Source organism: Amblyomma maculatum, chromosome 2, assembly GCF_055883805.1.
Source record: "Amblyomma maculatum isolate TAMU_Amacu chromosome 2, ASM5588380v1, whole genome shotgun sequence".
Taxonomy (NCBI): Eukaryota; Metazoa; Arthropoda; class Arachnida; order Ixodida; family Ixodidae; genus Amblyomma; species Amblyomma maculatum.
Window position 1 is genome coordinate 108,908,027 of NC_139345.1, and position 109,830 is coordinate 109,017,856.

The 109,830-nt window shown below is 45.1% G+C and overlaps 3 protein-coding genes across 8 annotated transcripts; 1 reads left to right on the plus strand and 2 right to left on the minus strand.

Annotated features, from left to right (window-relative positions):
- Positions 1-9,367: 9,367 nt before the first annotated feature.
- Positions 9,368-52,727, minus strand: LOC146199535 (PHD finger protein 20-like protein 1). Of its 5 annotated transcripts, XM_084595041.1 has the most exons (18): positions 51,679-52,727; positions 49,797-49,965; positions 47,747-47,831; positions 47,534-47,625; positions 45,082-45,331; positions 43,223-43,362; positions 41,032-41,107; positions 39,198-39,275; positions 37,560-37,607; positions 35,379-35,831; positions 28,920-29,384; positions 27,020-27,153; positions 26,207-26,309; positions 25,442-25,492; positions 23,623-23,821; positions 21,169-21,442; positions 18,747-19,080; positions 9,368-14,226 (listed from the first exon to the last, which is right to left on the minus strand). In XM_084595041.1, exons 1-18 carry the CDS (start codon positions 52,290-52,292, stop codon positions 14,090-14,092), a joined length of 3,702 nt encoding a protein of 1,233 aa, XP_084451167.1. In that variant the 5' UTR covers positions 52,293-52,727; the 3' UTR covers positions 9,368-14,089. The 5 variants fall into 5 exon arrangements, with proteins under 5 accessions (XP_084451167.1, XP_084451170.1, XP_084451168.1 ...); XM_084595044.1 differs by lacking the exon at positions 39,198-39,275; XM_084595042.1 differs by lacking the exon at positions 37,560-37,607.
- Positions 52,728-52,896: 169 nt separating this feature from the next.
- Positions 52,897-79,249, plus strand: gzl (godzilla E3 ubiquitin protein ligase). 2 transcript variants are annotated; one of them, XM_084595046.1, is made up of 9 exons: positions 52,897-53,094; positions 55,458-55,621; positions 63,905-63,994; positions 66,124-66,249; positions 66,993-67,110; positions 71,575-71,671; positions 73,498-73,612; positions 75,243-75,417; positions 75,939-79,249. In XM_084595046.1, the coding sequence occupies exons 2-9, from the start codon at positions 55,511-55,513 to the stop codon at positions 76,409-76,411; spliced, it is 1,305 nt and encodes a 434-aa protein (XP_084451172.1). In that variant the 5' UTR covers positions 52,897-53,094; positions 55,458-55,510; the 3' UTR covers positions 76,412-79,249. The 2 variants fall into 2 exon arrangements, with proteins under 2 accessions (XP_084451172.1, XP_084451173.1); XM_084595047.1 differs by having other exon boundaries at positions 52,898-53,094; positions 73,498-73,603.
- On the minus strand, positions 79,218-97,911 carry LOC146199537 (uncharacterized). Its single transcript, XM_084592142.1, has 7 exons — positions 97,767-97,911; positions 94,983-95,068; positions 93,950-94,066; positions 93,083-93,118; positions 92,945-92,998; positions 83,567-83,675; positions 79,218-79,270 (listed from the first exon to the last, which is right to left on the minus strand). Exons 1-7 carry the CDS (start codon positions 97,909-97,911, stop codon positions 79,242-79,244), a joined length of 576 nt encoding a protein of 191 aa, XP_084448268.1. The 3' UTR covers positions 79,218-79,241.
- Positions 97,912-109,830: the final 11,919 nt, after the last annotated feature.

Consider the following 109,830-nt stretch of genomic DNA (forward strand, 5'->3'; position numbering starts at 1 on the left):
AGGGTGAGCTTAAGTGCCCCAATAATGTCGCACCTTACACTTATATATGAAGTGATAGGGGAATAATGTAGCGGGCAAAAGAAGCTTTTGCCGTTGCTATCGCAATTCAACTAGGGTTAACCAGAGTTAAACCACAACTAATTTTCTCGCTCACATGTAGCTCGCTCTTTAGCCACTGATCCCCCGCTGCGTGGCTAGTATTTATTTTAACAGTGCGATAGTATACAGTGCGATCTCCAATGTATGGGCCACTCATCACCAAATTCATCGTTGTACTTGAGGGGAAAGTCCAAGTAGGACCCTGCTCTTCCAAAAGGTTTCCATAAATCCACAGTATTATGGAGAAACGGAAACCTGCAAACCACGTGTCCAGCAATCGTCGAGAGCATGCGCTGGGTATATTCTTACATCATTTGAGAAGCCATTGGTTCTGCTACGGACTACAACTTTGCAAATGAGGTCAGCATGCAGTTCTACTTTACGTCGACAATCCGAAGAATGCTGTGAATCGCTACGGTGTACTGGTTGTTTTCTCACCCGGTGGTAGTTGACCTTATTGTGCTCTAGGATTATTTATGTTCGAAGAAAGAGTAAGGCGGACTGCGCGTGAAGCATCATGCCTCTCAGTTTGTCAGGTGCCCGACTGGTGTTGTGCGCGATTTTCGCGCCCTCACATGTGGGAGGGTATACGTCTATCAGACGGGTCGATGCTTGAATTATCGCTTAAAAAAACACCAGCTTTCGTTTAAAACAGGAACTAGCTCGAATTTTCCCCTGCATGCACTGCTGCTCATGCCTGGGTGCTACAAGCGATAAGCCATGCCTGCCTTTGCTGGCAGAAACAGAAGTTTTGAGGAGGAGCCGTGACCTGCTGTCACGTGAGCTGCCCGAGGTGCTCTTCATAAAAAAAAGAAAGATGAAGATTGTGTAAGCAGCCAATCGATAAAATTGTATCTGAATGATCGTCAACAAGGCAAGGGCGGGGGCTAGGTGGTGTTTCATACTGAAGGAATCGCGCTAAGTGATACAAACACGCCAACTACAGATAACGCACCCCGATAATCCGGCGTCCCATTGTCCCCATTGCAAATTGAAACCACATCATGACGACTCGGTCATACAAAGTCACACCAAAACAAAATTCGAAGAGGTATATGCTGCGCCTGGTCGACACCGCCATACAGTGGTGCGAAAATGAAAACTGAAAGAGAATTAATGATCGAACCCTGCAAGTCAGGACTGCTGAAACAGAAAATTCCGCCAGCGCACCGTAAGTAGCTCGAAGATCGCGAAATAGAATGGCTGGGGTCATTGTCCATATTATAGATAGGAAGGCGAAGATAGATTTTCGAATAAAAATCGATTATTTTATCTGTCCTCTGCTTAATTTTTTCTGAATCACTCCTTTCTGTGTAAAGAGCGCCACATCATTGGAAATAAATCATTTGAAAGTATGCGGTTCGTATACCCTAGTTCTCGTCTTTTTGTATCTCTTCTCGCGATGCATCTGATTGAAGGCAGGTTTTTGGATTGAGCATAGTGTCTGGTATGGATCATATGGTAGCTTGAAACTATAAAAGTGTGCTTTTTCCAAATAAATATCAGTCTCAAGTTTCCGCTTGTTGTATTTACTTCTCGTACTTGTCATTTCGGGCACGTTATACCCATCATATATGCATCATGCTTGACTGACTTGCCCAACAATGCACTCTCTTAAACTCTCACTACTCTAATAAAGGTATCATGTTATTCCACAGTTGCCTAACAAGTATTTAGATATGCGGCCCATTGGTTTTCTGTGGCAGTTTTCGCTACTCACATCGAGCGTAAGAAAAACATTAAAAGAAAATTCCTGCAAAGCATCTCAAGCTTAGACAGTTTCTACCAATATGTTAATAGCAGTATATTACAACATCTCACAGTAAGCTCACGCGGCCCAGGCCGAGACTAGGGCAGAACAAGACAAGAGAGGAGCGACCGCGGGCAGAGGCAGACCTCCAACGAGGGTCACGCTACCACCTGCGGCCAAAAGACAACAATCCTAGTCCAGGGACACAGCTGTATCCAAGCCGCCATCCAGAGACAACCAGACCCACTGGCCGGACCTGCGGGAACCAGGGGACAAGAGGACCCTCTGGTATGCCTTTCAGCTTCGCAAGCGCGGTCTCCCATGACAAGACACCAGAATTAGAGGCACAGGCCAATTTATTTAAAAAAGAGATAGAAAAGAGAGATGGAAGAAAATCGTCAACTAAGAGAAATAATTAAATCCCTAATGGTGCAGTAAAGTAACTATGAGAGAAAGTAGAGCAACTATAACGAACCCTATACAGTACGAGCTACGCAGGCGTCGCCAAAAAGACCGCTTACCCCAATCCGGAGGACAGCCGCCCCCCAGACGCAGAACGAGGGCAGCATGGATGTAGATACGGTAGGGACCGCAAAAAGGACGGCAGAGGAGCATGAGACAGCTCAATCCGAGAGAAACAATAAGATGAACAGAAACATTAACGAGAACGAACTAGGAGCACGCCTCAAGGAAGACGAAGAAAACATACTAATCAAACTAAGCGATATCATAGATAAAAAAGTCCAGGCTATAACAAATCAAATTAACTTACTTCTTACCATGCTAGGAGGCGTAGAAAGAGCTCATCCTGATCCGAAGCCTCCCTCGAGGCTGAAAGCCTCGTTCTCTCACTCATCATGGACAAGGCAGGAACCATAATTTGGCAGCTGAACTGCACAAGCTTCGAAAAGAAAAAGGCATTGCTGCAACAGCACATTCTAAATCAAGGAGAGCCTCCGCTTGCTGTGGCTTTACAAGAAACAGGAAAACCCCCAGTCAAAATTTCAGGGCACCGCACAGTCGACAGCGGAAGAGAGGAAAAATCCACAGTAGCCATCATAGTTAAGAATAACATAGCGCCAATTGAACACGACGCAAGTACGGATGAAGTAAAGGCCGTACTCGTAGAAATTCTCACCGGCGAAAAGAATAGGGGAAGCATACTCGTCCTGAACGCTCACAGCCTCCCTCGTCACAAAAAGGCAGTTTGAGGCCACATTTAAGAAAGCGCTGAGGACAGCAAAATTATGCGCCCTCTGCTCGTAGTGGGGGACATTAACCCAAATCATCACGAATGGGGCTACCTAACACTAGGACACAGGCAGGAAAAACATCGTGGAAGAACACGGGCGAAACCTTGGCAGCGATCACTTTATGAACGAAATCCAAATCGATAGGAAACTATAGGGGTGCCCATACATAAATCAAAACAGGCCACCGCAACTGACTGGGACAAATTCAGGGATATCAGATCAACAGCAGACTTAGGCGAAATCGGAGGCATAATAGAGTGAATCTCAACCGTTTTCTCACACGTCAAACAGGCCACCGAAACGAGGGACATGAACTCCCATTCCGATTAGACAACAAACTTAGAAATATGTTGAACCGAAAAACAACTCTCGAGAATAAGCTAAAGAGCCAGAAATGGAACCGGAACCTCAGGAACAAAATAGCCGAGCACTATAAAGAAATAAAGAGCTAAGCATTCAAAGAGAAAATGTGGGATGAAAAATGCGACGAGCTAGAGAATATGAGCCATCCCAACACGTGGCGGATGCTGCGCAACCTCATAGACCCCACCGACACCAAAACCCATGCCAACATCGAGAAAATCAGGGCAAGATACAAATTTGACGGAATCGATGAACAGCTTATCGACCCACTTAAAGATCTATATAGGCCTCGCATTCCCGGCAGCAGATGAAGCGGCCTACTCAATCCCATTCCTGAACATCAAAAAAGCAGACAAAACAAATTAGACGCCATAATAAGGAAATGCATGAAACTAGCATTGGGACTCCCAATCTCGACCTCAACAGAGGCACTCGAGGGAAGGGGAGTGCATAACACATGACAGTAGTTAGCGAAAGCAACGAGAACGGCGCAACTCGAACGCCTAAGTCTGAGACAGGACAGTTAATTCTAAGCTGGGTAGGATTACAAGGGAACGGAGGCACTAAATATCAGACTTTCCACATTGAATCCAAAATTAGGAAAGCCCTCACGGTCGCACCGATACCTCAGAACATGCACCCACAACACGATCAGGAAAGACCCCAGCACAGAGCCAAACCCGAGACGTACGGTTGCCTTCAGAGACGCCGCCCTTGATGATGACGGGAACTTCGTGTCCGTGGTAGTGGACGGGTCCGGAATAGAACAAGGCAAGATATATACAAGCGGAGTAGACGCCACGGCAGCGGAGGAAGCGGCGATCGCCCTAGCGTGCGTTAGTATACGGACGCAAATGTGATAATCAGTGACAGCAAATCGGCAGTAAGGAATTTCTGCAAAGGCAAAATATTACACTACGCGTTGAGCATAATACTGACAGGCAACATAGACCGAGGGATCACCCTAACCTTGGCCCCGCTCACTCCAACATGCCAGGAAATAAAGCCGTCAACACCCTCGCCCGTTATCAACAGCTTCTCAGTTGAAAAGCTGGTGGGTCCTAAGTCACGAGGTGATCCCAGGCAATGAGGCTGATAACAGTCTTGCCCGAGGTATCTACCCGAGTCGAAGGATCCGCTCATCACGTGGTACACGGAAATTACGGCTGCACACAGGAATGAAAGATAAGACCTCCCGCCTCCAGATCGGTCTCTCACACCTAACGAGTGCAGAGACTGGAGAAAATTACGAACAAACCAATTCTTTCCATCTTGTCTATACGAGGATGGAGGGGAACCTCCAAAGTTCTGCACCAAATGCGGGAAAATAGCCAATCAAGATCACCTCATTTGGGAATGCCCCGATTCTCCCAGGCATATTGATGGAAGGAACTCAAGCGGGCCACGTGTCGCTCCCCCTTATCCACATTATCCCTTTTGGCGCGCGGCACCGCCGGTGGAGAACCCCAAGCGCGGAGCGGCGAAACATTCACAGGCCAGATCGGTGCCCTCCTCTCGACGGATCCATGTCAATGTGGCCAAAGGGAAGCGTGTCGCTTCCCGTACCCACATCAACCCTTTTAGCGCGCGGCACCGCCGGTGAACCCCAAGTGCGGAGTGGCGAAACATCCACAAGCCAGATCGGTGCCCTCTCCCCGACGGATCCATGTCAATGTGGCCACACGGAAGCTTGTCGCTTCCCGTACTCACATCAACCCCTTTGGCGCGCGGTACCGCCGGTGGAGATCCCCAAGTGCGGAGCGGCGAAACATCCACAGGCCAGATCGGTGCCCTCTCCTCGACGAATCCATGTCGATGTGGCCAAAGGGAAGCGTGTCGCTTCCCCGTACCCACATCAACCCTTTTGGCGCGCGGTACTGCCGGTGGAGAACCCCAAGTGCGGAGTGGCGAAACATCCACAGGCCAGATCGGTGCCCTCTCCTCGACGGATCCATGCCCATGTTGCCACGGAGAAGCGTGCCGCTTCCCTGTCACATCAACCCTTTTGGCGCGCAGCACCGCCGATGGAGAAGCGAAGTATAGAACGGCGAAGCATCCGCAAGCCATGTTGGCATTCCTTTTTTGGTGTGGCAGCGCCAATTTGGCCACGGAGAAGCGGGTCGGTTCCCGTAGCAGATTTTATTTTGGCGCGCAGAACCACCGACGGAGATGTTCAAGTGTGGGCAGCACAGCATCCACAGGCCAGATTTGCGCGCAACACCAAAGATGCCACGGAGAAGCCTGTCACTCTTCTGTAGCCATATTAACTCTTTTTGGCGTGCAGCCTGCCGATGGAGATGCCTAAGTGTGGGGCAGCGGAGCATTCACAGGTTATATCTTCGTCCCCTTCTCGACAGAGCCATGCCAATGTGGCCACAAGCGTGTGTCGCTTCCTCGCCGGCACATAACGCTACAGTGCCATGTTGCTTCGGCGGAAGCAGAGGCTGTGTTGAAACTGCAACTAACCGTCGCCAAGCGCGCCCTGGCAGGCTACCAGGTCAAGCGGTGCGTGCGTGTACCCAAGATGAGAGAAACGACAACGGTACAGGTTGCGAGTAAACCTGTGTTCCCTATAGTAAACCTGCTACACAGTGCTGATGTCAACCACCATCAGCGATTTTAGGTTTGAATACTAGTCACGAGGTGTCCTTGCTCCTACAGGTCCGCGGCGTGCATCATCTCAATCGGATCTTCCACTTCCTGCAGGAAGCAGCGCGAAGACAGCAGACATGCGGATATCGAGAGTCCCTCGATCGCTATTCAAGTTCCTGAAGCAGGTCTTCCTAGAAAGTGTTGGCTCAGACATGCGATCATGATGGAGAACTTAGAAATCAACTTGGTGTCTACCTTAGAAAAAACTGTTTTGTAGAACTTGCATTTTTTTTTGGGGGGGGGGGGGAGGGGGGGCTGGAATAGGGCAAGTACTACCATGTTTGGCTACGAGCGTAGGTAATACAAGCTGTGAAGTTCGATGTGAGGTTCATTGTATTGCATTTTTCATTAGAGCACTCATTACCCCATAACTGCAAATAAGGTACTGCACAATTTGTTTTATTTAATGCCTGGTAGGCTTTACAGAAATAATATATGCTTGTGATGGGCATGACGGCCAACGTTCGTTAATTTGGACATGGGCAGGCCTCGCCGCAGTAAATTCGGACAAGGAATTGCTTCGGTGTACCACGCGCGCAGCCAGCAATGACCGAAAGTCTCCCTGAACCTTGGCGACATGCAGTGGTGCCTGTGCATTCGCACGCGCTACAGCAAGGACGACGAAGAGCTTTTCCAAATTTCCGAACCGTAGCTGTCCATAGTTTCGGTTTCGTTCACGCAACCCCGCGGCTTCCACTTTTAACTCCCACCTTTCTCCTTTGCCTTACGACGCGGTTCAGGTATCCACAGAAACAAGTGCGACAGATACAGCGCCTTTCCCTTCATGTGACTAATTATTATTGGATGTGCCTATCGGCCAGTCGCGCAGTTTCGGACGCTGCTTGTCACTTTTCGAACGCGTCGTGCTGGCGAGACTCACTCAGCACATGACGGACAATGACCTCTACCCCTACAGCATGGTCGGCTTCCGCCCCCGTTTGTCCGCGCAGGATGCCATGCTGCAGCTCACCACCGACATTTTTGACCCGGCTATCCCGGGCCATACAAAGGCCGTCCTGGCTTTGGATTTATCTAAAGCATTTGATCGAGTTGATCACACCGCGATCATGACAGCCCTCTCCTGTCTTGATGTGGGTGTGCGTACGCACACCTATATCGGAGCTTTTCTTAACAACCGCACGGCTGAGATCCACTTTGGCCCACACACATCACCTCCTTACTCCCTTAAAGGGGTCGGTACTCCCCACGGCTCTGTCCTCTCCCATTTCTTGTTCAACGCGACAATGATCTCACTCGCCCGCAAACTTACCACGATACCACACCTCCGGCACACCCTCTATGCCAACGACATAACGTTGTGGACCACCTACGGCAGTGATGGCGACATAGAAGGCACACTACAAAGCGCCGCCGCATTAACACAAGAACACGCACGAAGCATCGGACTCTCATGCTCCCCAGAGAAGTCCGAGCTCCTCATCCTCCGCCTCACCACCCGTAACCCTCCCAGCGCCCCCATAACCGTTGCTTTGGATGATCGCCCCATTACGGAGGTGGACTCTCCGGGTCCTGGGGCTTCATATCCAAAGCAACGGTAGAAACAGCCTCACAATAAAGGAACTCAAGCGGGTGACAGGTGCGATCTCGCACCTCATCCGCAGAGTTTCGGGCCAACATAGGGGCATGAGGGAGCACGATCTATGTCGTCTCATTCATGCCTTTATCCTCAGCCGATTTTTATACACGCTCCCTTACCTCAGACTTAGAGGTGAAGAGATCTCCACCTTGGACGCGATGCTTCGTACCGCGTTCAAAACCGCCCTCCACCTACCCCTCAACGCTTCAACAGATAAATTACTTCAGCTGGGTCTCCACAATACTGTTGGGGATCTTGTGGAGGCCCACAGACAGACCCAGTATATCCGATTGACACAGACTGGCACCGGACGTCACATCCTCAGAACTCTCGATGTTCACATCCCAGCTAACGACCCCACACTCCTCTCCATCCCACGCCCTATCCACTCTAACCTTCTTGTCAAACCCCTTCCACGTAACTCCCATCCACAACACCACGAGCCCCGCCGCCGAGCCCGGGCAAAGGCGCTCCACAAATATTACGGCTCCGAGACGGATGCCGTATGGGTGGACGCCGCATGCTCGGGCGATGAGGCGGCGACAGCCGTGGTGAACAATACCCCTCAGTCCATTGCAACCCTCCCCCTCCCCTGTTACCTCCTCAGAAGTAGCCGAGGAGGCAGCGATTGCCTTTGCAATTGCCCACACGGAAGCTAAATATATACTCACAGACTCAAAAACTGCACTACTAAATTTCGCACGTGGGCGAGTTCATGTTTCTGCTTTTTGCATACTGACCTCGCCCACTGCCAACCCGCCCCGCCACGTGGAGCTTATCTGGGTGCCTGCGCACTCGGGGAACCCTGGCAACGAGGCCGCCAACAGCTTAGCCCGAGGTCTAATACGCCGGGCACGGGCGGTCCCCACGTCGGAGTTCTCCCGGGAGCGCATGCACACGTTTAAAGAGATGACTCAGGCCTACCGGGTCGAGAGACAGATCTACTCCCCACCTCACTCCTCCCTCAGCAATCACCACCAAACACTATGGCGCCGCCTCCAGACGCGAACCCTCCCATCCCCTTACATTAGGTCCCGTTACCACCCCACTCTTACCGACCCCTCCTGCACCCTTTGCAACCACCCCACTGCCACCCTCGCCCACATTCTATTCCAATGCCCGGCGGATCCTCCCCCGCGGGGTCTGGAGCACTTTACCACCTGGGAGGAATGGGAGACCCTGCTACGCTCTAAGGACTCGGTCCGGCAAAAGACCGCCACAGACCGAGCTGCCGACGTCATGAACCGTAGGAACATGAAGGTTTGAGTGTAGTGGGGCCGTGCGGGGGCCCAGGGGCCTGCGCGCCCCGAACTCCTCTGTTAAAATAAATGTTTTTGCTACTACTACTTGTTGCGTGTTTTTTTTTTTTTTCTTTTCAGATTTCGGAATGGCGCCGCATTGTTCTAACGCCTACGCATGTACACCTGGCACGCATCAACTACTTCTACGCTGGACGCACAGTTTCACAGCACTGCTAGCTTCGCCGCGTGGGCTGTCCAGTGCAGCATCCTGAAAAAGCAACAGTGCAGTTTTCTTGAAGAGGCACCACTTTTACTGCATCACACTGTGATGAGGTTGGAAGGAGCTTTTAAGATTTTTGAAGCACTTCTCCTTCACACTCCCGACAGTGTGCATAAAGCAATTCACGAAACCTGGAAAATCTGTCGTTCTTTAATTCCATTTCAAGTGCAGAAACCATCACAAAGTGTGATAACAAAAAATTTTGATGTATGGTTTTTGACATTCTCAAGCGTTTTTCCTAGTCCCTTGAAGACCAAAATAAGGAAAGCATACTGCGTATGCGACCTATTGTTCGCATTCACTTTGCACCCGAAAATTTCCTCTTCGTGCACATAATGTACTGCTTTTCTGGCAGTTTCATGGACTTCATTATAATTTGGCAGCATTTCAAAAATACTCGATTTGCATGTATGTTTTTATTATTTGGATTCACTTCACACCAAAAATGTTGCTATTCACTTTCATTGAAACTTTTTAATGTTTTGCGGTACATCAGTGTACTCCATGATATAACACATTAACTCATGTAAAATCACCCTTATAGACTTGCAACAAATATTCCTTAAAATGGTTATATCCACAATTATTTCTTGAAGAAATATCAAGCAAAATATATTTTAATGCCAAAAGCAAAGTGGCAAAACATCGTTTGCAGGTTTTTCTTTTCTTAAAGATGAACGATGGCCACAGAGATGCTCGAGCGCTTTGCACGAGAAAAGTAAATGCATTTAAGACACTGAGACTACAGCGTACCAACACTGTGATGCAATATTCTTGAAAGAATGCCTTTTAAGCTACTATGCTAGTCGTTCCAAATACTACGATGAAAAATAAGATGTGAATACAGCACAAGGGATCATGTGATCATGCAAATTATGTGCCAACGTATATGAAAAATGCCTCTTCGCAAAAATAATTTACAACCGCAGACATGCTCCAGCAAGCAGAACTCGCAGAGAACATGGCTGGTAGACAAACAGCAACACAAGGTATGTTTCATGTAATTACAAGCGTGAATGAAATGTGGGAACACTATTCCGTATGTTAAAATTTGATAGGCTGCACAGCCACAGCAGACCTGGAAATGCAAAAACAGACACCACTTGCCAATATGTCAGCGTTCAAACATCTTTTTATCTAGGCAGTAATATACATTTGAATATGATAATGGAAATGCACAAATGACATGCTCTTGCACCTACACTTGTACACTGAAGGCAATAGAGTAAACTGCTTTCAGGTCTAACAGAATTAAACCTTACATCTATTTACAGAAGAATCGCAGTCCTACAGAAGCACTGGGGAAATCATAATACACCGGAAACAAAGTAATAACAGAGTTTCAAGAAAGCGTCCCACACATTTTGCACATAATGTTATCCAAAATGATATTTCTGGCCCTTCTGCAAGATTTCTTAGCATGAAGGAATATGTGAAAAATAATTGCTGAACACAATACACTATTCCCATGCTCCAGAGTAAAAAAACATGTTTTCACAGCATCCAAGTATCCTACCATGGCAATTAAGAGGTTAGGTCGTTTAGATGCAGAGCCCAACGCGCTGTGATAAATCAAGGCGCATTTGATTGCATTGCAATGGAGGTGAAATGAAAAACAATGCTTGTATGCTATGCAATGTCAGTGCATGTTTATGAGTTTGACACAAACAAAATTAATCGAGCCCTCCACTATGATGTCCCTCCCTCCTTACTCCATTCCCTCCTTGCTTCCCTCAAGGTGAGGATGTCTTGTACAAAATGTGCACTTAGAGCAAATCGTCTTTTATGCAAACAATGACCTGAAAAAACAAACAAACAATTAATAAACACTTAGTAGAATTACCAAAATGTCTGCCCAATTTTGACATCATAAATAATATTGCCCAATTCTTATCTCCCTGAATTTCAGAAAAAAATTCCAGGGGGCACTTTGAAACACTGAAGTGCAATGAGGGGAAAGCTTGAGTTCTTCATGGTGCCTTTGCGAAGCTATCTGTGCAGACCGACAATAGCCAAAGAGTTTCCAAAGTGGCCTGCGCTAATCCCTCCCCCTAGCGACCTCGTAGAATTTCTCTAACTTATCCTTTTTCCCCTCCGCACCCCTGATCGTGTCCGCGACACAAGGGCAAAAATCTGTCTCCTCCCTGGCTTTGGCTGCAGAGCGGCAGAAAGTTGTTTGGAATTTTTCAGAATGCATTTCGGGAATCAGTGTGTACAGGAAGGTATGACACACTTGACTATGAGAAAATGAAACTGTCCCCATTCGACCTTCCTAAAAGTGAATCCGCAATGCCACATTCTGGGCACTTGTGCAGTGTGCCATGCGCGCATTGGCTTTGCAACCAAGGCGAGGCAGGAATGTGAAGACAGGCCAAAATTCTACTCCCCTAAAAGGTCAGCTCAGTGTTTTCATTAAAAGTCTGCATATCTTCCCGAGGAAACATATATGGAACAGCAGTTTCCAGAGACAGCAGAAATTTCCCGCATTCTCAATGGGCTGAAAATAAAATTTCCCTTTTTCCTTAGTAGTTTGCATTTCCAACGATTCAGCAACACTGGGCATGAAGCTTTGCAAGGAGAACTAAGGCAAGCTTCACACGTGCTTAGCGTGGCTAAGTCAGGGTGATTGACAGCTAGTTATAGTGGGATAGGACACCGGACACCGCACGAGGCATTAAAGACTTTCGCCTTAAAAAACAAAAGGGGTAGCTAGTATATACCACAGGCCTCACAACGTGTCATAGTAGCTGTTTTAGTGTGCAAACACTAGTTTGGAGGTTTAGAGCCGAGAAAAACTGTCGAAGTCCGCTTCGCAAAGGTGCCCACTGAGGAGCAGATACCGCACTTTTCGTTCCCTAAAATCAAACCAATTTAACACTTTTAGCTTAGATTATAGGGTCTACCGTCCCAAAATGACTCAAGGCCATGATAGACGCCGTAATCGAGGGCTCCGGGAATTTTCTTTAACTTGCACCGACATCACACAGCAAACGGGCACGTTAGTCTGCGTAAATTGCAAATCGATGTACAGGAAAGGAAAGGCGCAATATCTTTCACACTTCTCACTGAGCCACGTCACACATTAAGGGAAGAAGGTGGGACTGAAAGAAGTACCGCCAACTGAATAATTTCCACCACCTAGATACAGTAAAACCTCGTAACAAGAGACACTCAAGGGACCCGAAAAAGATCTCTTGTAAGCAAGGTCTCTTGTAACCAAAAATTCTAAAAGCACTGTGCTGATCAGTTTACTGCACATCAGCATATAAATGCATTCACATGCATTAACAGGAAATTGTTCAGGAAAGCTTAAAGACGTTATTCATACTAGTAGACATCAGGATTGTAAGCTTTCATCTTGTGATCAAATTTTAACAGCGAGGAGTTAAAAATGCTGGATGTCATTCATGCATTTTGATTTGCTTCATAGGTGACAGTAATGCGATACCAGTGGCTGAAACAGTGGGCTCGTTTTGACTTTCCAATCATGGGGAAGCACTCCTCAGTTCCTGACATAAACAAAAAAGATTTTGATGTGGAACAGAATTTAGCTAACAGGAATCTGAAGTGCATCATGTACGAGTTGGTACGCTTCAGCTCCATTTCATGATCACACTTGGGTTGTGTCTCTTCTAAATAGTGAAGAATTTACTCCAGGAACCTGATTGCCCAGTAACCGAGTGTCTCTTGTAACCATGTCTCTTGTATGCAATGCTGTTAACATGGCAGACATAGGAAAACCAACCAAACCAGTTTCATATGTCTCTTATAACCGAGTGTCTCTTGTAACAGTGTGTCTTGTAATGAAATTTAACTGTACTTTCACATGCACTGACATCGCTATGGCGGTTTCTCAATGCTAAACCGCCACGCAAAACAATGTCAAAAAGTATTTTTGCACCTCTTAATCGGTGTAAGCAAAATTAAACCTTGTCTATTTTTGTCTTTAGGATCTACTTGTCTACCAAAAAAGCTTCTGTACTTTCACAAATGGCAGCTCCTTCTATGCTTAAACCACATTATTTATTTAGCTGTGTTTTCAGTGTAATATGCTGAGCCTTTCTATGACACCAAATGATGCACTGCAGGGAAGGCATTTCTGTAGCAGTGCTCCACCTGCAGTGTTTTGTTTACTGGCATATTCGGGAATTTCAACAATACACTTCGCAAAAAATAACCAGTTTAAGATTGATTACACCTTTAAGTACAGAAAATGAAAGCACTGCAGTAAGAAAATATACTGCACGGTCATGATGCAAGCTCTTTGCTAAGCCACAATGCAATTCAATTTTGCCATGCAAACTAACAGCTTTCATTGAGATGCAAGCTTCTATTATGTAACTACGCAGTTTATATTGTTACTGTGCAGAGTATTACCTGCTGGGATGAATATTTATAGCTCTTCAGCGCTGATCTAATTTTACTCACTCACTGCTCTTCCTATTTTTATCACTTTTAACTTAATTCAACTGCCTAAATAGTTCTCTAGTAATGTTCAAAATTTTGCAGCTGAACATAAAAAATACTATTTATGAAAAAAAAGAGAAAGAAAAATGAACACAAAAATAATAGGCCTGTACAAGATAACAATGATGCTCATGTTTCTCACTTATACCTAGCAGTTCACTCATTAACATAACTATTTTTTTTTTGCAACAGAATATTTCACACCATTTACACTAGTTTTTCCTCCAACAAACATGTACAAGTGCTATTATGACGTAGGAGGTAATACTACAGGCGCATGAAAGCAAATGGCAAAATATATACAGCAGGTGAAATTACATACAAAACCACACATAACACTTATCAACTATGTACACAAACTCAGCTCCTTGGCTGCAAAAGTCAATGTCACCGAAACAAGGTCAGCCGATGCACTGCATTCAAGTCTCGCATGAGGCCTTTGAGAGACAACTTCAGCCGCAGCATGTCCTCTTCTTCTGTGAGGCTTGAATCTGTGCCATTGATGGAGCTTTCGTGCTCAAGCACTATGTAGAAAGGGACGTAACAAACTGCGTGAGAATGCATGAACTATGGAGTTGCACGGCAGAATAAGTGTGCAACATTATCATCATGCGGGCTGGTTTATCAGAATAACATATACTTCTGCCTTTCCTTCTTGTGTCTATCCTGCAGCTCCGCAGTGCTTGCAGCTTTTGCTGTACCAAACTAATTACAAACGTGCAAACCACAACAAATTGTATCCTGAGCCAGCTGTTTTCAACTACAGTAAAAACTCGATCGAATAAAACCCAACTTACAGAAACTCTAGATTTAATTAAACTGTTCCGAATCCCTCTCAGACACCCATAGGCTCTACTGCTTTGACTAAATCAAAGCAACGAAACCTGCTTCGTGACCTGCCCCACTTCAACGACCTTTTTTTGAAAAATGAAGGTGAAAACATGTCAATTTCTACACAACGTACAAACATTTATTATGAGCCAGCAGTAAATTTGTCGAGCGCCTTTGTCCCACTTTTACTAAACTGTGCTGTGCAAAGCGAGATTTATAATTTTGAATTACAGTCACCAGATGGCGGGTGAAGAGGTGCACACTTTTATCTACTGTGGCAGTTTGCCGGAACACATGAGGGGATCAAAGATGTGCTGGACCCACTTTAAATCTGAGAGGAATCCATGCGGTCATTACTTACAAAATGCATGAAAGCAAAAATCGCCGACTTGTTTGCTGGAAGATAAGCTAGTAGTCCCCTGGCACTCTTGTTGACGCAACAATTTTTAATGTTTCTTCTCATAACGCGCTAGTGGTATCAGCTGTTTCCTCGGGCCACAATTTAATTTTCAGCGCAAATTAAGCTTGGCCACTATGATGCCGCAGTGGCTTTCTGGGTGCGCTACATCAGAAAATCAAAGGTAACGAATTAAGTGACCGAGAAATGTTTCCCTCAACTGAATGAAGCTTCCGATTTGACGAAATAGTTCATGGGTCTCTCAACTTCGTTAAAGTAAGTTTCAGCTCTAGTATGCCACAGAGTATGCTACTATCTTTTATACTAGTATGTCACATTAAGAGATGGGAAGCATGCAGAGTGCGTTAGAAATAAAAATTAGAGGGTCTCTTCGACGTCTCAGTGACAGGAAAGGAAAAGTGCAGTATCTGTCATACTTTCTCCGGCAAGTGTGAGACTGGACGGTACACCACCGCTCCTGTCGCGTGGCGTTCCTTGGCACGCATTCAAGTGTGGGATTGCAGATGGCGGGAACGCCAGACAAGAACACATCTCACGGAATCTCGCGATGTATGACAGATCTCTCGCAGAACTCTCGTGCACAGGATTTCATTCCATGAGCCCAGAAAGGCTTTCACCTTAATAACTCAAGTTACATTCTAGTGGAAATCAAGAAGCACTGGGCATGGGCAGGGCATGCAGTGCGAAGAGAGGATAGCTGATGGTCTCGAAGGGTAACAAATTGAATTCCAAGGGAAGGAAAGCATAGCGGGGTAGCAGGAAGTTAGGCAGGCGGATGAGGTTAAGTAACTTGCGGGGGTCAAGGGGATGCAGAGCCCGCCTGCAAAGTCAATTAGCTACCATGGTTGCTGCACATTCCACTTGCAGTGCATGTTCCTCAAGCAACAAGTGAACGACTACCCCAAATATGCCCAACCTTCAGGAATCAGAATAAACCAAGTTAATTTGTGATATAAAACATGTGCTTCGGTACAAAAATTCAGAACTATGCTTTTTTTGATGGGAATATTTTTCTTAGTACAGAATTTCGAATTGTCCTACAATGCAGGATGCCAGGCCTACAATGTGTGTTGTTTGACAACGTGCAAATATTGCTTACACTCTTTGCAGCATGCATCACACTGTAATCAATGGGGTTAGAGCTGCTGAAGGCCTCCACGGAAAGCTAGTGACTCTTCTTGAACGCACACAATGTAAGGCCTGGATAGGAAGAGCCTACAGCCTCTTGGATCTAGACTGGTCGGTGCAAACTTTGATATAATAAATCTTTTGACTATGTTTACGGTTTTAATGTCCTCAAGCAACTCTGGCTACGAGGGATGTCCTATTAGAGGGCTCTGGATAATTTCGACCATCTGGGGTTCTTTAACAGGCACTGACCTTGCACAGCACAAGGTGCCTTGTGTGTTTAGCGAACAAAAAAGCAGCGTCCAAAGTGCAGGGCACTAGGCATAGTGGGTTAACTGAGGTCGCCTACTGCTCTCTATGAGCTATCCCAGAGTCGCTGGCTATAAATTGACAGACGGTGCCGATAATAGCTCCTCGGGCACCACACAGTAGCACTAGCTGAGCACTTTGAAACAACCTTAAAACTAGGGATGTGCGAATATTGAAATTTTCGAATACGAAAAAAAAAAAGGGAAAAAAAAAACCCTTCGAATATTGAATTGAATAACGAATATCTGATCTGGGAAAGAAAAAAAGAAAAGGAAAAAAATTCAAGCATTGTTCGTCTTGTTTATTTCAGAAGTGACATGTATTTGCCAATAGAATTGTGTTTGTGTTTTGTGGGGTTTAACGTCCCAAAGCGACTCAGGCTATGAGAGACGCCATAGTGGAGGACTCCGGAAATTTAGACTACCTGGGGTTCGTTAACGTGCGCTGACACCGCACAGCACACGGGTGCCTTGCTTTTCGCCTCCATCGAAAAGCAGCCGCCGAGGCCGGGATTCGATCCCGCATCCTTGGGAACAGCAGACGAGCGCCGTAACTACTGTGCCACCCCGGCGGGGCCTGATAGAATTAAACTAGAATTGCACAAAAGTGTATACTCTGGTGAAAAAAACCTGTATATATTTTATATGAAATTCTGTAGACTGGTTTCCTGTACAGGAACGACCTGCACGAAACCGGGTGGAGCTGTCATATCACTGCTGAATACAGTAAACTCTCCTTACTTCGGCCTTGGAGAGACGACAAAAAAAAAAAAAATGTCCATCAAATGAGCCTGAAAAAAAAAAATACTAAAAAAACATTTGCATCCCAATAATTTTATCTGATGGACTGCTATAGAATGGATGTCTTTCGCCAAGTGCTTAAACTTTGCGCACACTGTCGGTGAAGGTTCCTGTTCACAAAAGAGCCCCGAAAGAGCCCCGTCGCGTTTTGTGAAGAGGGACCTTCCTTTTTGTGAAGAGGGCCTTCCCGGCACTGCTCAGGCATCGCACTGAAGCGCGCAGTGCGGGGAAACCGCAACGTGTTCAAACCTTTTCGGTGTATTCGATAATTTTCAAGTATCCGAAAATTCCAAATACAGTAAAACCTCGTTACAAGAGACACTCAAGGGACCCGAAAATGATGTCTCTCATAACCAACGTCTTTTGTAACCAAAGAATTCCTACCAACTCGCAAGTTGTGGCAATCTAATTCCCGTAACTAAATTCTGTCCCATATCAGTGTCCTGTTTCGTTGCATTATGCCAGGAACCAAGGAGTGCCTCCTCATTCCTGTATAAGTGAAACAACAGGGGCATTTTGACGTGTGACTGAAACAATAAGGACATCTTTACTTTCCATTCAAGAGGAGGCACTCCTTCTCAGTTCCTGACATATTGCAACAAAAAAAAAAGGACACTGATATGGAACACAATTTAGTTAAGGGAATCTAAACTGCCGCACATACGAGTTGGTACCAGTCAGCTGAGTTGCACGAGCGTACCTGGGCACTGTCTCTTATAAATAGACAAGAAGTTACTTTAGGAACCTGCAAATGTTGCCCTTAGTAACAGAGTCTCTCTTGTAACCATGTCTCTTGTATGCAATGTTGTTAACATGGCAAATATAGGAAAATCAACCAAACTATTTTCAAGTGTCTCTTATAACCGATTGTCTCTTGTAAACATCTCTCTCTAATCGAGATTCTACTGTACCAGCTTTTTAAATAAGAATAACAAACGTATTCCATTCATATTCAAAATTTTTAATTATTTGCACTTGAGCCTTTTTCCCAAAATTACAGCCAGCTACAACCATGACGAAGAAAACGTAATTGATTACAACCGCTTACACAGCCTGCAAGAGAGGTTCAACATTTTTTTTAACCCAAATAAACTGTGACAACGTTCAAAAAAAGCAGCTGTGACTATCTCAAATTAAGACTCTTCATGTCTAACATGAATGTGGCTTTTAAAGATTAGCATGCAGACTGATGATAAAGAGTACCGTCACTATCGCGACAGTAATTCAAAAGTGTATGGTAACAGTTCGAAAACCCCTGGCATGCAGGATTCAGTACGACTCAGCTAACCAATTGTAACAGTAAACAAAACCAACATTCTACATCCCACTTTCTTAAACGAGCCAAATGTACCAGAATTTTTGCGCTTCTGAATTAACCTTGTTATATTTGTATTTCGTTCAAATAACAAGAAAAGCTTTGTCACGGAGAAACACTATATGGCAGTCGGGGGTTACCTAGTCCGCACAAATTTTAGACCGTCGCATATCTTTCAGGTTTTGTTTTTCCCCCACCCGGTAAATATGGTGCCCCAAAACAAAAAGTGGCTGCTGCTCTCACCTCTGAGCTGCTCCTCCATGGCGTTCATTCTTTCTTCCAGCTGATCCTGCACGTCCAGAACATGGTGCAACAGGTTCACCTTGCATGCTTCCACATCAAGGCTGCTCTCGCCTGCCCCTGTGCCGTTGGCATGCCTGGCTGCGGCCGTGCTCTTCGAAGGAAAAGCCATGGACGTCCCTGCGGGGACCACGTTGCTGCTGCTGCTGCCACCCTTGCTGTCTTCATCGGCTCCAACCGAAACGATTTCCTCTTCGCCACCAATGACATCCAGTTCTTCTCCCTTGTTGACAACTTCTTCGATGCACCCCACTTCAAAGGCCTCCATGGCCATGTCCTGTAAAAAAAAAATTAAAAAAAAAAAGAAAAGTAAACAATGCAACAGATTGTCTTGGCTCCACAAAATATGTAAAATGACATTCTGAGCCTCACTGATGTACAATTACAAGGCAGTTGGACAGGGTACGGGCTACTCGGATGCTTTTCCTCGATAGCTGTTCCGTATACAGTACAACCTCAATGTAACGAACTTTAATTTAATGAAATCCCCGATGTAACGAAGTAGTTCAGTTTCTGTGACTTCGGGCGCATAGAATACAATGTATTTTTAGCCCTCCCTATAACGAAGTAAATTTCGTCGAACTTTCAACGAAACAAAATTTAGTTGAAGGCTCAATGCCTGAACAGAGGTGTACCATGAACCTGAGCGGTTGAGACCAGCGCCCATCAAAGCGCACGCAGCCTGAAAACAAGTGCAGGGCGGCCAAGGTAGGTCAACCTTGGCAGCGGTGCAGCAGAGCTGAGCAAGCTTAAAAATGTGACGATGACAATGATGATAAGACGTGGCATACGCTGCGCCATCTGATGTACTAGTGCGCGGGAGACGCAAACATGGTGTTGACAACTCCACTAGGCGGCACGAGCATCAGCCTAGTTTAGGCGCCGCGGCGCAGCATGCAAGCTCCCTACCCAGTTTATGCCTACTTTTTGTGCAGCACACGTGAGCGTGCAGCGTGTGTGTATTTGTTTGTTGTCGCATTTTCGAGAGACTGGTAACCTGTCCCTCGGCGGCGTCATAGTCGTGACGCTTGTCTGGCGGCTCCGCGCATCATGTTGACGACTTCGAGCTTGCACATGTGGAACTGAAGTTTATCCCACCCAACTGCACATCCCTCATCCAGCCGCTCGATCAGGGCATAATTAACAGTTTGAAATGTGCCTATCGCCGACGATTAATTGACAAGCTGCTCCTCGACATTCCACTGGAACGGTCAACGAAAGTTGATGTGTTTCAAGCGCTCGAGATGCTGTCCGCATTGTGGAAAGTAGCGCCGAAAACAAACTATTTTTGAAAAGCAGGCCTTGGAGCAGACGCGTCCGCAGCAGCTCGACCTGAAGGTGGTTTGTCCACGCTTGAAACAACAGAGGCGCAGGCACTTCAGGGGTCGCAGCAGCGGTGCTGTGCCGGAGGGCGTCGAGATCGACTATTTCTTTCTTGGCGATTCCCGTGTCTTCGAGACAGAAGAGGTGACCACAGACTTCATCCTGAACGATGTGGTTAGAATTGCAAGGTGAGAGTGACGGTGAAACGGAAAATCAGGATGAGTGTGACGCCGTCCCCACCTCCCTTGAAGTAGTCGATGCGATTGACGTACTGAGGAGTTTCGCGGGCTCTACAGGAGAGGAAGAGGCTATGTGGTTGTTGTGGGCCTAAGAACGGTGCATAATGCCGTCGTTGAATGCAAAGAAGATTCAAAAGAAAGTGATGGACTACTTTACCCACAAATAAAAGTTCTTCCACGTGTGCTTCGCACCAGCAACACCATTTGAGAATTTTATTTGCATGTTAAGAGCCTAATTTCGACGTAACGAAATTTCAATGTAACGAATTCAAGTGCCGATTTTACAGACTTCGTTTATATCGAGGTTAAACTGCATACATTTTTCAGACTAATCCTTTTAAAATTTTCATATCATTTAATGGCGTTTGCTCAATAGTCCTGCTTTGAAGTGCATTTGTACAATATGGAGGATATGCCGTTAGTAGCCTATGGGAAGAATGGCTTGATGCGCATAAAAGTTGCTTCAATACCAAGAGCAAGCAACACATAACAGCAGGGTATAGCATATGCTGAATATGCTAACTTGCTCATCAACACAGCAGTCTATAAGCCAAACAGCTTCTTTTCTGAAGCACCAAAGAAAAACAAAGGAAAGGGAAAAAAAAAAGGCAGAGTTGCTAGAGAGAAAGACATGTTGAATGCAGTGCGCTTCAACACAATGGCAGGGGTAGCATCTGTGAGGATGCACTGATAGGACTGAGAAAAGAGGATATGTCTCGAAATGTTTGAAGAACGTGAAATGTTTACGCAGCTAAACACAAACAGAACAAGTGAATTAGATGAAGCCAATAACTGCTTGTTACCTGCACCAGAAGATCACCTGCACTGCTCTCGCCACCAGTGCTGATAATGACGTCCGGAGCCTCCTTGCCCAGCTCTGCCGCCTCATCCTTCTCCGGGGCAAAGTAGGCATGGTCATAAGTCGACAGGTGCATGTTTCCACCTGGCCTTGACACGTCCCCGCCAGAGCTGCTTGGTGGAACGTCTTGCTTCCCAAGAGACCCCAATGCTTCACTGGCAAAATTTCTTTTCACCCACGGTGTAGTGAAGTGCCTAAGGTCAGGATGATGTTTTGCACTGGAAAGAAAAAGATGCAAGAGATTCATTAAGCGTTCATTCACAAAAGTCATGTTATATTGGCAACACGGGCATCAGGGAAGCCAAATCAGCCAAATCCCAATCCATGCAAAGTCAAAATGTTGCGCTTTTTTTTATGGGCTCTCAGAACTACGTTGTGATCATGCGCTTGTCGCATCTTTCGCAGTGGATTAGCGTGGTTACTTCTGTTATCACATTGTGCACGATGGCAACGCGCTGTGCACGATACGACGCTCGCCTCAAAAAGGCTATCGTGATAGCAGAAGGAATCGGAAATTTTGCGGCCGCTCGATGGCTAGACGTTACTAATCTACCTTACGTGAGTAGTGGATGCAGCGGGAGGTGATTTTTAAATGTGGGCCTGGCTCCAAAGGCTTCCGAATCATCTGGGAGGACGAGTGAAAAGGAAGACTGGGTTTCAGAGAACTCGGCCTCCGACGACAACGAATGAGCATCTTTGATTAGACTGCAATAACCATAATGTCTATTAAAAGTACTTTTTCAAGCACTTATCTCGCATTACATTCGTGGTTTTATTTTGTCCCACTGGGCAGTATAGAAAGTCGCCCCTCGCGTTACATTCCAGTGAATACGGTACTACACTTCACTGAAGGTTCACCAAATAGATTATCTACTAAAATATGGAACAACAAAGGGTTCGGTATACATTTCAGTCAATGCTGTTTACAAAGCGCATAAAGATAAGAAAAAAAGAATAAATTTCATTTGCAGTGGTGCTGTTAAGTGTAAGAAGTAGCAAACGCGTCCAGGCAGTCTATTTTTGTGCATCTCCTCTGGCGCGTCTTGTTGCCAAGACAAACTCTCACAGCTTTCCAAGGCGTCCTACAACCTCTGCTAGAGTTACAGGGTTGCCCCTTTTCCATCGCACTCTTCTTCAAGATGAACACTGGACAATTTGCAGACCTGTTTGATCAGCACAGGTAACCAGCTCGCTGTTACACTGAGCACACTCTTCCTACTATTCACATCCAGCTGGTGAATCCTAATTATGCCGTTCCCCTTGCCTGCTTTCAATGTACTGGGGAGCAGATGGATTTGTACCAGGAGTTCCCAATTGTAGAGGGTGTTACCAGGACAAAACTCAAGTTGAACAGATTTCAGAAATAAGCCTGGGTCTACCGATCAGTTGTTAAATTGAAATAAGCTATTCCAAGATTCATTTATATGAAACATTATTGCAAAGAAGGCATAAGAAAACTGCCGGGAATATTTTCAAAATGTGTTACTCTGAAATATTCATTTAGCTGACATTCTGTACTGACATCACTGATTACTGACAGCATCCCTCCCACTAATTTTATCGTTTGACCCGAAGTATCAGTGCTAAAACCTCTCTTTACCTTTGTTTGGCAAGAAATTTGTGTGCTGCCAAGAAAGTCATACTATATTCACAAAACAAAGGGTAGGACAAGAGAGACAAGCCACGTGGAAGGCATGCTTTAAATGCAGCTGTCAAATGCTGCTGCACAAACAGCTCAAACTACCGTACTGGCACGGTTCTAAAGCGCACCTTTTTCTAGGAAAATAAGCGCTTAAAAATATGTGCGTGTTACAGTCGGACACAAAACTGAAAAATCTCATAACCGAAACCAAAATTACAGAACCCAAAACGGAGCAGTTCAATAAACCATGGCCAGCCACATTGCCATCGGGAGTTTCCAGCATGGACGCTTCCAGTAAGCTGCCTCTGTTTTCTTGGTTGAGTTGTGTTTGTCAAGCCACTCGATGTGTGCTTAAAATCGTGGTATCATGGCTTAAATAAGGCCATAAAGGATTGTGTGCCATTGTGTGCACACTGTGCACGCAGCGTACAGTGACCAGCTTTGAGAGCAAGACCTCAAGCAATCTCGAGAGAGTGACGCTCAGGGACATTGCGAGATGGATTCACGGCGCGTGGGAGATCCTCCCACTAGCAATGGTCACGTGTACATAAAATGACCTTCCACGTCTCGTCGTTGTTTGTGCGTGCCGATTTTTAAATGTTATAAGCAATTTTCAGATGCTTGTTCACTGCATTATTTCTTGTGCGCGGAAGAATCGGCATTTTCATGGTTTCCAGGCGGTAAATATTACTGCGCGTTACAATTGGGGGTGCAATAGAATTGTGCAAATACAGTATTTCCACCGATTTTCCTCACCTTGCCATGTTGATCTTGTGCGTAATGCTCTGGAGCACGGCTCGGACATTGTGCATAGAGCACATCATGTCATGAGCGGCCTTAATGGGCTCTGGGTTTGGAAGGTTTGCCGGCCTCTCTTTGAGGAAGCCAAAGGAGGCCATTCTGCCCTGCTGGAACCACTCCTGGTCTTGCTTGAATCGAGAGCTTTCTCGCATGCCTGCCCAGAGAAAAAGCAAGAAGGGTGAAAAACCGGGGTGCGGAAGGAGGAGGAGAAACGACACGTTAGACCACCTCTGCATTACACAATGGGGCCAAGTGCTCACATACCACATAAAATTACGGTCTGAATGAAAATATATGCATTCAGATGGACACCCCAAGCTACGGACAACACTACGCTTGGGGCAACTTTCCAAATCACTCTAAAGGAAGCGTTACAGAAAACTTCTGAAAAGAGAACTGTTCTCCCAATGGTACAGGTTTCCTGCCTCCCCATCTTCCATGTAACACATTCTTTAGTTGTTACACGTTCTTAATTTCCAACAAGATTTTGTGGGCCCGTAGTGAGAGGTCACTGCCACCACTACACTTGCACCGCAAAAGATGCAGGGGTTGACAAGGGATCAAAGTGTGAAAATAAGTCCCCGTCGTGCTTTTCTCATCCCGAAAGCAGATGCCTAATGGCCAGCCTTTCCCCAAGTAAGTACACCATAACTGAAGCAGTTGTCAGTTTTTTGGGGGCCATTCGATAATTAAAACCTCGAATAACTTGAACAGGTTTGCTGCACCTTTGAAGTCTCCTGAATTATCGAGCTTTTACTGATTTACATATGAAATAACTTTTCTTTGACTCACATTACATTTTGCCAACCAAATCAATGAAGTGGACAAAGAGAAGGGTACATGGCACGGCCAAGCCATGTGATAGAGCTTTGCCCGCTCACTGCAATGAGGGCAGTCAAGGGAATAAAGGGAGAGGTACCAGAGGTTTAGGAGAGATGTTGAAAGAAAGGTACGTATTAGTTTGTAGGCAGTGGTAAGTTGCTGCCTCTTGGGTAGACAGGGTCAGAGAAGGGGGTGGCAGTGGTACGGCAAGACAGCCCGTAGTGTTCAACCTCGCCATACCACTGCCACCTCCTTCTCTGACCCTGTTTACCCAAGAGGCAGCAACTTATTACCGCCTACAAACTAATATGTACCTTTCTTTCGCCATCTCTCCTAATCCTATAGTACCTTGCCCTCTGTTCCCCTGACAGCCACCATTGCGGTGAGCAGACAAAGCTCTATCACATGGTTTGGGTGTGCCCCATGTTACCCCTTCTTTTCCCCATTACATTACGTCCACTCCCCCACCCATGTCTTTCTCTTCGTAAACAAGAATTCTCTAAAGAGAATTCCTCTCGCTACATTATGACATGCTCCAATAATTTTTTTTTAAATTTATGGTTGAAAACGTTTCTACACAAACCACCTTGAATTACTTCTGTTCCCACAGTAAGAAAAGAGTTAGAAAGAATGATCACTAATTACCAGAGGCAGCTACGGATCATACAACAGTGAAAAAACCATGGTTAATCAATGTTATGCAAGGAAAAGAACAGAGAAGTATGAAACAATAAAAAAAAATTCAGGTAAAGATTCAACTGCTGCATATGAGTTATGGTGCCAGCTAAGAGACAAATATGCTTCCACAAAAGCCGCAACCAAAGCATGAGGAAAAGACAGAAGTAAAACTATGGCAGTAATACAGTAAAAGTGCCAGTTCACAAATGCACAAAAGACAAAAAAAAAGAAAAGAAGACAGGCACACAGCAAAAGCATCAAAGGAATTAAACACCTTGGTCAAGTTCTTGGTTGCACTCCGTCATGGCCTGCAAGTCCCCATTATCTAAAAACGAGAATCAACAAAGGTTTCACGCAATTTAGAAAGGACTGCAGGGGCTGTCTGATTGTTTCAGTCAGCAAGAACAAAAGCTAGCGACCACACTAAAGCTGTCTCATGGTGAACATAAACTAGCCTCTGGCAGCACTTATAGTTCGCTATACTATTGGGGTCAACCAGCGTTAACAGTTTTTAACATGAATTTCAATAATATATACACACTTCTACGTGGGGTGTAGTCCGCAATATCCAGGAATTCACTACACGGAGCTTCATTACATCCATGTTCAACTGTGTGGTAAAACAGTGCTTGATGACATGGCGGTTGCTGGGTTCTTTGACAGGGCAAAGAGGTTTGGGAGTCAGCATTAAATAGGCTCCTTGTTATCCGGCAAAAGGAGCAGTCACACTGCTGCAGTACCATCGCACAAAACAAAAGTGAGCATAGACTTCCCTCAATACACGTAATGAGATACATACTTTGTACGAGCGCACTGTGAAGGTCACGACAGTGTAAAAATGAGTAAAAAATGAGCAACAGTCATGCAGTTAGCTCAAGCTGTTTGCCAGCATGTGCTCAGGATGCAAATACAATTCTAAACTTACGAATGTTGTTTCCGAGTGCAACAGCCTAAAGCTTTGCATGCACGGGGCAGTAGAGCAGAAACTAATCGTGCCAAAAAGACGCAGCTTTCTTAAAGAGGACTGTTCATATTTTACCTTTAGGCGAGAAACACAAGTAGCAGATGTACTTGTCCGGGACATCTTTCTCCTCTTCAATTTTGAAGCACGCTCCATGCTGCCATGTCAGGCACACTTCGCACTGTTTAGACAAAAAGAACTTTGTAAGTGTTCAAGCCTCGTCTAAATAGCTGCACTTTCGTATATGTATAGCAGAATCATGTGAATATATCATTCATACGAAATTTTTTTTAACCACTCTTCGGAGTCGCTTGTTTTATTCCGCAATGCTAAAAGAATTAACACACAAAAAAAAGGAACTTATACTATACTATACGGCAACCATTATTTCAAAAAAGCAATCTACCGCTTTTTGTTTATACTGCAGATATTTTATTGCCTTTTTCTATCTTTGTATTCATGCTTTCTCAACATTTTGCAGATTGCTTTCCCAAAAGTATGTGCTAATTTCTATTCAGGTCATGTGTAGAGCAAAGGTCAATATTATTCGAGTGTATGGAAGAGTCTTCAAAAAGCTATGTTACGATATATACCATACCAGGGTTGTTTAGACATCACATTTATAAAAGCGTTTCTTCAAAGACATCTGCAAATCACCTGGTTTTTCACGGTCCCAAAAAGTTAACTGTTTTTCATCGCACCAGCTAATCATCTTGTAACCAGCAGCAATGTGAAGTTTTGCATAGGACAGAGCAGATGGTGGGAGTCTGGCATCACCTAACCAGTCAGTTTCAAAAGGTTCCTTTGTCATGCAGCATACGAGAAAGCGAAGCAAATGATGCACTTCAGAAAGTAGGAGGAGTAGAAAAAAAGCTGCTAGGGCAGCCATACCTGCATCATCAGACCACTCTCCTCTTCACAGTTGCACACACACATCACAATTTCATCGCTCTTGACTTCTGAAGATGTGTCACCAGGGTCGCTTGCAGGCGTGCTCTCAACCGCATGCCCCTGGCTATCCTTGGCTGCACAAAGAGGTGTATGAATATTTAATCATGACAAATCTGTGGGCAGTAAATATTCGAATGTAAGGAAAGTGCACGCCAGAAGGAAAGAAAAAACATACTAACCAAAAAGGTACTCATTTTTAATAGAAGCAATTTTTGGTTTGGTTTGGTGTTTGGTTTTTGAAGTTTAACGTCCGAAAGCAACTCTGGGCGCTGATTTCTGGTTTGAAAGGCAATGAAAATGTAAGGCAGTGCAGAGCTGTGTACAATGAAAATAGCTAATTCTAACTCCAGTAATTTCAATGTTTAGTTTATTCGAACTGCATGACTTGGCCTGGTCAAGCTCCATAAAAATGCATGTAAAAAAAAAAAAAAAAAAAGAAAAAGCTAATTCATTCAAATGCGCGTCAGTTTTGACACAGATAATTTAGTTTAACCATCACTGTGGATGGGCTGGGCACCCAGCACGAGAACAGAGAATTCCCCCCCCCCCTTCCCCCCATAGAATGGTGTACTAGTCACCATGCAGCTGCATCGTCTACATAACGAGGAGAGAAGGTAAAACTGAGCAAGAAACGGGCGTTATGACCGGTGCAGCGGTCGTGGCAGCCTCCGCCTGACCTACAAGACTTTCAATTACAGTAATGTGAATTAATTTGACCAAAATTATATTGAGAATACTAATAACTCAAACTATCAGCAAGGTTCCGCAGCCAACTCCCATGTAAGGCTGTGGCTCAGACGATCACTAGTTCGGACAGGCTCCCCATGCACGACACATACCGGTATGATCAGTACAGTAAACAGTCACGAAAACAGCTCTTCTCACAGCTGACCTGCATGCTGACAAGTCAACCACACAGCTCTGACGTGCGTGCAATAGCAAGCCATCAGCAAGCCTGGCCTCTGAGAATATGCCAAACACTTAGTTTTGATTGATTTTGCTTCTCTGTGCTACGCACGAGCCTATGGTGACAGCTGCTATCGGCTGAGCATTAGCCAGCCAAACAAGCCAAGCTGCATGCCATTTCGGATGCTGACGGGCGACACTGCATGCTTTCCTTGCTTTCATCTGAGCGGTCTTCTATTGGGCCAAAACTATGCACCCATCAAGTGCTGTTCGCGCTTTGCACTGTTAAGCCCTCTCACACACGATGCAGCTGCTTGTGAGGGGACTTCACCACTACTGTATTGCACTGTGAAATATGAAGGAGACAGAAATGCAAAAAAATAGTCGCTGTCACGCTGTTCTCATCCCAAATCAGTGCACTGTGATGCACGTAGTTTGTGTCAGTTTTGTGGGGCTGATTCGATAACTTGTACTTCGGATAGTTCAAGTATCTTTGCTGTTCCCTTGAAGTGAGTTAACAAGTTTTGACTGTACTTGGAGGTGCTTCAATGGATTATCATTACAGTGCAGTCACATATGAGACAATAAAAACAAAGATAGTTGAAATGTTTAGAGAGAGAGAGAGAGAGATAAATGCACAAGTTCCATAGTCGTTTCATGTCTACCATCTGGCCCGGCCTCATTCCTCTCAAGAAAGTGTACAAGTCGGTAATGAGAGGAGTGCTGAAGATGAGAAAAACATGGCACCTTTGATGAAAAGCTTTTCCAAGCTTTGTCGCAGTGAGGTGGCAAGAAATGGCAAGGAGCAATGCCAAGCTCCACAGCAGAACCAAGCACCTCCCCTCAGCCATGCTCACTAAGACCATTTGGCTTCCACTTACCACCTTGTCAGTCAGGCTTTGCTTCCAACAGAAAAAAAAGAACCATTGCTCACCCGTTTCAGAAGTCCTGGCCTTGCGGCCTTCTTCCTTAACGGTCCCACTGCGCTTGCTGCCGTCGTCAGATTTGTCACTGCGAGTGCTCGATGTCCGCTTGCGCTTGCGATCACTGCTGCTCCCACCAGAGTTCCTGCGGCTGGCGGCGGCCTCCATGTCAGCAATGAGTGCCTTCTCCGTCTTGGCTATCTTGCGTTTCTCCCGGCCTTCCACCAGGCTCGTAAAATGGGGAATGAAGCGCATGCGCCGTGGCTTGGCAAGGGGGGGAACACCGGGGCCAGCTGCGACCAGAGGGATGGTGGCTGCTACAGTGCCCTGTGTTTCCACGGCACTGGTTGCTGCTGCTGGTACAGCAAAGGACTTCTCCGACATCATCGGCTGGCCTAACGGTGCTGCTGGCCCCTGCTCTGGTGCTGGCCCCTGCTCTGCTGGCAGTTGCTGCTGTTGCTCTTCAATGGGTGGAACTGAGAAACAATGAAAAAAGGACATCCATGCACTTAATCTTAGACCAGGTGGAATGCCTCCAAAAGAACACTCAAAAGAAAGCTCTTGAAACACTGATGATCAAAATAAAGTGCGCATGCGCGTGCGCGCACACACAAACAAAAGAAAACATCCACATGTTCACTGCACTGGGTGCAAGCACTCACTGCGAGTTTTTGCCCAAAGTCATCTCTTCAGGATGTGTTATATGAGGGAGAAAGCTTAGGCAGGATACCAAGCACATTTTTGTTATCAACAGCGTCATATTTTGGTGCAGCCAACTTGCAGACGGAGATGCGCAAGCATGGAGGAAAAATGAAAATGGCGCGCCTGCCTAGTGCCCTGAAAAGCATCCACTGGCAACTGGTAACAGAAGCTGGTTTTAATTCGTTTTGCAATATACTGCGTGTCCAAACTAAACACAATCTCCGAGGAAGCTTTGCGCGAAAATCCATGCGGTTGTTGGAGCTCGTGAGGCAGCGTTGCTATAGTATTCTAGAATTGAAAAGTGTGCGCGGCAATGGGAGCGAGGCAGTCGCCAGAGCGATGAAAACGGTAGGCGGCGCTGTCAGTCGCAGGAGTGCACCAAAAGCACGCACATCGCAGAGAAAACGTCTGGGGTTTCTGCTTCTGCGGCTCTTGACCTGCGTTGATTTCGATAGATTAGCGTTGCTTCTATGCCGTACTATGATACGTTGTTGATGATTGGTCAAGCAGGAAAGCATGTGTCATTTTATTTTGCAACGAGAAGCCTGAAGAATGACTGGCATCTGCATAAGGTCTGGTTTGTAGGTTTTCACGTCCCAAAACAACTCAGGCCGTGAAAGACTCCATAGTGGAGGTCTCCGGAAATTTCGACCACCTGAGGTTCTTTAATGTGCACTCACATCATACGGTACACGTGCACCTTGATTTTCACTTCCACTGAAAAGCGGTGCTATAGTATTCTAGAATTGAAAAGTGTGCGCGGCAATGGGAGCGAGGCAGTCGCCAGAGCGATGAAAACGGTAGGCGGCGCTGTCAGTCGCAGGAGTGCACCAAAAGCACGCACATTGCAGAGAAAACGTCTGGGGTTTCTGCTTCTGCGGCTCTTGACCTGCGTTGATTTCGATAGATTAGCGTTGCTTCTATGCCGTACTATGATACGTTGTTGATGATTGGTCAAGCAGGAAAGCATGTGTCATTTTATTTTGCAACGAGAAGCCTGAAGAATGACTGGCATCTGCATAAGGTCTGGTTTGTAGGTTTTCACGTCCCAAAACAACTCAGGCCGTGAAAGACTCCATAGTGGAGGTCTCCGGAAATTTCGACCACCTGAGGTTCTTTAATGTGCACTCACATCATACGGTACACGTGCACCTTGATTTTCACTTCCACTGAAAAGCGGCTGCCGCGGCTGGGATTCGATCCCATGCCCTTGGGTTTAGCAGTCAAGAGCCCTAACCACTGAGCAACCACAGCTGGGCTGTCATTTGTATAGGGTTGCATTAGTAGGAGGATAGGCTATCCATGGTATCGGGATGAGACTGGAAGAAAACAGACGACAGATGGAGCCAACAAAGAAAGCCTCGATAAACACAGGGGCTCCAGCGGGAAATCAGTGAAAATCAGGGCCATGCAATCATTGAAATTTTTTAATATGAATATAGGAGAGAAAATGCCTTCAAATACTGAATATCTGATCAGTTAAAAAGAAAAAAAAAAAAAAAGAAAACAAGAGCTGAAAATTAAAAAACATTTCTTCTTCTCTTGTTAAATTCATGCATATTTCACATGACCTCATTGATACGTTCCTGGCTCATACGATATCCCGTTTCAAAGGTTCAAAATCGTGGGCAGTAAAACATCTCCCATAGAGCTACACTGTTTTTCTCCCGGTTAATACATTTCTGAATAACACAATTTCCCAGTTACTACATTCGAAATTTCGCCACACTATGGCCGTATAATATATTTATTAACTGGACATAACCTAACAAATGCTAGTAATGTGAAAAACTGATCAGCGGTGCTACCCCGCCAGTTACTTTCCCACAGTGCATAGGTACAGCGGGGCGAAGCATCAAAGCCAACGAACTAACATACAAGGCGCCCGTTTCCGTGGAGACATGACTTCATGAGGAAAAATGTGATGGCTTCTTCTCTGGTGCTTTAGGGGCATAAGGACGAACCATTTGATAACTACAATCACAGTGAAAGATAGTTAATTCAAACCTCGACAATTCGAACTACGGAAAACATCGAAGCAGGGCAGAAGTTCGACGTCTCAAAAAAGTATGTGACAGGCTGGAGAAAACAAAGAAGTAAGCTCTTTGCGTGCGCTGCTACACGCTGTTCCTTTCGCAAGCCTAAATCCGGACAATACAGTCGACGACCGGTTTTTCGGACTCTCAACGAACCGCGAAAATGTCCGAAAAAACAAATGTGCACCAAAAAAGCTCAATTTATTGCCTATTATTGACTTTGAGGCCGGAAAAAGTCATGAATGCTTTCTGCACCACGCTCCGCTTCCATGCTAACAGGTCCACCTGAATTTCCTTGCATCAGATCAGCTTGCATCGGCTGCGCTGCTGCAAGTGAGTCATCGTCGTCATCGCTCTCAGACTCCATAAGCACTTGGCGAATAATTCCTGTACCTATGAGCCCAGAGCACAGTTCCAACTGGTGGTCGACGTCTGTGAACTTTGAAAACGAGACGGCCGATGGAATTTCGACAACAGCAGTGCGAAGGTCGTGAATGAAATGCTCACTGCCTGACAGCTGCTCGACGACGCTCTCCTCGTCCAAGGCAGCCGACTCGTCATTCAGCACAAATCCCGCGTCGCGGAAGCAATTGCGCAGCGTTGTGGGTGCTACAGACTTCCACGCATCGGCGAGGGTACTAAGTGCTCCAAGAAAATCGACAGAGTAGGTTTTCCCACTATCGATTCCCATCACAACTATCAACCACTGAATCACAAGACCGACTCCATTGAGTGCTTTCTCAATGCAGCGTTGCACGAAAAAAAAAAAAAAAAAGAGAAAAAAAAAAACTCCTTATAAAATCCGGAAACAGAACTGAAGCTGATTCAAGTAAATGTGAGCCACAGTAGCGACAGAACGTAGTTCTCGCATCAGCCCGACCACGGCTAGGCCTACTCGCTACGCTCGGCAATGCACGTGAAACGCACAGCAAACACACAGAGGAACAGGCAGTAGAAGCGATCATGCTAAAAGAAAAAAAAAGCACTCCGGCAGCGACGTTGTCCCGGAAACGGAAGCTGCTAGGCAAATAATATAGCCTCGATCCAGCGTGTTTAGCTGAGGAGCAGCACACAAGGCCGGCACTGGTTTCGAGGCTATCGAAGGAAAAAGTAAACAAACAAGATGGCGGCGACACCGTTCAAAATGTGTGGCAATTGGCCCGGCTGACGCTTGGAATGTCCGAAAAATCGAATAGCCCTCCTTAGAGTGTCCGAAATTTTGAGCAACGTAATACATTGACTTTATAAGGTGTGTCCTAGGGCCAGGAAAAAGTCCAAATATTCAAGCATGTCCGAAAAATTGTGTGTCCGAAAAATCGGTCGTCGACTGTAAACTGCCGTTGAAGAGGCGGTTCGAGATTGGGTTCACGACCAGAGAAGAAAGAGCCTGAGTGTTTGCTGCAATGACATTGAAACAAAGGCGCGCGCTGTTGTGGAGGAGATATGCATCCCGCATACCGAGTTTAAACTGTCTAAGAAGTGGGTGACGAATTTCATAAAGAGGAACGGCCTAAGCCTGAGGCGACGAACGACCGTATGCCAACGGTTGTCCGAAGCCTACGAAGAAAAACGGAGCGCCTTTCTGCGCTACGTGAATGACCTGTGGGCAACATATTCATTCCTGCTTGGTCAAATAGGCAACGGTGACCAGACTCCAGTCTGGTTTGATATGCCTAGCAATAGGACCGTGTCCGCAAAAGGGGAACGCCAGGTCTGCCTGCTGACAACTGGCAACACGCACAACCGTTTCGCGGTCATTTTATGCTGTATGGCAGATGGGCACAAGTTACCGCCATTCCTTCTGTTCAAGAGGAAAACGGTCCCGACAAAGGAAAAGTTCCCGCCAAAAGTCATCGTGCGGATGAACGAGAAGGAATTTTTTTAATGATGAAATGGCCCTCGAATGGTTTCGTCTCGTGCAGTGCAGGCGTCTGGGGGCACTGCTGAAGCCCCGCAGCATGCTCATCCTGGACTCTTTCCGCGGCCACATAACTGACCGTGTGAAAAAAGCGGCAGCGGACGCGGGATGCGACCTGGTCATTATTCCGGGCGGATTGACACCTATTCTTCAGCCACTGGATGTGGCGCTGAACAAGCCATTCAAAGACCGCATTGGTTCATTCTACAACGAGTGGCTCCAGCAAGAAAACCCAAAGACACCAACAGAGAGGCTGAAGCGAGCTTCTTTGGGCGAAGTGGCTCAATGGGTCAACGATGCTTGGTATGGACTACCAACAGACAATCTCTGCGGCGTTCTCCACGTGCAGCATCTCGGCGCCACTTCCGACGACCAGCGGCAGCAGTGGCTCATAATATGATCGTGACTGTGTCCTCACAAGCGAAGACAGATGTCTTGTGAATGAATAAATGTTTCTTTATGACTCGGCCTTCTGAAATACTTTTCGGGCAAGCTAGGACCGCAGGGTGTGGCAGCGTCGACCTAAATTCAGAGTCTAACTTTTTTTTCCCCAAAAGGGGTCGCGAGTTGGGTGGTCGACTTATAACCTGAGTTGACTTATAATCGGCAATATACGGTACTCGCCAATTTGACCACCGTTAGTTTGGAAGTACGGATAAGCATTTCTGTCGGCGCGGTCCCAGGCTATGCACATGAAAGGCCGACTTCGGACGGGCGCCACCAATTTCCAAACAAAAAACCAAATCATGAAGCAGAAAAGCTTTTTTTTTTCTTGCGACAGTTGTCTATCCTTCCACCCATGAGTAATCAACGAAAGCATGCGGTCAGTCGTGATCATGACGCAGGCTTTTAGCATCGTTAGCTTCAATAGGCATTTCACTATCAGGCGTTCCAGTGATTGTGGGGCATTGGAGTGCGCCCGCCCCAAACGCGACATGATAAAGTGAAAGCGAGGCCTGCCCAACCCGACGAGCACTGGCACTCTGCCGAGTTGAAGAACTGGCACGAAACTGAGTGAAACTATTTTACCGAATACCGTACTCTGTCCTTTATTCAGCTTTAAGTGCTAGAAACAAATGGCTGATGTAATCGAAACACTCGGATTATCGAATGGATCTGAACAAGTTGTCAAAAAAACATTTGCATCACAATAATTTCATTTGCACCATCGATGAAACTGAAGTGAGAATGACATTTCTTTTTCTGGTCTTGTCAAGCGCTTCGCTTTGTGCACTTTGCGCACACTGTCTGGAAAGTCCCTTTCACAAAACGGCCCTATCGTCGTATTTTGAGGATGCTTCACTGGACAGTCCACATAGCCAAGCAATGCGAAATGAACCGCGCAGTGCAGCGAAATTTTCGGCGGATTAAATATTTCTGAATAATCAAAATTACAAATACCAATTTTTGAATACAAATTGAATAACAAGCACACTCGATTCAAATTCAAAAATTTATATTCGCACACCCCTAGTGAAAATGCATTTCTGTAACTGTCACACTTACAATTTTCCATACAAAATGTCTGCATTTTTTTTTTTTTTTTTTTTATGAAGAATCAAACTTTTTCCTTGCATCATACATTATATTTGGTTCAATGGCTCATATGCGGCTCAGGCTATTATGAGCCAAGTACAAGGTTGCATCTTGTGTTTCGAGTTGCGATCGTGTCATGCGAACGCAAATTGGCACAGTTCGTGCTTTCACGCCTTCTCTGCTTGATGCCGCTGTCATTATTCCACATTTTATGAAAGTGCCAAAGTTGCGATGCAATAAAAATTCCCTCTTCAAGCACTGGCTCAATGTCTAATTACCTGCATCAGTCATCATGCCTTCCTCCAGCGCTGCTGAGGGCTCCTGCTTGATTTCAGCTGGCAAGAACGCTGCAGCACTTGTGGATGCCGCCCCCTCGTGAGCAGCTGGCAGGCTTCCCTCATCACACTTGGGATGGGCCTCATTTAAGTCTTGCAACTCACGCTCACGCAAGAAGGCCTCTGATGGCGGTTCCGGCCTGATGATTTCCACTATTGGCTCCTCGGGATCCACAGTGTCTGAAGAAGGTGGGCCGGGGCTGCTAAATGGCGATCCCTGAAAGACACCATCAGCCACTGTCGTCCCCTGTGGTGCAGCTGCAGGTGACTTGCTTCCGTGGTAGTGCTTGAGGTGCGAGGCCAGAAGTGGTTCCTTGCGGAAACTCTTATTGCACCCCTCAAAATGGCACTTGAAGTGGTTGTGGTCCTCCTCGATGATGAACTCCTTGGGGGCAACTGTAAATTGAAACAGGCCAGATCCTTGGAGTGTACGAACCCTGCACTCTTTTAACCTTCGAAACAAATAAGTAAAATAAGCAGTAACATCAAGACAAACTACCATGTCAGTATATGCTCTCTCTCTATCTCACACACACGCACACACACAAAAATCTAAAGCTACAAAATTCGGTTATATAAAGTTGTAACGTAATAAAAATTAACATCTTTAATAACACCTACCTGCTGGCTCAGCATGATCAGTTACTAAAGTTTAGAAATTAAAATATAACTATAATACATATAAAGCAGAAGCATATTAACTGATTCTTGGGAGAACCTTGTATTGCTTTCGATTTCCACATAATGCCGCCAAAATGCAAGCCAAAAGTCTTTAGGAAATAGGGTCTCTAAGCCAGCGATGCAGAAGCTTGCTCGAGAGGTATGGAAGAATAAGGATGAGATGCATGCTCTAGAAATACAGAGCTAATGCAGATGCCCCGTAAAACAATTCACAAGTGAACGCTTCTACAACTCGGCTGAAGCAGTACTTGGTAGAAAAACGAGCTCTAGACCGCAAATTTAAACGTGGTAAGGCAGAGTGGCGCAGAAGACTCCAGGGTAACAGGAACTTTGTTTATCATAAAGTTTGAGATGTGAAATAAAATGAAATGGCAGGTGCGAGATACACGAAGAATGCCCTTCTGGACATAACACAGTTGGGCCACCACTCCTGTCACTTCTGCACTTAAGTGGTGCCGGAAGGCTGAATTACGGGCCCCATGATTAATGTGCTATTAAATTTAAATTAACGATATGGCTCTCGTAGAAATTATGCTGGCTTCAACATTTTGCAAACCTCTGTTCTTTAAACTGTGCTTACTGGATGCAGCTCACTTTCCAGGATGCTCTGGCTGCTCACCTATTAGAATACACTGGAGTACCTGTGCTCCGCAATATAGTCCGGTAAATAAGCAGACTACGCCAGTATTAGACAACATTAGCACAGCATGCACAATCACAATTTCTGCTTGAACACATAGAATGTTGGTCAAATATTTAGGGGAATCCCCCCAAGGTGGGGTAGATTTCTAATAACACAGAATGTTGTTTCAAGACGAACATTTCTGCACACAGCTTGGCTAGTTCACACAGGCTACGGCACTGTGCGTACACTTATTGAGTAGAATATCGATGATACGAATCTCACGGGTTTGCAAAAAATAGCCGTATCAACCAAAACTTGTACCCTCAACAAACTAACACAATCCGTGCAAAAACTGGCGATCGCCAATGCGTGCCACCTCTCAGTCCTTATGGTGCACACTCCGTTGGTGACATCTCACAATGTTCCCTCATCATCCATTCAGGGGAGTTAGAAAATGTGCTGGCTGCACACCACCGCTCGGTGCTCACGATGTGAATAAGGTAGAGGCAATGCTTAGTGTTCATGGGTGCTGTCGCAAGCAACCCCGCTCGAAATCACCCTTAGCGATGCACGAAAGTGTCTGGAACACTCAAATGTCTGGGCATTGTGCACAATGCAATAATTAAGCTGGAGAATTGCCCAAACTCGAACTGTACCAAAATTCCCACTGTCTGTGATCGTATCATCGACAGTCTACTCCTTCACAAGCAAACTCTCTGATCGACGCAAACTCTTAAATGCTAGGCATGCAATTGTGTGGGTGTGCTTGCTAGCAGCTGTTAAAAGAGTGACAGTGCAAAAAAAAGACAAGGGCTTACTGCGTCTGCCATCTGGTGTATACTGCGCAGGTGCTGACACCTCTAAACCTTGGCAGGTTAAAAAGAAAAAAAATAGAGGAAAAGGGGAGTCAGTTAAGGAGCACTTATAACGATAATAATATTAGGGGTGTGCAAATACTCAAATAGTCGAATATGAATCGAATAACAAGTTCTCAAATTATTCGACTCGCAAATCAAACACCTAGTATTCAGATGACCAAATTAATATATTTTGCGGCAGGCTCGGAGCCGGTGCAGGAAAGACGATGTATCGTAAAATCTCGTTAATTGGTTTGGAAACCCAGATAATTCCAACAAGAAGCACGGTCCCGACTGACACCCATGTAAGTCTGTGTAAATCGTTCATTTGGATAGGCACAACCCACGAAGCCAGTGATCATTTAAATAGACCTCCCTGAACATGAATTGCCTGAAACAGTAGCGTACGTGTACCTCACACTTGACATCAGTAGCAGGCGCAATGACGTCGGGAATCCTCCATAGCCGAAATACAGCCCAGCAGCATATTTTCAGTTTCACTTTTCTTAGCATCCCACCGCTACCGTTGGGCACGCACATCGATCAGTCGCACCGCTTCAAACATTTCCCAGTCACTGGTCTCTTAGTTCTATTTTGGGATGGAGTCGTGGTGCTCTAACACTTAAGCACGTTTCCCTCCCTTACATCCACATGGTTCCTCCATGCTTCAAGCATGCTGACCCGCTGCATTCTGAGGATGCTTCACCGCACGTGCATCACTGCACATATGGCATATGTGGTGAAGCATCCTCGAAACGTGACGGGGCCATTTGCAAAGAGGCCACACTGCTACTGCGCCGCAGTGCGAAAAGGGCTGCGCAGACACTGACGATTCCGGCAGAGATTCCCTACAATGTGCGGAAAGCAAATCGAAGCACTCGACAAAAATCTAGCAAAAATTGTTGTCGCCTTGCTTTCACCTCTAGTATAGACATCTATACTCTCAGCACTCATTAGACAAAATGACTATAATGCAAACGGTTCCTGGAAGCTTCTTAGGCACATCCGATAATTTGAATATTTTTCCTGGTCCCTTGAAGGTGGAATGAATGTCCCCTGGAGGCAAAGTGTATATGCTTGGCTCTGCTGAACGAATTTCAATACCCAAACTATTCAATATTCGAATTATTATTCAGATTTTTTTTTTTGCGATTCGATTTGAGATTTACCATTTGGTATTAGCACACCCCTAAATAATCATGTTAAAATATAATAAAAAAAGATCACTCAGACGTGACCGCAAGGCACCCACACAAATTTACAATCCTCCATGCACTGGACATGCACTATGAGCTCTCTCTCTCTTAAAAATGTAAAAAAGAAAACCAAATGTTGTTCTAAAGTAGATATATTTAAATGCAGAATGAGAGCTTGCCCAGCAGAACAAGTCTTATATAATAATAATATGATATGATATAAATATATTATAATACAGAACACTGGGCAATAGTAACTTTTTCACCATAACCACACCAGTGGTGGCAAAATGTGTCAAATTCAACAAACCAAAGGAAAGGCAACTTTCCCAAAGAAATAGGCCTAAAAGTATGCAGCACTCCTAAAAATATTCAGGGGGAAAAGCGGGAAAAGTGCTCCTACCGGTGGATCCACAGTAATCTTGACTTGCACCAGAATGCGTAAAGTCAAGTGATGTGCGGAAACTACCATCTGCAAAATCTGTTAATGAAAGCATTACATGCAATTAGCAAAGCAGGGTCAGCTACATGAAATGTGGCGTGGTGGTGAACTCCCTTCCAACCGTACAGCCTGAAGAACACTAGTACAGTAGCATTAAAATGTTGATGAGGTTTAATGTGAAGGCACTAAAGGCCCCGGTCTCCAGAAAATCTTAGGTTGCTGGCATCTTGAGTGAAAAATTACAAGCAAGGCTTTAGCAGATGTTAGCTGGTAGTTGGGCAGTGATTGCCCGGTGGGTTGTGTGAGGCCATGAGGCCATACAACATGGCAGTACACTTGCACACTGACAGCTGGATGGATGGATGGAATATAGGAGCGTCCCCTTTGAAACGGGGTGGTAGCAGTAGCTATCATGCTCATTTTTCTCCCTATATCAGCCACCGTACGATACAGCGCCACCTGGTGCCCTCAAGGCGATCCACATGTGTGCAATGAAGTATCGCAATAGCGGATCACGGTAGCGGATCGCGCTATGTTATGACTCTTAGCTAAAGATGGCATGTCGACGTCCAGATCACTGCCCACTGTTTCAGTTGAATGGCTTCCACATCTGTACGTTCCCGATAGTACCAGTGCAATAAGAATTATTGAAATCTGAGCATGCAATGAAAGTTATTACATTTAAGAAATTGAGAAAAAAAAAAAAAAAGCGCGTTTCAATTGCAGATTTTCAGAAGACACTGGGCACAAGAAATCAGAGCAGCGGAAGCTTGCATGCATTTGTTGTCTCACCAGGGCAGGCCACAACCGCACATTTTAATGAAGTTGTCATTCCGCGTATGCGACATAGACAGGGCAGGGGCAACACACACTTCAAAAAAAAGCTCCCTCTATCTACATTTGCTGGTAGGACTGGAAGGCACACCGACTCGCCCCCAACCCTTGTCTCTTGTAGCCTGGCAGACTTTTATTTTTTGCCGCTGCTTCTCAGTGCAGTTTCAGCAGTTTAAAACTCTCGCCTTTCCGAAAGTTCAAAACTAAATGCCAAGTGATGCCCCTGGCGTTGTTTTTATTGAATTTCGCTCACTTTCACGCCTTTCACTTTCACAACGCTCACGTCCGGCAACAAAGCTATAACTGGGTATTCAACCAATAAGAAAGGCAGCGCGCCAAGTCTGACTGACACCTCATTTCCGCCGTCAAATATCACCGCTATGCGACGACCCCACAAGCTCGGAATGGGCATTTCTGGACAAGAATAAAATGTTTATATTACAATTTCGGCAATCTATTCAGTACTCAGGCAAGACAATGTTTCATACTATGCCTACAAAGAATTAAGATAATGCGCTTGCCTATTTCGCAGGACCCATTTAAAAGCTGAGCTTGTGTGTCCCCAAAATTTTTATACCAATGTACTCAGTACACTGTCACCACTGCATAGCATTTTAACATGCAGGAATGGTAACGAGTACCTATGTGCTAACAACGAATGTGTGCAGTATAAAAGATTCTACCAACACCGTGTATGATTTGTGCAAAAAACTTCATGAAGTTAACTGGAAAAATGCATAAATGAGGCTTTATTGAGTCAGGATGCAGCAATTTAGTGAGCATAATTATCAGAAAAAGCAGCACTATGAAAAGTCTAAGCTGGCTACATCATGGCTAAATCATACATGCAAACAAGACTTTAACAAGGCCAGTACTTATGCTATCTCTCTGTTTTATGCTTTAAGTGAGAAAGAAAGCATAAAAACTAAAGGCAACAATACACCAGATGTAAACGCCTTACCTCTTCCTGTGACTGAAGCCTTTCTATCCCGTTTTGGTGATGATTCGTCTCCAGCAAAACTTGGTTTACGCTTATTCTGCACAGAGACGTGCCCAACATTAGTGTCACTTCATAGAATGTCATCCGATTAAAACAAGCTGGGGAGAGAGTTGTACAGCTAGGGGAAGATGAAGCACAAAAAAAGACAACCAGGGTGTCTAGCAAACCACTATTTTCAAGATCCCTGACTTTCCCAGATTTTCCCTATTTTAGTTGAAATTCCCTGACGAGTGAAGAGGCTAAAAAATGTAGCTGCTGATAATAAGCACTGACGAATAATTCCCAGCAAAAAACTATTTATCAATCATATTCTGCAATTTACAATAGTGAATTAGTGTTATTGGCCAGTAAAAATGTCAAAAGTTGACTGAAGATTACCTAAAAGCGCACTGATGCCAGCCTCAACAGAGCTCTTTGACACTACCAGTTGTGAAACCCATGTATAAAAAAAAAGATTTTGATTGGTAAAAATTTGAGTGTATCGAGGCACCCTAGGTGCATAATAGTGGCGCCCGTGGCCATTAAAAGAAACTGTGCCTAAGTTGCCAACTTTCAGATTGTTGATAAATGTGCAATCACCTGGAAAACAAAATTAGTTGAAGACTTGCAGTGGCGAAAATTCTTAAATATAACAGCCATAGAGTTAATTAAGGGGAGATGCGATTCTTAGAATGGTCAAAAATGGTCAAAAATTAATTTTGAGAAAAACTCATTTTCGGAATGTTTATCCTTTCGAGCACCTGCATTCAGATTATTAACATATAAAATACCAGCGCAGAAAACAAGGTCAAAGGAACACAAAACAACAGGACAGCGCCCGTCGTGTCGTTTTGTGTTCTTTGTCCCCGTTTTTTGCGCTGGTATTTTTATGTGCTAAGTATGAACCAACTGGCCCAAGGAGCTATATTGATCAAATTATTAACGCTGAATTCGGTCATGAGATGCAATAAAATCGGCTTTCAAAATGTCACGGCAGCCATGAAATGCCCCCCGAAAAAGGAAATTTGTTCTAATTTCCTGCGCTCCGCAGGCGTTGCAGCCGGCTGATTGCCGTCATCTTGGGCTTGGTTTGAAACTGTTTTCTTTGTGTGGAATTTGCACCATCTCAAAATGCCTGCGCACGCCGGTTTTCTGAAGGCCATTTATAGTCTGATTAGCTCTGACGGGGCGCGCTTGAAAGTGTGCCGTTCAGAGTTTCCCATTGACTGCCGTGATCAGCGCGACATTTTTTTGTTGTTTGTTTTGCGTTTGCCCCCATGACTGCCGCTTCGTGTTTCTCGATCTATGCTGCCTGATGACGACACAGCGGGTTCAAATTACAATGCGAACAGTACACCTCAAGTTGACGCCGCCCTCGCGTACTACTCTAAGGCGGAGCCAGAGCACTGTGTTGAGTGGTCGGCACAAAATCCGTTCTGTCAGGGAAATCAGCAACCCAACGCAAGTTTTACCACACAGCGCGAAATGTGACGACAGTACCGAGTCCGCGATTGTGGACATGGAAGTGATAAGTGAGGCTGCTGTGTTGGCCACACGTTGAGCACAAAAAAAAAAAACAAAAAAAAAAAAACAAGAAACTGCATGAATAACATACTTGCTGTGCCCAATGTCAAAATAAAAATGCACTGCAGAATATATCGTGCTATTTTCCCTGACTTGGCAAAATTTTTGATGGTTTCCTTGACATTTCCCTGATTTTTCCCGGCGCATGAAATTTCCCTGACAATTCCCGGTTTTCCCGGTTGCTACACACCCTGACTACACACACAGAGTTGAAGGATCATTTATCCTTATCTGCACCTGATAGGCCAGCACCTGCAGTCCAATGAAAGTGGTGTAATTACAATTAACATTCGATTACTGCTGCAGTGCCAGTTCACTGCTTTGCTCGCAAGCTTTCTGCAGTGAAAGAAGCCCCCGAAGCAATTTGTTTTCTCCTCTGAATCTCTCATCATCCTTGGCAGCTCTCTTTACATTAGAATGGTTATTGAAAATGGCAGTTTCGCTGAACGTCTGCATCTCAGGTTCTCTAAAAAGCACCATGTGCAAGCTTAAGAACAGAAGCCCGGCAGATGTCAACATGCTTCTATTCTAACATGGTCAATCAGCCATTTCTTGAACAGCGTAAGCTGTTACTAAAGTAGACACTTACATCGCCCCTGCGCCTGGAGCTTGTTGGTGTTCCTGGGTGGTTAGCCTTCTTGGCCATGAATTTACCTCCTACCAGGAGTATTTTCTTCTTCGACTGTGAGGAGGTACTTGAGGTGCTTGTGGCAGGTGAAGTGCTAGCGTCTGCAAAACAACCAAAACCAGTCCTGGCATGGCATACCTCCGAGTGATGAGACATGGGCAAACTTCTAGCTTACTTGGATCGAGGCAGCTCAGGCTACTCTTGAGCCCGGCGAGTTAACGTATTTTACCACAGTTCCTCGTGCTGCCCCGTTCCCAGTTCTACTCTGTGTCTCATGCAATGCAACTCACGGCACGGTACTGCATTCACGCACCGCCCAAAAGCAACTGCCACTGTTTACAATGCGACTCGGACAAGTTGGGAAATGAAAGCATCATTTCGTCACGAGTGCACAGTTTCCACTTCACAGAGCATCATATCTCTTTGTGCAAGACTTAACATTACCAGGGTGCTCTGCTGTCTTCATGCGTGTAAGATGAAGTGGATATGGCCAACAGAATATCATCTGAAGCTACAAGTTTGCTCGGAGGAAGTGTAGCAATGATGTGCAAACGTGCAATGCAGTTACTGTGTGCTGCCGGGCTAGTGGAATGGTAGGGTCGTATATGCCCCAGTTTTTTCAAACCTCAATGTGAGCATATTGCCGAAACGCTAATATTCCAAGTTAACGAGACACTGCATACAGTTAAACCTCTATGTAACGAACCTTCATGTAGCGAATTCCTCGATATTATGAAGTTTTTCAATTTCCCAACGCCGCCCCCATTGAAACTCCGTGCAACGAACATGTCGCGGCGGTTGACCTTGATGTAACAAAACTCGCGGCACCGACTGTCTCTTAGCTAGTGCCGAGTCGCTGGAAATTTGGCACAACCCCGCAAGTTTCAGGACGATAAAAAACGAACTGAAGTGAGAGGAACGCCTATTATAGCAACGAGCGACCATAGCTGATACAGCGCAGACACCGCATCTCCTTGGCAGACGCAGCAGTCTCTGCTGCTTTTGCTCTCGGAACATGGCACTACAGATTTCATGACTAAAAGCGGCCAAAGAGTAACGAAAAAGATGCTGGGAGAGCAGCGCGCGTCCATCGCTGCCATGCGGTCGCTCGCGGGCTCCCGCGTGTCGGTTTCCTGGGTAAGCAGTGGTGGGCGAGCGCGCGCGGCAGCGGCTGCGGCGCTAACGCACGTGCTCTCCACCAGACTGATTCCTCTCCTACTCCTTTCCCCGCTCTCTCATAGACGCGTCGCACGAGCCACAGAGGAGGCGGAGGCTGCCGCCGCAGTCGCCCCGCACTATAATCGCGATCGCGAAACAGTTCACCGCTTTTATGACTTCATATAATTATGATTTACTGCAAACACTTTCAAGGTGGTTTCCCTTACATCATGGCTTAATCTGGTTTTCGTTCTACATTGTCCTTCTGGGTCTTCACGCGAAAACTGCATGTAACGAAAAATCGCGAACATTTTACAATTTCATTATAACCAGGTTTAACTGTACACAACCAATGGCCTTCAAGAGTAACTAGTAAACAAGAGACCACGCATACCGGGCCTCAATGCATGAACTCAGCTTTGTGCTTACTTTTTGCGACACTCCAATGTAACGAAAAATCGCGAACATTTTACAATTTCATTATAACCAGGTTTAACTGTACACAACCAATGGCCTTCAAGAGTAACTAGTAAACAAGAGACCACGCATACTGGGCCTCAATGCATGAACTCAGCTTTGTGCTTACTTTTTGTGACACTCCAATCACAGTCACGCTATAAATGCGATACCACTCAACACTAAGGACACACGTGCCCACACACCTCTCCTTTCCTGCCTTTTGCTCTCCGACTTGGAGCTCTGCTTGGGCGGCCGGGATTTGGCTACCTTGTCACCGGTCTTCTTGGTGTCCGCAGATGCTTGCACCTTCCCAGCTTCAGGATGAGACTTCCTAGACTCCTGGGACAACTTCCGCTGCTCCCCATGCTTGGCATGGCTTTTCTTTGAAGAGTCGCTTGACGAATCACGCTGGCGCTTGCTTTCAAATTCCCTTTGAGGTGCTCGAGGAAACACCTGCACCGTTACCAGAAACAGATGCACTCGCAGCACAAGTGACCAACCGCATAAGCAATGATGAAAAATGTAGTGCTGTACATATCATGATAATGAATGCTGGCAATGCAAAAACACGCAATCACCAGAATCACAGCAGCCAACTTGAATTAGGTGAAATATCCAGATATGAAAAGTGCAAGCGTATGCTATGTCATTTTGTAGGCTAGTGAAACACTTCTCTGAATAGCTTAAATGGACCAAAGCACATAGATTCTTAAGCTCAAAAATGCAAGGTGAAGCTGTTTTGTTGTTGTTTGTTTTGTTTTGTAGGGTTTAACGTCCCAAAGCAACTCGGGCTATGAGAGACGCCGCAGTGGAGGACTCCGGAAATTTCGACCGCCTGGGCTGATGGCAGTACTAAATGCGTTGTACAATAATGATCAAGGCAAGCATGTTCATTTATATCAACTCTTTTTATACCAGGAGTGTTTTTACCATGCCCTTTCGCACTATCAAAAAGCACCACACCTAATATACATGGCCACAGTGAAGCACATAAGCCTTCAGATGCAATGTCCACACTTGTCGTAGTGACTTGAATGCTATAAAACCTCGCCTATCCAGAGGATAATCTCCAGCAATTTGCAGAAATGCGGGTGTGTAACATCTAAGCCGATGTCTGAACAATCTCGTGTACATACAAAAAATATTGAGTCAAGCATGAGATACGAACACAGGAATCCATTTTGTTGAATGGGTGGGTCACCATGTTGTAGTTCTGGTATGGGTCTGGTGAGTTTCAATTTTCATTTGCTTTCTTTTTTGCAATGTGAAAGCTTTATAAAGTGCATCAAATGTGTTGATGTGGTCAAACAGTAACTTAGTGGCACACGAATGGGTAAAAAGAAAAAATGGAAGCATATTAATGCAGTTAAACTGAGAAGGCGTACGAAAGCATGTGTTTAGTCTTGCCAGCTCATGGCTTTAATTTGTGTTTAGAAGTTGATGAAGGCAATGACATGCAATGCACAGAGCAAGAGAGCGGCAGTAGAACATGCAGGTGATCAACTGCTGCAATAGCTATGGTGTTCCGCATTTGCTTCCCATGAAAAATACTTGGATTCAAATCAGCTCTGCTCTGAGAGCATTTTTTATGTTGTTGCTATGCTAGGTTCTTTCTATGAGGTCAAACCAAGGCCAGCCAGATGCAGGCTCGGAATTGGTGACTGTTGCACTAAATGAAGTATAACTCAGACCTTGAAGACACTGCTGAATAACGATACAGAGATATGGGAATCCCAGAGGCTAATTATTCAAACAGAATTTTTTTTTTTTTTTGCGTGTTCAATGCTTGAATACTCTTTACAAAAATCTGAAGTTTTGAGAAGTCCAACCCCCATCCCCTCAACACGCACACTAGATAATAATTTGCACTTGAAGGGATAACCTGACAATAACAAGTGAGAGGACATTAAGTTTGGATAGGATGACAGAAGTGATGGAAGGAAAGCAGCCTTCCACGTGGAAAAAAAAAAAAAAAAAAAGGAATTAGCAACTGTTTTAAAAACTGGTCCCAGTAAAATTGCAAGTTATACCCAGAAGAAAGAAAAGAAAGGACTAGGAAGAAGAAGGAGGAGAAGAAAGTATAGATTGCCACACTTTTTACTAACATCCCAGAAGCAGCGACAACAAATACAGCTCGCTACCATATGCAATCGACACATGTTCTGTAACATCACTGCTTGAACCTGGCTCTCTGCGACATCCTCAACAACAAACCTTTTCTTCCATTTCCACTTTTTTTTTTTCAATATTTTTCCATTCACTGCTTTGACCGCACAGCACGTCGCAGAGGCGGTGTGCTTCCAATTTTTAAAATTCTTTTGTCACAGGTTCACCCACAAACAAAAAAAAAATAATTAAAAAAAAAAAGCTTAGAGGACATTTGTTGCGATTGCCTCCAATCATCAGAAACTTATTTTCGTTACATGTCATCACATTTGTGCTAAGAAGGGGCACACTTGTTCTAAGCAGTGCAGAGGCAGTGCTGAATACAGAAACAAGAACTATTATGTGCTTCTACAGCATAAATTAAAAAGAAAAGGATGTGCAGATTTTTTTTCTTATGATATAGCTTCCACTACTTAAATATTACAGCTTGCCGCCCCTATCTATGCAAATTTGATACCATGCAGAATAAGCCACAGATGAAAGACTTACCACACTGCCTTTCTGGTCACTGGGCATTTTCTCCACTTTGATAGCCTTCAACGTCTTTACAATACCATCATAGAAAAGCACAGAGTAAGTCCCTGTAACAAGCAGCATGATGAGATTAGATCACCTGCACCAAGAAAGCGCACTTGAAAACCAGAATAATTGCTAATAAGACAACTACAAAACCTCGTAATAAATAAAATGACCATACGGTACCTCCTTCATTTACCTCCAATATTTTCGCTGGGTACTTTTTGCGGTCGCCCCAGCGTGCGAGCACCTCTTCCCCTTTCTTGTATTCCTATAGGAGAATACCAAGCAAAATATATAAATGCCCACAGATGTCAACATTAAACGATTCAATGCAAAAGGAGATGGTACAAGTTGCTATATACACAAATTAATGCACCCAAAGCAATATTTGCATAAACGTCCGAAATACTAAAAAAAAATAATAAATATGGCTCTTAATCCTACATTTCTTCACATTTCCACAATTCTGACTTTTTCATTGACGCTGATCTATATCTATACTTCACCAGCACATTTCACACACACACACACACACACACACACACACACACACACACACACACACACACACACACACACACACACACACACACGCGCGCGCGCACACGCGCGCACACGCACGCGCACGCACACACACACACACACACACAGACACACACGAGTGCAGTGCATGCAAGCAACCTACTCTACATGAATCTCAGCTGCGATGACATATACAAAGAACACATAGCAACGAAAGAGTGTCCCGACACTGTAACGACAAATTTGTTAGATGATAAACCAAACTTCAGACTTGTATGGCCCAATGGTTAAATGGAGAGAAAAAAAAAAAGAAGAGAGACGAGAAATGACAGAAGAAAAGGAACAAATATGTAATAAAAATAAGTACTATATAAAACCAGTACAACTCCTTATTATTCACTATGAACTAACTAAAAGGAGAGTTTTTCAGCCGAAGCCTAGAGAACAATATGATATTAACAAATTTGCAACAGTTCACAAAAGATTTTGACAACAGCCCCAACCATAAGCTGTGTGCCCCAACCAATCAGATTCTACAAAAAAAAAAAACAACAACTATGCAGTTGTTATGTGGGCTGCCCCACTATACACACAGGTTTATAGAACTTCAATGTTGAAAATGTAAACATTTTGCAAAACTCTACACAGACTAGAAGCATGTGTCCTGTACAACTTCCGATTCCTTGAGCTCATGTCTTTGTTTAGAGAGAGCTGTTCTACCTAGCGAGTGAGGGACTGAGAATTCGAGCTATCATTAATATGCTAATGCCAAGAACTAGTCACAACTTACAATAATGTACAAAACATGAACAGTTATTCTTAGGCATCCTGCATGCGATGCAAAAAGGCAGGAAATGCATCAGATGAAATAAGTTTGCATGTTTTTTTTTTCTCTAGCATTATGTTTTGACTGCCTCCAACAATATTATACTTCTGTGGAGCTGCATAAGGCAGCAGGGATCCCAAGACTTCAAAGCGATAGATATTATGTTGTCCTAAAAAGGAGTTTTACTATGCGGTTCCTATAACAAGTCAAACACAACCTAGTTGAAATAAAGATGAGGCAGTGAGCATGGACAGGACCAGGCAGGACATGTAATGCACATGAAAAAAGCAAGGGGCCCATTAAGGTAAAAGATATATGTAGCAGGGGACAGCAAAAGGCCAAATGAGCCGATAGGACTAGGAAGTTTGCAGGGACAGGATGGCAGGACAGGATTAATTGGAGATAAGTGCAAGAGGCCTCTGTTGAGCAGTGGACATAAGTGGCCAGATTATGATGAAAAGGAAGTTAAATATGATAAATAATGACATAACAAGATATGAAAGGGAATCTGTAAGAATGACTTACACCTTTCCAAAATATACAGTGACAGTGGATGCGAGTTGATAAATATCACCTCACATTTTTTTTTTTTTTTTTAATATAAAACCGTTACCCAGATTGGTACAATTTTATGGTTACTACCCTGAAATCTTAAACATATTGGTAATGTGAATTTCCTGAACACATTCTTGTAACAAATTAAGCTAGCTATATTTGTTTAAAAACTTTACAAAACTTAATCAGTGATCAGAGTATTACAATAAAAGAAAAAATTGCACCAAGTATGCATGTGCAGTGCTAGCAAGCCAGCTCACCAAAACAGAGAGGGGGAAAAGCAACAAAAAGAAGGCAAAGAGGCAAGTGTAAACATCAAATGGCGCTTACTGATTTTTTTGAATGAGCTTTCACTTCCTTGCGTGTGTGAAGGTGAGAAGCAAGTCGCAATCGTGGACTGTCCACGGGAAGCCACTCATCGTAGCGAGAACTCCAACCCTCAAAGTGAATAAGCACGTCCCCATCGTCTTCATCAACACTTACAACCTTAGCAGCATACCTGGACCACAACAACAAGGATTAATGGTTAAATTTACTATGAAGTCACTTCTCAGCAACAACTATATATCTATATATATGCCAGATGATTGCATATGGTGGCAGCGTGTCTTAAAAAGGACGCTGTAGTCACATACAAACCATGCTCAATTTTCAGGCATACATTTGCCTGTCCTTTAAACACAGGAGCAGTCCTTCCTTTTCATTCACCAAATGGTCGGCATATTTATGTAGTACTCCTTAACTCTGAAACCTCATCCCAAAAATTACAGCTTCTATAACTGAAGCAGTATAATGTAAAGAACACTTTCTGGACCATATGCTAGAAATTAGAAATTTTAGGCCATGCTGAGCTCACTGTTTTAAACAAACAGAAACCACTTGGCAAAGAGGACAACATTCTTTCTGATTGAATTGCTGGCCTACCCCCCACATGTTACAAATATTTGCACAAACAAAATAAACTCTCCTCTTTACTGTTTAAAGAACAAAGCACAGGAAATCAGTCAGCAGCTGCTGATTTATTAATACACTTTCCCATCACTGAAGCATAAATCCATTCTGAAGCCCATTTTCACTTCTATCTGCCTCTCGCTCCTCTGCAGCAACAGCACATTGGTCTATCAAATATGTTTGACAAGCTCCCCAAAAAACAGTTCATGACCTATATAAAAGGAATGCAAAGAAAAGAGGGAAGCCTAACTATCGTGAACTACACTGCACTAACTAGCCCCAACCCAAAGCCCTACTGCTACATAAACCAATTTATGTTGAAAGCGATGCCGATAAAATGAACATAATTTGTTGCAGCCAGCTAGGCCACATATATGCTCTATTGCCACAGTAATGTATGCAGCAAACAAAAATTTGCACCCAGAGTACAATCCAGTCGTTAAGCTAGGATGGAAAAAAAAAAAAATTCTTGAAATGCGTCACAATGACCTAACGGCTTATCAAAAAGACAAACCTGTGATTGTTTGGGCACACAGGACAAATCAATAAATCAGCTGCACATGAAAGATGCGACTCCTGATGCATCGGCCGCATCACAACACACATGCATTTTACAGTATCAAAGACATGAATTCAGTGTGCCACTCTACTCTCGGAAAATAAAGAAACCACGACAGCGTTAACACCCTAGCTATGTTCGCTGCACCTTTTAGGGGCTCCGATTAAAACCATCACTCACTCTTGAAGGCGTCGAAAACCAATTATGGGGTAAGCGGGACAGTAATAACGAATGAAGGAACAAATACACAGATATAATCAACCTCTTGACCAGCCCAGTTACCTATTTTGCAGCAATTCAGGGCAGTTTACACAAGTCGCAAGGACATCACAGGTGAGCAGAGAGGTATGTACCGCTTCCGAAACCTGGCTAACAACGTTCTCAAACACAAATTACCCGGGAAACAGCACAATACATAAGCGATATACCTAAATGAGCGTGCAAGGTGAATAGCTGCGTGGGTTCCAAGCCAAGAACGTGATCCACAATGCAGCAGCAATCAACGCGGACCGTCTTTGTCGAGTTTAGTGTTAGCAACCCCGTCACGCTAAACGAATCACGCTTCGGGACACACAGCACTCGCAGGGAAAAAAAAAGAGAAAACAAAAGTTTATAAAAGCTTTCCCGGGGAAATTATAATACGACTACCTCGATTTTTCAAGCGACGACGATCACAATGGGGCACCTTTCGCTGCCACTCACCACTTGTCTTGAAAATCTCTCGCCTCGACCCGAGTCCCAGGAGTGTAGACTGGCAAAGCACGGGAACGCCTCCGCTTGTGGCCACTGGTGCTGCCGGCGCCGCTCTCGGCATCTGGCTCCGATTTGTCGTTTGAGGTTTCGCTACACCAACGTTTGTTAGGTTCGTCTTTGCTCCGGCTCTCACCCTCGCGGGACTGTTGACCTGCAACGTTTTTATCAACAGATGCGTCGCTTTCGTTTACTATGGGAACGCAAACGCCCTGTTGTGCATCCTCATCCAATGACGAGGTTAAGGGCTCGAGCGCGCCGCGCGAGCTTTCCGATGCCACGCTGTCGGGTGCTTTCGTGTCCTCAATGCTGCCATCGTTACTCTGCTCGCTTTGTTGCGCTGAGTTGTCGTTGCTGTCCAGCGTGTTTTCGCCGACCGCTTCGTTCACGGTGTCGTCTGTGCAGAACTGGCTCGATGTATCCGACCGGCTTTCCTCCACGTTTTCAACGACACTGCCGGCGCTCGACTCAGTCGTGAACTCTAAGCGGCCTGAAAATTGCGACGCGACGATCTTGGTGCCTTCGACGAACCCGTGATTGGCGTCACAGGACGATTCTTCCATCATCTTGATGCACTTTCTGCCCGAAGGCGTTCGGCGGATTAATAACTGGAGCCCCGGAGCCACCTGTCACTCAACCGTAAACGCACTCGAGTTAGTACGGAATGCGGTAGAGTGTCAGACGTTATGTATTCGGTGAAATGTGCTTCTTTCGTCGGCTTCTAGGCAGAGGCGCGAACTTGAAGCAGCTAATAAGCGTCGGCATCACTCCGGTACACAACGTGCTGCGCACTGACTGAAGTGAACCGCTTTACAACAAGGACGTCTTCTTTCATGAAAGCCGACTCATAGTTCCTAGTGCCCTTGTAAGCTGCACCCATCAGGTAACAAAGATAATGAGTACAATTTGATGAACAAAACAACACTACTCACGCATAAACTACACACACGAACGAAGCACACCCGCCATGACTGAACGGCGAACGCAAATGTTGCGTTTGATCACGCCTAAACACGCAATGACAAAAATATAAAAATAACCCCACTGAAAATAAATGTAGACAAGTTAGAAAACAATAATAATAATTAGTATTATGTTTTTCTGCACTTATAAAATTTGTTCTTGCTTTTGACAGCTGCGTTACGCACTTAGCGCGAAACTGCGCCTCCCATTTACAGGCTTGTCACGCAACACACAGTCACGTGGTTAGTCCCGAGTCACAGTGCGGTTTTTTTTTCCTGGGTGTGCGAGCTCCGCAAGCAGCGTTTTTGTCACTTTTGACTTCGTTTGTGCACCTACTACTAATTGTATGCGAATTGTCTTCACTGGAGCTCGAATGCGACTAGCAAGCGGAAGTCTGGATGCTTGGTAAGCACTTATTATTTCGATACCTGTGATATTTAAGCCTAATTCACTAAGTGGCCTTGGTACCACCGAGCAGGCGTCAACAAATATCACGCTGGAGGCATCACCGTTGATTGTGTTTTCGCCGCTGTAGTTGACTTGTGGGCTCCTTCTCCTGGTGTCTCGTTTTTAACAGCAATGACATGAATTGTTAGATTCAACAAGGCCTTCAGGGGTGGGTTGTATTTTTGTTTGTTTCATATGCTTTTGCCGATGTTAGAGCGCTACCGCGGTTTCCTGTGGAATTGAGTGTGTGTGCGTCAACCAACATCATCCTTGCGCTTTGTGGAAGTGTGTCAGTGTAAGATCGCGCTTAGTTCAGCAATACTGATTCCTGACAGCACCCGTAAGTGTAGTATTACGACGTCGGCAGGCGCATCTCACGCGTGTGTACAAGCGGAAGTGTTCACTTAGGGATTCCCAAATCATCCTTCCATGACTTTGGTCGTGACTGTCGCTTAAACTGAACCGATCGTGATTGCTGATTCCTAGTATTGTGATGTCCCGCACAGCGAGACTGCGTAGGCCTACTAAATCAGGAGTGTCGCACTAGCTAGTTAATCGCATTAATGCTGTTCATACTGCCTAAGCGACCGAACACGAATGTTATGGTTAACTCGTTCGAGATGCGTCCGCGACTTTGTTGCATTATCAGTGCACTGTTCACGCTGTGTAGCTACTATGACCAATATGACTTTCGTCTGCCTATCTTCAGTGATTGTAAAGCGCGTGTTTTTACTCGCAATGAGATAACGAGCGCGCGTCTTCGGTCATAGCATGTAATTACAACAGTTTATAACAGCGCACAAAGGTTGAGTTTCGGTGCTTTTCCGTGTAAACAGTGTTGCGCTATCCATTCTTTCTCTCCATGTCTAGTAGCCCAACTTTCGCACGGTCAGCGTTTTCGGCACGGACGCTTAGAGTACACAAAACCAAGTGGTTGTATGTTGTGCGCTTATTAAAGTGATAAACATTGAATGCTGTCTTTAATACAGCATGCCACATTACGTAGTACTGTATTCTTTACAGTCTTTGTGCAGGTAAAGGCATTGAATTTAATTTCACGTTCTTGTTAGTGTTGGTTGTTACACGCTATAATGGGCTTGACGTATTCGCGATAAAAGCTTTGAAGAGTGATAAAAAAAATGAGTATGGAGAAAGAAGTGCAAATGTCAATATTTTCTTTTGGTTGATTTTTGTTTTACATTTTCTTTTGTTGTGGCTCGTTATGCATAGTTTTACAGGTTTTGCTGCAGGTACACTAGCCCTGCTAAAGCAACTTGGCTGCACCTGTATCATGCGCTAATGTGAACAAAAGCAGGTGGTAGGCATTTTGATATGTTATATTTATGGCAAAAAAGGAAATATATGTTACAGTATTTTTGTTTATGGTAGTGACAGTAGTAAACGACGAAGGGCGTCATTAGAATGGAGCATGTGATGGAAGTGTTGCACAACAGTAATGTTTGATTACCGAAACGCATAGTACTGCATTTTTTAAACTGTTTTCCTACTTACTCAAAGAGTGCTTAGGTATATTTAGGTTGCCACAGAATATTATGTTCCAGCTCGATAAGCACACAAAATAATGGAAGAAAATGGGCCGTAAACTATATTTCAACAACTTGCTTTGATATCCTTTTTATAAGTTAGGGTTTTTCAAGTTGTTTTTTTTTTTTTTGTTTGTTTGTTTTTCTTTTTTTTTTTATTCAGGTCCTTGCAGAGAATTTTCATTAGTGGATCCTTGGTGTTTTTCCACTGTTGTAGCTTTGTGCATTATTTTACAAAATGAGTAGCACTGTTGAAGCTTTTTTGCTATGCCATGTTTTACATAGTGATATTACACAGCTGTGAACAATGACTATGAACTAGGGTATGTTAATCAGATTTGCTGTATGTAGCTTACAGTACAAAAATCCACGTAGACTGCTTACATTAGAACCAACACAGGGACAGGCACAAATGATAGTAACTAACCATATAGCAAGTATCGATTACAGAGGTTCTGCATTTTTTCTGGGCAAATGTTTTTAGTAATTGTTCACACATTTCACATACTATATTTCTATTAGCTGATCCTTGGTGTTTTTCCACTGTTGTAGCTTTGTGCATTATTCTACAAAATGAGTAGCACTGTTAGAAGCTTTCTTGCTGTGCCATGTTTTCTAGCCCCCCTGTGTTTCCCTCGCAGAGCATAAGGCCGATTGAAATTAAAACAAAGAATGATAAAGCAGGGAGGTAGTCTTTTGTTCAAACGTTTTCTCAGCCTTATCATTATGGTGGGTGATAGGGCTGGCGTGTCTTAACAACAGTCTTACCTTGTGCAGGGGTCTCCGATGCAACGACAGCGGCGGACTGATCCACTTGTGCTGACGGTGTAATGTTTCCTCATCGCAGAATGCCGTACCACATCACCATTCTCTATGTCTACAGTATCATCAGTCTCGCAGCGCTCTTTCACGCAACACTGGTTGCGGCTGAAATTGTTGTTGTAAGTGGATTCCTTGCAACTGGGCTAACAAGCTGCACTTGGTGCAGTTGGTACTCATAGCAGCGGCCTCATAGTTGTATAGTTACCAGTGATGCGGTTACTGTGACACAAGGCAAAGCCTGCAACATGCTCCTACATTGCGACAAAATATGAGCAATCGGCACTAAGTCTGTGCCAGAGGTATGTATTTTTCTAAGGAAAAAGTTGTTGTGTGACACCTGTGATTCTGCTTTCCATTTGACGGCTCTAGTGGAAAAAGTATTTTCTCCAGTAGTTCAATTCTTCAATTGGTGCTTAGTATATATTTGTTACGGGCAGGCTTCATGCAATGAAAACAGAGTAATGAAACAGGCTTGCAGCACAGGGATTCATTCTGGTCATCCTGTGGTGTGGTGGGCGTACTGGAATGAGTGTGGCACATTTTCCAAATTACATATAGCGTCACGGAAAATTCATAATGGTATCCTTGAGATGATCCGGCAGGCACACTGGCCTATTGTTGTGCTGGGCTGCATTTCATGAAGCTGCACTAAAATATTTGTGCAAGTATGCAGTGGCACGAAGATATGCATGGTATTGTCAGTCAGCATATAAGCTTTCTGTGAGTAGACTTTGTAAAGGTGATAGAGGCCACAGCTAAAGGTGTACTGGTTGGTATGCAAAACATCCGGCTGCTGACTGCAAGATGCAGCAGGCACGACACACACCAAAGTGACTTTAATTGCGCCTCAAAGGGCAGGGGAGAACTGCTCATGCCTATGCAAAACAAAGACAATGAGAAAGTTTTCAACTCTTCACTGTTTCTCTGGCTCTCGTGTTCTCCAGCATTCCAAGATGTTGCATTGTGCACTCACACACATGGCACCAGTGTGCAAGCTCGCATCTCGTGTAGTTCTGTTTCGCACTTCATTTCAGCACGTCATGTCAGAGCTACGAAGTCTCTATGCAATAATAAAGCATCATTACAATGTACCAGTAAAGTTGTGGCGAAAAACAACACTTACACGGGACAGAGGAGAGGAGGGGCACGATGCTAGCAACCAGGTTTCATTGCATGTCATTTATGTACATTTGTTCATTCAAGAAAAAAGGAAAATGCACACATCAAAACTAGATGCAAACATGGTCGAAGATTATGATGTCGCTCGCAGATAAACAATTTTGCTGTCACGAAGTGCTAGTGAAGGTGTGCTGACACATCCATCGCACATTTGCTGAATATTGATGGCTTCTTCTGTTTCCTGGGTCTGTTGATCCATGTGTGACGAGATGACTATGGTGCTTCCAAGCTGGGGATCGCATTTATGTGCTCGGCAGTGTTTTGCTAATTCACTGCTGATTGCGCCCGGATCTTTTGTGTATTTGGAGCCATTCGTTCAAACAGCAGTCTGACCTATGTAGGCGCGCCCGCATGGCAGAGGTTCTTCATATCCCCACATTTGTTTTTACACATTTCACGCGCTTGTTCTGGTGCTTCTTTTTGCATTGATTTTTTTTTCTTCTTTACTCACTATTCATCTTAGCTCATAGGCTCCTTGACTTGTTAGGTGCCTTAGGTGCTGGTGCTAGAGTGCTGACATGAGCACTAGTACGCAAGCTCTAGTGCCTGTCTTCAACAAGTTAAGAAGTCTTATGTGCCAAGACGTTATTGTCATGTTGTATATGAGTCTCACTGACGACAAATTAAGGGGGAAAATACATCTGATACTCCAGAAAATGTACATATCTGCATCAAATGCTCACTTTTCTGCACAAAAGGATGCTCTTGGCTCATTCAAAAGCTGTTGCAAAATGACTTTGGTGAGTTGCATCGCTGTTTTTGCAGTTCGAGGTGGTTCTGCAGCTTTCTGATTTTGCGGTGCATTGTAATGCTTATGCAGAAGTGGAAGTGCTGCTCCAATTGCTCCAAAACTGCTCCAAACTGGCTGTTTTGATGTTCTGCCATCAAGTTGAGCAGAACACTGGAACAATGTCACAGCACCAGGGGCAAAGATACAAGGCACCTTGCACTGGGCTTAATACAAATGAAATTTTTGTAAGAGAAGGAAGCATGGAGCATAGTAAATATTTGTTCGCAAGTAAATTTAGTATGAGCCACCGAAGATTATAGATAATTGCTAAAAAAAAAATGCACTGTGTATGTGACATAGCACCTCCTCTCAGCCTTTTGAATCTCTGGTGGAGAGAAGAGAGGTCAGCAAGCGAAGCAGCTAGCGCTAACTACTGTGAGCCGTTAGGAAGGAAACTTGTCTGACTGCAAAAGCTGCACGAGTTATTCTAATGGTTCTGCTGTGAAAATAAGCGGGTACTTCACCATCGATCCTCTTTGTCAGTGACAAGCTTGCCAGGCCTACGGCAGACAAAACCATACTTCAAGTGGCTGGTACACCAAAGCTGTCAATCAATAGGAAACTTCTCAAGAGTGTTAGAAAGTCATACGAGGTCTATCGCCAGAATATTAAAAATAAGCCCCAGCATTGCTGAAGCGAAGAATGATGTACTGCATGCAGGAGGCAGTGAAGTAAAAAAAGCTGTAGAATGGAAATGCTACCCTTCAATGCCATCTATAATTATATCCCAAAGTTTCAAAATGCTCGAGCCTGCTTCCACCCCTGTAGAACTCCGCCATATTTACAAGATGATGAAGTCGTACTGCAGTCGTCTGCAATCTCATGGTAGGCAAAAAGCATGGGAGCAGCACTAGCGCCAAGCTTGTCAAGGCGCATTATTGTGGTCTAAAGAAAGGAAGATTTGAATTTATCGAGTCAAAATAGGTAGGTGAGACTAGATATTCAGTTATCAAGTGCACCGGCAAGCGCTACGTTTTCTGCTAGTCTGTTCCAAGTTTTTGCTAAGGTCAGCCTGTGTTATATATCTTCACATGCTTTGGCCGTTTGTCATTTCGGAGATGAGTGCGAAGTTGGAAAGGCATTAAACTTGCATAAAAAGGAATCGGATTGGAGATTTTGTATTTCAGAAAAAGAAAACTGCAATTATCAAAGGTGTTTCACCTTGGAAGCGTGCTCCAAAACTCTCATTTTGTTGCTGCAAAGCTGCTTCAAAATGCTGAAGCCTGCTTCCACCCCTTCTTATGCAGCTGTTGCCGACAATTGAATCTGGTCACAATGGTCTCTGGTTGAGTGAGCCAGTATATAGGACAAAAAGCAGCTATAAAGTTCAGTGTGTCATGCCTTTTCATTGGATGTTCTGTTACTAAAATGAAGAAGAAAACAGGTCCACTGATATTACCACCTAAATGAAACAGCTGGGTGAGACAAACACATTATTTCATCTCATTTTCTGCAGCCAGGGTCTAAAAGCTAATGCCCCCCCCCCCCCCCCCCCCCTCCAAAAAAAAAGAACGAATTGGGTCATAAAACAGCTAGCAGTGAAACTGAAAAGCACAGTGACAACAGGCATGGTTAGGAAGTGCGTTCATGTACTACACAGGTACTGGGAAGAAGGGGAACAAGAGTCATAAATGGCAGTGCCTGGAAATCAATAAGTCGAGAACTGTTCAAATGCATTGAATCCTGGGTATGCTGTACTTTCACTTGAAGGACCTCGCCATTTTTCTGCTCCGTGATTTATGTTTTAATATTGCAGCTATGCTCATATGTCCGATGTATTCGCCTGACTGTGCATCATTCGTTTGTGCCAGATCCTGCATCAGCTTTTATGAGGCATGTTGACTGCAACTAATTGGTTATTAGAGCATAGTTCTAAAGCTACTATTCTCGAAGGTCTTTCCTTTGCACTAGCTAGGTACGGTGCATACGCTACTTTCTTTAGGTTACTGCCAGACAAACAGCGATTGACATCAGCAGGGGTGCAACAGCTTCACCAATTGCGCCATTTTGATCAGATGTATATTTCTGCGCCACGCTTCGCCAAAATGCTCTGACTAGCCGCAAAAGTTTGCCATGATCAGGGACAGCTTTCTGCGGCCGTGATATGGCCAGTCATGATGTTTTAGACACTGCCACTCATGTAAATGGCCTTCTAGTTTTATTTTATGATTGCGTCATGCCATTCTAACGCCTACTCATATTTGTCTCTCTCGCATCCACAGGCTTCATCCGTTCTTTGAACACGCTGAACCTTTGCGGTTTTAGGATGCTTCACTGCACGGCTCACAGCCCGTGCGGCTAAACATCCTCATAATGCAAATAGGCAGTTTGTAACGAGGCACCACTGCTACTGCATCGCACTGCGAAAAAAGCCATGGTGGTACTTGTGATTTTGGAGCGATGCTTCAAGACTGTTTTTTAAACACCACATGCTTTTAATAGATGTCTCTCTAGTTTTTTTGTTTTGTTTTTTTTGCGCCTCTTGGAATTTTTTGGTATTTTAAATTGGGCCATTTATGTACAGCAAGGTTGCTTTTATGCTGTTTCGTCGATAGACTCACTTTCTTGTCATCAGGTAGTGTAGGAGGTGTGTCAGATTGGCTTCTGTGTTTGTGATAATATTGTTACGGACGACAAGGAAGAAGAAGCGGGCAGTGGCGCGGGAAGGAGCGCTCGCGCTAGGCCCGCGAACATTCATTAAATGGCATCTACCATCGTCATCGGTCATGTTCTGTTTCCTTGTCTTCAGGTTCGGGCTGGGGGCTGGGCGGTGGTAGTTGTTCAGGTCTGGGCTTGAAGGGCTGGGGCGAAGCTGCTCGGCGATGTCCCTGGGCCCTCGGTGATGGTCCCGGCTTGAAGATGGCCTCGATGCTCCAAGGCGAGGATGGGGATGTCGTACGCCGCACCTCCAACCAAATGTTACGAAGCGGCAAGCCGATGAAGACAGGAGACAGAACATGACCGATGACGATGGTAGATGCCATTTAATGAGTGTTCGCGGGCCTAGCGCGAGCGCTCCGATAACGGATAAAATGGCATCTACCATCGTCATCGGTCATGTTCTGTCTCCTGTCTTCATCGGCTTGCCGCTTCGTAACAATATAACTTGAGGTGGTACATGTGAAATTCGGGTGTCAGCAGGTCGGGAAACACACAGCAGCTTTAGAATTCCATATTCGCTGCAGTGGAGCCATAAACTGCCTAACTTAACATTTACAGATGCTGGAACACTGAAATACTATAAAGTCTGCTATGCGAACGAAATATATAACCTAATATCCCGAGTCATCACCCACCTTCTCTTAACCAAAATATCAAGCCAAAACCGCCAAGGTTTGAAACCTTAACCGCTTCAGTTTTATCGTCCACATTTTTTTCTTTCTTTAGTATACCGGATTCCTGAAGAAAATGTTCCAAGAGCCTGTGATAGGCGGTCCTTGCTAGGTTTCCTTTAGATTGCATTCATACTGTCTGATATTCACATACCTTTACTTTTTCGTGCCGAATGTAAGGTTTCTTTCGTGTTTACAGACTCCAAAATTTAAATTTGTGCTGCAAAGTGCAGATTTTTTTTTTTTTTGCCTGTGACCTGCTCTGAATATGGATTTTACTGCTCCAAAAATTGCTACTAATCCTATTTCAGCTGTTGCACCCCTGCATCAGCCTCGCAATCACTTGACCGCCATCTGCGGCGTGCCGTCCTCTTCCACTTTGCCACTGGTTTTAACTGGTGCTCTTGTCGTCACATGACAGCTGCTTAGATAGGGTATATAAGCTGCTTAACTGCATATAACTTCTTCAGTCTAGCCATGGAGGATGCGTTGCCTGAGCCATCGATGTCTACACTCTGTCACAAGCGTCAGGCTGAATCGGACAATCCTGCTGGTGGACTGGTGGAGCCTAGCACAAGGTCTACAGAGCTTAGATTTGTTAACTAGTTTTAGCCGGGTTGAGCACCGGCAATTCTTTTCTTGATTGCTGCTTACTATTAGGTTGTGACGACAGCGTTCATGTGCCTGTGCCAAAGGTGCTTTAAGATAGACAAGCATGCAGAACTGTCAGAGCTGTTCCACCCTTTCAACTACAGTAAGCTGGTGCAGAAAGGCAACAGAAGTGAACAGGCCAGGAATTTCACTAGTTACTGGTTATGACTGGATAGTAATGTGCTTCATGCAGTGATTCTTTTATCTGTAGTGTGCACAGATGTATGAAAATAATACTTTCTTTGAACCGAATCAGTACCAATAGTTTAGCTTTGCAATGCAATTGAATACGGGTAGGGGGAGAACAGTCTAATGTTTTTACGAATAGTCCTACTTGTGTGGATATGTGTGAAGAGGAAAGGTACCTTTTGTAGTTGATATCGAAAGAAATGGTGTCACATCTCAGTACATGAGATATGAATAAGATAAGCGTTGTGTATCAGCTATGGCCTCCGAGGTTAGTTGTCAAGGCCGGTGTTGCTGAACCTGTCTGCTGGTGTGTGCAGGCTGTGTGAGCATTATGAATGCCGCCATGCAAATTGACTGCATCGTGCTGCTGAACCCCCAATGTTGATCATACCAGTCACGACAGCTTGGAGCGTGGTGTGTTTCCCAGCTTTTTAAATAGTCATGAGAAAAAATATGATGTTCCTTAGACAAACTTCATGCTAGCTGCTGTATACTTTTGTTAAGGTGAACTCTCGTCTGTGAACATATGAGACAGTTGATTGGTTTCCCATAGGGCTTAATGTAAAAGAAATCCACTTATGACGAATTGTTTCGCATGTGTTTTGCTTGAGGTAACTTCACAGCGACCACAAATCAATGGCGACCATGTGCAGTGGCGCTCATGGGCCGTCCGACGGGCACTTGCAAGAAGAAAAAATATCTAGCATGTTCTTGCGTAAGAAAGCACACTCCCACAAGATGGCTTCTATACACCATTGCGGAGAACTTTGAAGAAGCAGTCTTACAGCATGGTGCTTTTTTGAGTGGGAGTTTTCATGCCACCTCAGGAAACTCTGGGCATCATCGAATAAGCACTGACAAAGATCTGACATGGTCAGATGTCGACATCGCGCATATGTCGCACGTTGCTCTCTGCGTCCCACATCCTGAGAGGCGCGAAGTGCACATGCTCGTTTACTTGATTTAAAAACGATGGTGCTGCATTTTCACTTTACACGGCATTGCGACAAGTGTGATGAAGGCACACAGGTGGCTGGATATTGGTGCTATATGAGCATTGCCTATGGTGTACGGAACGGCACCTGTGCCTGCTTATGGAGTGGGTGACAGCTATGTTGCAGATGGAGGGAGATAAGAGAAACTCTATGGCGACGCTGTTGAGTACCTTTCAAGCAAGATGGAAAGTGAAAATCAGAAGAAAAAAATCCAAAAACAAGAAACCAAGACTAATCCCGTTTTTAAGTAAGATGATGTGAGCTGGTTTGATACTTCCAGTCTTCAAGCTCACTTCACGCAGGGTGCAGTAAAGGCTTTATTTGCAATTCTCTACAGTTACTGCGCCTTTCCCTTCCTGTGAACCAATTATTATATATTATTACTACTCTCTGGAAGGGTATTTTATTTGTTTTCAAATAACATATATTTGGACGCAGGTAGCATTCTAACTGGTCTTTCTGAAAGGCACATTTGTTAAGGTGAACTTTTGATAAGATGAACAAATATTGTGATGCCTTCGAGTTCATCTTAATGGAAGTCTACTGCATTCGAAAACTTGAGTACCTATTCGATTTGCTTCAAGCAATTTTGAATGTGCGCTGTTTTGTTCTTTTAGTGAACCGATGAGAAGGATTTTAGATTAACTATTGGAAATTTTTGTATATTCACACAAATAAGTACGTTGTAAAGCTTGAGACAGTAGAAATGAATGAAGCTGTGCAAGTCTATATATATATATATATATATATAGTATAGTGGAAGGAGTGTGAATGCCACCAGGCGGAAGTGTCCCGCACGTATGTATTTGTTGCTGCCGAGTGAAGCCCCCAGTGCGTGCAGCGAGCGTAGCATGAGAACCACCTTCGAGAGGCAGGAAAGGAAATCGGCATCTTTTGGAGGGGGCAGCTGGTGCCGAAAGCAGACATGCGTCAGTAAGCACGCATTGTAAGTGTTTTTCATTTGGTAAGGCGAAATGTGTGTAATGCATCAAACGTAAAAGCATGGAAAATCATTAGTGAACCATAAAAATAGCTGAAATAAAGTGAAAATAATTGCTGCACTTTTCCTACGGCATCCAATTGCAGAAAAATGCCATTCTGCTTGTGCTGTTCATTGCATCAGACCGTTTGAGCTGCAGCTTATTTCTGTCTGCTTGAGCGTTGCTCTGTAATTTAGGGCAAACCCCTTGCGGAAGAAGTTTGGTCTCTCTATGCGCGAAGTCATAGAATATTGCGTGCTTATAGTTTTCTTTTTTTCCATTTCAGATACCGCATAGTAACTCCACGCCAGGGCTAAAACACATCTTTGACCAAGAGCTGAGTTTCTCGGCCATGGTACCTGATGAAGGAGTTCCAGTAAGTGCTTGGGACATTGCTTCAGTGGACACTTTTCATCAGTGCATTTTGTTTCAGGGCACGCTCGCTCATGTTTCGTTGTATATTGTTGCTTCGGAAAAGCAATTAAGGTAGCCAGCATTGAGGGAGGAAGATATACTTTCAGTGCTTCCAAGTGTGACTTTTCATCCCAGCTGTGTCCTCTTTATTAAATAGAGCTTGTTCTGTTTTGTTTTAATCACTTGACATGTAATGCAGCATGCGAGCTCTTTTGATGCTGAATGCTTAAATAAGGGTACAACTGAGGCGTGAACCCGGGAAGATACTTGTGCAAAGGGGTACAAAAAACAAATCCATTGGGTGGAGAAGCCTTTGTAAAAGTGCAGTAGAACCCTGTTATAGTAAACTCGGGGATAGTGAAAGTTTGAACGTAGCAAAGTGAAAATGCACTCCCGTTCTGCCTTCTGTGGACCCTTTGGAAAAATCTGAAAGTCAGCTTCTCTGCTCTGCGAAAACCCCTTCACCATGGCGGCCAAACTTTTTTTGGAAGTACAGAGGTGCAGGAGGAGTCTCCTGTGACGACAGTCGTGCACCCCTCTGGCTTGTGTTGCTGTCACGATTAAGGGATTAACAGCGCTTTCACAGGTACCATTGATTACCCCACTTTCCTCCCGCTATTTAATAATGAAGAAGTGCTGCTCGCCAGGTTTGTGCACGACAGGAGGCTTGACATAGAAGTGCTCTACACTGTAGACAACTTCCGCACCAGTGCTGGGTCGCTCCGCCATGGTAAAGGAGTTTTTGCTGTGCAGAAAAGCGGACTTGAGGAGTTTTGCAAAGGGTCTATAAACAAGTGATTTTTTTATATATATATATATATATATATATATATATATATATATATATATATGAAGGAAAGAAGCCAACAGTCGGCGAGGCCAAGGAAAGCGGTGGGGATGGTACTTTGTTTTTTTTTTTTTGTTTTTTTTTTAATGTTTACTTGGGTAATCACAGAAATTAGTAATGTAATCTGTTTAGGGGAAAGATAAAAGACACAAAATATATATATATATATATATATATATATATATATATATATATATATATATATAATAAAGCCGTCCTTAACGAAAGCCTGTTACAGTAAAGGGTGCCTGACCATGGCAGCATACTTCCAGTCGAATGATGGCATCGCAGAATGGGCGCAATGTAGACCTTTGCATTTTTGGCTCCTTGGGCGCTGCTGTATTGTTTGCTAGATTCTGAGCCACATCAAAGTTAGCGGAAATGAGAAAGCAAGTGTGTGTGCTGCACATGCTCGATACCACGAAATCAAGACGGTAAACATTCCCTGCAGAAATGGCTTGAAGTTAGTAGACTGTAAGCCGAGAGAAAAATAGCATTCGAATGGAATACTCAAAGTAAGTAATACGCTACACAGAGTTAAAACACATCATAGGAGAATGAAAGTCCAACTCGCACCAGGAAAGTTTCATTGAAGTAGTTTTATGTTGCCTGCGCGTTGGACGCATGCACCTTGCACACAGCTTTATTCTTGCAATACAAGAGCATCCAACACATTAACTGGATGGTTTAGAGATGACCGTAAATTGCATTTTATGGTTATGCACAAAACTTGGAAACTAGGAACTGAGAAAAAAAAAAGAAATACTTCCTACAATTTTTTTTTTTTTGGTACACACATCTCATGTATCCTAGCTTAATCTTAGGACAAGAGGCACTCGTTGAAATTTCCACTGTTTTACTCTTACAATCTTGATGCAAAGCTTCTGAACCAGATATAATACTTTAATATAATCTTTTAACTTCCTCTCATGAAGATGAAGATGACACATGTAATATGGCATCTGGCACGTGATGGCCTTATTTACCAATGTGCCACTGAACCTATTACAAGACGCATTTTCAGGGATATAAGATGTTAGAACACCTGTGTGCTGAGCTTACGGTGTGTTACAGAATGATAGACAGTCAAAGCTGTGGCGCTTATGAACTTGTAACTCATTTCGAAGTACGCAAACATTTACATAGCTTCTTTGCTTGCATACCATTTCAGCTCTTTGTTCTCGAGCCATGCCATTTTGTTGCATTTTGTGTTGACTATTATTTTTCATTGCCTTTGCTTGCAGGGCTTGCTCACTATAGCATCTCCATTGGCAGCATGTCAACCAATTGCACCTCCACCATTCCCATCAAATGACAGTTTTGCCTGGTTTGTCCTAATTGCCAGGTTTGAATGTGGGCTGGCAGACAAAGTAAGTGTTATATTTTTTGCTGGATGGAGATGAATATTGGACCAGCATTCCTTTCTGACTGCTGAAGCCTGAGTCACTTTAGCACTGTGAAAAACATGCCACTTTTATAACAGTCGTGTCAGACAATGTTAGGAAGCTTTGGCCAAAAAGGTTCTGCTCATGGGAGTTGCTGATGTGTACATGTCGGTGTGTATTCACCAGCGGGCCCCCTTGTTCACATGCTGAGTTGTACTCGGTGCTCTTTTGCAGCCAATACAGGTGCTGGGTGAGATGATATTTATTGCATGCTTGAGTTGTTCGGGTCAGCTTCTACTTGAAAGGTAATGAATGATGGGGCCAAGAGATTCAATTTCAGTGCTCCTAAAATTTACCGGGAAATTTATAGCGTGAAATGTTCTCAGCACAAAGTTCTCATACTTGTACGTAACCTAAAAGAAAAATTCAGTTTGCAACGCTGGGCACTCCGGGTTTCCTCATCTAGTCTGGTGTCTTTGTTGTTACTTTTCATTGAGCTGAGGTTGATGGGGCAGCTGCAGCAAACATGCAGTTTCACTTTGTGGACATTTTTTTGCTCTTCAAGGCAGGATCTTATAAATTTTAGTTATTTCATAATGAACATAGGCACTCATGTTTTCGGGGGTTTCTCTTTGTTCCGACATCACTCATGAAGAGAAATATTTTTTTCAGAGTACCTGCGGTCAGGAATTGATATTGAAGCAGCTTATTCTACTTTTTACTTTCAGGCACGCTTCGCCCAGCAAGCAGGGTACGATGTGGCTGTCATTTATGACCGCAAAGCTCACAATAATGGCCCTTTTGAGACCCACATTACTCCGGAGCCAAAATACTACCATGTCAGAGGTACAGCTCTTTACTCAATACTTCTTTTTTTCTCTATACCAATCATGTAATCCTTGATCTTGCACGATGGATTTAATTGTGTCAAAGCGTAGCGTTGCAGTAAAGCTGAAGATTCATCCATCCCTAGGCCTTCAGAGTAGTCTTAGTCAAGGTTCCTAATCTTGGCATAGAAGAGTAGAATTGCTGCATTAGGTGGTCAAGACAAGAAGGACAAGCGTAGAAGCTACAGTTAATGTTTGGAAATGATGGAAGATGTAGGTGCTTCTGCCCATCATGTGCATGTACCATGATGTTGCCAATGTTTTGCCCATTTTAGTGCCAATATCAAGTCGTAACACAATGCAGGTTATATACGTATGCATAGTATAGATATGGAAGCACACTTCAGAGATAGCACTGTATGTGCTTTCGTTCCTGTTTGCATGGCTTGATTGCTTTTATGCGCCTGCTAGTGCCAGCAACGGAAATTGAGGTGGGCTGCCTTGCAAATTGGTGCTACATGTTTTCAGCCTAAACATATTCTGATATAAGGACTGTGTCATCTCTGTTAAATCCAGGGGCATTGTTTTTTTTTTTTTTTCTTGTTTTTTTTTTAAGGTTGTTGACACATTATGTTGAGGCATTAGTCATGTTGGGATGAGGCTTCTCTGCGACTGGTTACATCACAGTGTTGTCATAGTTTGCTGAAATCCAGCTGTAGTCACGTTGCAAACTGACAGTTTTGCAATGCAATATGTTCGCGCTCTGATCTGTCGGTAGTCTTGTCTCCCACAGTGAGTGATGCCCATCAGCTGCATTGTAGAAAGTTTAAGCTAAAACCCTATTGGTAAGGCCGGTTGAACATTGGTGCCTCACTATTGTCTGATTATGTGAACAGTGTGAGGCCATGCAGTATCTGCCAGATGCTAAAGTACTGAACATTAAAAACCACCACTCAAAGAAAAGTACAGAAACATGAATGCTTCCAAAAAATACAAATGACAGGTTAGAAAAAAGTGCTAATGAGAGCAATGCACTTTTTTCCAACAGTTTCCAAAAATAAGGTAGGAAAACTGCCATTTGCCCAAATTTAACATGAGCTTTTTCCCTTCCCTCTATGCCGCGTCACTTGTTTTATTTTGCACAGTAAGGTGTCCTTAAGTTCAGCAAAATGAGATGGTGTTTTCAGTGTCACAAGTGTTGTCTCGATTTGCTGCTCAATTTGCAGTGGTGTAATAATGCTCGCTGTCGATGCACTTCGTCTGCTAGAGCGCGCACCCCCCCCCCCCCCCCCCCCTTTTTTTTTTTTTTTTGACATTGTAACACTTAACATTATTGGTAGCTGTGTTAGAAATACAGTAAAATCTTAATGATATGAACCCTGTTGGTATGAATTTAAGAATGATATGAATTCACACAAAAAAAAAAAAAATCCTTAGTCAAAGAGCATCGTATAATATGCAGAATTCTGGATGTTGTGACTCACTCCTGGGCCCAGACGGATGATGCGAGGGCATGAGCTACAACCAACAAATGCTATAAATAGTGCATATTGGAAGTATATCTAGGTTTTAAAAAAATAATTTTCTTAACTGCAACCAGAGACTGCATTTTATTGCATAGGAAGAGGAAGCATGTCTTGGCTTTCTGTAGGTTGCTCTTCATTGCCAGGAAAAGTTGTTGCAGAGCACGGAATGATATAAGCTTCAAAATACTGTGCAAATGTGTTGCAACTTTCCAATCTCCCGCACCAATTAAAGCTTTGATATTTTGAACTTTTGTTCAATTTGAGCGAAATTGTAAATTTTGGCTGGCCGGGCATATTGCACATTGAAGTTGGTTAAGTTGTACCGCGTTTTCAGTAATCCGCTTGAATAAAACTTTTTGTCTTGCTGCATTATTCTCAAGCGAAACAGCAGCCACTGTGATGGGGTTCAAAAGCAATCCTGTGGCCATTCAGCCTTCACTTAATTTGGGCGTGTTTTTTTTTTTCGTCATTGGAGGTGCCATGTTAACATGTATTACTCAAATAAAAGCCTGTGCGTTATTTACTAAAATTTACAGTGCAGCTTTTAAGTACCCCGTTTGCTGGTTGACCACTGACATTGGCCATGTAGTTGAGCTGAGCACAGCGGAGGATGAGAGTATGGTGATAGTGAAGAAAAGGGGGAAAGAGGGTATGGCGGCAGCTTCAGTGGCAGCTGCGGCAAAATACACTGCCCGAGGGAACACTCTGTGGCCGCAGATTGCTGTGAGCGCTACTTCAGTTCGGCACTGCGTGTTCCGTCCGGGGTTGCCTGTGCCTCGTATACCTCAGAAGCTGATCTCAAAAAACTCATTACCAAGAAGCGAAATTGTCTGTCAATTTCTTTTTTTTTTTTTATTTCAGCCCCACACTTAGTTGAAGTCTGCTGGTTAAGCATATATATTGCTGCGAAACCTTCAAAACTGTATTTGTTGTTTTTAGCAGCCGCCGGCATGCGGCCTTATCACTCTGATTCTGGCACGCGTATCAATTCTGTATTCTTTGTTTGTTAATGCTCGATTTCGCGCAAGATGCACCGAGATCTATCTCGAAGATTCCGGCCACTCGTGTATCTTTCTACAATATTCCAGCTTGTACTAGTGACAGTTTGCGACATTATCTAGATTGTTCTGAGCCGCCTTTAAATTGAGCGTTGATGTGTGCGACAGGCATTCTTAGTTTGACGATCGACGAGCACGTTTGTTGCTATCGCCGCCGCTAAGTTGCTTAGTTCTTTTGCGGGCACAAGTCAGCCCAATAAAGAGTTAATATCAGTACCATCACGCCTGTGTCTTCTTTTGGTGTGTACGGTCTTGTCACTACTACGTAACAATACCAATGCCTTTCACCTATATTTAATGTTTTGCTAATGCTTTTAGCTTCATTTTTGCATGAAGAATAGCTCAAAAAAAGGCTGTGTGTGTAAATAGCCGTAAGCGAAGTCACATTTAGTCTTGGATCATATTGAGGTATACTTCTGATATTCAAGCTTCTAACAGTTCAAACAGAAATCTGTAGTTGCTTCAAGCTCGACTAAAGTAAAGCCCACTCTATTAGTGCAGCTTTTAGGAGCAAAATTTTATGGGATGCGTGTTCCTAGAAAAATATTTCTTGTACCTCTGCCTCGTGATCCAGTCATGGGATATTGTTACCAGCGTGTGGAGGATACATGCCTTCTCACATCATGAGGCATAGCAGATGTCTAGATTTCGTCACTATGCTGTACTAGTAATTTTTTTGCACACCTATGGCCCATAAACGTTCATTGCCGATAGGGCATGTATTGGGAGCAGAGAATTGGTGCAAGGAAAATGCAGCAAGTGGTGCTACAAACTGTCTCAAAGAGAAATGCACGAAACATTGGCATTTTGTAGGTGCATGGGGAAAAGTATGCTTTACGTTAGCTACTTTGCATTTTAGCCCAGGAATTGACATCAGTGAATGAAGTGTGCCTGTTGTGCCATGCTTGCAGGTTGACTAGACTGCACAATGGTGGCAATGTAAAATTTTTTTGCCTCGTGCTCACAACTTCTTTTGCTTTGTTCCCAGACACGGGCACCCTCTTAGTATATGCCTTGAACCTCTTACATTTGTATGTAACCACCCTTGCAAAAAGGGTCGCAGCTGCAAAGACATTTTGCACACTTTCATTACTGCTTCCCAGCATGGTTACATGCAGTGAAAGGCAGCAGTTGGCATTGCAAGGAGTGAAGGAGATCATCATAAGCATGATACGTCTCTGTGATGAGGTAACTGGGTGATGCTTTTTGTAACGAAAGCTACACTACTGTAGGTTTTCAAGCCGTTGGCGTGGCACCATGGAAGACAAGAAAAAAAAAAATGAAGTGAAAGAAGAAAAGGAAAAAGAAGAGGAAGAAAAAGAAGTAAAAGAAGAAAAAGTAGAAAAGGAGGACAGATAACCCTGTAGTTAGTAGAGGCGAATGACAACAGCGAGTTGCTAGGACAGAAGGTTCGTTCGAACATTGTGACGGCGGCACATTAAATCCAGGTGTCCGCAGGAAAATTTGCTGCAACACTCAACTAGGTTCAAGCCATGCTTAAAACCCCAAAATTTTTTTTCATGTGTTTTATGCATTTTGAATGCTTCTAAGTATAAACTACATCATTGCTGACCCTCAAACTTCACCACATTTACATTCTCTGCGTGTTTTTGCGCAACTACAGTATCTGCATCAGTAAAAAAAATTTGGCCAAGGGGCTCTTTAAGTTTCTGTGGATGTTTATTAACTTTGGGATGGCATTGGGGGTGCTGCAACACATTATGTGCATATTTACTCTAGGCACTGACGTAGACCGTCTTCTTTCTTATTTTAAAAATTTGTTATGCTGCATCTCACAATTTTGCATTCATGTTTATATGCCTTTCACAGCAAACAGCAGCGGGTGATGCTTACTGTTTTTTCTTTTGCTACCGCCTTTTATTTTATTTCCTTCATCAGAAAATGGTGTGAAAGAAACGGATGACCTCAACATCTATGCTGTTATTGTGAGTGAAGAAAGTGGGATTCGGCTCAAACGATACACATACAAAGACGAGTAAGTGCTCCAGTCTTGGCCTTTAATACAGATATTGGTAATGTGGATAGATTCATAGGCATGCCATGTGGAATGGCCTCGTGGGATCTTATAACCAGCTTGCCTTTTCAGTTCTTTGCTTGCTTTTACCCTTTAGTTAAACATCGAACAGCAGTGTTAGGACTCTGAAGCATTGTAACAATTACATAAGGTCGCAACATGGAATCTAATAGTGGTTACCGTGCATGTCTTCCTTATGAAAAGTTGATTATCTTGAAGTAGGGTGATCAAATCTATATGGGAAGCCAACCTGTTAGTGAGGTCTAAAGTTGTTTTGGCTAAGTTTCCTTCTGAACTTCCAGTTCAGTTTTCTGCTTACTGGGCCAGTCATTCGGCGTGCACGTTACTGTGGAAGCATAGAAGGTAGTGGGAATGATAGAAAATATGTTGTCTTTTTGCCTTTGATCTCCGTTCACCTTGAATTGATGTCTTGTGACATTTCACTGCTGCTCGTCTCTTACTTGGAGATGTCCAGTGCTTCATGCATGATGTGATTCCATGCTGTAAAAAGTACATTTGCTGAAACACTCGAGGAAACATTGTGCGACTATGTGGGACATGTTGAAGGAAATGCAGCAAGGATGAAATCGCAAACGTCTACGTATCTAGTCTTATTGCAGTTGGCATTTATCCTTCTGTCTTACTAGCCACTGTTAGGAAGTGTGGTGGAGAGTTATATTTGGTGGAAGCTTGTGCAGATATTCAGTAATTTTAGTAATGAATTGAACAGTAAAGTATTCAATTTGATCCGAACGTTTGGCATTCAAAATCTCTGAGTATTTTTCTGAAGTAAATAGACGCGCATTTTTTTTGTGGTTTCAGTTCAGTGCTTCCTGCGAGACAAAACAGGGGCATAAGCACGGCTGAAAGCAGCAGCCATGTTATGACGTCGGGATTAAGGTCGCCAGTTGGGGGCACATGGCGACCAGAGGCAACAAAAAGGCTCACAACTTCCAGCCTTTCCACTTGCATGCAGCTGCACAGCCTAAGCTGCAAACTGAACTGCCGGTAGCACATAATTGTAGTTTCAGATCCCAGCTCAGTGCACGCTCCAGAGGTTACTGGAACAACTGGTTTAGTTAGATCTTGCATTACACACTGCTCATCCAAGAAAGGGGCCGCAAGAATGTGCAAAGCAGGTGTGCAGTGCACAGTTAAAATTTTCTTTTTCATTAAGGGCAGTAATTGTGAAAATACCCACATGGTCATTGTGCCTGCGGCATAGCCAAGCCTACCCATGCCGTGCAAATTGGTCTGTGCAGTACGTAGGCGGACTCCAGTTTCAGGCATTTTTGCAGGTTACCATAGTTGCACTGACTATGAAAAAAGCTTAATCCACTCTTTCCTTTTCTTTTTTCATGGACTGGCCTTTTGTGGCAAAGCTATTCAGAATGCTGACTTCGAACCACACACACAAACATTGCTAGCATAAGCATAAATTGGACCCTGCTATGTTTGACCTCTGAAGCATTTGTTTCTATTGTGTTTTTTGGTACATGAGCAACTAAAGCTGTCATGCGCCAAGAACGAGGTTTGTACTGAAGGGGACTTATATTCATACTGTGCTTATACGCAGCAATGTGTGGTAAATGTATTTGGCATAGCTATGCTTTCCTTCCTGAACTATTTTTGACCTCTCAATTCTGGTTTAGGACTTCCCCTGCCATGTGGAGACTGCATTGGTTGCCTATTGCTTACTCTCTTTACCATAGGGCATAGAATTCCAGCTTAATCTTTGTGTCTAATATAAACTCTTACAACGTTACTTTTTTTTTTTTTTCTTGTAGCTATGAGGTGAAGCTGTATCCTGAGAGTTTCCAAAGCATATTCAGCTACTTGCTGCCATTCCTTGCAATTGTTGGAATTTGCATTGCTGGACTCGCAGGCTTTGTGGTAAGTGTGGTAAGTTGCTTTGTAGCAGGCCAGATATTCAACTTTCTGGCCAACCTCTCCGCCCTTCCATTCAATAGAAACATCTGTCTATTTTGAGCATACAGTAACACCCCCTCTGTTTTGACTTTACAAATCTATATGTCGGATTCTCTACTGTATCACTTGTTGATGATTGCACGGCCTTGAAGGCGCTGCCTATGAATTAACTATCTACTTACCAAACGTATAGTGTTGGTTTATTAAAGAAACACTAAAGTGCCATCGACCCGCTCTTACTGTTCCCTTACCGTATTTACTCGCATGATGCTCGCACCCCTATCATTGGGCGTTAAAAATTGAAATTCTTTTCCTCGCATAATCATCGCACCACCAACATTACCACCGAGAGAGTCGTCTGCTAGCAGTAACAAGCGCCATCTTTGAAGTGCTGCTGACCTTAGCTCGCCTCGTTGCGTGCACACGCTACCAGGCGGCGATAGCGTCATCATCATAAGTTATGCTTTTTTTTTTTTTTTAACCTTCGTGATGCTCGTAGTCGTCACCATTTCGTGAGGCGTCTCCGCGTCTTGTTGTCATTGTTCCTTCGTTCCATCCGTGTTACTTGCTTTGTTCCACCGTCTACAGTGTTCTTGGTGCCGCATCGCGATGATGCAGTACGCAAGTTATACAGCTGCTTTTAAGCTGAAAGCTTTCGAGTATGCGCTACAGCATAGCAACCGCGCTGCCAGCAGGCACTTCGGCGTCAACGACTTCAGCATACTACACTACTGGAGACGGCGATTGCAGTGTCGACACTGACTCGGGTCAAGTCTCTGATCAAGGGTAGAACTGTATGGCCTGCTGTCAGCATTATACCATGAAATGCGGGGAGTGATGATGAGGCTGTGTGCGGTAAATAAAGTGCTTTGGCGATTTGTGCTTTTGGCGGCTCTGTACATTTATAAAAAGGGTAAGTTCTGCTTGAAAGTAATGTTTTGGTTATATTTACAATAGCTGGCCTAAGAATCTCGATTCACACCTATTTGCTCTTAGTGCTCTAGAACATTTGCTCGAAAATTTTCCCCACATAATTATTGCACCCCCCAACTTAGCATCAATTTTCCGCGAAAAAAAGTGCAAGCGTTATGTGAGTAAAAAGGGTATAATGGTTTCCTTTTTTCTTTTTTTTTTCCTTTATCACATGTTACGCCATCATGTTTTCAATCTCATTTGCATCTTGTGGAAATACCGAATGACGAATGTAATAGCAGTTTGATTAAGCCACGGTGTCGTCTTCCTCAGTGTCTAAATGACACTGAGAAGCACGGTTGACAGACTCGAGCACAGCAAAACAACCAGCATCTCATGCCTCAAGCATGCTGTGAGGGAAGTGATGAAGAGGGAGTGAAAGAAAATAAATTTCCTTAGTAGATAGGGCATCTTTATTGAGCACTGTCATCGCTCAGCACACTGGTGTGTTTTACGTTTTGCCGCGCATCGAAACACAGGCCAGGGTTGAACTTGCATCATCGGGTTGAGCAATCAAATACAGTAACCACAGAGCGTCAGTCATTGCCACCACTTAGTTAGAAACCAGTACCTTGCCCCTTCCCAATGCATGTTATTGCGACTGTAGAGGTGGTTTCAATGTTTGCCGCAGTTGGCGCGCTGCATTCGTGACTGGCGCAGGAAGAGGAAGTCGCGCCTGTCGCGAAAACACTTGAGGCAGCTGGCGACCACAAAGTACAAAAAGGGAGACGCTTACGAGACCTGCGCCATCTGCATTGAGGACTTTGTCGAAGGAGACAAGCTGCGCATCCTGCCCTGTGCACACGGTGGGTACTGTAAGGGTTGTTCGGCATTGCAGCTATCCCTATGTTGCTTGTGTTTTTTCACGCTGCCGGTTTAAGGAACTGCGTATCACGCTGCTGGTTTAAGGAACTGCGTACGTGTAAAGTTCAATCCTCTTAGCGTTAAGCTTATAATCCTGGAATTCACCGGCACTCAGTGAATAGTTTGTGATTGGAGTTTTTCACTCTGCAATTTTTTTCGTGTTGACAAGCAAAGCTACATCACAAGTGAGTATGCGAGTATGTGACGCATACTAAGGCTGCAATATAATAGACCGTTATGCTGCAGTTATCCATGTGCCTCGCATGACCTGATACTTGTGACATTGCGCCTGCCTTGTGACATTGGTCAGGAGCCTGAAATGAAAACCGAAACTATAGCGAAAGAAAATTTTTTGCAGAGTTTAGTTTCACCGTGATGCATAATTCTAAAGCAGAAATGCACTAAGAAAAATTTTGTTTTGGGATGCTAGAGAGAACGCCCTTGTTCACATTGTGCATTGCAGCGTATCACTGCAAGTGCATCGAGCCATGGCTGCTGCAGAACAAACGCACGTGCCCCATTTGCAAGCGCAAGGTGATTCTCCCCGGAATGGATCCACACTCTGATTCGGAATCTGACGGAGAGGAGCCCAATGCAACGGAGAGAACACCGCTGTTGGTGGGCTCGGATGGCATTCTGGGCGGTGGCACGTTTGGGTTCACGTCCCCTCTGTTGCGTCGCCAGTCGTCAACGGAGGACGCTGCGGCAGCGCGGGGCTCCTCCTCCAGCCGCCCAATTGTACACGCGGCGAGCTTTCATCGCGAAGACAGCGGTGCACCCGCATGTAGCTCATGCCCAACACATGTGAGCACAGCGCATTCTGTGAACAGGGATGCAGACTCGAGTAGCCTCGGCAGCGGCACCGAAGACGAGGTGCAGGTCAGGCCCGGAAGGTCAGCCACTTCACAGTCCAACAGTAGCCACCTCCGGTTGTAGTGCATGACATGTAACTCGCAAAAAGGGGGTTGGCACTCAACGTTGGCAGTGAGGCTTATTCTTGAGCTACCATCCAACCCTGTGGGGTAGGCTGATGCGTCTGCTGCTTGTTGATGCACTCATTGAATCTAAAAGCAATCTTGAGTTGCGCATGCCAGGGCAACGTGCACGTGGGTGCTGCATGTGTGTATGTGTGTGTCTGTCACATTTTCTGGCTCCCATTCCTCTCTCCTGTTTTTTCTGTGACTATCTAGCAGGGCTGTGACACTTGTTCAAGGGAGAGCAGTGGACCTTAGTTCATGAAAGAGCTTTAGATCGTAGATAATCTTAAGCACCTGTGACGGAACATAAAAGATAAAAGCATGCTCACAGTATCGCTGATGCAGCCGTTCTGGTGAAAGTTATCTGCAGTGCTCTTCACAAGTTCTGGGGCCAACTGCACGCTACTGTGACTCCTCACCGCAATGGTATGTGCTGGCACTTGTCGTAGGCTGGTTCACACGACGTACTGTTGGCCCACATACCAGGTGTCACATGACATCCTTCTCTCTCTTTGTGATGTCTATGGCTGGCCTTAATAGGGGGAAAGGTGCGCCCAGGTCTATTTTGGTTGTTGGCGCTCCTTTGGCCTTCGCAGGAAACGATAATAGGATTACACATGGTGCAGTCTTTCACTGTGCAGTTGCAGGCTAGGTGTGAACCTCTTGGAATGGAAGTGGGACATAACGTGACACTTGGTTCACGGGTGCCTGCGTTCAGACTGTCCTTCGTGTGAATCGGCCTTATGTGACTAACTGTCCCGGTATTGCGTGAAGTAAGCCTGGACAGTTTTTCAATGTGTGCTGCATGCTATGTGCACAGTTGCAGAATTGCCTTGAAACTCCTGCTCTGCTAAAATTGACATTTTTTAGTGCCTCGTGGTAGCAAGTTGCAGATTTTAACTTGTAGGTGGTTGTCATGCGAGGCAAGCTGTTGTCACACACTGAAATCGAGATTGAGTGCTCAGGAATTATTGCTTGCCGCCGTCATTCACCCAAGTGTGGTTGCGTGGGCGAAGGAGTGTTGAGGGGGAATTCATTTTTATCAAGGGAGACATAATGGACAAAGTCAAATGACCTGTGACCACGGTGCATGTTTTGTTCTGACGAGGAGTGCTGGGATCTTTGAAGGACAGTTGTCTGCAGTGAGCAGCTTTTAAGTCCGAGTAGCGGGAGTGAGTGTCAAAGGTGTTGGTGACTAGGACAATAGATGACTGATCTGCAACAGTTGATGCATAGTGTGTTTGTGTGTGTGTTTGTACGCTGCCTTTATTGTTGAAGCACCGAGTGTTTTCAAGCTAGCAGAGCCTTCAGTGCGCGGGAGCCTGTGCTCATAGCTTGCGGTGCTATGTGATCTGCAACTGTTTCTACTGGTGTGTAATGCCGAGATTCTTTAATTACAACTGTGTGCATCATATTCTTTGTTTTTGAGGAAACAACATTCATGATTATAAAGTTGATTTGTGGCATTTTGGCAACAACGCTGACATTCATAGTTATGGCATCCACCATCCATTTTATAGCATATCGATTAATTCTTCATGCATTATATTGTACTGATAATAGAACAATTATAGTACCCCTTGTAGCTTCAAGGTTTTGGGACGTATTGACAAAAACTTGCCATTAGTGTAACCTTCATTGCCTATCATTCATCGCTTGCCGGTGCATGTTGACATCCATGTGCAGTTTGTGAACACTTCTCATTCTGAGTCATAATCAGTCTTTGCTTTGCATAAGTATGTGCATTCATTGCCTAGTTGTGTGATGGTTTTTAATATATTTTACAAAGAGTGGCGGTGGCAGTAGTGCATATATTGCCTAACACTCGTAGTTGTGCAGAAAATCATCTATTATACGTTTGTACTCCTTTATACCGCCTAGGACATTTAATATAGGAAGCTACATGTTAGCAGTCTTAAGTTGGTGATGTAGTTATTCTTGAGATTCACTGGTTAGAAAGGCCAGCTTTGCTTACAGAGGCAAGAACAATTCCCCTCCCCAGACATTGCAGCTTCTCTTCATACATGTTGCATCAGTTTCTGGTTCAGTGATGTACTCCAACTTTGCAGGCTGAAGCAGTGCTTTGCTGGTAGTAAAGGCATTAGATATCGTCTAGCACTTATATGTGGGAAAATTGTGTGTTAGCAGTCTAGCAAAATGCTTGGAATACTGCACACCACTGTCACTTATTCGTAGTCTTCACTTCCAAAGGTATCTACTTGCAACTGCCTTAAGTGCTGTCGCAATAGAATGCGTGTGAAGTAATTTTATGGCAGCCTTCATGTGTGATGTACGCCACCGTAAATTGGGATATTCATTCCCCATTCTTCATTAACATGCAGTTTCTGCCTGACACTGGGCATCATGATTTAGCGAGAAGCTTGGAGGGTATTGTGGCAGCTTCCCTTTGGCAGCAGTGGTCATCTGACTGCTGTTGTGTGCTTTCGATTCTGGTTTGAATTGTTTTAGAGCTAACGAAACATCTTCTCAATAGTGTACTTTGTATGAAATGGTGCTGCATTCCTGTGCAACAGAAACTCTACTGTGTATAGAATTTTTTTACATACTGTGCAAATGCCTTCTTTTGTTCGCTTCCTGGTGCTCCTTTGCTGCTATTGGCACTAGTCATTGTTTCTTCTGACAGGCCCCTCATTGTAGGAAAGAAATGTTGACAGAGCTGTTCTTAGCCTGTTTTGAAACTTGTGGTTATAATCCACCTGGGATGTGTTCCCAGGGCTTTAAAACAAATGCCACTTGTGTTTTCTGGGAGGATGAAAATAAATGTTTATTTAAATTATTTTGTGTCTGTTGTCAGAAGCTGGAAAAGAAACAGACAAATGTTTTAGTTAGTGGCTAACTGTTTAAGTACATTTCTGAATCAGCACTACATATAGACAAATACACATAAAACTTACATTTGCACATTTCAATGAGTTCACAGCTTTAAAATTGGCATGTATATTTGTGGTGTTATGTTCCTATAGAACAAAGGGCATACACCCTTAGGAGCAGCAGTGCAAATTTGTATTTGTGACATTTAAGGGCTAATCATAACTCCACAAAGCTGTCCTGTAGAATGTGACCCAGGTGCCCTTTTGGAAATTCCGCTCTAGTTGCTAAAAGTGAACACAGCAAAGCAATGATCAGTGGTCTCTGGCTAAGTTATCTCCTGACTTCCCAAAGCATTACATAATGGGTGTTTGGCAAATATTGCACCGGAAAGCTGTTTTTGCCGAAAAGCTGTTAGCAGTGCCACCGTATGTACAGTAGGGTCCACTGATAAAGGGAACATAAGTTCGCGTGGCCTAAATACTTTGCAAAGCTTAGCCGCCGTCCGCTGGCAAGAATGGACTGCACCAAGTGCATATTTGGGAAGAGAAATCAGCCGTGCTTACTGCGCATGCACTTTGTACGATTGTTTGCCACTGGTTTTCTTGAGAGTGCTTTGTAAAGAGCGGCAGCGACGCGATCCGATGTTTCCTTTAATAGTGATCATACTGTTCTTCTGTAAGGGCAGCACTCCCAACTTAAAAGTCAAGCAAAAAGCTTTTATATGTGCACAATTTCGGCTATGTGATTTGCTCTGCTGAGAACTAATAGATGATAGCTGCATGTGACACTTGTTATAACCATGGACATGTCATTCTGCACTCTGGACTCTGCTTGGAACTGCGAGCACAGTGTGCCTCGATGCTCCTAACGCATCTTATGCTCAGCGGAGAAGACAGAACGTAATACTACTATATGAAAGCCTGGATGGGGTGCACTCTCGCTAGTGACTTGTTTCCTTGCAGCTATGCATCATCAGAATATGTGTCATAATAGTAGCACATTGTTTGACCAGTGTTGCTAGGCTCAATGCGCAAAGGTGCTTAGCATCTAGTTACACTTAATCACAAAACGTCTAACCTTGTTACCAATTGGCAATTAAAATAAATATAAAAATGATTTCCGCATGACCTTTCAAAGTTATAAGCGTGGAAAAGTTAATCTATGCAAAGGCTATTCCCACACAAACAGCTGCTGGTTGCATGCATGGAGTGGCGCTCTAAATATTGGCCAAACTGTCGTAAGCACTGAAACTTAGGAGCACTTTAGGATCTCATGACGTTGCCACTAAAGTAATGCAGGGATCAAGTAACTGTTAACAACCTGCTTTACTCTGGGCAGTTAACTCTCATATCATACATACACTATTGTATTGAAGCAATAATCATTGGGACTGCATTAATTGTCATAAAAATTTGTGTCACTTTATATGATGGGATATGTAAATGGGGCTACACTGTGGTTGGAAAAATTTAACCCGAAGAAATACTGGTCCCGTGTAAGGGTCGCACCCATCAGAATCGCGGAAGAAAATGTGTTGCCTTTACATGCGTGTATACTCAGCATCAAGTTCTCCTTGGCATGCATACAGCGAATTCAGCACTATTCTATTCTGGGAGCCAGCAAACTATATGCTGTTAAAGGAATTGCTAACAACTGATGGGTTCAGATTCGTACAAGCGGGCGGCTTGACCCAGTCTGTCAATTGCCGTGCAATGCGTTTTCCCCACTCCACAACCTTGATTCAACCTAACAAGTGAGATGCTGTACCCTATCCTCACTCTGCTCCACCTGTTGCCTCATTGTCCTCCTCTTTCACTTATCTCCCCTATCCCCTGAAAGTGGAGAAGGAAATTTTCCTTCTTCCATTTTGCTACCTCCAAATTGAGGTTTCAGACGGGTGGACAAAGATTTTTTTTCCAGCGTGGGCCCTGTAATGCTAGGGCCTTGTAATGCTAACATGTTAAATACTGCTGACATGATAGTTATGCTGATTTTTAGTAAAAATTCAAGTGTTTACGGCCACCTAGGCCTGGCCGTAGTGTGCAGTGAAACTAATATTCAAGGGCCAAGCATGTTATGGAGGCATGCTTTTGCTGATGTGAGTAAGTGTAGAAGATTGCCTTGCTAAAGGTCTCGCTGACACTGAAACCTAGTTTGCTGCTTTTCATCCTTTTATCTTGTGTTTTGTAGCTGTAGTATTGTGCCATGCACGAGTGTCCAATAGCAAGTTTCACCTCGCCAATGAGGGAAATGGGACCAATGCAGCCATTTGCAGTAAATGGGCCTTTCCTGTGTATGATTTGCCACAGGCAGCATACTTGCAGGACGTGCTGGGTAGCTTTATTACAGCATTCAGTAGCTCCCTTGTCATGTAAGCGTTAAGTCATGCTGTCATATGACTTTTTTTCAGTGAACACAATTGTGCTTTATGTAAATTGAATTCATGCAACACAATTCCTCTTCCCTTATTACGCAACACCAAGTGGGCATTAAAGTTACGATATATGAAAAGAAAGGGGAGTAAATTTTTTTCCTGCTATGTTAGAGGAAATGCTGTATTCAGTTTAAACAAGGTAGCCACTATTGATTAAACAGATGGAAGAAAAGCAATACCTTCATGAAACACTGTTGTGTACTTGTTCATCACAATAAAAAAACAAGCTCTCTTGAATAGAAAGAAAAAAAATTTGGTCTCAGTGCAACATTCCCAGTTTTACTGAATTTTTTGCTATGAATTGCTCATGTATATTGTCCATTGTCATTAGCCAGACCACATTCTTGCACACCTTCAGTGGTTAAAGAATTTTGATGATTAGCTTGGTGGACACTCTGTATACAGAGATGGGAACATGTTTGACTAGACTAATTCTGCTACATTACTGAAGCCTAGACACAAAATGTGTTATATGCTGGTATCTTCCCCTTGAGGTGAGCGTTTTTATTATTTTCTTTTTTTCCTCTGCACAAAAGTGACTGCTGCCGTGAAAATCAATTAGAGGACCCAGTTTCATTCTGTGCTTTCATCCTCGCTTATTGCAGGAGCCATCACGTCAAGGACGGATTTATGGACAACTTTCATAGTGCTTGAGTGGAGTGGTTCCAAATGAACCTTGCATTTGTTCTCAACTTCATTCAGATGAAAAGTCTGAGCCGGCATAGTTTTCCAGTCGAAAACTCACTGAGGAGGGTGATCGATCTTAAAACTGTCTCTGGATTCTCACTGGGTTAAAGAAAGCAAACAAGAATGGAACCTATATTGCTGGCCTTTCCAGTCAGGCAGGCTCTCTGTTGTAATACGAGTGAGTATATGGTAGTCCTCTCCTCGTCTTGTACAACAAGGGCAGGCAAATATCCATAAGTACACTCGGAATGGCTTATGCGTCTGGATCATGCTGGCTTCAGATAGGCCAAGTGGGGCGGCTTGCAAAATAAGCGACGCTTCGCTTTTATTGTACTTAAACGTTTTGGGCTGTATTCGATACTTCGATACTCGTGCATTGCACCAGTGCACTGGAATTTTTTCACTTCTTTTAAAGGTTTGGACGTAATGTAACTCAATATATGGTGCAGAGCTTTGATGCACAAATTATCAGCATTAAACTTTTGCATTGTCCTCATTTATTGAAAACCTCGGAAATGCAAGGACCGGCTGACTTGTTTGATACTGTACCTTCACAACACCTTTTGAATTTATGCCATTTTATTGCTTAGCGATGATTTTGGTAAAAATATAATTATTGTAATCTTGGGATGGCAATCTGATCGGTCAAGCTGCATGTAGTGTTCTCATTCCTTGCACCACTAAAATAGTTGCCAAACATGGAGACATGCGGCAAGTCATGAACATTTGCAGTTATGCGGCTTCGTGTACCATTCTCTAGAAAGTATGCATAACTTCCACACTTTAGGTACTCTACAAATAATATGAGAAGAATCTGGAACTTTCGTGAGACGACTGGAACAGTGCAGGAATTCTATTCAAATTTGGTTTCAGTTCAACCTTCGTTGTGCTGTAATTATCGCTGGGATCAGTTTAGTGAATGAAGTGAATAAGCAAGAAATACTAGAATAGACTGAAAGGACTGATATTATGCTGGCCCTGCAGCCTAGCCATTTCTTATTTCATGGTATATACTGAGACTTACAATTTGCATATTATATATGCACTAAAAGTTATTTGAGTTAAAGGTGCAGCATCTGTCCTTGTTCCATAGAACCAAAGTCTAGTACTAAATTGCACTACTTATGACATTGAACTGAAAGTATTACAATTTCTACGTACTAGATACACTGGAAATGATACGGGAAGCTGCGACATCTACCGTTGTCATCCTGGCATCCTCCATGTAAAGTCCCCTGTAGTAAAGGTTGATCCGGTACGTTCCGTATCCCTGAAAGTGAAAGATGTGTTACTCGACATGCAAGGTGTCACCATTGGCACACACAAGCTACAGAATTAAGGGATAAATGTGTTTCTGAACATTAGCTCAAACATTTCCTCACTAAAGGGAGTGTTGGGCACTGTTAGTCCCCCATATACTTTGTCAAGTGGTGTATGACTCCCAGAGTTATATGCATAAAAATTTTGCGCTGTTATGTGTAAAAAATTCGGATATCTGGATGCTGTTTTCATGACATACGTTGACAGCTGTTGTGTGCTGTGTCTGGTACATCTGGAGGACCTGTGTTACGCCGCAGCATCAAGCAGAATCTTATTTTCTAAGCTAGAACTGATAATGGTATTACGGCTAACGGTAAAATTATAATTGTAATCAGGTGCCTGTAGCTATAACAGTTTAAAACGTTTGGTATTAAAACTATAGTTACACCTATTTGCATACATGGTAATTAACTGTGCCACTACTTGTACCACAATTACTTTTTAGAAACTACACTTTAAGCAGTGGGGAGTTGGTTCTGTGTATACTTGCAGCCTGCTGAAAATGTGCTGCAATGAAGAGTTAGCATGGATTGGATTGGATTGGAAAACATTTCGTCAAAAGGCAGATGTAGACGGTCCGCTCTAGATGGCCTCCATTTCATGGCTTGCGGCAACCTTAGCGGCCCACTCGGTGGCCAAGGCTTCAATGCCCGGAGCAATGCCATGGTTGCCAGCAAGGACTTAAAAATTAGTTATTTTTTTGGCTTAAACCAAAAAGTAACTCGATTAAATGTTCAGAAATAAATGGCATTGAACATTTCGTTATGCAATTTATGGCACGAGATGCCTCAAAAAGCAAATTTTCTCGAATTTAGAACTCTTATTTGCAGATGCACATTACAGTGTTTGATCTCAAATATTTTTATAGGCTTCTTTGTATTCTGAAAAACTGAGAAATAGCTGAATTGAGTACTATGAGGGCATAAAATAATCTTTGATAAAGGTTTCAGATTTTGCATCTTTTTGTACCTTCTAAGACGGGGTTAGTTTAATTTCCTGCATAAGAAAGTGCAATGGATTTTATTTGTGTGAAAAAAATTTGATGGCTATGCATTCAAGCTTACTTTTTACAATTTGTATGAGTGCGAGAGAGAAAGACTAGCTTTTTTTGCCGGTTGCAAACTTCGATGCGGACGCGGGCGAAAATTTTTCTTTCGCCACAACAAGTTGGGATGATGTTCACCATAATAACACAATGATTCTAATGTTTACCATAATAACACATGATCCCTTAAAAAGAAATTGTAGATGGTTGAGCGCACAGCCTGGATCAGTTGGCGTGCGGGTTGACCCAGAAAAAAACCGATTCTTGAAAGGCCGATGCCGATGTGAGTCTATAGCTGTGGCATCGGATGCTCGTTAATTCTAAAGTGTATTTAGGAGGGCGGGGGGGGGGTCACGGCTCTCAACATGTAATTCGGTGTGGGGGTCATGGGGCCTGCAAATCCCCCATCTTTCAGATAGACTTCCCGAACTGGAAATTGCATATAGAACCGGTTTGCTTGGGCCTCATGCTGGGGGGAGGGGGCATGGAAGAAAAAAAAAAAACTCAGTGGTTTGGTATGGCAGGCACGACTGCCGAAATATAGTTTCTGTTCCGCTTTTCTTAAATATATGCCATCCCACCGCTGCTATTGGATGCATGCATCGGCCTGCCACACTTTTTCGGACACTGCTTTGCAGGTCAACTGGCCTTTTATGTTTATTTTAGCACAGCGTCACACTGTATCAGTTCAGTTCAGTCGTGTCTGACTCTTCGTGACCCTATGGACCATATCACGCCATGCTTTCCGGTCTCTCATTATCTTCCTAACATCACATAACTTCATCTGCAGCGCCTCAAGGATGCCATCTAACCATCGCGTTCGCTGCCGACCCCTTCTCCGGCGACCCTCAACCTTTCCCAACATCAAATCTTTCTCCTGCGACTCCTCTCTTCTCATCAGATGACCAAAGTAGCTGAGCTTTAACTTTAGAATATGACCCTCCAATGAGCAGTCAGGGTTTATGGTCGTCAATATCGACTGATTTGATCTTCTGGCAGTCCAAGGAACTCTCAAGAGTCTTCGCCAGCACCACAATTCAAACGCGTCAATTCTTCGGCGGTCAGCCTTTTTCACAGTCCAACTCTCGCATCCATACATCACAACTGGAAAGACCATAGCACGAGTTATACGGATCTTGGTTGGCAGACTAATGTCTCTGCTCTTTACTAGGCGGTCAAGGCTAACCATTGCTCTCTTTCCCAGAAGCAGGCGTCTCCTAATTTCATGGCTGCAGTCTCCTTCCAAGGTAATCTTGGAGCCCAAGAAGAGGAAATCTGTCACAGCTTCCACTTCTTGTCCATTGATGCTCCAGGACTTGATAGGGCAAGACGCCATGATCTTTGTCTTTTTGATGTTCAGTTTAAGCCCAAACTTCTCACTCTCTTCTTGTAGGCGCATCAGAAGTCTCTTGAGTTCCACTTCACTTTCTGCCATTAAAGTGGCATCATCCGCATATCTAAGGTTGTTGATACGTTTTCCAGCAATCTTCACTCCAGCTGAAGACTCGTCCAGACCGGCCTTCCTCATGATGCACTCTGCATATAGGTTAAATAGGCAGGGTGACAGTATGCAGCCTTGTCTCACTCCTTTCTCAATCGGAAACCAATCACTAAGACCATGCCCAGTTCTGACTGTGGCCTCTTGTCCTTCATACAGGTTCCTGAGGAGACAGATGAGGTGAATTGGAACTCCCATCTCTTGGAGAGCTTGCCACAATCTGCTGTGATCTATGCAGTCAAACGCTTTCGCATAATCAATAAAGCAGAAGTAGATGGGTTTCTGGAACTCTCTTGCTTTTTCCATGATCCAGCGAAGGTTGGCAATTTGGTCTCTAGTTCCTCTGCCCTTGCGAAACCCAGCTTGCACGTCCGGAAGCTCCCGATCCACATACTGCTGCAGCCTTCCTTGGAGGATTTTCAACATCACCTTGCTAGCATGCGAAATAAGCGCGATCGTGCGGTAGTTGGAAAAATCTTTGGCACTGCCTTTCTTTGGAATGGGGATGTAAACTGACCTCCTCCAATCCTGTGGCCACTGCAGGGTTGACCAAATCTTCTGACATAATGTATGCAGAATGTTAACAGCGTCATGGTTGAGGTTTTGAAGCAACTCAGCTGGAATGCCATCAATTCCGCTAGCTTTGTTCTTAGCAAGGCTGGCTAAGGCCCATTCAACTTCACTCTTCAGGATGCCCGGCTCGAGATCAGTAATCACAACCGTCTTATGTTGGGTTTGCACATTCGGGTCCTTCTTGTACAGTTCTTCTGTGTATTCCTGCCACCTCTTCTTTATCTCCGAGGCTTCAGTGAGGTCCTTGCCTCGTTTGTCCTTTATTACACCCAGCTTAGCACAGAAGCTTCCTTTGATATCTTTGATTGTCACACCGTATGCCTATGCATATTTCATTCGCATCCACGTGCTTACTCCGTTTTTTAGGTAGGCTGAAACGTTGTGTTTTGAGGACGATTGACCTGGCTTGACCGGGCTGGTTGTGTAATGAAGCATCCTCAAAATGTGACAGGGCCATTTGTGAATAGGCACATGATATGACACCACAAAAAATCATCGTTAAACATTTTTAATCTTCAATGCAGATTACCATACATTCCAGGCATAAAATTAATAGGACTCAAACTGTTTTCTCGTACATTTTAATCTGAAATTTAGGCTGCCATATGTTACAGGCATAAAATTACTGTGAAGCAAACTGTTTTTGCTGTTTTATTTTTTTCAGGGTCGTTCGATAATTCTAAATTTTGGACTACTCGGAAATTTTTCCTGGCCCCTTGAACGCCGAACTAACGAGATTTTACTGTTTAGAACACATTATGGTCCATGAGATCAAATAGACGAAAAAATGGGGGAAGTGTATAAGACGCGCACTTGAGTCAAAAACGAGGTAGAGAAAAATGGCACAATAGATTCGCCCTCGCAAGAAGCCGTCCGCATTCTATCAGCTGCAGCTAAAATCGATCGCAAAATCACCCTAATTTGGCTCCCAGCGCACACGTCCGGCCCCGACAACGTGGCGGCCCATGATTAAGCAGAGATCTCTACTTCCGGGCAAACGCGGAGCTGCCTGACTGCCATGAGATGGACGAACGTTTGCAAATCATAAAGAAATCGTCGAAAATTACAGATTAGGAAGGAAGACTTCATGCCTCCACCGGATCCTAGCTTAAATAATAAAGAGGCCGTGGCCTGGCGGCGATTACAAGCCGGAAACTTCCCAAACCCTGTCTGGTTGTTTCACATCCAGACAATAGAGAAAAAATGATAAATTTAAAACTTGCGAATTGCGAAGCGAGGGGGACTCTCGACCATATAATTTGGGAATGCCCTAGATCTCCAGGCACTGCCAGGAAGGAACAAACATCGGTGCGATGTAGGAGCGGTACGAGATACTTTAACCACAAGGGCTGACAACTAACCCGTTACCGTTTACCACAAGAGTTCTACGAAAAATAGCGCCGTAATTCAATCGTTTCTTTTTTTATTTTTATTTTTATTTTTTTTTTATTTTTTTGCCCCCCCTTTCTTGGAACGCGGCAGGAAGAGAGCAACAACCGTGCACGCGCTCGAATGCAGCGGGGAGCAGACGACATGCGTTTTAACGCAGCGCGCTGCCAGGAGGTTTTACCAGTTTTACCAAGGTCTCCACGGAGGGTGCTGGCGCAGAGTGGCGCAGCGTCGCCTGGCCCATGTCTCCCCAATGGGAGGCGGTACCGGCTTACCCGGACAATTATGGGGACGCGGCCGGAGAGGGCGCTTTTCGCCGGCGCCTGGGATACAAGTATCTGGTGCTGAGGGGTATTTGGAAAGGAATTATGGTGCCCCGGTTTACTTTCGGAAGTTCAGTGTTGTGCCTAAATGCAGTGGTACAGTCGACATTAGAAATACATCAGACCCGTCGGACGATTGGCACTGGGTGCCCACAGCAAAACTACGAATGAAGCGGTACAGGGAGATATGGGCTGGCCATCTTTCGAATCACGGGAAGCTGAGTATAATATGAGGAACGCCTGAGGAAATTGGACAGTAACAGGTGGGTAGCTAAAGTATTTAAATACCTATACCTAAAAAGCGTTGACTCACAATGGAGGAAAAGAACTAGGAAACTAACCAGTAAGTATGCTGGTCACAAGGACGGAGAAATAAAGAGCGTTAACCAACAGGTAAAAAACAAGGTAGAAATTTGATAAATTCTATGGAAAAGAAACTGAATGTAACTGAAAGTGGCAAAGGCAGATCAGGAAGGAAGCTTTCTTTGATTACTCGAGAGGCAGTGCCCTACTTTTTGAAGCTAGATCAGGTGCCTTAGAACACGCAACTACAGGAAGAAATTTAACGAAGATGACACATGAATGGAATATCTTATACTCGAATGTGATGGTATCCATCCAGATGTCGATGCAGGCGCAGTAACTCTTTCTGAGGCCGTGGTGTTTAGATATAACAGTGGTCGGGAGGAAGAATCTGCGGTGGAAGCTAGCAAAAAGCGATTGGAAGGTTGATGGCTTAAAAGCAGAAAAGGGACAATGTTAATAGTGTAGAAATAAAAATTCAGTGAAATGATGGTATAGTTAACCGATCTAAAACATTATTCAAGATATAGGGATAGAAACTGCTTACCACCCCGTTTCAAAGGGGACGCTCCTATATTCCATCCGAGTCGCTCGATAATCCGTCCATGCATGCAGTGCCCCCCTGCATGGCGTTGCGCCCGACGAGCACTTCTGAATTTCGCTGCAGTCGCGCAGGAAAACTTGAGGTTGGGTTCCCTGCCTCATACGATCCTGAGCAATGCATGCTTTACGAAAACTGGCAAGTGGATGAAGAAGACAAGCGTGCCCGTCGAAAAACCGAAACTGAGGAGCAGCGTGCTGCTCGACTCTAAGAGACCGTGTGAGGAGACGCTGTAACCGCCAAGAACCTAATGTTTTGTCAGTGTTGAAATAGTTTGGGTAGCATTGTAAGCAGCAGCGGCGAAATGAGGACCGTAACAAATTCAGTAACACCGTTTAATAAGGGGTGTGTAATGCGCGCGTTGATTGAAAATGCTGAGCCAACGCTCTTCTGTCAAATGCCAAATCGGCGCCTCACTCTCATTTTTTTTTTCTGTTACCTGATTACAGAGCTAACCATCAGGCCAAATTATATGGAATTTTGATGCCTCTGTCATGTTTGGTACTGTTCAGCCGAGAACACACGCCACGTACTACATACATATGGCCCATGTAGTTCGTAATAGCTGTTATTTTTTTTTTTTTTTTTTTTTTTTTTTTTTTACACGAAGAGTATACAGCTCGTTCGGCCGAAAACCCGTTCCCGTAACCCAAATTGAGAAATGTGATGTCGAATAAAATACGCACATTAATTTTTCTTATCAAAACTGAAGCAACCGTACATTGTGTAGTTTTGAGGGCGGAATACGGGCCCTGGGCCCGTATTCCAATTTTTCGTCGTTATCGAAAGTGTCGCTATCTCCCCGACCTCAAGTCACCTGATTGGTGGAAACGCCGGAACATGATGTTGCTACCTCTTCCGGTTCCACCACCCGGTTCCGGCGTTTCGACCAATCAGGTGACTCGAGGTCACGTGAGATAGCGACACTTCGATAACGACGCAAACATCGGAATACGGGCCGTGTGCTGCATCAACCTGACGTCAGGGATGAAGGCGGCACTGGTCCCCCTCCTCTGCCTCACTTGACTGTGTCGCGCAGGGGATACGCCTCTTTACAACCGAAGATTAAAACGCATTAAAGAACTGCTTTGGTGATCTGGACGTACTTAACCAAGTAGACCAAAAATATATACACTTGGTATTTCTGAGTGGTTTCGCTCATTTTAGTCTAGTCCGGTGCTCACGCGCTTTTCTGCATCATCAGTTGCGGTACGTGTTCGAGTCAAGCTCGCGTTCATAGAACACGCAAAAACGCGGTCTATGTCCCTCGTTGCAACCCACGCATTATTTCGCTCTCCGACATGCAGATCGCATGCGGCATGGGGAGGAGCATGACTTTCCCCTCTGCATTTACGCAGCCCACATTGCATACCACGCGTCTTTTAAAAGCGAGAACTGGTTTCCTCCGCGGATATGCAGGGTACGTGAGGCGGTCCACTGCGCACTTCTACGTAATTCACAGCTACCTACACAAATTTCGAAGTATTTGCTATAGCTGTCCTGTTTAAAAACGTTGCTTTTCATGCAGGCCGAAATTAACGTCGCCGAGATATAGGTGCACGTTTCGTGCCATCATGCAACAGAGAGGGAAAACTATCGCGCTCCATTGTTTGCCCCCGACTGCCGACCTTGACTGTTCGATTATCACCGCACGTGATACTTCACTCCACAGGGCACTGTCCGCTTGCATTACACAAGTGACGATCGCGTTGCCTCTCTGATATCGTTTTTGTTCACGTCTGTAGCCAAGGTAAACGAACGCATGGGCGCGTGACACCGGAGCATGTGAAAGGAGAAAGTACCACTGGTGACATACACCTGGTTTGTTGCAGCACGTGCTGCAAGTAACCTCATAGAAGAGAAATCACTGTTGATTCACGCGCACTATAACTCGGCGTTGGTGCAATTGTCAGGACCATCATATCAGCGCTACACATTTAACAGCCGGAATAATATAAGCTGGGGTATTTTTATGAGCAATGGCCTATACAGGGGCAGCAAGGTATAGAGCTTGTTCACGTGACGTCACTGCAGCTTTACTGGCAACCATGGCACACTGATATTTGCTGATTTATTTATAGGAAGGGAAAGGCGCGGTAACTGTTTCACTTGTTTCTGTGGACACCTCAACCGCGCCGTGAGGGAAGGGAGAAAGGTGGTAGTGGAAGTGGAAAGAGAGAAAGAGGAGCCGTAGTGGAGGGCTGCGGAGTAATTTCGACCACCTGGGGATCTTAACGTGCGCTGACATCGCACAGCACACGGACGCCTCTTCGTTTCGCCTCCATCGAAACGCAGCCGCCGAGGTCGGGTTCGAACCCGGGCACTCCGGCACAGTAGTCGGGCGTCTTACCACTGCACCACCCCGGCGGGGCTCATGGCACGCACAACGCAACATCGCAGAGGGAGAAAGAGAGAGAGAGGACCTACGGCGAATCATGATACGGCGTATGTGAAATCCGATGGGGCTGGGATAGGTGGTTCACCGCCGCTTGCGGCGGAGCTAGCTGCTACAGAATTTTTATCTGTTGTAGGCCGTCATTGCACATGCCACCGTTTCGGTGGTGGACGACGGCTGTTGTTGCGGCGCGCGTCTTTCTCTCCCTCTTCCTTTTCTTTCTCCTCTATTTTCTCTTCTGTCTGCACGATTAAAGATCCCCAGGTGGTCGAAATTACCCCGTAGCCCTCCACTATACGGCTCCTCTTTCTCTCCACTTACACTCCCACCGTCCTCCCTTCCCTTACGGCGGCGCGGTTGCGGTGTCCACAGAAAACAAGGGAGACAGTTACCGCGCCTTTCCCTTCCTATAAATAAATCAGTTTAAAGGCAGCGGAGGTGGCTCAGCAACAGAGCCAGTAGCAGGCCCGTGCATTTTCGTTTCCTTCTTCCTACAGCCACAACAACGACAGGTCTGGTTGGACGGGGTTACGGCGTCTCGTTTCCGACAAACGAGCGGCGCGCGGCAGGGAGGACGCCGTTAGACCGGCGCCGAAACGCGTCGGAAACTTTTTTCTCTGCTTTTAGTTTCGAACCGCCCAACGTTATGGAGTCTCCACAATACAGGGTTGCGACAACGGCCGCCTGCTAAACCTGATAGTGAATAGGGTCTATAGAAAGCGACCACTTTAGGGGACCAGTCATCCAACTCATGCTCGATCGGCCTGCTCTGAGGCATAATAGTTGGTGCATTATCGAGGCCATTCAACAGACCAGATGCATTCTGCTGCTTGCAGCGAGCACGGAGCTATTAAGGTTGCATCACTCGTGGGAGTAGTCGGGTGGGGAATTGACCTATATATGTTAAGACGCTCAACTTTCTTTGCCATGGAGCTGCGCTGCGCGCTGCCTGCATCCTGTACACAGTAACCATGTTTACGAGCAGACATTTCTTTTTCAATGCTATTCGTCTCGACACTGCAATATTACGTTTGCGTTTCGCCCTGTTCAGTGGTTTGAAGCAGCTCATCACGCGCTTTCGTTCGAGCTTACCATCAGCAGGGCAAGCATGAGGTACAGCGTACACGTCAACGTCTCTTCGTATCTCTGAAGAAGAAAGAAGAAAACGGCTTTGGGGGGAAATTCGAAAAATTTAGTGAAAAAAAATGACAATGAGGGCAATGCACTTACGATGCCAGCAAAGCCTTCGTTGCTGAATACATGGTCCTGCGGAAGCAATGCTTAATATTATCTTTCAACCAACGTCAACACTGCACATAATTCTTGCATACTATTACGGCATTGCACTAGAACTTTTCTCGCTGTGCTGCAAGTAGGGAACTTCACGATTAGACATATTCCATCTCGGAAGCTGTTTGCGGTACTGCGAAAAGCAGGGGTGACCTGGCCCAATCATGATCATGCACGATATAATAGGCAATTGCGCTCCTAAGTGCCTCTTGCCCCTGCGCACTATAATAGATAATTGTACTTTGCCTGGGCGAGATGCGCGTTGGGCACAATTGCCCTAGAGTATTCTGGTGGGCCCTCTATGCCTCATGATGGAATCATGGCCCTGATTGGGCCAGGTCGCCCTTGCCTTTCTCAGGGCTGCAAATAGCTGAGCCGAGCACGACATTATCAGTTTGAATAGTAAGCTTTATAGTCGCCTGCAGTGTGTATATGTTGGGCGGGATAACATCGGACTTATCGTACAAGTCCTAATAGCGAGTTTTAGAATACGTGGATCCCATATGTTGGGCGGGATAACATCGGACTTATCGTACAAGTCCTAATAGCGAGTTTTAGAATACGTGGATCCCATTTCAGTTAGGGGAATATGGTAACAGCGGGCCCGAGGACGCATGCTCGGAGAGATTGCCGCACTCCTCGCCTATGTTCATCGCAGCATTCCACGCATGTGCATTTTCGGCCGCTGTTAAACCGACAGGGTCGCCCTATTGTAAAACTTCCTAATGCTTTATGTCCGAGAACAACAAAAAAAAGAAAAAGAAAAACGTTGGTGGCGTGCAGGCGCGCTAATTGCCTTCCACTCACTATCATAAGGCGCAGTTGATTGTAGACGACTGGGAAAAAGGTTGCTCCGTGTACGACGTCGAAGATGGCACCCGTTCCTTTCCAGACGACGTTCACGATTATGAGGGCTTTCATGCTCTGTACGATAAGAAGAGTAGCGTATACATTGCATCAGAACTGAACAGTTCGCTACGATATACTCTTAGTTGTATTATTCTTGTGTCTAGCTCTGAGGTAACCAGGTAACTCTACAGATAACTTACGACCACCTTCATTAGAAGTCGCCATTGTGTTTTCGTGAGTATAAATTCAATTATTAGCGCAGTTTGCTGACCGCCCGTCATATCCCGCGGTTTATCCTGGGATAGTACAAGACAAAAATTGTAGGGCCTCTTGGATGTGTCTTAAGAGGAGAATGGCGAAAGCCTACTTTTCCTCTATCATTTTCTTCTCATCTTTTGTCTCTTATCGGCATTCGTTGCAGTGCTACATATAATTTGTTTACAGGAAAGGAAAGGCGCAGCATCTGTCATACTTTCTCCGGCAGATGTGAGTTTGGACGGCACACCATTGCTCCTGTCGTGTGGCGTTCCTTGGCGCGCGTTCAAGTGTGGGATTGCAGATGGCAGGTACGCTAGACAAAAATAATAATAATAACTGGTTCACAGGAAGGGAAAGGCGCAGTATCTGTCACTTATTTCTGTGGACACCTGAAGCCCGCCGTAAGGGAAGGAATAAGGATGGGAGTAAAGTGGAAAGGGAGAAAGGGGGGCCGTAGTGGAGGGCTACGGAGTAATTTCGACCACCTGGGGATCTTTAACGTGTGCTGGCATCGATAAGAACACATCTCGCGAAATGTGTCAGATCTCGCGGAACTCTCGCGCACGGGATTTCGTTTCACGATCCTAGAAAGGCTTTCGCCTTAATAAACATCAGTTTCGCATCAACCAGGACTGACAGCCGCTGTAAGCGGCAGCGCCAATCAGCAGTCATATTAAAAAGAAAGAAAGAAAGACGCGTAGCCTGTCCATAGTAACGTATCCACAGTACTCACGAAGTAAACGCCGATCAGGAGACCCAGGTCTGTCACGACGCCGGCCAAGAAGCGGACCACGAGCGTTATCACGTACAGAAGCAGAGCTGGAACATTGAAGATCGGTTCAGTATATACGTCGACTTCGTAGACATATAGTAAGTATTTAAAAAAAATTGCTGATTAAAATTAAAAAAAAATGTTTGCGGGAACAAATTCTCTGCCATGGCGGACACAATATGCTTTAAAACTCCTCGAGATATCCAGGCAACTAAATCCCACTAATTAACTTCTTAATTATCGCAGTTGTGTGACGAATCCCAATGGCGTATTCGAAGTCGTGATTGATTGATTGGTTTATAGGAAGGGAAAGGCGCGGTAACTGATTTGTTTTCCGTGGACACCTCAACCACGCCGCAAGGGAAGGGAGGAAGGTGGGAGTGAAAGTGGAAATAGAGAAAGAGGAGCCGTAGTGGAGGGCTACGGAGTAATTTGGACCACCTGTGAATCTTTAACGTGCGCTGACATCGCACAACACACGGACGCCTCTTCGTTTCGCCTCCATCGAAACGCAGCCGCCGAGGTCGGGTTCGAACCCAGGTACTCCGGCACAGTGGTCGGGCGTCTTACCACTGCAACACCCTGGCGGGGCTCGAAGTCGTGACAAAGCGACACCATATCAGTTTTTGGAACGAAGGCAAACTCATATTCTAAAGCCCTGCGGCGCGAGGAAATCCGACGCGTTTTTATGCAAAACTGAAACTGACTGCACTACTGTGCCGGAGTACCTGGGTTCGATCCCGACCACTGGCGGCTGCGCGTTTCGATGGAGGCGAAACGAAGTGGCGTCCGTGTGCTGTGCGATGTCAGTCCACGTTAATAATCCCCAGGGGAGTCGAAATTACTCCGGAGCCCTCCACTACGGCATCCCTTTCTCTCAGCTTTTACTCCCACCTTCCTTCCTATACGGCGTGGTTGTGGTGTCCACAGAACAAGTGTGACAGATACTGCGCCTTTCCATTCCTGTAAACCAATTATTATTATTGCAGAGAAAGTTCGATGAAGAAGCGATGTTCGGTGAAGGCGTGAGCAGTGACAACGCGCTCATTCCGAACTGCAAGTGGTATTGCATCGCGTCATGTAGTACATTCTTTTGCATTTCACCTTGGGGTGGTCGAAATTACTCCGTAGCCCTCCACTACGGCTCCTCTTTCTCTCTTTCCACTTTCATTCCCACCTTCCTCCCTTCCCTTACGGCGCGGTTCGGGTGTCCACAGAGCAAGTGTGACAGTTACTGCGCCTTTCCCTTCCTGTGAACCAATTTAACTTAAGGAAGGGAAAGAGCAGTCATTTCTAGTTGCCTGGTTGTTATGACGACTGAGCGAAATAAAGGGCACTTCACGGCAGAGCAAGCGTTCGAATTTGGCGCCGTTGCCACGTGTTAACGGACGCCGCTTCTGCACCGAACGTTCTGCGCTTTGAGAAAAAAATGTCGGATTTCTTTGTGCCGCACGACTTGACAAACAAAGTTTTTGTTCGTTTCATAAACCAGTATGGCATCGTATTCACGGTTTCAAACGCCCCATTGGGGGAGTAACCTCCCAACTGCGATAATTGCAAAGTTAATTATTTGACTTTAGTTAATTAGCGGGATAGTTAGAGCAGTTTTGAAGCATATTGTGTCCGCTGCAACAGGGAGCTTGTTCTTGTAAATATTTATTTGAACGAATCGTTTTTTTTTTTTTAAATTACTTTCTTCCCTGAAACACCCTGGACGTTTGCTTGGGCCTAAAAAGGTGCAAGAAGGTTTGAAAGCTTCCAGTCTGAAAGCTCTTTATCGTCGAGTTCGTCTAAACGCTACGTTCACATAACGCATTGCAGTTCCGTTTAGGACAAGTAAGCTGTCCTTAACTTAGTCGAAGCAGTGGAGCATATTTTGTTCGAATTCCCGTCGTGTAATGAGGAACGTACACATGATGAACGTCTTGTGGAATTACTCACTCAGGTGCTCTAACACTCGACTGTGTATTGGACCCCTATCCTGCCATAGGCAGCAGATGTGTCTTCAAGAGAAATTCCAATTCTTCCTTATTCATTACTGCACACAAATCATGCAGTGAACATTGTCAGCCTATGCATGTTTAGGGCATTTCATTCCATCCTCCGTTAAGTATTAAGGAGCACCTTGTCCTTATACGAGCAGTGTGAGGTGGGGCTTCTCATCCTCCTGATTGGGTTACTCAGACTGGTACCCGTGTGACTTGGAATTTAACTACTACTTCACCGACCCGTTTCCCTCTTCATCCCCAGAATCCATTCTCTACTAATAAAATTTCATTAATTCATTCCTTTTTTTTTTGCGTAGCATATACTACTTTGATGCATCTCACCTCAGGTACATTTTTATCAAATCTTTTTATTTTCAGCATTTACAATTTCCTTTATACTTCTCCCGTTTTTCTCTTCAAAATCTCTTCTCCATGCAGAATACCCGGTCAGCGGATGTAAACTCATCGTAACTTTTTTTTTTTTTTTTCCGACAAAAACGGACATATCCTTGCGCCGACTACTGACTGCTGCTCGTGTCGTTCCGGCTCAATTTAAAAGCGACGTAACATTACTGAAACGCAAAAGAAAACAAGACATTGAAAAAAAAAAAAATGGCGCAGAACAAAAAGTAAACGGGTTAACTTCCGCCCGGATCGGAATTCTTCGAATGGAAGGTAAGGCATTCATGGCCTGAGTAGACATGAACGAGTTGCATGCTAAAGCACTCGTTCTTCAAATTAACTCTACATTACTCACGTTGCTGTTCGATGTCGAACTCCAGAAGCACTTTGTCCTTGAGCGTGAAGAATAGCAGGATGGAATTTACGAGCTGGAACGACAGACGATCAGTGGTCCAGTTAGGCCGAACTCTGACTTGCTCAAAACGCGCGGAGTCTCGCATGTGGGGCCGTCGCCATGCTCGAGGCGCGCATTACTCACAAGACATTGCACAGAGAAAATGGCGATGCTCAGCTTAGTCTGGAGCTTCAGCCAGGCGATTCCGGATCGAAACATAGCTCCAAGGGCTTGCTGCTGCTGCTGCTGGCGCTTCTGGCTCTAATTCGAACGAGTGCGCGATGAACGTGGGCACGTTCTCCTTCGTCTTTTAAGCTGAGGGACCGGCCACTGCTCAGAGAAATTGTGCGGTATATAATTCGTCGCGACAGAATAAATAACGTACGTTTTTTTCTTCCTGTTAATGTTTGGAGCAAAAAGACTCCAAGAGACTCGGATGAATTTTTTCTTCTTCCTACTTACGGGACGCGTGATTGTTGTCTTCGTTCACAGTAATCACTCAACTTGTTTTAATTGCATTCGTTCCATCAAGATGAGTTCGTACAACAGTCGGCTCTACAGCGCGCGATATATGTATGTATGTATAACTTTATTAAGGAGCCGGCAAACGACGGGTTAAAGCGTCGTGACGCTGGCCAAGCGTCGACCCGGGGTTATGCCCTACTCTGCACTACATCATTTGGCCCGTTTGTGGTGTGTTGTGAGGCTTGTGCTTTTCGAGCGCACCCCGGGCTTACTGGACGGCCCATAGTTGAATGTCCTTGTCTGTATTTTGCACAGCACTTTGAAGTTCCGGCGGGTATGTCCTGAATGCAGCTTCGGTCGGGAATCTGGCACAGTCCCACATGATGTGCGATTGGTCCGCCTGACCCACTTGACATACACTGCACATATCACTCGTGTAGATGTCTGGGTGGAGGACGTGTAGCATTGCCGGGGCTAGGAGTGACCCGGTTTGAATTTGTCTTAGGATGACCGCCTCCTCCCGACTAAGTGCCGGGTGAGGCGGCGGCATTGTCCGTCGAGCTAAGCGGTAAAATTTAGTCACTTCTTCGTAACTTGTCATTCGGTCTTTTGTTTCAAACTACCACTCGGAACGGTCCCTCTCGGGGGCGCGGAAGGTAAGCGCTCGCGCCACCGAATGGGCCGTCTCGTTGTGATTCGGTGAGGATGCACAATCTCCCGTGTGCGCCGGGAACCACTTGATGCGGATAGTGTTGCCGCGCTCTTGGAGCTGGAGCTTACTGATGATGGCGGCCGCCGGCGCGCACACTCGCCCCTTGGCAAAGTTGCGCACAGCGTTCCTCGAGTCGCTGAGCACGGTGCGACACTCTGCCTCCGAGATCGCCAGAGCGATGGCAACCTCCTCGGCGTCTGTGGCGTCCGTGCACCGCACGCTCGCTGCCATTGTCTTGATGCCAGTAGCCGCCGCAACGGCCACTGCCACGAATCCTTCTCGCTTGTATTCCGCTGCGTCCACAAACCAGGCGTGCGGGTCCTGGGCGTGTTGCTCGACGAGGACTTTGACCCGCGCCTGCCGCCGTTCTTGGTTGTACTCGGGATGCATGTTTTTCGGGATGGGGTCCACGTGGATGTGGGCCCACGCCTCATCGCTGATCTCGCACGATTGCCGACTGGGAGCTCGGGGACTGCAATCCAGGGACGTCAGTATACTGCGGCCTGTCGTGGTGGTAGAGAAGCGCTCCATTTGCGCAGTGAGTTGCGCTTCGGCTATTTCTTCTAAGGTGTTATGGACGCCGAGCTGCAGGAGTCGAGCCGTACTCGTGGTCCCCATTAATCCCAGCGCCGTCTTGTCAACCCGTCTGATCAGCGTGTTTATCTTTGTCCTGTCAGTGACCTGCCAGTTGAGGTAGGCCGCAACGTAGGCGATATGACTGATCACGAACGACTGGACGAGGCGCAGAAGGCTGTCTTCACGCATCCCAAGCAACCACCGACATCCATCGGACGGCCAATGGCCAACCGTTTCGGATGTTCCGGTTGGCCGATGGACGTCCGCGAACAGCCAGTGGACGTCCGTCGGCCGTCCGATGGGCGTCCAAATGGACATGTTTGTCTGACCAATGGACGTCCATTTCGGACGTCCGTTCCCGGATCTTTCTCGCATATTCGCATATATGCTGCATGCATGCTTTTTTCGCTCCCACGAGGCAATAAAATAGAAAAGCAGCTTAAAGTACAACAGGCATATTTTATTGTAAAATATCTAATTCATCAATATGACGTAAAACTTGAAGCGCACATCCATCTTCCGTGATGAAGTGGAAGCAACCAGCTTTCTGCAAAAAGAGAAAAAAAAAAACAGGTTAGTAAATCGCCTGTAGCTCATGCACAGCATAATCCTTGACTCGAGGTTTTCTGGAGGCCAATAACAAGAAAATTGGGTATTTCTCATATTGTACCTGCCCTACAACACTTGTTACAAGCAGTCTCAAATACCGAAGTTCTGCCCCCCTTTCCCTTAGTTCACGCCAGTTATATCGCACCCGCTATCTTTCGAATATCACATAGATTCATCTGCAATGCTTCAAGGATAAAGCTAAATAAGCTAAACAGTTCAGAAGGCAGTATCATACAGGCCATACCTAAATTAAAATAAGCTGATAACGCGCTTCAATAATTTCAAGCACAGAAAAGGCCACTGGCTATCAAATGATTTTTTTTTTTTTTTGTAGTGGTGCACAACTTTCAAGCTCGCGAGCTTGGGCGATTATCGCTTATCGCATTGTACAGGAGCAGTTATGCATTTTATCGCTGTAATGCACTGCAGCGCAGACTGTGCCCTCGCAACCTGCAACTTGCATTGAAAAATGCAGAGCATGCCACTTGCGAAGGCAAGCATATTAAAAAAAAAAATCTTTGAAGACCGACTGTTTACCCAGCGCCTTGGTTGACGAAAACAAGGAGGTTGGTTATAAGCTTCGCAAGATTGTAAGAGTGGAACGCGATAGCACCTCCAGCAATTTCCTAGTTTACGTAGAGGAGAGGGAGAGCCAACTCAATCGACATACACGGACGCCACCGCGCCGATTACTCCTGGTTTTCGGTGTAACTAGCTCCTTAATGCTATCGCGTTGAAATGTGTCAGTAGGTTCACTGCGCTGTTACATATTCATACAATTTTCGCTGCGCAGATTTTCACAAAGCTCGATCGCAGTACTCACTTTCAAACGCGGTCGCTTTCGCCGGAGTCATGTGTTGTCGTCGTGAACCACTGTTGCTCCAAGGGGGTAATCCTTTCACACTAGGAACTGGCACAACTGTGCAATCGTTGTCCTTGCAGCGCACACAGATGGGTGAAGGCATCAGAGCATAGTTGCGTGCACCCGCACAGAACTAAAAAAAAAACTGCTGCCGCGAGCCGTGGCGGCAGGACGACAGCCGGCAATGGCGGCACAGAAACACGTGGTACGAAACTACGGCAGAAACATTCATGCGCAGAAATGAATTGGCCGTAATAAGTTAACACTATATTTTTACTGAATATTGTTAGTTTCTTTAAATAGGTACCCTTTCTTGTGAGGATATTCAAGCGAAACCTACCATCCCCCCCCCTCCCACACACACACACACACACACACACACACACACACACACACACACACACTGCAATGGAATACGCAACTTTCAACCAAACAGTACGGCCGCCGGCCGGCGGGGACTGGCGGGGATTTCAAACAGCAAAAAAACTAATTTTGTAAAGACCCACAGTGCTAGGTTGGTTGGTTCGTTCATAGGAAGGGAAAGGCACAGTATCTGTCACGCTTGCTCTGTGGACACCTGAACCGCGCCGTAAGGGAAGGGATGAAGGTGGGAGTGAAAGTGGATAGAGAGAAAGGGGGACCGTGGTGGAGGGCTACGGAGTAATTTCGACCACCTGGGGATCTTTAACGTGCGCTGACATCGCACAGCACACGGACGCCACTTCGTTTCGCCTCCATCGAAACGCAGCCGCCACAGTGCTAGGTAATCCGGCGTTTTTGTTCGCCAAGACGTGGTCGTGGACCATCGTGGATGGTGAAGCCGCGCAGGTGGTACATGTAGTACATACGTTAAGGCTCAACTAGAGTAACAATTGAAGATCACGACCGCCGCCACCAACGGATACAACGAATTGCGGCATGAAAGCTGAGAAATTAATGACATCGCCCCATACTGTATGTGCCAGAGTTTTTTAGGCCAACCAGCTAATCATTTGGTATATAATACAATTCGCTATCTCAGGGGCCGAATGGAAGTTGCAAACCTAATTGGATTTTCTATTGGAATTTTGAGTACCATTTGGAAAATCCGAATGGAATTTTACACGCAATTGGAACTATTTGGAATGCCCAATTGGTATTTGCAGAACCATTTGGTTAATCCAACTGGACTAATCCATTGGAGAGGTGGTGTCCAATATTGGGTCCAGATAACCATTTGCAGGTCCCAATTGGCCCCAATGTTTTTCTTTTTTTTTGACCAGGCAGGACACATCTCGAGCATTGAAGACAAGTGTGAATGTTGAAACAAAATTTTGTCAGCGAGGAAATATATGTCCTGGAAATATACTCGTCCGTACGTACATCGGACGTACACCTCGTCTCTCATGCGGATATACAAAAACGGACGTAGTCTGTACCTCCGACGGATGTACGAATACGGATGTCCGAAACCGGAGGTTGTACGTATGTCCGACGGACGTACAATTTCGGAAAAGGACGTTCGGCTCTAGCTCGGACGTACAACGGACGTCGGTGGTTGCTTGGGATGCCTGCCCGTCGTGTCGAGACTCTGTGTATGAGCCGGATAGCGTCCATTGCCTTGGTGGTAATCTTGTTGATGGCCTCGTCGTTGCGACCGTTCTTGTTTAGTAGCAGGCCCAGGACCCTGATCTTGGGAACTTCGGGGATGCGCTGCCCCGATACAGTCACGATCTTTATGTGATCGCACTCCCGAGGGGGAGCGCATTTCCGTCCCGGTTGTAATGGTGTGAGGACGAACAACTCGGATTTGGCGGGCGAGCACACTAGGCCTGTGCCGTCAAGGTGTTGCTCGATGGCAGTAACAGCCTCTTGGAGCTGCTGCTCAATGCTGGCGTCGTAGAGAGTTTTAGTACTGCGTACGTAAGCATACGCAGGACACTTGCGTACGTAGGCGGCCTGCATGCTGCTTACTGCGCATGCATCATACGCATCACGATTCTTGCGTACTGCGTATACGTTACTCGCGTACGCAGAAATCCCTACCTCTGCGTGCGTTCGCTGAACCGTCTGCGTGTTGCTCTCGCGTATGAGAAAGCTCGACAGACACGTTTGGCTATATTAGAGAGTTTTAGTACTGCGTACGTAAGCACACGCAGAACCCTTGCGTACGTAGGCGGCCTGCGTGCTGCTTACTGCGCATGCGTCATACGCATCACAATTCTTGCGTACTGCGTATACGTTGCTCGCGTACGCAGAAATCCCTACCTCTGCGTGCGTTCGCTGAACCGTCTGCGTGTTGTTCTCGCGTATGCGTATGAGAAAGCTCGACAGACACGTTTGGCTATATGGCCGCGCATGATAAGCAGCAAACACGCATCGCGTGTTCGTTTCTTTTTCATTGCAGGCGATTTGACGCTTCGCAAAAAGTAAAAACTTCTAATTCATTTGTTGCTCCGCAGTAGAGGGCGCGGATTGCTTTATGCGACGCACAAATTGTTTTTTATGAATGCGCTGCGCCAACGCTCGAACTTCTAGCTGGTGTATTTCGTCGCCAGGATCTCTGAAACTTGAAGCAGTAAGTACCAAGTTTCCCATGGGCTTTACACCTATAGGGGGTATTCACTGACGCGCTGTGCGCGGTGCATTGTGGGTAATTGAAGCGCAGTCGGCCATTTTTGTGTCCACGGAACGAACACGGAGAACGTACGTAGCAAGTTCTGACATGCGGTTCTACAAGCAGTGGCATTCATTTCATTTTCATTTCATTTATTAACCTTAAAGGCCCCTTTCGGGGTATTACATAAGGGGTGGGGTAGACAATCATAAAATATTGCACTTTTTTTTTTTTTTTTTACAGATTTTCACGTGATAAACACATTTCAATGTTGGCACTGAAGGATGATGGACAGGTGATGGTAACGACGGAGTGGGATAGGCCGTTCCAGTCTGACGCGGCTCGTGGAAAGAAGGAAGACGAAAAGGTTACGGTACGGGCGCGTGGACGAGCGACTTGAAGTGAGTGGCCGGTGCGATGGGAAATGCGTGGCGGAGGTGCGCAGATGTATGGTTCTTGGCGGAGTGAGCTGTAGTAGAATTTGTGGAAAAGGGATAGGGTGGCGATGCGGCGACGGAAAGAAAGACTTCGTATGTTAGACTGCGATTTCAAGGATGATACACTGACTTCGTATGAATACTGCGAGTGAATGAAACGAGCTGCGCGATTTTGGATGGCTTCAAGTGCATCGATGAGGTATCCTTGATGGGGGCTCCAAATGGGGGACGCGTATTCAAGTTTAGGTCTTACCAGTGTGTTGTAGGCGAGTAATCTTACATCTGTAGGTGCATGACGTAAATGGCGCTTGAGGAATCCTAAGGTTTTATTCGCATATGATATTATGTTAGTAACGTGTTCGCGCCAAGATAAGTCATGACTCAATATGACACCCAGGTATTTATATGAGTGGATGAGCTCTATTGAAGTATTAGCAAGCCTGTAAGAGAAAGAAAAGGGTTGATGTTTGCGGTGAAACGAAATGAGTTTGCATTTGTTTGGGTTAAGGGTCATTAGCCAATCATCGCACCATTTTTTAACGCGGTTAAGATCATCCTGAAGGGCATTTTGGTCGGAGATGTTATTTATTGAGCGGTAGATTACGCAGTCGTCAGCAAATAGACGGATATTACATGAGAGGAGGTCTGGTAAGTCATTTATATATATTAAAAAGAGGAGAGGGCCTAGGACAGAGCCCTGGGGTACACCTGAGGTTACAGGGACGGAATTAGAACACTGATTATTAATAGAGACTGTCTGCGAGCGGTACGCAAGGAATTCTTGGATCCATTTTAAGATGTTAGGGTGCAGGTTCAGTTGTGAAAGTTTGAGCAGTAAGCGTCGATGGGGAACTTTATCGAATGCTTTAGCAAAATCTAGAAATATGGCGTCTGTCTGAATATTCAAATCAAGGTTAGCGTGTATATCATGGAGGAATACTGCGAGTTGTGTGATGCAAGAATAGGTTTTACGAAATCCATGTTGCGCAGGGTGAAGGAAATTGTTAGTATCCAGAAAATGCATGATTTCAGATTCGCGGCTATATGTTGTTTATTGAGCTATCGTAACGCGTGCACAGTGCAAACAACGGAAGCTGAAGAGCTGCGCGAACGATCTCGGCATTTTAAGGTTCCGGAAGTACACGCGAACGACTCCACTCGAACGAGATACCTCACCGAGATGCGACGTCACGTATGGCTGGCACGGCTCAACCGCACAAGTATCATGGAATATGAGAAATTATGTCAAAATGAGCTGGACAGGAATCTTCCGGATGTGCCCTAGTAGCCAGCTCTTGTCACTATCCGTGCACGACTGTTCTTTACGCACTCAGAAGACGCATTCCCGGTAAAAGAGCAGCGCGGTAATGTATCACTTCCAGTCATGCGCATGCATGCAGCGCGCCGCCAACACCTCATCGTCGTGTTCTGCTGCAATAAAATCCTTCAAAGAGGGCTCGCTAAACTTTGTGTTTGCCGTACTTGCCTCATTCGATGAGAAGAAGTCGGATGTTCGCATCGTCTGTGTCGGCTGCTAATCAAAGCAGAACGCATGCAGATTCTACGAAGGAACGTAGGCGGCAGAGTTGTTTTGCAGAAGGTTTGAAAAACTTTTTAAACTTATTTATCGCTAATAACAAATGAAGTTTATCTTGGCCAAACTGCGCTGTATTTCAAGAGTTTTGTTGCAAAAAGTTATTTCGAGCCCGCAAGGCAACGAGGTGGCGACACCGGTGTCATCGCTGTGGCCTGTGGCAGCGGTTTCTTTTGCTTCCTCACCGCCACAGACGATGCAAACACCCGACTTCTGATCGATTGAGGCAAGTACACCAAACAAGTTCTGTATAAAAGATACTGACTATCAAACGCCATTTATATGCAGAATATCAGTTACAAAAATTCAGCGGTTTAGTTGGTATAAACGTTGGACGGCACGCACGTAATTGCGAGCGAGTTCGTCTGCTTCAACCGGTGGCTCTTAACCCAGCCACTTGTAACGTAGTTGCGTTCTTCGAGTGATCAGTATGCTTGCGATTGGTTTCTTGTGACGAAGCTCATCCATAGGACAAGGAATTCATGAATGTCGCACATATTTATGCGAGGGCACAGGCCGACGCTTACCGTGCAGTTGCGCATATCGACTGCACACGGGTCGGTACCAAAGTTTTGTTTCGTACAGGTCTCTGTCCGCATCGCGCACACTTTGCCGGTAAATCGATCTGTCACTCATGATACCGATTGAGTTTTGATAATAACGGTGCTGGCATGAGGCAGAATGACAGAGCAAACGGACGCGCACGAACAGCCGCCACGTACTAGTACTATCAGAAAAGGACGCAAAGATGGCGTCGGCTGCATACTGACGTCAGCTGTGACGTCACGTGAATACCCCCTATAGGCAAACGCCGTATTCACAAACAAATGGAGCGCTAGCGACCCCGCCGCAGACTGGGGGTGAAATGTATAGGCTTACCACCTATGAGAATATGTGGAAGCGAAAGATTTCAAAGCCATTTTATGTCTTCGTGGGGGCACCTATGATTTTGTTTTTGATATAGAGCAACTACAAACATCCTAGAACAGACTGTGAAAATATGAAATGCCATTTCAAAGGCGGGGTATCTATTTAACGCTGCGTGACATATGGGTACGAGCTGGTAGGGCCCTTAGAAAACATGTAAACACAACTTACCGCAGTATCTTTCTTGTTTAGTACAGTACCAATGGAGGCTGCTTATCATTAAATGTTGGCGAGTGCTTTGAATAACTGTGTGACAAAGTATGCTGAGTCATTCCGCGGGTAATCTATTTATAAACGCCGCTAAAATATGTTGTGAAGCCGTACATACCGCACACACGCTCGCTATGCGCTGGGTGGTTCTCCCAATAGCGGAAGCTTCTCGTATACAGCTGCCGTATGTACTAAATTTTTCTAATACCTCTCATTCAAAGTAATCAGCCCATAGACAAAACTACATTCAAAAGGCATTTTTAAACTTCGGAAGGGAACGGTCCATTCTAGCAGACGGTGGCGCAGCCGACGCTCTATGGCTCTATTCGATCGCAGACGACGCCGGCGACCGCGAATGACATTCGTGTGAGCAGACGGACTGTTGGTCGTCTGCTGTTGTGCACGGTTCGTTTTTCGTGCCGAGCGATGACTACTTTTAGCTTAAAAGCTTGTATCATTTGAGCGGCCGCATTTAACAGGGAACGTTGAAACTTTCGGAAGAGCAGACGGCTAAATTTCAGGCGTATGTAGGTTTTTACAACGCAGATTCATCGAGGCGCGTTAAATATTGTTTGGCTCCAAAAAAGCCGTAGCACATTTTGTCATACTTTTTCTTCAAAACATTCGCTGCTAACTTTTAACCATCTACCCTGTTCATTGGGGCTGGCCTAAACCGGAAAATTATTTCGGTAAGTTTTCTTTGCCTATGGACCATGGTGTCGACTTTTACGGCATACGTTTCGTGGCATATTTTAAATATACTCCGCCTCTCTAATGAGACTTCGTATAGTTTCGCAGTGTATTCTCCGAGGTTCATAGTTACTTTGCACTGAATGATGACATCATAGGCGCACTGTTAACTCGGAAAACTGCTTTGGCATGACATTGTTTCTTTCGGAAAAACGGTTTGCTTCTTCGGATTTAAAATTTACACGTGGTTGTATTGTTAATTTTTGTTTTCTACTAAGTTTGCTGGGGGTAGTGCTCCGATTCGGTCAAAGTTATTAATTATATACTCATCCTCTGCAACAACGACGAACCAAATTAGCACCTTTGCAGCATGGGTTCCATCTCTCGCCTGTCGGGAAAACAAAGAAGCAGGAGTTCCTGCGCTGGAAAATTCAGTTTTTGAATGGCTGCGAGATGGCACTGCACAGGCCACTGCGCTTGCCGCGTTAGCTTTCAGACCCCTGCGTACGTATACGCTTCCGCCATACTAAAAGTCTTTCAGTGGCATGTACGCGACCGTGGCGTAGCGTTCCGCAAAGTACGTGGGCTGTGCGTACGTAGCGCTCACTACGCAGTACTAAAACTAGAGTTTTAGTACTACGTAGCGCTCACTACGCAGTACTAAAACTAGAGTTTTAGTACTGCGTAGTGAGCACTACAACGTAGTGCTCACTACGTTGTAGTGCTCAACACGTTGTAGTGTAGTACGTGCAAGAAACGTTGTAGTGTGCACAACACAACGCGATAATGTAGATTGTGAGAAGCACTTGTTTGAACAAATAATTAGAAAAAAGTTGTACAGTGCACTTAGAAGTGTTGAGTATGAAAACTATGTCTTTGTGTGACTCAAGAGCATACCGAGCGAATGAGTGGGCGGTGCGAACGAGGTGCAATAACGCTATCACGTTCCACTCTTGAAGGCGAAGCTTAAGCGTCGTCCAAATTTTCTACTCTTCGAAAGTGATAAGGGCACCCAGGAACACATTAGGCACAAACCCAGGGCGCAGTTGTTGTGGCTGTAGGAAGAAGGAAAAGAAAACGCACGGCCCTGCTACTGGCTCTGTAGCTGAGCCACCTCCGCTGCCTGATTTATTTATAGGAAGGGAAAGGCGTGGTAACTGTCTCACTTGTTTTCTGTGGACACCGCAACCGCGCCGCAAGAGAAAGGAGGAAGGTGGGAGTGAAAGTGGAAAGAGAGAAAGAGGAGCCGTAGTGGAGGGCTTCAGAGTAATTTCGACCACCTGGAGATCTTTAACGTGCCCTGACATCGCACAGCACACGGATGCCTCTGATTTATTTATTTATAGGAAGGGAAAGGCGCGGTAACTGTCTCACTTGTTTTCTGTGGACACCGCAACCGCTCCGTAAGGGAAGGGAGGAAGGTGGGAGTGAAAGTGGAAAGAGAGAAAGAGGAGCCATAGTGGAGGGCTGCGGAGTAATTTCGACCACCTGGGAATCTTTAACGTGCACTGACATCGCACAGCACACGGACGCTTCGTGCGGACAGAAGAGAAAATAAAGAAAGAAAAAGAAGAGGGAGAGAAAGACGAGCGCCTCAACAGCCGTCGTCCACCATGGAAGCGGTGTTGGGTGCAATGGCGGTCTACAACAGATAAAACTTCGGTGGCAGGCTAGCCCCCGCCGCAAGCGGCGGTGACCTACCTGCCCCAGCCCCATCAGGGCCAGGAGCAGCCACCCTCCGTCCAGGTGGTACCAGGTGCCCAGGGCGCAGACGTGGCACAGGCAATGACACCTCAAGTACCTTTCCAGTCTCCCAGTCGGTGTACAACAGTGTTCTCTCAAAGCATGTGCCCCGCCGGGGTGGTGCAGTGGTAAGACACCCGACTACTGTGCCGGAGGAGGAGGAGGAAAAAACTTTATTAAACGAGCGAGTTTGGACCCTTCAAGGGTCCAGGGCCACCGCACGGCCCTCACATTACGCGCATGTGTCCAGGTCACGTAGGGCCATGGTACTGGCACCCCGGTCCACACAGCGAAGTTGTATGTCCAGGTCCTGCGACGTAAGGAGGGCCTCCCATTCCTCCCATGATCCGATGGCGGGCTGTCCCTGCGGGGGAGGATCGGCAGGGCAGCCGAAAAGAATGTGGTCCAAGGTGGCGTGCAACTCTCCACAGAGAGTGCACTCAGGAGAAACGGGTCGGTAGTAGGATAGGCGTTGAGGGGTGAGAAGCGTTCGGGTTTGAAGACGCCTCCAGAGGATTTGTTGGGAGTTTTCAGATGGAATAGAATTGTTAGTGTGTCCCTCAACCTGGTACTTCCCTGATGGGGCTGGGACAGGTGGGTCACC

What these genes read in the sequence shown, in the direction of transcription:
- LOC146199535 (XM_084595041.1), bottom strand. Translation starts at nt 52,292, where the DNA reads ATGATGGAAGAATCGTCCTGTGACGCCAATCACGGGTTCGTCGAAGGC. An exon ending in AGATTACTGTGGATCCACCG is followed by an intron (nt 37,608 to 39,197) that starts GTAGGAGCACTT and finishes TAACCTGCCAAG; the next exon opens with GTTTAGAGGTGTCAGCACCT. An exon ending in CAACCAAGAACTTGACCAAG is followed by an intron (nt 23,822 to 25,441) that starts GTGTTTAATTCC and finishes TTCTCTGGGCAG; the next exon opens with GCATGCGAGAAAGCTCTCGA.
- LOC146199537 (XM_084592142.1), bottom strand. Translation starts at nt 97,911, where the DNA reads ATGCGAGACTCCGCGCGTTTTGAGCAAGTCAGAGTTCGGCCTAACTGG. An exon ending in GTTCGACATCGAACAGCAAC is followed by an intron (nt 95,069 to 97,766) that starts GTGAGTAATGTA and finishes TCAATGTTCCAG; the next exon opens with CTCTGCTTCTGTACGTGATA. An exon ending in TCATGCTTGCCCTGCTGATG is followed by an intron (nt 83,676 to 92,944) that starts GTAAGCTCGAAC and finishes TTTCACTTTCAG; the next exon opens with GGATACGGAACGTACCGGAT.
- gzl (XM_084595046.1), top strand. Translation starts at nt 55,511, where the DNA reads ATGTTTCCTCATCGCAGAATGCCGTACCACATCACCATTCTCTATGTC. An exon ending in TTGCGGCTGAAATTGTTGTT is followed by an intron (nt 55,622 to 63,904) that starts GTAAGTGGATTC and finishes TTTCCATTTCAG; the next exon opens with ATACCGCATAGTAACTCCAC. An exon ending in TACCTGATGAAGGAGTTCCA is followed by an intron (nt 63,995 to 66,123) that starts GTAAGTGCTTGG and finishes CTTTGCTTGCAG; the next exon opens with GGCTTGCTCACTATAGCATC.